We start from the raw sequence: 144,179 nt of genomic DNA, 5'->3' as shown, positions 1-144,179 counted from the left end.
GGGAAATACCCCCAACCCAAGAAGCTGAGCAGGAGGAAGAAGAAGACGTGGTGGAGATTGGCACCACAACAGGTGAGTGTCTGTGACCACAGACTCAGGTAAAAGAGATGGATGGTGGCAGATTTTTGAGACCTTTTTTTTTGTTCTTTATCTCTTTTTAGGTGATCGTGATCCAGAACGCTTTACATCTGAAAGTGCCCAGATACTGATCGGGGAGATCATGGGGTGTAATCTCCAATTGCAAAACATCCAGCAACAAATCAGTGATGTTATTAAAAAAAATAATAACATCATTGATGTTTTGGGGCGAATTTAAACCCCACAAAATCACCTGTTTTATCGTACCAAACTTTTTTAAATGTTTAGAAAAGCCAAATTTGGAGGATGCACACAGTATGCCAACATGTGCTATCTGCCATCACGGGAGATCAATGGACGCGTTTTGGGGGTGCAACCCCTTCCTCAATTATAAAGCAGCGTTGAGGAAGGGCTTGCTCCCCCCCAAACACGTCTCTTGATCCCCCCTGATGGCAGATAGCACATGTTGACATTCGTAAATTGGTGTGCATCTTCCAAATTTGGCTTTTCCAGGGGTGATTTCCCCCCATCTGAACGCTATATCAAACCCAGTTCCTAAATACTGATGTCTGATATAGCCTTCAGGTTTTACCTAATGTGAACTTTGTAAGTTCAAGTTTTTTGGCTTTCTTGTTGGTTTTACACAGGCCTGTTTTATCTGAAATGGATATTTTGATTTTTCATAATGCTACTGCAAACATTGTTATACAACAAACATGTTGGTTTGTTTTAAAAACCTTTGGGAAATGCACATGTGATTGTGCAGGTATAAAAAAGTGCCTTACTCAAGAATGTGTGGATTATTGTCTCAACACTACAACACTTTTGGGGTGATGTAATTGTTGTTTTATGCAAAAATGGGGGTTATTTCCTAAGGGCAAATCCTCTTTGCACTACAAGTGCAGGTTCAGTGCAGTTGCAAGTGCACTTGTAGTGAAATGTGTTTTTGCATTTAGGAAGTACCAGCCAACACTGTTTTTTATAAGGTTACCCAATCACGACATTTTCTGCACTCAACACATTTCTGTCAGGGTCAGCTAAAACAAACACAAGCAGTAAATGTCCACCAAGAATTTCTTTTGGTTGCTTTTTATTTGAAAAAGGTGTCACAGATTGTCTGGCATATTGATAGCCCCCCTACCCGCAAAGAACTCCAGGTAGCGTAACCGGACATCACGGGCATTCAGGGAGGGCAAGCCAGGACGGCCACTTTCAAGCGCCGTCAGTGTTGATGGATTAGGGATTCCGGCCTCAGGCCCAACTGAGCCAGCATAGTTGGCTGAATGTTTTCTTAAAAAATTATGGAGAACACAGCAGGCAAGTATTATATGGTTCAGTTTATACTCCGCCATATGGATGGGTGTCATAAATAATCAGAACCGGCTGGCCAGGATTCCAAATGTGTTCTCCACCACTCTTCGGGCTCTGGCCAGCCGGTAATTAAAAACCCTCTGTTCCGGGGTGAGGGTCCTCATCGGGAATGGCCGCATCAGGTGGTCCCCCAGCGCAAATGCTTCATCAGCAACGAACACAAATGGGAGACCTTCAACATTGTCCTCTGGAGGTGGCAAGTTCAAGCTGCCATTCTGGAGACGCCTGTAGAACTCCGTCTGGGCGATCACTCCACCATCGGACATCCGGCCATTCTTCCCCATGTCCACATACAAGAACTCGTAATTAGCCGACACCACCGCCAACATCACTATACTATTAAACCCCTTGTAATTATAATAGTACGACCCCGAGTTGGGTGGTGGGACGATGTGGACGTGTTTCCCATCAATTGCCCCTCCGCAGTTAGGAAAGACCCACCGCTGGGCAAAGTGGGAGGCCACAGTCTGCCATTCCTGTGGCGTTGAAGGAAACTGTTGAGGAAAAAAAAATAAACCTTACTATTTTTTCACAGAAACATGGCAAGCAGATTAGACACAAACATTATGGGGCAACCTCCAGATAGCATTTACTAAGGGCTATTTAACAAGGCCAAAGTATAAGGTACACCTATCATATTCCCCCTCCCCCCCTCTCATGGGCCATTTCTAACATTATAGGGGGGGGGAACTCTTGGACAGGTAACCCTCTTCACTTCATTGAGAGATGAATGCCTAAATACAGGGTATTACTTGGAACAGCCCCTCCTTAGTTACACTATTGGCAGACCACTGGACAGGTAAGAAGTGTCATAATACAAAGATATAAATACACATTGTACACATTTGAGGACATTTGAACATTCTGCTATTACCTATCAAGATAATAATAGGATACAAAAACTTTAAACAGTACCATTGGAAAGTATACAGGCAGGCCCTTGCACTACATGCTTTGGGGAATTCATCCATAAATCTGACCAGTAAAGAGATGGGTATAGTGTGTATGGGTTTGGCAAAGTCAGCAGATAGATGATTGAGGATAGATAGAGAATTGGGATCAACTGACTTAGCAGTTGGGGGGGAGGGTTAAAAAAAATTTTGGGACACAACAAAAAAAAGCCCCTGGCACTTTGCCTGAATTTAAATCAAAAATAACATTTCCAAACATTTTAGGGGGTGTTTGGGGTAAAGCACTACTATGGAGCTGATAAAATACATTGTTAAGTGACTACATGAGGTGAATATGGGGCAGGAGACACCATGCTGGGGAGGTTATTGAAGGGCAAATATGTATGAAGGACATAAAATAATAATTACATAAAAATCCAGCATGCATGAGGACAAAGGGGACATTCACAGCATATTACAATCATGGTAATTAGGGAATGAGGGAAGAAATACAATATATTATCAAACATTAAATACAATAAAATGGGATATAAAAGGATAAAAATCTTACCTTCATATACTCCTTCTGCAGGACCTGGATGATGGCAGAACAGGTCTCTGGGATAATGATACCTAGAGCCTGGGGGGAGATGCCTGTCGAGAACTTCAAGTCCTGCAGACTTCTCCCTGTGGCCAAATACCGCAAGGTAGCGACCAACCTCTGCTCCTGAGTGATGGCTTGCCTCATGCAGGTATCCTGCCTGCTGATATAGGGGGTCAGCGAAGCCAACAAACGGTGAAATACGGGGTCCGTCATCCTGAGAAAGTTCCTGAAATCATCAGGATTATTCTCACGGATCTCACGGAGCAAAGGCATATGACAGAACTGGTCACGCTGAAGCAACCAATTCTTGGTCCATGAACTCCTCCCCACCCTGTTCATGGACTGGACTTGTGTCAAGGTCAGGACCCCAACACCAAGCCCCCGCACAGCACGAACTCTACGAGGAGTACGCATACGAAACATGGCTAGAAAACGGTCGGCTGCTCAGAACGAAGTAACAGAACGCACTGAAGAACAGCAAGGCCTGTGAAGAGCGACCTGAAAAACAGCAACGAGCAGGCAAGATCACACAGAAAACTCCGATACGAACTGACTGCACGCACTGAAGAGCAGATACAAACCCACAAGCACAAACTGAACGTCAGAAAACGATCTGAAAGCCACGAGTCTGAAAAAGCGCGAATCGTCTCTCACCAAACTTTTACTAACGCGAGATTAGCAAAAGGAGCCCAAAGGGTGCCGCGCTTGGTTCTGAACCGGACTTTTCTAGTCTCGTCGTACGTGGTGTACGTCACCGCGTTGTTGGCGATCGGAAATTCCGACAACTTTGTGCGACCGTGTGTAGGCAAAACAAGTTTGAGCCAAAATCCGTCGGAAAAAATCCTAGGATTTTGTTGTCGGAATGTCCGAACAAAGTCCGACCGTGTGTACGGGGCATTAGGGTGTTGGCTCTAGAGATGTGCACATCTGTCCGTAATAATCTGCCACATCTGTCCGTAATAATCTGCCACATCTGGTGCACAACTGTCCATAATAATCTGCCACAACTGTCCGTGATCATTTGGCGCACATCTGCCTGTGATCTGCCACATCCCAGTGATCAACATCTGTAACACATTTGTCTGTGATAATCTGTGCATATCTGTCCACATGGCTAAAAGATTATAGCTACCAGGAGGCTCTCCAGATACTCCAGAGTATGTCGGACGAGAGTAGCGGGGAACTCTCTCCGTCAGACTCGTATAGCGACTATGAGTCAGTAGAAAGCAGTGGCTCTGAAATGGAAACTGAGGAGGACAGAATCCTAACAAAGAGGCTCAGGAGATATGAGCAGGCGCAGGCATCCACCAGCAGCACAGCACTCCAGAATAATATGCAGGCATCCACCAGCAGTGCAGGACTCCAGGATAGGCAGGCATCCACCAGCAGTGCAGCACTCCAGAATAATATGCAGGCATCCACCAGCAGCGCAGGACTCCAGGATAGGCAGGCATCCACCAGCAGTTCTGCAACCTTCCTAGAGGATAGGCCAGATGCTAGCAACGGGGCGTCCCATCCACAATGAGGCAGGGCCCATACTAGCCTCCCAGACGTTCTACTGTATCCAACATGGCTGCCTGATACATCAATAGAACCTGTAATTCCCACTTTTACAGCCCAGCCAGGCCCTCAGATAAAGTCAAGAAAAAAAATGAACTCCATGCCTACTGGTCTATCCAACCTATCCATCACATGCCAGTCTACTCGTCAGCCAGCTAAACCCCCCTGGATGCCCTACCTACATGAGAACAAGTGGCAAAATTGTCTGGCAGCTGATCGAAGCATTGCTTGGGAAAGGTTACCACCTATACGACAATTTCTACACTAGTTTCCCACTTTTCCTCCATCTGTACCAAAAGAAGACTGTGGCCTGTGGGACAGCATGGACCAACCGCAAGAGCTTCCCACAGACAATGGTCGCCAAGAAATTGAAACGGGGGAAATGGCCACGATGCGGAATGAAGAGGTACTAGCCCTGAAGTGGAGAGATAAAAGAAGAGATGTCTACAGCCTTTCCACAATGCATGATGACACCTTGGTGGAACTGCAGAAAAGAGGAGGTCCCATCCAAAAGCCAAAATGTGTGCATGACTACAACTTTTACGTTGGAGGGGGTGGATATGAACGACCAGCTGATGCAGCCCTACTTGGCCACCAGGAGATCAATGTTTTGGTACAAGAAAGTCGCCATTTATTTGTTGCAACTAGCCAAGTTCAATTCGTAAGTTATTTTTTCTAAGTGCACCCAAAGTTCCCTAACTTATCTATTAGTAAAGTGAAGATGATATTTTTCCAGTTTCCACTATCTGCTATTTCTGTGAATGACCCGGACTGTTTATCTACTATGACTATGCCAACCATGTTTCTGCCTTCCAGGTGAATTGACCTCGGCCTGTTAAATTATCGTGCGTTTTGCCTGCTTCCTGAACTGATCATTTGCCCTGCCACTGTACAACACAGGGGTCTCACATATGTGAGGGGCTCCAGAAAAGATTTTCTGAGTGGAGAAAGTGTTTTTCTCCGGGTTTTTGTTTTCTCAGATTATGATCTGGAGACTCGGAGGCTTCATATAGATTTGGGTGGGAAGAAGCCTCTACCCCTGTCCTCAGGTCTTACCTGACCAAGGCTTAAACGTTATAGTGCTGCCTGCTGCAACCTGAATTGGCCATGCCTCTGCCTGCCACCTGAACTGGCCATGCCTTTGCCTGCCACCTGAACTTTCCATGCCTCTGTCTGCCTCCTGAACTGGCCATGCCTCTGCCTACCACCTGAACTGGCCATGCCTCTGCTTGTTACCTGAACTGCCTGCTAAACCATGGACAATGTTCATACTTTGCCATATCTTTTTCTGCTGCCTGGACAATTCCTGGACATTTCCTTTGGCTGTCTGGGCCAATGCTTTGACTGCTCTGGGATGGTATTCCTGCCTGCTTAAAACACAGGTAATCCTTTTTTTTTACCCTTTGCTCAGCAGAATGTATTTTGGGGTGTAATTCTTGGTGTGTAAATGCTATGTGTTAGAAGCCTGAAGGTGCTACTTGCATGTTGGGCCCATGTATGTGGCCAGGCTGTGAATAAGTCTCACACATGGGGTATCGCCATACTCAGGACGAGTAGCAGAATGTATTTTGGGGTCTCATTTTTGCTATGTACATGCTATGTGTTAGAAAGATCTTATAAATTGAAAACTTTGTGAAAAAAAATACGTTTTCATTTTCTTTCCACATTTTCCACAAACTTGTGGAAAGTAATGACATGTTCAAAAGACTCATTATGCCTCATAGAATATACATTGGGGTATTTTCTTTGCAAATGGGGTCATTTTGTGGGTAATTCCATTGTCCTGGTGCTCCAGGGCCTTCATAAATGTGATAGGTACTCAGGAAATTCAATGTGTAATTTATGCCTTTAGAATGCCTGATGATGCTACTTGAATGTTGGGCCTCTGTATGTGACCAGGCTGTGGAAAAGTCTCACACTTGGGGTATTGCCATACTCAGGATGAGTAGCAGAATGTATTTTGGGGTGTAATTGCAAGTATGCCTGCACTGCGTGTGAGAAATAACTTGTAAATATGACAATTTTGTTTAAAAAAAAAAAAAATTATATATATATATATATATATATACACCTCAGGGGATACCTCAGACTGTCTTCTTTCCAAAAAGGGTGTATTAGTACTGTCCTGACCTTTTGGCATATGCAGGGAAAAATCTTTTGGAGGGGCATCTATCACTCTGTTGATGTATGCTCTCCATGGTGTGAGTCTATAAGCAAGGGGGTTTGTTTGGGACTTTAAATGAAGCACCTAAAATACAGGTGCCTCCATGCCTGAATCAGGAAATACAAAAGAGGGTTTGGGGACTTTAAATGAGGCAAGTGATGACCGCTGGATAAGTTTGTAAACATACTGACATATTTATTCAGCATGTACACATGTCAAAGCGTATAGCAATTTGTACATCCATAAGTAGAAAACTATTTCATCTAGATACATACCAATGACACAATACAATTCATCTACAGTATCTCACAAATGTGAGTACACCCCTCACATTTTTGTAAATATTTTATTATATCTTTTCATGTGACAACAATGAAGAAATGACACTTTGCTACAATGTAAAGTAGTGAGTGTACAGCTTGTATAACAGTGTAAATTTTCTGTCCTCTCAAAATAACCCAACACACAGTCATTAATGTCTAAACTGCTGGCAACAAAAGTGAGTACACCCCTAAGTGAAAATGTCCAAATTGGGCCCAAAGTGTCAATATTTTGTGTGGCCACCATTATTTTCCAGCACTGCCTTAACCGTCTTGGGCATAGAGTTCACCAGAGCTTCACAGGTTGCCACTGGAGTCCTCTTCCACTCCGCCATCTCGGAGCTGTTGGATGTTAGAGACCCTGCGCTCCTCCACCTTCCATTTGAGGATGCCCCACAGATGCTCAATAGGGTTTAGGTCTGTAGACATGCTTGGCCAGTCCATCCCCTTTACCCTCAGCTTCTTTAGCAAGGCAGTGGTCCTCACCTAGTTGCCACCACACACGTTTGACACCATCTGAACCAAATAAGTATAAGTATATCTTGGTCTCATCAGACCACAGGACATGGTCCCAGTAATCCATATCCTTATTCTGCTTGTCTTCAGCAAACTGTTTGTGGGCTTTCTTGTGTATCATCTTTAGAAGAGGCTTCCTTCCGGGGACGACAGCCACGCAGACCAATTTGATGCAGCGTGCAGCGTATGGTCTGAGCACTGACAGGCTGAGCCCCCACCCCTTCAACCACTGCAGCAATGCTGGGAGCACTCATACGTCTATTTCCCAAAGACACCCTCTGGATATGATGCTGAGCATGTGCACTCATCTTCTTTGGTCGACCATGGTGAGGCCTGCTCTGAGTGGAACCTGTCCTGTTAAACCGTTGTATGGTCTTGGCCACCGTGCTATAGCTCAGTTTCAGGGTCTTGCAATCTTCTTATAGCCTAGGCCATCGTTATGTAGAGCAACAGATCCTCAGATTTTTCAGATCCTCAGAGATTTCTTTGCCATGAGGTGTCATGTTGAACTTCCAGTGACCAGTATGAGAGAGTGAGAGCGATAACACCAAATTTAACACACCTGCTCCCCATTCACACTTGAGACCTTGTAACACTAACGAGTCACATGACACTGGGATGGAAAATGGCTAATTGGAGCCTAATTTGGACATTTTCACTTAGGGGTGTACTCACTTTTGTTGCCAGCGGTTTAGACATTAATGGCTGTGTGTTGAGTTATATTGAGGGGACAACACATTTACACTGTTATACAAGCTGTACACTCACTACTTTACATTGTAGCAAAGTGTCATTTCTTTAGTGTTGTCACATGAAAAGATGTAATAAAATATTTACAAAAATGTGAGGGGTGTACTCACTTTTGTGAGATACTGTATATACATGGATATCATCATGACATTTGCAATGTAAAATATTATGAGCCAGCACTGCTCTGTATTGTGGGATCATTACATAAAAAGATCTAAGAATAAAAATTGCACCTTATCTTGAAAACATGCATCTAAAAGAGTTTGATGCGTTTCGTGGATTCATTCCACTTCCTCAGGAGAAGATGCAGAAGATGTATAAAGAGACCAGGGAGGTCAATTAGTAAATCCAAATTACGGGGGGAGAAGAGGGAACTCTTTTAGATGCCTATATGTTTTCAAGATACGGTGCCATTTTTATTCTTAGATCTTTTTATGTAATGATCCCACAATACAGAGCAGCACTGGCTCATAATATTTTACATTGCAAATGTCATGATGATATCCATGCATATAGATGAATTGTAGTGTGTCATTGGTATGTATATAGATGAAATAGTTTTTCTACTTATGGATGTAAAAATTGCTATGCAATAAATATGTCAATAGGTTTACAAACCTATTCATTTAGTCCCAAAACCCTCTTTTGTATTTCCTGATTCAAGGATGGAGGCACCTGTTTTTTAGGTGCTTCATTTAAAGTCCCAAACAAACCCCCTTGCTTATATGCTTAATTTAGGGATGGAGGCACGTGTATAGCTGATTTATAATTTATCATCACTGCCCATGGCTTTTTGGGTTTTCCACTTTAGATGGCAGACCTCTTTTTGACATCTGATATTGTTTTAAACAGTTTAAGAAACTAATAATAGCTACTACGTGGGCAGTAAAGATTAAACATTTAAACATTCATAGGTATAAGTATACGGTTTATATATTATTTGACAGTTTTTAAAGATATAGGTTGACCCAGTTGGAGCTTAAAAGTTGGTGTGATGCTGTCATGCGTCCTGCCGCTCCGTGAGGACGTTACACAACGAATCTAGTAGAGCGGGGCTAGGGACGCTGACACCATCAAGCTCTTGTAAAGATAAGGCCCGCGGCTTTGGAGTCTAGCCAGGAGCAGAGAAATGCATTGTATCAACATGCGATTGTTCCTTAGTGTCGGGTGGACACTCAAAAAATGTGAGTGTATTTTAACTAAGTTTTAAACAAATACAACCTTTAAAAAAAAACTAGATTACGCTATGGAGATTTCTCTTCTTTATTCCCATAATTATCTGCTGTTTAATATGGGAGAGAAACTGACAGGTGGATAGGTTGGAAATCACCAGAGTAACCACTAATTAATAGTTGGTTGCAGTTATTAGATTTCTTTCGTAAAGAAATCTTCGTATTGAAAATTGTGATGACACATAGATTGATATACACATCATAGTCGCACTTGCACTTTATGGGGGTTATTTACTAAAGGAAACTCCACTTTGCACTACAAGTGCAATGTGCACTTGAAATTGCAGTCGCTGTAGATCTGAGGGGGACATGCAAGGAAAATTAAAAACAGCATTTTAGCTTGCACATGGTTACATAATAAAATCAGCAGAGCTTCCCCTCATTTCAGATCTACCCCTCAGATTTACAGCGACTGCACTTCCAAGTGTACTTTCAGTGCAATTTCAAGTGCACTTTGCACTTGTAGTGCAAAGTGGATTTGCCTTTCGTAAATAACCCCCTATGTTTATATACACACTCATATAAGGTTTTTCAGCATTTGCACTTTATCATTATGCACAGAAAATATCTAATATATAGAAGTAGAATATTGATAGGAAGCTCTTGGTATTTTTATATATACATATAAAACAATTAGGAGTCCATCATTGTTGATTTCAAGAATGGTTCATGCAATTGTGGAATTTCTATAGATTTGCGCTATTTTTTGTTGATTTTGAGATCTCTTTTTGGATTGGCATTATCTTTTATAATTACTGGATATAGAATTCACATTTATACCAATTTTAGCATATGTTTTACACCTTTATGCATCTTCCTTATTCAGTCTCATGTGGTCTGTTTTTTTGTGAGTTTGCCTGTTTGTTTCTGCAGCCGGGAGCTCCGATGCGCTCCGGCCCCCCCCCTCCATTTTGAATTAGACCTGGGGGATCGGGCGGGTGATACCTGCTGCGCAATTGCACCTTGCCTCGCGCTTCCAACGTCTCTCTATGGTGTCATGGTGCCTGCTTGCTTCTCTCCACTCTCTGGCTGATCTACGGGGTAGGCTGTTTGCAGATGGCATACGCCGCTTCGGAGAGCACGCCTCTCCTCACCTATCACGCCAGTGTGACGCTGGGGGTGGTACTCTAGGTCACACCGGATGCATATAAGGTCCGCATTTGGATTAGACAATCCTGCTAGCCACCCATCCTGGGCTCATTACCAACCACACTTGATGTCAGGGAAGGCAGGTCCTTACTGTGAACACAGGTTCACAGTGCACGCGCATGCGCAATAGCGCATTGGCACATAGGTGTACGCGCATGCACACTCGTGCACCAATGCGCGTGCTAGCCACTAATGCTGGCGCCAGGCGGGCTATTTAAACAGGGCCTCTGCATAGACTCATTGCTGTTTGGTCTGAAGCTTCTGTGTGACTTCCCAATTCCGTGTGACCTCTGACTTATCTCTAACCTGTGCTTGTCTGCTTCATACCCAGATCCCAGTTTATCTTTCGGATTCCACTTCTGCCTCCTGATTCTGCCTGATTAATCTTCTGGTACCGACCCAGCTTGTGACCCGACTATCCTGCTGTTTACCATCTATGTCTGATCTGCCCGACTGTTGCCAACCCGGCTTGCCTGACCCTGCATCTTACTCATCCAGCCTGCTACCAGCTCTCAGTTCAGCAAGTCCTCATCTGGCTTCCTACTTTCAGCTGTCTACTTCAGCCTACCCAGCTTCGTGTCAGCTCTGCTACAATCAGCCTGCCTGCTGTGTCATCCACCTGCCCACTGCGGCCTCACGGTATACTGGATTGATTACAGGCACTCATACATCACCGTGCTCCTGTGACTGCTGTCTCACTATCATTAGTCCCCGAAACCGTTGCTGTAAGAGAGGTCTACCTCTGCAGGTCTGGCTCACTAACCAGGTATGTGACACTTGGACTATGCTCTTCTGTGGGAACACAAGGTAACGAACTGGGAGCTTGCCTATTTGCTGGGCTCCATCAGTCACGTTTTCTTTATGTTTTTTATTTTGTTAACGCTTTTGTTCTTTTTTCTGGGGAAATTGTATGGTGAGTTGCATGCAACATTTCCGCCACCCTCTTTGTATCTCTTTCTACACTTGGGTCATGGTCTACTTTATATGTTCCTTTATACACACCTGTCCTCTATTTTTTCATAGTCACCTAGGATCACCAGTATACCTACTTATGGTAGTAGCATCTTTCACACTATATATAATTACACATATTCTATAATCTATTAATTTTATAGACACTTTGGACGCTATTGTCATGCACTACCAATGACTCTAGCATGGAGACTCTCATCCTCCTGGGGTGACAGTGTGTGCGCCCGTTTTTGTCCATGGGTTTCTATCACCACAGCTCCCGGGAAAGACACTCGACAGCCCCAAGCTTGCAGTACCGCATGTTTGGACTTTGAGCCAATATGTAAGTATCATAGGGACAAACTTTTTCTGTTTTCCTCCCGTTTTCTTTTCTCTCCCCCCGTAATTTGGATTTACTAATAGACTTCACTGGTCTCTTTATACATCTTCCGCAGATACATTTTATGCATCCGCTCCGGAGGATGTGGAATGAATCCACGAAACATGTCAAGCTCTTTTAGATGCATATATGTTTTTAGGATACGGTGCAATTTATATTCTTAGATTTTTTTTTAATGATCCCTCAATACAGAGCAAATGTCATGATGATATCCATGTATATAGATGAATTGTATTATTTTATTTATCGAAACAATTTTTACAAACTTTTTTTTTTTTTTTTTAAAAACCTTGTGAAATACATATTTTATCAATGGCATATAAGAATTACTCACAATTTCCTTTTTCAGGTTCCTGATTTGGTCTTGTTTCTCTACTATCAAATCTCTAGTCCCTAATCCAAATATTCGCATACCACTGCTATGACTTAAGTACGCAATACCATTCATTCAAACAGTCATACCCACATCACAATCCAACTACACATCAAAAAAAAAAAAAAAAAGGAGAAACCCTCCGCACCCCCCACCCTCATCCCTCCCCAACTCTTTACTTTTCACTCAATAAAGTGGAAGAGGCCCTGTATTCTCTCCAAGATTGCCAGGAAGTTACACTTTGTTCTCTTAAGCCTGTCTCCAGGACCATCTTCTCTTCCAGTGATCCCATCTCGCCCAGCTCACATTCCCATTCTTTTATAGAGGGCTCTAATCCGCTTTTCCATTTCCTAGCTATAATTGTACGAGCTGCTGGTAGGAAATGTTTTAAAATACCCCTCTTTATATTTTTCACCGATCCTGGGATCATTTACAGTACTGCTATAAGTATATCAGGTTGTAGATTGATTCCTGTCATCTCCATATATACTCTAAATATTTACCAGTATGTACCATGGACTTTTGAGTGGAATGTGTAGTCCCTTTCCAAGGGATGAAGGGCCCTCCATATATCAACCAACTGATATCTTTCCATCATATCTTTAAATTTCTTCTTATCCCTGTTCTTCTGGGCCCTTAGAGGTGCCGTGGTGTCCAGATCCTGATCAAGTACAAAATTAAAGTCTCCACCTATAATTGTTATCCCCTCAGTTCTCTCCATAAGATCTGCTAGCATTTGCTTTTCTACTTTTATCTGTTCATAGTTAGGTAGGTATATATTAATAAGAGTATACTTCTTACCATATATAACAAGTTTTATCAATATTGCTCTACCATCTTTATTACTCCAGCTTACCAGTACTTGATGAGGAATTGACTTATGTATTGCTATGGAGACTCCCCTGGATTTTGAATATAAGAAGGAGTCATGATACCATGTTGTATAGTACCTATTCTGTATATTAGATATGTGACCAGCTTGAAAATGCATCTCCTGAAAGAGGGCATGTTTATGGAGAGAATAGAGGATCTGTGATCTCTTTGTTACAGAGTTTAATCCTTTAACATTATAAGAACAAATTTTGATTGTGCCCATAGGAAGAAAAGAGAGAAAAAAAAAACCCACTACCCACTAACCCTCCCACTTAAAAAATACTAACCAAGTCTGCAGTCACTTCACACACAACCACTACACTCCCTGACTATTTGACTCACTAGAGTTGAACCTTACTTAGTAAGTTCCCTACTTTAGGGGATAAAAGAAAAAAGGGGTTTTCCCAAGCAGAAACGTGACCCACCCAGGCATAATAAAACATCAGATACAGATATTCCCAAATATAGTAAATAATGGGAGAAAAAAGAAAATAGGGAAGGGAAAGGAGAAGGAGAATGAGAAGGAGGAGGAGGAGGAGAGAGAGGGGGAGAGAGAAAAGAAGAAGGAATAAAAAAAAAAATCCAAGCCCCCCCCTCCCATTTCAATATTATCATTTTCACATAGGTGTCCCTAATTTTCTTAATTAAATATGACCTACATACAAGCAATAACATTGTTATAACCTATATATCCCACTATAAAATTATTTTCCAAAGTGTATTGTATTTAGACAAAACATAGAGACATGCCATATATTTACTACGTATGTTTCACACCCAGTACCTGCGAAAAAAAAACAAAAAACAAAAAAAAACAAAATAGTTGCATAATTATAAATTAAGTCCCTGGGCTTACGTGACATTGGTATTATTAAACAACATTACATAATGTATTCCCCCAATTGCCACATAATTGGATTCCCCATGCTGATTTACCTCTCCAATAAATGCAACGTTTTCAATAACTGAACTGTATTAATATTGTATATCTCATAGACCAATGCATTGGGTAAAAAAAACCCTGGGTGATACAAACAGCAAGGCTTATTATGGATTCCAACTTCTAAATGATGACTTGTGTAAAAAAAAAAAAACAAAAAAAAACCCCTCCACACCAACCAAACAACCTCGAGTGATACAAACAGTGTATACAATGTATTCCAACTTCTAAATGATGACTTGTGTATGAAAAAAAAAATGATTACCAATCCTCATGGTGCAAAGGATATATTTATAACACATCCACTGCATAGTGGCCATATTATCAATATTGTGAAGATAAATTATACCATCTCTTAGAGATGGAAATCCCCAAATCCTCCTCCTCCTAGTGATCAACCCACATCCACAAAAAGAAAAAAACCCTGTGCTACCCCTCTCCTCACTATCCCCCCCATCCACCCCTCCTCCCTCACCCCCTACGCCCCTCCACCTCATTCCCCCATCCCATTAAGCAACCCCTCTATCTCCCTCCATTCTGCCCTCCTAGGTTGCCATTATACATTTGAGGCCAGGTTGGCAATTCAATTGAGGGAAGTTGGAGGGCTTTTAAAAAGTTAGGAAGATCTCCCAAGTCCCGAAAGATTATTTTGTGTCCCTTTTGATGAACAATGATCTGGAAGGGAAATCCCCATCTGTATAGGATCCCCTTCTCCCTAAGTACTTCCAATGGTGGTTTTACTGCTTTCCTCTTGATCAGTGTATATCTGGACAAGTCTTGCAAAAGGATGAGCTGAGTATCCTCATATTCAATGATCCTTTGTGACCGGGCAGCTGCCATGATGCTTTCTTTAATATAATAGAAGTGTATTCTGCAAATCACGTCTCTTGGGGCTTTTATGTCCATATTTCTAGGGCCTTGTGTCCTATGTGCCCTATCGATCTCTAAATCTGCCATACTGGCCCGTTTTAATCGTTGAATATACCCTGGATTGTTACTTTCAAATCCTCCATTGCCACTGACTCTGGCAGACCTCTGATTCTGATATTATTAGGCCTACTTCTATTTTCGAGTTCATCAGAAGCGTCCGTTAGATAATTTAGGCTTCGGCTGAATTCATGATTTTTTTCTTCCATTGATATTAATCTTTGGTTCATATCATCCAATCTAAAATCCATGACAACAATCTTATTTTGTGTATCAGCTATAGAGGACTTCAATGTTTGTATTTCTGTTTTATAAGAAGTTTCCGGCCTAAACACATAATTATCCATATCCTCCCTTGTCGGAAGCGACTTTATGTATGCTTGCATATCCCACGTGGGGTTTCTTTCTGGTGTCCCCTGAGCACTTGTAGGTTGTTGTATTTGACTCAACGGGCTAGCATTGGATTTAGACTCTGTATCTCTTGTCGGGGAGATGAAGTTTAGTTCAGAGACAATAGGGTCTTCAGGTTGACCCTGAGGCTGTTGAAAAAAACCTTTGATACCTGATTTTTGAGCAGATGGGGGCTTAGAGGGATTCTTAGCTGTCCCTCCATTAGATCCCCTTTTTGCTTTCTGAGTCTGTGTGCTTTTAGGGGGAATCTTGCCCACAAATTTTATTTTTTGAAGAGATACAGGGTAGAAAAAATGTGATTCACTTCTGTAAGTTTAGGTCTAAATTTTGCACAGCTAACCTATTAAGTGTTGTTTATCTGGTAATTTCATATAGGCATTACTTTTCTGTTATGCCCCGTACACACGGTTCGGACATTCCGACAACAAAATCCTAGGATTTTTTCCGACGCATGTTGGCTCAAACTTGTCTTGCATACACACGGTCACACAAAGTTGTCGGAAAATTCGATCGTTCTAAACGCGGTGACGTAAAACACATACGTCGGGACTATAAACGGGGCAGTGGCCAATAGCTTTCATCTCTTTATTTATTCTGAGCATGCGTGGCACTTTGTCCGTCGGATTTGTGTACACACGATCGGAATTTCCGACAACAGATTTTGTTGTCGGAAAATTTTATATCCTGCTCTCAAACTTTGTGTGTCGGAAAATCCAATGGAAAATGTGTGATGGAGCCCACACACGGTCGGAATTTCCGACAACAAGGTCCTGTCACAAAATTAGACCGTGTGTACGGGGCATTAGTCCTGTAACTAAGTACACAGTGCGCCAAAAACACAGTCTTTATTTGCATCCGTCTCTCTGTGCTGACTTTAACAGGAGTTTGCCAATTTTCTATAGGCACCACCTCATAAATTAACCCTGTATCCCTCCAGGCTATCAGTATTCCATAAACGTGGACAGCTATACTTATTATAGTTACACACTATCTTGTCATTTACCAATTCAGTTTTTAAGCCACAGATACTCGCCTGGTCCTGGTCTTAGCACCATATCTTGGGCCACAACTCCTTACCATTGTCCTCAGCCATCCATTTAAAAAAAAATCAATGAGGCTCCCTCTGTTTCCTCCAGCCCTTCAGTCTCCCGACAGGCTCGGACCTGTTCGGCTCCGCTCGTGTCTTTACGTCAGGATGCAGGCTGCTCGTATACTTTTGATAGCATTCTGCAGTAAACGCCACAGCTCACCCACACTTAGCGTGATTGGCCGGGAATAGTAGGCTTTGTAGGAGGTCTCTGTTTCTGTCTCTCCCGTCTTTACACCAGCTTTCGAAGGACGCTCTGGAGATATCTGTCGGCTATCACCTGCTCATTGCTGGGGTCAGCTATGCGTATTCTGCCAAGGTAGGACAGGGATATTCAGGCCAGTTTAGTCAGATTGCTTCGTAGCACTCCACATCACGCCGCCTGTTGTATAACGAGCTGGGAGCGATCCATACAATGATTGGAATTTAGAACAGCTGTTGGCCTGGGCAGGAGGAGCGAGCTCAACGCACGTCCATCTCGGTCAAACCCCTTCCCCCCAGATGAATTATATTATGTCATTGGTATTATATAGATGAATATAGATGAAAGATGAGGTTTTTCTACTTATGGATGGTGTGAGTCTGCAAGGTTGATTTACTAAAGACAAATATACTGTGCATTTGCTCCAGAACTGAGGGGAAGCTCTTAAATGAGGGGAAGCTCTGCTGATTTCTATCATTCAATCATATACAAGCAAAAATGCTATATATTATTTTCCTTGCATGCTATCCTTGCAAGTATTCTTTGCACAGTGAAGCTTTAACTCATTTACTAAGCTCTGGAGCAAGTGCACAGTATATTTGCCTTTAGTAAATCAACCCCTGTGTCTGGCCAGCCCTGATTGGTGCTGTGCCAGTCAGATGATTCAAAAATAAAGTTTCAGAAGAACAATTCAGATTTGATTATAAATATCAAATAACTGTTTAAAAGCTTTCGACAAATCTTTATTGAACATCAAATGTGTATTTTTTGTGCATTAATATGGTGTAGGTGGAGTCAGATGACTGACAATAGCTTTCACTTTGTTCAGACGGTATCTGCATTTAAGGCTCTTTTTCAAAACCTTTTAAAACTAAGCTTTTTTTATGTAATCAGTCAGCATACTATATCCCACCCCCTTAGTGTTTAGCAATAGGAGGACATGGAGGAGGAAGGAGAGGAGTGTCATTTACCACTGTGTATACGCCCATATAGTTATGTGGGCTGCATAGATAAGAAAAAGAAGGAAACAAAGAGCTTAGAAAGGAAACTGAAATTTTAGCATGCTCCATAGAGGACAACGGCTGGTCTATGAAATCTCAGCCTGCAGTGGGGGCACAGAGAAGATTGGAGGGACAGGTTAAAGCGGAATCAACCAGGTATATTTCACTCTACACAAAACAAATGCTTTGGTGGTTTTAGGAGTATGAACATTCTGTTATATAGTATAACAACAATTGCTTTTTAAAGAAAAAGAATGAAAATTTTGAAAAAGAACAATATTTTCTACTTTCTGTTATAAAACATTTCCAATAAATTCACATTTCTTAGAAATAAATAAATTAAGGCTAAAATGTATTCTGCTACATGTCTTTGGTAAAAAAAAACAAAAAAAACAATAAGTGTATATTATTTGGTTTGTGTGAAATGTCTAGCATCTACAAACTATGGTATCATAGGCATACGCAGGGGGCGTGCCATGTGTGCCTGGGCACACCTTAATTACCCAGTGCAGTGCAAATTCCCCCCGTTGCCCAGGCCCTCCTGCCCTACTGGCACCATCCATGTTTTTATAAATTATTAAGCAGTAATCAGCATGGATTCATGAAGAATCGTTCTTTCCAAACCAATCCACTAACCTTCTATGAGGAGGTGAGTTGCCAGCTAGATAAAGGAAGGCCCGTAGACGTGGTGTATCTGGATTTTGCAAAAGCATTTGACACAGTTCCCCTTAAACGTTTACTGTACAAAATAAGGTCAGTTGGCATGGACCATAGGGTGAGTACATGGATTAAAAACTGGCTACAAGGGAGGGTGGTGATAAATGGGGAGTACTCTGAATGGTCAGGGGTGGGTAGTGGGGTCCCCCCAAGTTCTGTGCTGGGACCAATCCTATTTAATTTGTTCATAAACCACCTGGAGGATGGGGTAAACAGTTCAATCTCTGTATTTGCGGACAATACTAAGTTAAGCAGGGCAATAACTTCTCTGCAGGATGTGGAAACCTTGCAAAAAGATCTGAACAAATTAATGGGGTGGGCAACTACATGGCAAATGAGGTTCAATGTAGAAAAATGTAAAATAATGCATTTAGGTGGCAAAAATATGAATGCAATCTATACACTGGGGGGAGAACCTCTGGGGGAATCTAGGATGGAAAAGGACCTGGGGGTCCTAGTAGACGATAGGCTCAGCAATGGCATGCAATGCCAAGCTGCTGCTAACAAAGCAAACAGAATATTGGCATGCATTAAAAAGCGGATCAACTCCAGAGATAAAACGATCATTCTCCCGCTGTACAAGACTCTGATCCGGCCGCACCTAGAGTATGCTGTCCAGTTCTGGGCACCAGTCCTCAGGAAGGATGTACTGGAAATGGAGCGAGTACAAAGAAGGGCAACAAAGCTAATAAAGGGTCTGGAGGATATTAGTTATGAGGAAAGGTTGCGAGCACTGAACTTATTCTTTCTGGAGAAGAGACACTTGAGAGGGGATATGATTTTAATATACAAATACCATACTGGTGACCCCACAATAGGGATAAAACTTTTTCGCAGAAGGGAGTGTAAGAAGACTCATGGCCACTCATTAAAATTAGAAGAAAAGAGGTTTAACCTTAAACTACGTAGAGGGTTCTTTACTGTAAGAGCGGCAAGGATGTGGAATTTCCTTCCACAGGCGGTGGTCTCAGCGGGGGGGCATTGATAGTTTCAAGAAACTATTAGATAAGCACCTGAACGACCGCAACATACAGGGATATACAATGTAATACTGACATATAATCACACACAGGTTGGACTTGTGTCTTTTTTTCAATCTCACCTACTATGTAACTATTAAAGGTTTGTTTACATTTATTTATAACAGTGTGTGTGTCCGTTTGTGTATGTATATACTATACAGCCCGCTAAATTTCCATGTCACCGCGTTTTTAGAGTCACCGCGATTGTAGATTGTGGATGGACGGATGTTGTTCTAATTGCCGGCTGGCATATTGATTTTAAACTGCAAGTTTGAATTGCTTTGATGTAAGTGCAATTTATAACTTTAATAAAAAGTTTTATAAGGTTTCTGTATCATGTGGAGCCTTTTATATTTTTGGGTGCTATCAATGACCATACGATCCGGATGACCGATTTGCATGCTGCAAGAGGACTGATAGATGATGCTTAGAGGCCCTGGCTGGGTTTATACAACCGTGGCCAAAAGTTTTGAGAATGACACAAATATTAATTTTCATAAAGTCAGCTGCTTCAGTGTTTTAATATATTTTTGTCAGATGCTACTATGGCATACTGAAGTATAATTACAAACATTTCATAAGTGTCAAAGGCTTTTATTGACAATTACATTAAGTTTATGCCAGGAGTCAATATTTGCAGTGTTGACCCTTCTTTTTCAAGACCTCTGCCACTCACCTTGGCATGCTGTCATTAAACTTCTGGGTCACGTTCTGACTGATGGCAGCCCATTCCTGCTTAATCAATGCTTGGAGTTTGTCAGGATTTGTGTTTTTTTTTGTTCACCAGCCTCTTGAGGATTGACCACAAGTTCTCAATGGAATTAAGGTCTGGGGAGTTTCCTGGCCATGGACCCAACATTTTAATATTTTGTTCCCCAAGCCACTTAGTTATAACTTTTGCCTTATGGTCATCACCAAACTGTTCTTGGATGTTTGGGAGAAGTTGCTTTCGGAGGATGCTTTTGTGCCATTCTTTATTCATGGCTGTGTTATTAGGCAAAATTGTAAGTGAGCCCAAACATGATGCTTTACTGTTGGCATGACACAGGATTAATGGTAGCGATCACCTTTTCCTCTCCGGACAAGGTTTTTTTCCAGATGCCTCAAACAATAGGAAAAGGGATTCAGAGAAAATGACTTTACCCCAGTCCTCAGCAGTCCAATCCTTGTACCTTTTGCAGAATATCAGTCTGTCCCTGAAGTTTTTCCTGGAGAGATGTGGCTTATTTTCTGCCCTTCTTGACACCAGGCCATCCTCCAATAGTTTTCGACTCACTGTGCGTGCAGATGCACTCACACCAACCTGCTGCCATTCCTGAGCAAGCTCTACACTGGTGGTGCCCCAATCCCGCATCTGAATCAACTGTAGGAGACGGTCCTGGGGTTGCTGGATTTTCCTGGGTGCCCTTCTTCACAAATGCAGTGGAAATGTTTTTTTGGGGGGTGTAAGTTATTTTCACGACAAAGAGAGACTTTGCAATTAATTGAAATTCATCTGATCACTCTTCATAACATTCTGGAGTGTATGCAAATTGCCATCATAAAAACTGAGGCAGCAGACTTTGTGAAAATTAATATTTGTGTTATTCTCAAAACTTTTGGCCATGGCTGTAGCCACAAGCAATTTTGACCTTCTATTATAGGACTGTGATCTGCTATGTCCAAAAAACACAACGGTCACGAGATCGTGCCACTGTACACATCAGGGGGCGTGCCAATACTTATGTGGTACATCGCTGAGACTGGAGCTGCTGCCCTGCCACTGTACTGTGGTGGGGCAGCAAGTGGTTAAAGAGCTTGCACTGCTTGTTCATAATATGTGTGGGAACAGAAAATTATTCAGATTTTTTAGTGGATTGCATTGTGAATACTGGAGTGAGAACAATAGTATCCATCATGTTTTCTAAAGTATAACTTCATTCAAAACCTGAGCAGAGGTGCAAACAGAAACATTTTAATCATTTTTATATACATAGTTCCTCATTTTTTTTGTTATTGCTTTTATAAACTATATTACATTTTTGCAACAGTTCTACATTGAGATACTTAAATATTTTTTGGGGGCTTGAGTTCAAGATTACTCTGATTGTCCACAGAGCCAAACACTGGAAAATGTGCAATGCAGGTCTAAATTCAAGTCCAGCCAAATGAGGTCAGTATGCATGCAGATTAGAATATTTGCAAGTCAAAAAAAGTAAACAGAAGCAACATTTTACACATTACCTTTGTCTACAGAAAAGAAACAATATGCAGTGCCTTGAAAAAGTATTCATATCATTTGAAATTTTCCACATTTTGTCACGTTACAACCAAAAATGTAAATGTATTTCATTGGAATTTTATGTGATAAAACAACACAAAGTGGCACATAATTGTGAAGTGGAAGGAAAATGATAAATGTTTTTCAACATTTTTTACAAATAAATATGTGAAAAGTGTGGCATGTATTTATATTCAGCCCCCTTTACTCCTAACTAAAATCTAGTGGAACCAATTGCCTTCAGTCAAGTCACCTAATTAGTAAAGAGTCCACCTGTGTGTAATTTAATCTCAGTAAAAAATACAGCTGTTCTTTGAAGCCCTCAGGAGGTTTGTTAGAGAACCTTAGTGAACAAACAGCATCATGAAGACCAAGGAACACACCAGACAGGTCAGGGATAAAGTTGTGGAGAAGTTTAAAGCAGGATTAGGTTATAACAAAAAAATCCCAAGCTTTGAACATCTCACGGAGCACTGTTCAATCCATCATCCAAAAATGGAAAGAGTATGGCACAACTGCAAACCTACCAAGGCATGGCCGTCCACCTAAACTGACAGGCCGGGCAAGGAGAGCATTCATCAGAGACACAGCCAAGAGGCCCATGGTAACTCTTGAGGAGCTGCAGAGATCCACAGCTCAGGTGGGAGAATCTGTCCACAGGACAACTATTAGTCGTGCACGCCACAAATCTGGCCTTTATGGAAGAGTGGCAAGAAGAAAGCCATTGTTGAAAGAAAGCCATAAGAAGTCGTGTTTGCAGTTTGCGAGAAGCAATGTGGAGGACACAGCAAACATGTGGAAGAAGGTGCTCTGGTCAGATGAGACCAAAATTGAACTTTTGTGCCTAAAAGCAAAATGCTATGTGTGGCGGAAAACTAACAATGCACATCACCCTGAACACACCATCCCCACTGTGAAAAATGGTGATGGCAGCATCATGTTATGGGGATGCTTTTTTTTTTTTTAGCAGGGACAGGGAAACTGGTCAGAGTTGATGGGAAGATGGCTGGAGCCAATGACAGGGAAATCTTAGAAGAAAACCTGTAAAGCCCTGTACACACGATCGGACTTTCCGACAACAAAACCATGGACTTTTGTCCGAAGGGTGTTGGCTCAAACTTGTCTTGCATACACATGGTCACACAAATGTTGGCCAACAATTACGAACGTAGTGACGTACTAGGTGGTTTTTCAGCTCTTTAGTGCCACCCTTTATGCTCCTTCTGCCAATTTCATGTTAGTAGAAGTTTGGCGAGTGTTGATTTGCGCTTTTCTTCTCGCGTTTTTCATTTAGCGCTTTTCAGTTTGTTTCTGAACGACCGCTCGTCAACCAGACATGTTGCGGAATTGGAGGAGAGAATGTGTTATTTATTTTTGGTCTTGGAGTTATTGCTTTGACATTATTTTTTGGGATGAAGAATAATGATTTGGTATATTTTCTATATTTTTGGATGCAGAGAATGCACTTTTTGGTTAAGTTCTATTGGCAGATAGCATGTCTAATTTTATTTATTTTATTTTTTTCATGCACAATAAAAAAATTGTGGAGAATAATACTTGGCTATGTGTTGTACTTCAAACGACAGTTTGGAATTAGGCAGTTACATTTTATAAAAAACAAAGTAAAATTAACAAGGGACACGAACATAGTTGTATCTTTGATCTTCAAAACTACGGGATAATGGTGCTGTGGTAACTTGCAAAAAAAAAAAAAGCAAATATTATTCTTGATATCACTAGAAAAAAAAAGCCTTTGAAACTATGTTTGCAATAACTCCATCAGTATCACCAGCAAAGCAGCTTCATTATTATCGCATTAAAGAAGAAGAGAATTGTGCGCTGCATTTGGAGAGTTCATAATTTGCCACGTCACGAATGTTAATTCTCCATTACGAACGCTAGCGTACAAGACCGGCCGCTTCTGCTTCTGAGCATGCGTGTTTGTACTTTGGACTTTTGTCCAACGGACTTGTGTACACACGATCAGTCAATCCGACAAAAAACATTTGTTGCCGCAAAATTTGAGAACATGCTAGCCAACATTTGTTGGCGGAAAGTCCCACAACAATTGTCCGATGGAGCATACACACGGTTGGACTTTCCGCCAACAAGCTCACATCCAACATTTCCCGTCGGAAAGTCCAATCATGTATACGGGGCTTTAGAGTCTGCAAAAGACTTGAGACTGAGGCGGAGGTTCACCTTCCAGCAGGACAACAACCATAAACATACAGCCAGAGCTACAATGGAATGGTTTAGATCAAAGCATATTCATGTGTTAGAATGGCCTAGTCAAAGTCAGGACCTAAATCCAATTGAGAATCTGTGGCAAGACTTGAAAATTGCTGTTTACAGACACTCTCTATCCAATCTGACAGAGCTTGATATATTTTGCAAAGAAGAATGGGCAAAAATGTCACTCTCTAGATATGCAAAGCTGGTAGAGACATACCCAAAAAGACTTTTAGCTGTAATTGCAGTGAAAGGTGGTTCTACAAAGTATTGACTCAGGGGGGCTGAATACAAATGCACGCCACACTAAAAAATGTTGAAAACCATCTATCTTTTTCCTCCAACTTCACAATTATGTGCCACTTTATGTTGCTCTATCACAGGGGTAGGCAACCTTTTGAGCACAGTGTGCCGAAAAAATGTTTTCAAAGAAACTGAGCGTGCCGATTTTATAACAAAAAAATGTCTACTTCACACTCTCAATCACGAAAAGGATTTTTTATAAAGTAAATGTTGTAAACTACTTGAGTATTAGTAAGAAATTAACATCCTGCACTCTCACGCCTCAGATCAGCCCCAATTCAGGCACCTTCACACCTCAGATCACTGTCCCCCCTGCAAATCTCTTCCACCACCGTAACCCACTGTAACCCCCTGCACATCTGCCCCATCACCGTAACCCACTGCACATCTGCCCCACCACTGTAACCCCCTGCACATCTGACCCACCACTGTAACCCCCTGCTCTTCTGTCCCATCCTGCTCATCTGCCCCACCACTGTAACCCCCGATCTCCTGTCCCACCGCTGTACCTCATCTGCCCCAACACTGAACCCCCCCTGCTCATCTTTCCCACCACTCTAACCCCCTTCTCATCTGGCCCAACAGTGACACCCCCTGCTCATCTGTCCCACCACTGTAACCCCTTGCTCATATGCCCCATCACTGTACTCTCCCTGCCTTTCTGTCCCACCGTTGAACCCCCTTCTCATTCCTACCACCACTGTACCTCCTGCACATCTGCCCCACCACTGTAACCCCCCTGCTCATCTGCCCCATCAATGTACACATCTATCACTGGAATGTGCCACTGTGCTCCCTCACGGGCATGCACAAAGCACAGTTCTGAGATGACTTATAAGCATGTCCTCCCAGAGCTCCGCTTGTCTCACCCGGCTGCATATGTCCAGTGGCTGTGTGGGAAGCAGTTAAACCTAATGCGCTGCAGTTGTCTGCATTGCATGCAGTTGCAGTGTGCCCCCAATTCCCTTTATTTTTTGCCATGGCCATGAAGCAAAGCATCAGGTCATGGCATTTGTACAGCCCTGAGCAGCTACAACTCTCTTTTCAAGTGGGTGGTCAGTAAAAACGCAACTCAACTGCATGCTTTTACTGCCTTCCTGCCCGCCATCGTGAAGGAGCTCCTAAGGCCTTGTTTACACTTGCGGTTTGGGAGGGTGGGGGTCAGTAAAGACAGGAAGTTGACGTGTGTTTACTGCCTCCCACATGACAAGGGCATTCTGTCCTCACTCCACAGCAGCACTGCACTATGACGAGGCAAGTTTTCAGTCTCAGAACTGGCTCTGATCTGGCCCCTGCAGCCTGGAGGGAGGAGGAAGCAGAATCTGCTCTCCTGCAGCAGGTGGCTGCTGCTTATTCTGACAGGAATGATGGTGTAGTCACTTCTGTCAGTGAGAAGCACGACGAGCAGCCAAATCGCCAGCACCAAAAAAAAACCTCTTAAAAACCCAGTTGTCAGGGAACTAGCCAGAGTATAGTCACTCACAGACCTGGCACATTAGCCAATTCTCAATATGGCCATGCCCGCATGAATACGTGTACACGTATTGTGAACGCACGGTCATCATGGCGAAGATGCATGTGCTGGCGTGAGCAATGGTTGTCAGATCCCGGCACCCTCATGCCTTTAAAAGGATGACTGTGGCACATGGACATTGCTGACTGGTCTTCAGCTTCCTGTTCCTGTGTTTGCTGCTGCTTCTGATCACTTGTTATCAATCCGGCTTGCTCTTGGACTCCTCTTGTCTAGCTCCCAGCTCTAACCTCGGATTGTTCACGGATCTTCTCTCGTCTTCTGTCCTATGTATGACACTGGCTTGCCTAACCACGACTCTGCTATCTGATCTGCTGACCACTGGCTTACTGACCTTATGCTGTGCCTTGTCTGCTTTGATCCGCCTTGGTGCCCATCTGCTGTACCTACCTTCAGTACTTACCTGTTGATCCTGCCTGCTGCACTTACTGTTACAACCTGCTTCCAGCCGTGTGACGCTTGCACCATTATCAGTGCTCCTGGGTCCTAGTGCTCACCTCCTCTGGTGTCCACCTACAAAGTGATCTTCATACCACCAACCCTCATATGGGGCACAGCTGGCATGCCTGCTTCTTTGTGCTTCCTATTACCACCTTCAGGAAAACCAAGCACTCAGCCGCAAGGTGAGCCCTCTCAGCATTTTGGCTTCAGGACCAGGTACATGACACCAGTGGTGATTAAATGGCACGAAAAGAAAGCTCTACATGTCTCAAAAAATTATAAAAATTTTATTTGGGTACTGTGTTGCATGACTAAGGTAACTGGCATTCAAACAATATAAAAACCCCTGTAATGTACCCCTGATGACGTCAGTTGTGACGAAACGGCCGTAGGGTCACAACGTGAGCTCGTGTCGCGCATGCGCGATTTGATTTTAAACGGCGGTGGAGTTTGTTTTTGTTACCATCCCCTGCCAGAAGTTTTGTTTTTATATATATTTGATGGCATCCTTTTAAATAAAGCAGTAAGATTGGTCTGCACTATCGGAGTCCTTTTTTTCTTTCTGGGGCACCTGCTGACAATACTGCTGTACTTTGCCTGGAACCCCTCGATTTGCCAAGCGAGGAACACCTCTGGAAAGTATCCGGTGACCACAAGCAATATCTTCCTGTGGAGCCCTTCTAGGTGAGATCTACTGGACCCATACATCTCTACTGAGCCTGTTTAGACCCCCCTGAATAAGGGTGGTCGCAGGCTGTCTGGTAAGCCTCCAGCCTTATTCTCTTGGTGATGGGCTACAGTTGCAGTGGAACACTGAATTGAAATTATATGCTGGAATTTCATCAAGTTTGGGACTCTACACTTATTTTGTAGTATATGAACTTTTTGGGTGGTTCTAACTTTCCCACTCCTTTATTCATATATTTTTCACTATTTTTGGGTATTTTTGTCTTTTGTTTTTATCATATGATTAACTAATAATTATAATATTGTTAAGCACTAAAAAGTTTTTTTTGGAATAATCAACATCAAGTGGTTGACATATTTTCCTAATCACATATTGCCAATCATAACGGTATTGATCTTTGTTGTTTACGTTGATATCTAGTTCACGTAATATATCCACATCATATACACGTATTTGTTCATATTATTCACTGTTCATATACCTATATAGGTTTATTTGAACACTTTTTAGAGTCACACATGTGTGTTTGATCACTTTAGAATAGTGACATATAGCCTTCTTAAATTTACGGGTTTTAGTATATTCGCATATATCAATATATGCGCTTTTTCTCATAATCCAGCGCTACACTGTTTTTTATATTGTTTAGTTTGCATGCCCCTGTATTTGGGTTATTGTGTTTTAGCTGCAGGATTTCCTTCACGGTTTTTTATCATTAGTTCTCATATTCATATTGAACACCGAGCGCAATTTCTTTTCCCCCATTTTAACTGGCATTCAAAGTGTGACAGCTCTGAAAACTAAAAATTGGTCTGGGCAGGAAGGGGTGAAAGTGTCTGGTATTGAAGTGGTTAATGAGGCGCCCCGAAATGCTGTTCCTGGACATGGATAACATTTTATATATACCTAGGTTGGTAGCACTTTATGTATAGAGTTGAAGTACCTGAATATTTGTTTACTGTGCACTAGCACTTTTTGATTGGTTGAGCAATTTTAATCACAGTAAGGCACTAAGAATTTATCAATGCATGTGTGCATATACGTATTAGGAATGTTAGGTAGATAGTTGTTATAGTGCTGCACTCAGTTTACTATTTGATATTGTGTACACATACCTGGCTCCTTGATCCTTCAAAGCTGTAAGGTTCTGGACACTGCATGAAAATTTAAAGAGTTAGTGCATGTGAGCACTAATACAATACATTATCACTGCTGGGCTCCTCCACCTTACGCATTTCAGTTGTAATGAGCTTATTTGTAAAATAAACTCTTTACAAGTAAATTATAAGGAGGAGCTCAGACAGGTGTTTCAGTGCCTTAGAGCTAAAATAAACACTTAATTGTGGCCTTAACTTTTTTCCTAAACTTAATTGGAGGAAAAGGCGATTTGTAGGAGAGTCTACACCCTGTGTCGCATGTAAAGGGGACATGAACTTTGTATATAGTGAGGCACTGTCTGACAGGATTGTGGATGATGTACACATGTCACCTAAGTTTCCCAACTACACATTATAGTATGGGGCTCCAAAGTTTATGACCAATATTGAGGAAAACTGTTTTCTTAGAATCTTGGTTTTGGAGCCTGGAGTCTTTGTAGAGCTTTTGGTGGGATTCCTAAGTTCACATCTTACCTGGTAGCCAAACCTCAATATTAGCATCAGACGTCCATAGGCCTTTATATATGTAAGCTGACTGAGGCTCTCTTAGTCTCTCTGTGACAGCCTGCTGCAGGGTGAAAAAGCTGACTGAAGATGAAAAGGTTACAAAAGCTGCTTGTTTATTATTGAGAACCCATTAGGGGCACCCTGTTAGGAACTATCATGAGTTTAGGCAGTAGCTCATACAAGCAAGTTTAGTTTTTTTTTTTTTTTTTTTAGCTATAGGGGGTCCGCAAACCTTTTTATATGTTAGCTCATTTTATTTGCACTACATATGTATTTAAATGGATTGTTTCTGGTCATTACACATAATATTTTCCTTAAGATATAACCATCATTTTAAATGATCTCAAAATCTTTAATATATCTCTATTAAGATATGGTCATATGTATATTACGTTAAACATGACAAAATTGTTTCTCCAATTAAAGTTTACACACTAGTAATTATGTTACCTTGGGAATAGTTAATATAGTCAGTTTAATTTTTTCCAATTCCTGTCAATATTTATGTGTCTATAGTGCAGTGCAAAGACAGAAATGGCCTTGGGCATGAAAAAAAGATCTAACTGCTAGAAAATGATCCAAACAAGTCCCAAAGCAAGATCAGTTAAAATTGTCCAGTTTAGTCTGCTTTTTCCTGAAGCAGGTGACATGAAGAAATCAAACACTGTCTGTCCCATAGACATCAAAGTAGTGATTGAAATCCATCATAACTGCAGATAGAGTACAAGTCTGATGTCTATGGAAATCGTATAAATTGTGTGTCCATGCACACTGTAAATGTTGCCAGCTCATCTGTAAGATGGAAAAATTACACAGCAAGTACTCTTTAGACCTTGCTGTACATTATTTGCCTTTCTTTGTCTTTGCTGTCTTCTCTTTTCTTTTCTTCACGTGTTTTGGGACCTTGCTTTTTCTCTTTTCTCTCTGTGCTTCTTTCACCAGTTTCTTCTTTTCCTATTGAAAAGAGGGACACTGCATAAAATAACAAGTTGCATGCATGTCTTTTTCAAGCTACAGGGAGCCACGTAGGAATTTAAACAAACAGGATTAAGAAAGGTGAGGCTTAATGTGACAGTATAAAACTATATGAATGGGAACAAAGTGGATGTTTTGGCAGTTAAAGAAAGCAGCAGGCAAAAAAGACTGGAACCACATGTTTTAACAATCCATGTTGATACATTTGTTGAATGCCGCTCAGGCGTGTATTCCAGCACTCTGGAAACCAGAGTCTCCCACCATGCTCCTGCCCTGGTTTGCGAGGATAACAGATATTCATTCTTTCTATGGAAAGCCTGTCTGCATCTTTACAGGGCAAGGAAGAAAAAGTTCTACAAAAATGGTTTCACTGGACGCTGTTCACTTGCTCACAGGAATATTGTGGGGCTCTGGCTGTGGGGGAATGAGATTCCCTTTCAACCTCCCTTTTCTTTCCTCTCTCTTTATGGTGGCTGTAGATTGTCCTGTTTGTGTTAAAAAATGGTTTGGACAGGATGTGGTTTGGCTAGCATGTCAATGGGTGTTATGTTGCTTGGATCCGAGTGGGTGATTCTTCCAAGAGATTTAGTGCCACTGGATATCTTTATATTCGCTCTGGAATGGTCCACTGATTGTTTGGTTGTATTGATTTGCCTACATTCTTTATTTACTTTTCAAAAGACAAACAAGAATGTTAAAAAATAAATAAAATAATTAATGAATTAATACATTTTTTTTAAAAAGTCTGGAACAGTTCCAAACTCTAAATACGTGTCAATTTACATTTGTGAGTTTTTATTAAATACAATACATCTTGTTTTCACAATAATATAACATATAAATTACAATTTGCAGATCATACATACAATTCAAAGTGGTAATGAATGTATTGTCTTCCAAAACTATCCACTTGAAGACCGGGCCTTTTTTTGGCACTGTTTGTTTACAAGTTTAAATCTGTATTTTTTGCTAGAAATTTTTTTTTAACAGCGACCCTATGGAATAAAATGGCAATTGTTGCAATTTTTTATGTCACACAGTATATACACAGCGGGTTTTCAAACGCAATTTTTTGAGAAAAAATATTTTTTAAAGAATAAATAAAAAAAAAAACAAAAAAAAAACACAATTTGTACCCCAAATTTTTTGTATAATATGAAAGATGATGTTACGCTGGGTAAATAGATACCCAACAAGTCACGCCTTAAATTTGCGCAAGCTTGCGGTATGGCGACAAACTAAGGTAATTGAAAATCTCCATAGACGTTTTAAATGCCTTGCAGGTTACCTGTTTAGAGTTACAGAGGAGGTCTAATGCTAGAATTATTGCTCTGGATCAAACTGGGAGATTTTCTTAAAAAAAAAAAAAAATCTTCGATTCTCTTAAAAAAAACTCGATTCACGATTCAAATTTTTTTTTATTCTTTGGAAACTGCGCCGGTCCTGAGGCGCTGCGGGCATGAGCTTTTAGGCGAGGCCGCGGCTTCGGCCTAGTCTGCAGCGTCCGGCCCCGCGGACTAGGCCGAAGCCACGGCCTCACCTAAAAACTCCTTGCCCGCAGCTCCTCAGGACCGGCGCGGTGTCAGCGCCGGTCCTGAGGCGCTGCGGGCATGAGTTTTTAGGCGAGGCCGCGGCTTTGGCCTAGTCCGCGGCGTCCGGCCGAAGCCATGGACTAGGCGAAGCCGTGGCCTCACCTGAAAACTCATGCCCGCAGCGCCTCAGGACCGGCGCAGTGAAAAAAAAAAAAAAAATCTAAAAATAAAAATCAATTTGACCTCTCAACTCGATTCAAGATTTAAATTGATTTTTCCCCCAGCCCTAGAACATTGGTGGCGATACCTCACATATGTGGTGCGAACACCGTTTACAAATGAGTGCGTGACTTGCTTCTTCATGCGAGCGAGAAGGGATAAGGGTGCTAAAAAAAAAATATTATATACATATACATATGTATATACACACACACACACATATATAATTTTCTCTCAATACATTACCCCTTTATTTTTTATTTGGATCACTTTTATTCCTATTACAAGGAATGTAAACATTCCTTGTAATAGAAATGACAGGTCCTCTTTGTGGAGAGATATGGGTTCAAAGAGACACGAAATCTCTCCTTTAAAAACAAAAAGATAAAATAATTAAATAGTAATATTGGAACTTTTGCTTTAAAAAAAAAAATGGTTTACTTCCACCCTGGATCGGAAGTGACATGATGTTGCTCCAGTCCTCCAAGGCTATAAAGGCCATCAAAGACAATCTAGTCTTTTATCGCTTCTGTGACCAACCAGCGCCACCATCGGATCGTTTCTCGGGCGAGCCGGCTGAAACGATAAGCGGCGGGAAAGGGTGGGGAACATCCCCTACCGCCGCTTCTAAAAGCATTCCAGCGGCTCATAAGCAGCTCAGAACACTTTCAAGAGAAAGCAAGGCGCCAGCTGAAAAAAAAACAATACTGGGATTATGGCTGATATCTTCAGCCTCAATCCTGATAAACCACTTGCAAACCGCAACGTATATATACACGTGTTGCGGTCGGCAAGTAGTTATCCAAAAATACTGAAAAAAAATAATTTTACTTTATACAGTACTATGTCTGCAGCACAGGCACAATTTGTTTTTATCTCTAAATCACTTGCCCCTTTTTTGCGTTTCTACTCTTTCACCTCCACTAAACTGCATTAACAGCACAAACCTTTGTTTTGCCATTTATCCTTAACCAGGCCTGGAGAGAGAAGATGATCAAAACTGACTTCCTTGCTATAACACCACTTATAAACTGCATATATAAGACGATCAAACATTTTTCTCATTGTGCAATCTCTTGTAAACTTGCCAAATACTGTATGTAATGTGAGGGCCTATTTAAAGTAGAACTTCCAAGATATATCTAACTAATCTTAAATCTGCCCCCTCCGCCCCTCCTAACACCTATATTAACTAACCTGTGAAAAATAGGTGTATAACTACCTATTTTTAGGACGATCCAGTCTGGTAACGTGAACTCCCCTGTCAGCCAACACCGACTGCAGGAGAGAAAGTTTGACAACTGTTGGAATGCCTGAGAGAAGATGTCATCCACAGGCTTACTACTGCCCGTCTGTTGTCGGTGCTCCTTCCTCTCCCCCCCTGAAGCCGATGCTAGCTGAGATGGGCAGCCAATCATGTGACTGCACCAGAGCAGCCTGAAAAGAGGCGGGTAAACCTTTCTTCCACAGGTTAGCAATTAGAGGTGTTGGGAGCATTTTCATGGTTAGTTAGGTATATCCCAGGATACTATTTTAAGCAATCTGTTTAATACACAACCAATCCTGTGGACCCTTATATTACATACCTTTTTGGTTTTGGGTTAAATACTGCTTCAAATTAAACAAAAGTTAATAAATTGCAGCTTATCAATCAGTTGTGGCTGCATTAGTTTTCTTTTTAGGCTTTTTTCTCTGTTTTCACCTGGTGGTCTGACAGTAAGGCCAGACACAGACGGATCGAATTTCGGGCCGCTTCAGCAGGGACCAGCTGAGATTCGAACCGTGTAAGGGCAGGCTGAATATATGAAGTTGATTGATCAACATGGGTACAACCAGAATGCCAGATTTTACTTCTGATTATCGCAAGCGGCTACTATAGCTGCTAGTAATAGTCACTGGCTTCCCCGCCGGGAGAATACAATGGCTCAGCAGGAGGGATTCCCCTTGTCAGCAGGGTCTGTGTTGATGGGGCCAAATTTTTTGTGCCTTGACTTGTGGCTGCAGGAAAAAAATTTGCTCCGTCTATGGCCGGCCTTAATCTCAGTCATCAAATACCTTTGTGCTGGCTATACACAATGACAACAATTGTTTTTGATGAAGAATTGTAGTTTTAACATGGTCCGGGATGACCTCTATATGCTGTACACGTTTTTAAAGACTTAAGAAATTAATTGTACTACATGGGCGGATCTATCAACAATCAATATCTTTAATTGAAAAGAGACAACAATGGCTGATGGAAAATTTTAGTAAATTAAAAAAATGTATCTTTTTTGTGGGTGATTTGAAGCAGTTGAATCTTTAACTGATATATTTTGTTATACATATTTTGAGTTTGTAGATCACAAAGATAATTTGAGTAATCTGAGTGAGGCAGAACATTAGGACTGAGAGCACTGATGCAATTTCTGGACTCCAATAATGGCAGACACAAGATATTTTTGAATATGATCTGTTTGATAAGCTGTCTCATAAGAACAACAATGAACTCAGCCACTCACTTTTTTATCCGTTTCTAGGTTAGGCGTCTGATCTTTCCGGTGAATTTCTTCAGAGTCTGAAATGGACTCATCTCCACTGTGACCATCTGAATCAGAGTCATCCTGCTGCCCATGATCAGTGCTCTGCAGCAGAGCTGGTATCTGCACACACAAAATGAGGACCTTACAAATGTTCTGCATGCAGCCTATGTTCATCAGCACTGAGCTACGATTTTGTTTCTCATTTTATAGAATTTTTTTCCAAGATAACAGCTTTTTTTAATCAGCAAATTAAGGTCTTGTCTGCTTTTTTTTAATTACTGAAAATATCCGCTTTATACAACACAGGAATCACAGATTATAAAAGAGTATATGACACAGTGTTTTAACAAGCGACGAGATCAAATGTAAGACCCCTTTCACACTATTTTTAGCGCTGTAGTGCCTGCAAAGCGCCCTGAAAGTGCCCCGAGGGCTTTCACACTGGAGCGGTGCGCTAGCAGGACGGGAAAAAAAGTCCTGCTAACAACATCTTTGGAGCGGTGTGTATACCGCTCCTGCCCATTGAAATCAATGGGGCACCGCGGCTATACCACTGGCAAAGCGCCTCTGCAGAGGCACTTTGCGGTGGTTTTTAACCCTATCTCGGCCGCTAGCGGGGGGTAAAAGCGCCCCACTAGCGGCCGAATACCGCCGCTAAAACTGCGGTAAAGCGCAGCGAAAAATGGCGGCGCTTTACCGCCAACGCCGCCCCAGTGTGATAGGGGCCTAATATAAATTAAGCTAATGGCTGAGTAGGTCCAATGAACAGCATTGCATTTCACAATTAGCTTAATAGCCCATGAACATAAAGATAAACATAAGAGGTACAACACACACTCAAACTAATAATAAAATAAACATTATTTATAGAGCTTCACTCTAGTTCACAAGGAACAAAGAGGAATGCAACGACATACAAAAAAAAATCAATCAGTAGTCAAACTAAAGGGGTTTAAGTGATCTGCTTGTGTGTGGCAGACTTTACTGACAATCGTGCAACAAAATCTATTCATATAAGCACTTTTTTTTACCATTTCAGCACCCGACAAGTCCTTCTTTAGGCCAGTGACGGTCTGATAGAGAATCTACAAAGAAATAAAAAAATAGAACTGCTTATTCATATACACATGCTTCTTGGTAAAAGAAACCTCACCTTTGCCAATAACCAATCAACTGATCAGGATCACCAATTGTGTGGATAACATTTTAGTCTAATGACTTTGTGAGAAGGATTGCAGATATCCTATTATGCAGCAGTGAGGAAAGCAAACAGAAAAAAAGTAACACCACAAACAGACCAGCCAAACAGCACTGCAAGGGTAGAGTCCTCAGTCCTGTGTAGGATCTAAATTATGAGCTGGAGTTTACGCAGGGCTTCCACTTACCCCCCCTGGTGGCCAGAAGAAGCAGTGGGGGAGATTAAAGAGTGTGCTGCTGGTGAGGCCACCATTAGGCCTCATTCACACCTTCCGTACATTTAAAAAAAAAACAAAAACAAACAAAAAACAAAAAAAAAAACGTGCAGATTCAACTTGACTCGCTTATTTTGGACTTTTTCACACCATGTGCAGAGATGTGCATATTTCTAACATAGATCTCTGTAAGGACACAAAGAAAACAGTAATTTTCTGTGCCCTGTTCACACCATAACACTGCTGTCACTGGAGTTTTCTTCTGTGCAGAAAACTTCACATGATGCAGATTTCTGTGCAGAAAAAAATACACACATGATACCAGTGAGGTGGTGCAGAAAAACTCACGTCTGCACATAGTGAAAATGAGGCCTTTAAGCGAGCCTGTTGCAATATCCTGCATGAACAAAGCACAGGTTTTCTAACCTCCTGACGAGTAAAGCCTTAGGCTTGGACTAAGTAGATAAAGCTGAATAAGGCAGAATTCTATACCCTTTTTAACCACTCTCCGACCGCCTACCACAGATAAACTGTGGTAGGTCGGCTCTATTGCGTGAAACGTCATACCTGTACGTCATTTTGTGCAATAGACACTGGGGGAGTGCGCTGATTGGATAGAGGGGAAGCCAATCAGCAGGTCCGGTGATCACTCCCCAGAGAGGCAGAATGGCGATCTGACAGGGAAGAGGGAGATCTTGTGTTCCTGCTAAGCAGGAAAACAGATCTCTGTCTTCATCCAGTCAGACCATACCCCATACAATTAGCAAGCACCAACTAGGGACACACTTAACCCTTTGATCCCCCCTGATGTTAACCCCTTCCCTGCCAGTGTCATTAGTACAGTAACAGTGCATATTCTTAGCACTGATCACTGCAAGAATGCCACTGGTTCCCAAAAAAAAAAAAGTGTCAAAAGTGTCAGGTTATTCCGATTTGTCCGCCGCAATAACGCAATCCTGCTAAAAAAAAACGCTGATCGCCGCCATTACTAGTAAAAAAAATAAATAAAAATGCCATAAAAATATCCCATAGTTTGTAGACGTGATAACTTCTGCACAAACCAATCAATATACACTTATTGGGATTTTTTTTAACCAAAAATATGTAGCAGAATACATATTGGCCTAAATTGATGAAGAAATTTGATTTTTAAAATATTTTTATTGGGTGTGTTTTATAGCAGAAAGTAAAAAATAGTTTTTTTCTTTTTTAAATCATCGTTCTTTTTTTTGTGTATAGCGCAAAAAATAAAAACCGCAGAGGTGATCAAATACCACCAAAAGAAAGCTCTATTTGTGGCAAAAAAAAAAAAAAAAAAAAAGTTTTTTGGGTACAACATCGCACGACTGCGCAATTGTCAGTTAAAGTAACGCAGTGCCATATTGCAAAAAAAATGGTCTGTCATTAAGGGGGTAAAACCTTCCAGGGCTGAAGTGGTTAAGTAAACCTGCACAGTTATAATAACTTCAGACATTTGCAAAACTCAAACATAAAAGGCTTCATTTAAAATATTCTCTTTCCTACTAATGGGTAGTCATTGTGAGCTTCAAGCACTTAAGCAGAGACAGCAACGCAATCAGCACCACACAATCTCAGAACAGTACTAGCCTAAAGTTCCCATTATACTTATTGTTCCCCTGCATGATGTCCCATTTTGAGGAAAAATGAATTTATGTTCCCCCTTTGACACTTACCAGCCAACACTGTGTGGTTGCTAGCTGTCAAATCGGGCTGTCACTGACAGCTTTGGTCCTGAGGTTTCTGATCATGTGATCACTATGTCAGCTATGATAGTGATTTAATTCCCAAAAGAACCTTTCAGCATGCGGATGAGACTGAAGCCTGAAGATGGCAGTGTGCATCTGTTTAATTCTATAATTGCCAAATACTATTAAGTATTAATAAACATAATACACTAATATAAAAGATGTATACATTTGTCAATTTAATCGATTCATACTGATTGCTATGTTTTGTCTAGGTAACTAGGCTTTAATGACCCCTGGGCGCAAAGGGATTTAATTCATAAGAACAGCTTCACTTATCTTTACTACCAGTATATTAAGGTAAACCTGTGTTTTGCCCATTCAAGGCAAACCAACTGGTATGCTGAACCCTTTTTTTGCCACCGACATAAGGAAAAAATCACTGACATGTAAACAGATTCCTGGTTATTTCAGCAGCCTGGTGGTTGTTTACATTTTCTTTGAAGATGGTTATCAATTTAATAAAGAAAGGTTTTAGAAGTGATAGGGTTAAACCAGTCAGTGGTGGTCAGCCTTCTTGACATAGGGGACCTCAAATGTGGTCCCTGGCACGACCAAAGGGCTGCGCATAATATTTTCCAGATATATTGCTACAGAAAACTGTCAGATTTCAGACAGCTGTTTGGGACTGTGGAAATGCTCCAAGAGACATTCATAAACTGGAGGACACATTACAAGAGACTGCTAGAGATCACTGGTATTAAAAAGTTCCTTTATATATTACTTGTGCCACATTTGATATTCAGCTAAAGCCATTTAGAGGACAGAAGAAAAAAAAACATTAAAGAGGGAAAGATGGACAGCACAGAAACAAATAGGATGGTGTGAAAAAAACAAGTATTTCCCAAATCACCTTCCAGGACAGCTATGTGAGGATTGGCTCCATCTTCAACAGAAAACACAAACCAGAAACATTAAAAACCCCTCCTTTCCCTTCATTCTCAGTTGTTTTGTTTCCCCTAGCTCTGATAATTGTAGCGGTCAGGCCCCCCTCAAGTGACTAAGTTCTGGTGTGCCTGTGTTTCTGGTCAAGTCGCTTACCCAAGGCAGTGGCAGAATTATCAGGGTCGCAGCAGTTGCACTTGCGACTGGGCCCTGCAGTTCTGACACTTCAGGGGGGCCGCGGGCCCCCCGCCCGTCAGTCTGCCCTCAGCGCTGTCAGCGGGCGAAATCCCCCTCAGCGGCGGAGCGAACTGGCAGACGGGCCCCCCAGACCGTCTGCCAGTTCGCTCCGCCGCTGAGGGGGATTTCGCCCGCTGACAGCGCTGAGGGGAAAGACGACAGAGCTGAGACTGAATGTGGACCACTCCGTCTAACCAGAGAGAATGTAGGAAGGCAGGGCAGTCACTGAAAAAGAAAGTCAGCTGACACCAATTGAGTAAAGGGGGAGAAGTTCTCTCCTCTGCAACTGCCAAGAGTCCCCATGAGGTAAAGGCATCCCTGGGCTGCAGGCACCGTGTGACAGAATTCTGAGCAGGAATCGATTGCTTGACCTAAGTAAGTGACAAATTGCAGTGCAATCGATCCCAGCCTCCACCACTTATTGATCCCTTCCCCTCAACACTACCGCTGCCATCCCCCCTCAACACTACCGCTGCCATCCCCCCTCAACTCTACCGCTGCCATCCCCCCTCAACACTACCGCTGCCATCCCCCCTCAACACTACTGCTGCCATCCCCCCTCAACACCACCGCTGCCACCCCCCCTCAACACCACCGCTGCCACTGATGGGGGGACCTCTTCATGATTTCTTGCACCGGGGCCCTGAAGTTTCTAGTTACGCCTCTGACTTAAGGGTTTTTTCCCTGAAGACATGTGCTGGGCCCTTGCTGCTTGACTGATGAAGGCAACTCCAGCAGCCAGTTGCTTTTTTGGCAAGCCTTCTGGGCCTGGGCTTCATCTTGAGGAGGTGGGAACGGCGTGGAGATTTTTGGAACACTGGGATCCGTTTAAACAATTTGTAACTATAGGGTAGAGTTCCATTTCCTGAGCGGTAATTATCAATTTACTAATATATCACATGCACAAATGCTCACAGAATATGAAGTATTGAACATATGGATGTTTTGATATATCTTTTTAGAGCCAAAAAATCCCCTGAAGAAGACTATGACCAAATAAGTTGAAAACGCATTGGGTGTTCGTGTGGATATACTTGTAATTTACTGTCAATTGATAGTTGTACTGTGTAATAATTGACAGCTGTAATGGAATATGATTGTATACACCTTTAGCCAGAACTCATATTTTAAATCCTATTACCATTCTTGTACTAATTTTGTCCAATAAAGATTTTACAATATTATATACGATATAAACTTTCTGGATTAGAATACCTAGCTGCTAAAGAAAAAACCCTTGGGGGGATCCTTACATTTTTTTCAATTATTTGTGGTTGTGCACCCCTACAGAATCTCCAATACGTGTTTTTCTATTCTATGCTCTTTTGGCCTGTTCCTTCTGATGCAGTAGTGGTGCTGATGATCATCGGCCCTCCTGCTGGGTTACTGCTTACATTTTTCTGGCAGTATAGTGCCTCTGGGTAGGTTCCCTGTATGGTAGGCTAAGGAAGACCAAGAGGACACCAGCTCAGTTCCGGAACCGGGTGTGCACTTCCTCCCGGCCACTTAAAAGCATGGGCGTCCACACTCAGCCTTCATCAGTTATGGCCAGTTACTACCTGCTAGTATTATGGCTCACCCCTAAAGATTAATGGCTTCATCAGGAGAAAGAGGGCAGGTGCTTCCACGGAATAAATCTCTAATGCTACAGTATGGGCCTCAAGCCATGCTTTCAGGAAGAGCTACCACTTGGAAATGTTGTCCAGCCAAGACTTGTCCTTCGGAAGGAAGGTGTTACAGGCATTAGTCAACTCCCTCAAAAGTTATGTTTACTTGTGTAGCTTTCCTGGATTTGGGAAAACCATGGTTACATTTACTGATAATGGTATATCCGAGAATTTTCCAGGACAGTATCCATATTCCCACACAGATGTTTTTGGTTTTTAGTGTTGGTGTTTGAAATCGTTTCATTTTTACCTAGAAATTCCCCCCATGTAAATTGGTAGAGGTTCCTTACTTACAACAACTGAGGATGAAGGGCTTTTTAATTTGTTTCTAGTTTGTGTTTCCTGTTGAAGGCGGAGCAAATCATCTCTCAAGTAGCTGTCCTGGAAGATTCTTGGAAAGTGTAATAATGGTATTTAACCACTAGAACCCAATCTAAAGAACATTTTCCTACAATGGCCCGATTAAGAACCTGAGCGCCACATATTAAGTCCAAAAGGGGCTGCACTTTGTATACCAGGGAGGTAAATGCTGGCCTTATTCCCTGCATATACTGACGATCTTCATTTCCATCATCTTGTTTTGATGCCTTGACGAATGGTAAATACAAAGTATTTCTGGGTATGGGGAACATATTGCACGTAGCCTTCCTACCAGAATGTAGCACTAGGTGGTTAAGCAGGCAATCATCAGACTTGGGCACTCAGTAAGGGGTGGAGAAAGTCCTTAGCCTGTGCAAGCCCAACTATGGTGACTTAGAGCTTACATATGGCTTTTTCTCTTTTCTCCAAAGACTGGATAGAGCAGTAGGGAAGCGAAGGTTAGGAAAGCATAGGCAGCTTGGTGGACTGGTATTTAAGTTAACCTGTTGCTTTGCCCATCAAGGCTCACTTAAAATGTAATGTATCTCACTTACAATTATTGCTATAAAAGAAAACCTAAATAAAAAGCATTATAATGTTATTATATCACCGCTACCTACAAATCTGCAGATCAATACAATCAGATACTGTACACTAGGGTAAGTTACTCACATTATCATGTTGGGTGTTCATTGAAAGGTCCTCTTCTTTTAACTTCTGCATTACTTCAACATCCCTTTCATAGTTTTTCACCTCATTCAGAGTTCGGGGAATATATGCCTTCTTAAACACCTACAAATAAAAAGAGCGGTGATAAAATGTGTAGGAGATCCAAGTTCACAGATACTGTGATTCATTTAGCAATCTAGGTTTTGATTAAGAAATTTTATTGCCAGAATCCAAAAAATATTACATCCATCACTTGTCATACGTGGAAGACACACAGTTTATCTAGACACAGGCATGAAAGACTATAGCATGAAAATATTCATTACATTTTTGAAAATTGTATCCAATTTCAAACAAAAATTACTGTCCTGCAAAATTAACATCCAGCAATGCCTTTTTTGTTTTTTTCATACAGAGAGAAACACCTTAACACACTAACAGAAAAGAGTTCTGTAATGGTTTTTTTTTCTAAATCAGAGCAATTAAATAAAAAAAAAAAAAGAAGAAAAAGGCGGCATCCATTCCTCTTCACTATCTTTACAGACTGTCAACCCAACAGGGTCCCAGTGGTGGCCAGCGCTTCTAAACCACCAGTCCCAAGAGCTAAGCACACATAAGGGTACCCATCCTCCAGGACTGCAGGGGAATCTTCCCATTAAAACCAGATGCTTTTAGTAAACTTATTAGGAAACCTCCATGCTTGGCAAGTCATTCTGTAAAAGGGGATATTTGCATTAATCATCATTTTTCATGGCCCTACAGTAAGGTGATCAGTATGTATCCATCTTCTAGCAATCAATTTCCTCACATAAAAGAAAAGTAGTCCAATACATTTCTTTGTGGCATTATTAACCTCCTCATTTTCAATGAGCTCTAACAGGCATAACAAAGGATTACAGATGTTGGGGAAGCCAAAGTTATCTTCCATAAATTTGGTCACTTGAGTCCTTGTAATAGCCCCACACCATATGAAGAAAGGTCCCTTTAGACATATGGCACTTGTGATCACCTTTCTTCATTTTAAACAACAGAGCATAATGTGTTTGATGCAGATATCGCAGCGGAATCATCCTGTCATATGAAATAACTGTGGGTATGTAGGTACTTAAAACTTGCAGCCAAATCTCCTCTGACAACTCTTGTACAATACTTAGCCTTCTGTCAGAAGCTATCTGTACCAATTTCTCATTAGAAAAGGTCAATATAGCGTAGTACCTAGATATCAATTTACCATGGCCCACCTCCAAAATGACTGACTTCCTTTAGTAGTAGAGAGTGCAACCTCTCCCTTTCCAAACTGTTTAGCCGCAGTTTAAGTTGAACATATTTATAGGCCCATGACTTAGGCACTATCCTTTCTGACTGCAATTCTTCAAATAAAATAAAGGTGCCCTCTGAGACAGGAGATGCACATATGTGATATTATAATTGTGTTCACAAGAATTCATCATCCAATTTAAAAAAATTCCCTCAACTTGGATTAAATCAAGGAGTGTTGGCGAACAGGGTAAGAGATGTATTTGAAAGATGCTGTAAACACACAAAAAATATTTTCCTCAGCAAATATATAATCTCCGCAGCTGCCTCCACTGTCACTACAGCGTCATTCAACTGCAGAAACATTCTCCAATGTAAGTAAATTAATACAGAAGCTCAAATCAGGTAGTGCTACCCCCCCCCCCCAAATCAATGGGTAATTTTAGCATGGCCATCGTAATGCTAGGAACTGAGAACCCCACAAAAAAGTGAGCATCAGGGATTCAATGTATTTAAAAGTATGCCTGGGAATACACAACAGTGGGTAAGACTCCATTCACCCCAATGCAGTTTTTCATGCATTTTTGCAGAAAACGCAGGACATTATTTTTAACATGGGTTCCTATGGAACACATTCACATCAATGCATTTTTGTGCCTCTCTGTTTTTGAAAAGGGTCAGGGATTTTTTTTATGCAAAACTTTTTTTTTTTTTTTGCTTTTTTGGTTCAATAGACTTCAACTGAGAAGCTGCAGAAAAGCATGTAGTGCGTTCTTACTGCAATTTGCCTTTTATATCTGCCCAACAACATATTTTCCAAAAAAAAAAAGAAAATGCGAATCGTGGCAAAGTCGCAACAAAAAACTCAAAAAGCACAGCAAAAAGCACTGCAGAAACACTCAAAAGCAAACTGCATTAGTGTGAATAGAGCCTTATGCCGCGTACACACAAGCGGACTTTCCGGCAGACTTGGTCCGGCGGACCGGACTCCGTCGGACAATTCGATCATGTGTGGGCTCCAGCTGACTTTTTTTCCCCAAAAGTCAGACAGACCTAGAAATAAAACATGTTTCAAATCTTTCCGACGGACTCAAGTCTAGTCGAAAAATCCGCTCGTCTGTATGCTAGTCCGACGGACTAAAACAGACGCTAGGGCAGCTACTGGCTATCAACTTCCTTATTTTAGTCCGGTGTACATCATCACGTACGAAGCCGTCGGACTTTGGTGTGATCGTGTGTGTCCAAATCCGTTCGTTTGAAAGTCCGGCGGATCTACACTGCAAAGTCCGTCAGAAAGACTGTCGGACCTAGTCCGTTGAAAAATCCGCTCATGTGTACGTGGCATTAGAAAGGATATATAAAGATATATAAGAATATATAAGGACTAAGGGCCAGTTCACGCCACGTGCAGTCCAGTTTTTTTCTGCATCAAAAATGCACGGATAGTAGTTCACGCCAGTGCGGTCAGTTCCAGTGCATTTCAGTAGCAAAAAAAAAAAGTGTAGAACATGCTGCATTTTTTCTGCATGGAAATTGTAATGCAACATGGTAAAACGCACCAAAAACATACAGTATCTCACAAAAGTCAGTACACCTCTCCCATTGTTGTAAATATTTTTTTATATCTTTTCATGTGACAACAGTGAAGAAATGAGGACACTTTGCAACAATGTAAATTAGTGAGTGTACATCTTGTATAACCGTGTAAATTTGATGTCCCCTCAAAATAACAACACGCAGCCATTAAAGTGGATGTAAACCCAATGTCATCCTTTCTAAACTACTGCCATAGGGGTTATCTAGAAGGATATACATGCCTCCTGCATGTATCTTTACCTGTCAAATGTCTCCCCTCTGTCTGTTATGAAACCCGAAAAACTGCAGATTCTGTGGGTGAGTTTGTTGTCTGGAGCTCGGTGGGTGGAGTCGTGATGTCAGTAGACTCCCCGCCCACCTCTACACTCCCCTTGTCAATATGCATTTTCTACTGTGTATTTCTTACACTGAACTTCTGCTGATGATCTCGAACATCCAGTGAAAAGACAGGAAAGTAACCACATGACTTCAGCATGCCAAATCATGCTGAGGTGTGGAACAGACAATTCTTGCAGAGCTGCTGAAGAAAGGAGTGGGGGTGGGAATTAAAAAATAATGCATGTCTTAGGCTAGTGCACGAGATATGTAAATCACCTGTCACTCACAGCAACGGGGAGGATTTGACAACGTTTTTCTCTGTTTGTCAAGTTTTATCTCACTGAACAATAAAAGAGGATTGTTCAGAGCTGGATTAACTCTTTGTGGCAAGACTCAGCTCAAATGATAGGAAATATTATACTCTACATTATGACATAAAAAAAAAAAAAAAAAAAAAAATTCGGGTTTACATTCACTTTAATGTCAAAACCGCTGGCAACAAGAGTACACCCCAATGTGAAAATGTCCAAATTGGGCCCAATTAACCATTTTCTCTCCGTGGTGTCATGTCACTTAGTGTTACAAGCTCTCAGGTGTGAATGGGGAGCAGGTGTGTTAAATTTGGTGTTATCTCTCTCACTCTCTCAGCTGGTCATTGGAAGTTCACCATGGCATCTCATGGGAAAGAACTCTCTGAGGATCTGAAAAAAAGAATTGTTGCTCTACATAAAGATTGCCTAGGCTATAAGAAGATTGGCAAGATCCTGAAATGGAGCTGCAGCACAGTTGCCAAGACCATATAGCGGCTTGACAGGACAGGTTCCACTCAGAACAGGCCTAGCCATAATCGACTAAAGAAGTTGAGTGCACATGCTCAGCATCATACTCAGAGATTGTCTTTGGGAAATAGACGTATGAGTGCTGCCAGCATTGCTGCAAAGGTTGAAGGGGTGTGGGGGGGGTCAGCCTGTCAGTGCTCAGACCATGCGCGGCACACTGCTTCAAATTAGTCTGCATGGCTGTCATCCCAGAAGGAAGCCTCTTCTAAAGATGATGCACAAGAAAGCCCGCCAACAGTTTGCTGAAGACAAGCAGACTAAGGACATGGATTACAGGAACCATATCCTGTGGTCAGATGAGACCAAGATAAACGTATTTGATTCAAATGGTGTCAACCGTGTGTGGCAGCAACCAGGTGAGGAGTACAAATACAAGTGTGTCTTGCCTACAGTCAAGCATGGTGGTGGGAGTGTCATAGCCTGGGGCTGCATGAGTGCTGCCAGCACTGGAGAGCTACAGTTCATTGATTGTATCACGAATGCTAATGTACTGTGACATACTGAAGCAGAGCATGATCCCTCCTTTCGGAGACTGGGCCACAGGGCAGTATTCCAACATAACAACCCCAAACACACCTCCAAGATGACCACTGCCTTGCTAAAGAAGCTGAGGGTATAGGTGATAGACTGGCCAAGCATGTCTCCAGACCTAAACTCTATTCAACATCTGTGGGGCACCCTCAAAACGGAAGGTGGAGGGGCGCAGGGTCTCAAACATCCACCACCTCCGTGATGTCGTCATGGAAGAGTACTCCAGTGGCAACCTGTGAAGCTCTGGTGAACTCCATGCCTAAGATGGTTAAGGTAGTGCTGGAAAATAATGGTAGCCACACAAAATATTGACACTTTGGGCCAAATTTGGACATATTCACTTAGGGGTGTATTCACTTTTGTTGCCAGCGGTTTAGACACCTCCTTGACAAAGTTTTACTGGCCATATTTCTACATTGGTTCTGAAAGACAAAGCAAAGTCATCCATGGCTGCCAAAGAACAGATCTTTCTCTTCAATTCTGTGCATTCCCTGTGAGCTTGTTCATCCAATGAGATGATCTGAGGACCCAGCGGCAGATCAGCACGTGTGATATATCCAGAGTTAGAGCTTTCATGCTTTAACTGCAGATTATGTAAGGACTCTGTCAGGGCTGGGCTCAGCCCTGTCTTCTCTGAGCTGGCTGCTCAGCTGTCGGCTAATTGCCAGCTCCTATCTCTCCACAGTTACTCAGCTGTTGATGATATCCTGCTCATCAGTCCTGCCTACTTAAGCCGTCCTGTCCAGAGGAGCTCTGCCTTTGCCTTAGTCAGCATCACAGATGCTTGCCTGCATTCCTGTTAAAAGACTTGCTTGGCTGACATCCCTTCTGGCTCCAGATCCTGCTTACTGTTTTTCTATGCTCATCTCCGGCTCCCTGACGTTTGGCTTGTCTGACTATCTGTTCCGGTTCCTGAACTCTGGCTATGTTTTTACTACGTTTGTTCTATTTACTTTTATTATTAAAGAAGTGTGATTTAACTGTACTTCTGTCTCTGTCTGATTTCATGGTTTCTGACAGACTCCAGCACTGACTATTTCGAGTATCAAGTGGATGGGGCTGACAAGAGCCCAGCTGGGAAATCGGTTGCATGATAACAGCAAGAAGGTTGGACTAAGCTTATTTGTTTGGCGACACAGATTTACCACTATTTATTGGCACACGTGACCACAAATATATCACAAAAGTTCTGACTTGTCACCTGAGCAGTAGGCAAGGAAAAACTCCTCCAAAAAGGGGACACCTGTTCCTGTATTAATCACACTGCAGGTGTATCTGACATCTTATTTACTGTACTTAGTTTTTTTTATATTGTTAAATGCAGATATTTGACTGGTTGTTATACTGTGCATATGCTGCAAGGCACTTACCTCTTCATCAACCTTATCTTGACTTGATCTTTCTTCTTCTGTTCTTTCAGCTGCTATCTTCATAGCCTATAAAACAGCTATTTTTAATAAAAATCCTTTAACAGTGAAGGCCTTTACACAGAATCAATCCTGTTTTGTGTGGAGCACAACACTTGCAGGGCAAGTGTATGGCATTATTAAAGCAGTATTAAACCCCAAACCAAAATGTAATATACTGCAGCTTACTAATTATTAGATGTGGTGGCTGTATTGGTTTTTTTTTATGCTTTTTCTCAGTTTTCCCCTGGTGATCTCACCAGTAACACACCTCCTTTATTAGAATTCCTCCATAAGCGATATGTAAACATTATATGATAAGTTGATTATAAACTGATAAAACAGACTAGATTTAGGCTGGGTTCACATCTCACAGCAGGGGTCCGGTGCATTTCAGGTTCGATTTTGGTCCGAATGTTTGGCTGAATTGGGACCTGAAACGGACCAGAAGACGCACAGGGCTCCAGCCATCCTGGAGCTGTGCGAACCAACTCCATTGAGAGCCGGTCATAAGCTCCTGACATGCGAATTGGATGCAGGGAAATTCGCAGTAGTGTGAACCCAGCCTAAAGCAACTAATGTTTTTGTCTGAGCCGAAGAGACCTTATAAGAATGAAACAACGTGTCAGTAGACAGTTATTTGTGTCAACACAGGACAATGAAATACACCATAATATAAACTACTCAAAAAGAAGACAGGAACTGACTGCCATCTCTTACTGTAGGGTTAGATACAATCTTTGCATCTTACCACTCTTCCCTGTTTATCCACACCTACAGAATTCAATTGGTAGGCAAATTTAATTAGCCAGCAATAGTCTGTTGGGGTGGTGACAAAACAGTAATAAAGTTTGCTGATATGGGGAGGTGACAGAGGTGAAGAGACCTGCTCAGGTACAGACCAAAGAACATCCCACAAATGTCACTACACTGCTACATAAAGATTCATGGGACATGCGATTCTATGAGACACATTGCACAGCCAATGTGCGGCACCTTATCCCTTTGTCCTGCGCAAGGACATTGAGAAAATCAGCTGGGTTTATTGACATCACAAGTAATAAATCCTCATTTTTCTGGTGATTGATTTATATATACACTATATTACCAAAAGTATTGGGACACTTGCCTTTACACGCACATAAACTTTAATGGCATCCCAGTCTTAGTCCGTAGGCTTCAATTTTGAGTTAGCCCACCCTTTGCAGCTATAACAGCTTAAACTCTTCTGGGAAAGCTGTCCACGGGAATGTTTGACCATTCTTCCAGAAGTGCATTTGTGAGGTCAGGCACTGATGTGGATGAGAAGGCCTGGCTTGCAGTCTCCACTCTAATTCATCCCATAGGTGTTTTATCGGGTTGAGGTCAGGACTTTGTGTAGGCCAGTCAAGTTCCCCCACCCCAAACTTGCTCATCCGTGTCTTTATGGACCTGGTTTGTGCACTGGTAGGCAGTCTTGTTGGAACAGGAAGGGGCCATCCCCAAACTGTTCCCACAAAGTTGGGAGCATGAAATTGTCCAAAATGTCTTGGTATGCTGACTCCTTCAGAGTTCCCTAGAATGAGCAAGTTTGGATGGATGTTCCATGGATGAGCGAGTTTGGGGTGGAGGAACTTGACCGGCCTACACAGAGTCCTGACCTCAACCCGATAGAACACCTTTGGGATGAATTAGAGTGGAGACTGCGAGCCAGGCCTTCTTGTCCACATCTGTGCCTTCCTCATAAAGGCGCTTCTGGAAGAATGGTCAAACATTCTCATAGACACACTCCTAAACCTTGTGGAGAGCCTTCAAAGAGTTTAAGCTGTTATAGCTGCAAAGGGTGGGCCAACTCTATATTGAACCATACAGACTAATGCCGTGTACACACGACCGGACTTTACGGCATACTTGATTTGGCGGACCGGAGTCGTCGGACAATTCGATCGCGTGTGGGACTCAAGTGGACTTTTTTTCCCCAAAAGTTTGACGGACCTAGAAATGAAACGTTTCAAATCTTTTCGACTGACTCAAGTCCGGTTGAAAAGTCCGCTCGTCTGTATGCTAGTCCGATGGACAAAAACCGAAGCTAGGGCAGCTATTGGCTACTGGCTATGAACTTCCTTGTTTTAGTCCAGTCATACGTCATCACGTACGAATCCGTCAGACTTTGGTTGATCATGTGTAGGCAAGTCCGTTCATTCGGAAAGTTCGTTGTAAAGTCTGCCGTAAAGTCCGCTCGTGTGTACGCGGCATTAGACGCCATTAAAGTTCATGTGCGTGTAAAGGCAGGCGTCCCAATACTTTTGGTAATATAGTGAATATAGTGTGTATATATATATATATATATATATATATATATATATATATATATATATATATATATATATATATATATATAAATCAATCACCAGAAAAATAAGGATGTATTACCTGTGATGTCAATAAACCCAGCTGATTTTTCTCAATGTCCTTGCGCAGGACAAAAGGGCTCTATAAGGTGCCACACATTGGCTGTGCAATGCGCCTCATAGAATCGCATGTCCTATGAATCTTTATGTAGCAGTGTAGTGACATTTGTGTGATGTTCTTTGGTCTGTACCTGAGCAGGTCTCTTTACCTCTGTCACCTCCCCCATAGCGAAAACAGAAAAAAAGAAAGGCGCACCTAGTGCATTACTGATAAAAGGTTTTAATAAAAGTAAAAAAAACAATAAAACTACTCACAAACATGCATGAATATAGGCTTTTCTTAGCAATCAAACTGCATCCCTTGGCACCTGCAGACAGGACCTAATGACGGGAGGTATAAGATGGCACTCCAAACAGCTGACGCGTTTCAGCCTAGGCGGTCTGAGGAAGAGGGCACGCCCCTGAAATGCGTCAGCCGTTTAGACATTTGGAGTGCCATCTTACACCTCCAGTCATCAGGTCCTGTCTGCAGGTGCGAAGGGATGCAGTTTGATTGCTAAGAAAAGCCTATATTCACGCAGGTTTGTGAGTAGTTTTATTGTTTTTTTACTTTTATTAAAACCTTTTATCAGTAATGCACTAGGTCGGTGCGCCCTTCTTTTTTTCTGTTTTCTCTTTAGTTGTATGAATACCCATTGTTCTGAGGAGGGCTGCAAGACTATAGACTTTGCTTTACACCAAAGAATGGACCACACCACCCGTGTCTAACAAAACACTGGAGCGCAGGAGATTGTTGTTTTGTTACCTCCCCCATAGCAACAAGCTTTATTTCTGTTTGATCACCACCCCAACAGACTATTGCTGGCTAATTAGATTTGCCTGCCAATCGAATTCTGTAGGTGTGGATAAACAGGGAAGAGTGGTAAGATGCAAAGATTGGATCTAACCCTACAGTAAGAGATGGCAGTCAGTTCTTTTCTCTTTTTGGTCAGTACCCTATGTACAGTGCCGGGACAAGGTCATCCGGTGCCCAGGGCGAAGTTGGCAAACTGCGCCCCCCCCCCTGTATGTGCCCGAAACAGGCAGCAATATATGGGTAAGTCTCGGTGCTTGTAGCTGCCGCCCAGTCACAGTATATGTACTGCAGTGGGTTGGCAGGGGTTAATTATGAATGGTATTTGTAATATGCAACAAGAAGGGGGTTAATGTACTTTCACTGGTCACTGATGCATTAGTTACCAGTAGCAGTTAATTAACCCCATTGTGCTGCATTAGTGGTACCAGTGTCAGTGTTTATAAACCCCTTCAAGCAGCAGCATACATTAACACTGACACTGGCACCACTAATGCAGCACAATGGGGTTAATTAACTGCTACTGGTAACTAATGCATCAGTGACCAGTGAAAGTACATTAACCCCCTTCTTGTTGCATATTACAAATACCATTCATAATTAATTACCCCCCTTCAGCTCCCCTCCACCCTCAGAGTTAACTAATTAATCTGCCTATGCCTGCTTACTTGTTCGATATACAGCGCGGTTGGTTCCTCCTCAAGGTCGCGCTCAGTGCGCCAGCAGCTCTCTATGGTCCTCTTCATCCCGCCTCCCAGCCAGGTCAGTGACATCATGCCTTGCCGGGACTAGGAAGCGCCTATCGGGCGGAGATTACTCTGTGGCTCTGCCTGACAGAGAAGTGAAGAAGTGGTTCCAGGTGCGCACCTGGCACATCGTTGCAGGCAGGTCTGGCTCTACCGTATTGTAGCGTGGCTGGCGGTAATCAGTCACAACGTCACAAGGTTTTTGCAGCACACTACGGACACTTAACCTGCGCCCCCCTTCCTCCAGGAAATTTTGTCGCCCAGGGCATCTGTCCTTCCGTCCCTGCCTTGTACCGGCCCTGCCTATGTATTCTATATTATGGTGCATTTCATTGTCCTGCGTTGACACAAATAACTGTCCACTGACATGTTGTTTCATTCTTATAAAAGGTAAAAAATGTATAGGTGTCAGCAGGGGCGTACCTAGAGCATCTGGCACTCGGGGCAGATCCTATATCTGCCCCCCCCCCCCCCCCAACTTTAAAATGTAAAAACACCCCACTGTGCTCCCTGCATACCTCTGCATCCCGCCAATATCTCTTTGTCACTACTGTGTACCCCCTCTCCACAATGGCACCTCTGGACCCCTTTACATTACACAGCCCCCGCAGCTCTGGACCCTTCTACACTACACAGCCCCCCCACAGGTCTAGACCCCTGCACATTACACAGCCCCCCCCCCCACGCTATCTCTGGATCCCTGCACATTACACAGCCCCCCCTCCACCCAAGCTCTGAACCCCTGCACATTACACAGCCCCCCAAAGCACTGGACCCCTGCACATTACACAGTCCCCCCCCACCCCAGCTTTGTTCCCCTGCACATTACACAGCCCCCCCAGTTCAGGACCCCTGCATATTACACAGCCCCCCCCCCCCCCAGCTCAGGACCCCTGCATATTACACAATACCCCCTCCCCCAGCTTAGGACCCCTGCACATTACACAATACCCCCTCCCCCAGCTCAGGACCCCTGCACATTACACATTCCCCCCCCCCTCCCACCAGCTTGGGACCCCTGCACATTGCCCCTTCCTACCTTACTGGGGCGTGCATTCAGAGCTGGAGACACAGCAGCACAGAACAGAGGGCCGGAACTGCTGGAGTAAATTTTTCATATTAACAATGTTAATAATTGGTTGCTAGGACCACCTGCTGGTTAACTTGAAAAGTTAAGTCTAGCACTTGCCATCCTCTCTCCAGCTCCGCTCACTGTCTCACTCCCCTGCAGTGTGCCGCAGAGTGAATCCGGCGGCCGACACTGGGTGTCAGTCACCCGGGTACGGTCTGTACATGGGCACCCCTGCACCCCGTCACAGTTCACCCCTTCCTGCCCTGGTTGTCACAGTGCTGCCTGTGCCTGTAGCCGCACTGTCACCGCTTCACTTGCGGAGGGTCACCGGGCTGAGGCCCCCCTAATGTGTGGCACAACACCCCCCCCCCCTCCCAGTTGGTAAGCCACTGGGTGTCAGCATCCCCCTCACCCCCCCATTTTACTTACCTGAGCCATCATTCAATCCAGCCCCGTGCACCTCCGCAGCTCTTCTCTCCCCTCACTTTCCGGGTCTCGCTGGCTTTGCTGGGGCACTGGCTCCCAATGCTGTGAATCAAAGACAATGACAAGGGAGTGGACCAAATCCCGCTGTCTGTGTCAATGGACACAGCAGCATGGCTCGGGTGCGAGCAGGCACGAGTGCCCACACGGGAAGCGGCTTCCCATGGGGGCACTGGACCGATGGGAGGAGCCAGGAGTGCCGGCAAGGGACCCAAAAAGAGGAGGCTCATGGCCGCTTTGTGCAATTCGATTGCACTGAGCAGGTAAGTATAGACATGTTTGTTTGTTTTTTTTTTTATTTACCTTTGCAAATCACTTTTAAATAATATATATAACATTTGAGGGTTCTAAGTAAAGAAAAAGAGAAAATGCTGATTTTTATATGCATGACAGAAATGTCAGAATTAACCACTGCAAAGCTATTTAAAAAAATGAAAGATCAAAATACCTTTTCTAAATAGGCATCCAGGTTATCCTGAGTAATGGATGGATCTGTGATTAACTCAAACAGTTCTCGTACCGTCATTACTGCAACATTGTACTTCACAAAGAAATCTGCAAAGCACAAAGAAATTTTCAGTAAAATTTTAGTGATAAAAAAACATTTACCAAAACAGGTACAGGAAAATAAAATATCTACGTTTAATTCAGCCAAAATATGTATTTAAATAGTATACTCTATTTATGTGTGGATACTTTTCTTACAGAAGTCATTTACAAATATAGCCCCGTAAAAAGAATCATAAAAAGATATCTATTTTCCTCCAGTAAAAACATGTTTATCCACACTCTGTTACAGACATCTGCATTTATATAGCCATGTTTTTTTAAGCTGAAGTTCTGATTTTGGGGGGGGGCTACGTAGCAGCAGAGACATACCTTACCTCTACGGAATTGTGTCCCATGTCCACCTGGCTACTGATCTTCCAAATGCTGCTGAGGTCAACATCAACCTTTGTGAGAATATCAGAGATGCACCACTTGCCCAACCATTCCTTCCTCTTCCTCCATTCATAGAATTCATTCTATTGTTTTGCAGAATGCAAAGCATTCTGTGAATGAAGGATAAGCAGATGGATGACAGGATACACTTCTTCCAATCACAAAACGCTTTGCGTTCTGAGAAATAAAATTAGAGTTCAATTAATGAAGGAAGCAGGCTCGCAACAGCTGGTGTTAAGATTCCTACACTATGCAGCAGCCAGCCAGACATAGGACACACTTTATTACATGTTATATCCCTGGTGCTGCATAACAAAAAGACAAAAAAGAAAATTTAACAACTTTAGCTTGAGGAAAATTTGTTGTAAAAGAAACACAGCTGCCACTGATTATTTCTTCTTAGAATGCTAGCTGCCTGGACACTTTGCTGACCCTCTTTCTTCAATGCTTGAAAAACCCACTAACATTTTTTTGTGCAGCTAAAGGCAACTGCTAAACAACTTCAGAAGGAACAAATTCCCCATCTGTTGTGCTGATCCTTTGGCTTCTATATATTCCAAGTCCACAATATATTTATGCAGGAGTTCTCACTTACAAATCTGGGGTAGCAAATCATTGAAGATAGAGAGATATCCGGGCAACAAATAAAACAAGTCATTGAGCTGCTAATGCTTTCCAAACATTAAAGCTGAGCTAAAGTCAAAAAAGTCCCTCAATTTACCTTAAAGTGGATGTAAACTTGATTCATGAAATTTGACCTGGGCACATATATCTGTAGTGTTTACTTATCTCTCTCCAAAGCACCAAGTCCTGTGTGTTTCTGCTGTTTCCTTGCTCTGTTATCAGCATGATAACTTCTGACAAGTTCTCCAACAACCAAGATAAAAGCAGCCTGAAATTTGTGTGGAGGGAGGTTGCTATAGTATAAATAGATTAGCAGAGAGCTTGCACATTTCTTCTTTCCTTTGCCCATGTGGAGGGGGGGGGTGTGCCTTTCCTCCAATCAGCTGTCTTAGCTGTATGCCAAGAATCCACACCCAGTGCTGAACAGGAAGAGAAAATCTCTAACAGGATGTGCACTTTCTGAAGAATATCTAAAGCTGAAGACAGCCGGTATATATGTTAAACTTATGTAGGGAGATTTGTTTCATCCCTGTGTATCATCTGAGGCGGTTCCCTTCACTGGGTATATATGAGGGTTTACAGCAATTTTAAAAAGACCCTGTCACAAATCAAATATTATATTGCTTACTTGAGGTGTTTTTTATTTGCATAAACTTTTTTTTTAATTCACTTGTATTGTGCTTTTGCTCTTGCTAGCACATTTGACTACTTCAAAAGAGTAAATTACATAGGACAGCTCCCTTCCCTTCTTGAATGCCATATGCCTCTCTTCTTCTGGGACTGTGTATTTACTCTGTGCTGGCCCAGCATCTCCACCCCTTCCCCAGCCTACATAACCTTTTATTTAGCAGCTGGGGAAGTGGAGGGGAGGACTATAGTGTGTCACTTGAGTGACATCTGTTTGCTGACATCAAATCCATAACGTCAGCACCCAGCAGCAATCTTAAAGGTGTTGTACACCCTCAGAGTTTTATGCATTAAGGTGAAAAACCTTTTGTGCTGCAGCACCCCCCCCCCCCCCCCAGAACCCCCTTTTTTCTTACCTGAACCAGATCGTTCCAGCGACAGGAGCGAGCACAGCAGCTCCAGGCCCTCTCTTGGGTCCTCATCGGATAGATTGATAGCAGCAGGAGCCATCGGCTCCTGCTGCTGTCAATCAAATCCTGAGACACAGGAGCCAGGGGCGGGGCTGAGTCCTGCTGTCTGTGGCAATAGAAGCAGCAGCAGGTCTCAGAAGCACGCCCGCACGAGTGCCCCCATGGAAAGCAGCTCTCTGAGGGGGCACTTGAGAAGAGGAGGAGCCAGGAGCACCGCGGGGGGGGGGGGGACCCCCAGAAAAGGAGGATCGGGGCCACTCTGTGCAAAACTCTTGTTAGACTTTACCAGCTCTGTGCATGTTTGTTATTTAAAAAAAAAAAAAAAAAAACCTTTACAAATCACTTTAAGGCTGTTACAGGTAAATAACATGCCTAAAATAAGTTAAATGCACGTATAAACTTATTGGCAAGATTGTTGTTGAAATTAATGGTATGGCAACAAGCTCTATTTAATTCAAAGAGTATGGAGTGTAATTTCTGAAATATGTTGTGTTCTTTTCCCTTTGCTCTTTCACCAGTCACACTCAGATTTACAAGGCACCTTTACGTCTGATTAACCATTTGCCGACCGTGTCACCCAGATATACTGCGGCACAATGGCTCTCCTGGGCGAAATCCCGTACGGGTATGTCCTACCCTTTTTCGGCCACCAGAGGGCACGATCGCCACTGGCCACGCGCAATCGCGTGCACGTCAGAGGAGAGGAGCCATAGCATTTGTTCCTATCAAGTAGGAAAAAACATATGGCTTCTCTCCTAGTCAATCCTATCCCCACACAGTTAGAACACAGTGAGAGAACACACAATGACCCCTTGATCGCCCCCTAGTGTTTAACCCCTTCCCTGCTAGTGACATTTACACAGTATTTAGTGCATTTTTATAGCACTGATTGCTGTATAAATGCCAATGGTCCCAAAAAAGTGTCAAAAGTCTCTGATCTGTCCGTCGCAACACCGCTAAAAATCGCAGATCACCACAATTACTAGTAAAAAAAACAAAAAAAATAACACAACATAAATCTTTCCCATAGTTTGCAGATGCTATAACTTTTGCGCAAACCAATCAATATGCGCTTATTGCGATTTTACCAAAAATATGTAGCCCTATGTAGCACTATTCAGCCCTGGTGGCTGTTTAGCATCATAATGCTTAAAACCACTTGTGGTCATTGATCAGCATGGCCACGTGACTGTGCTGACCAATGAGAATGGCTTCCAATTCCTGTAAACGCCACCTGGGAAGAAACAGGTTGTCCAACAAATGGGTCAAATCAAAACATGTGCAAATGCAGAAAACTCACCATTTACATTGACACAGTCCTTGCGAAGAAATTCCAAAGCATGTGGGTGATCATGCTCCACTGACTGAGATACATCAATGATATAAACTTGGCCATTATGATAGCTTTTATATTGAGGGGTAGGAGTAAAGAAAAAACAAATTAGTTTATCCAAATACACTCTTATTGAATCCCTTCATATGTAAAAGAATAAAAATGAAAAAAAAAAATCTGACTAAATTCCTGCTGGAGCTACACAGGGCGCATTTCCTATATAAAAGGCATGAGCATTGTATGATTAACACATTTTTCATTAAGTAAAACTATAGGCAAAATTTTTTTTTTCTAATTATGGATAGAGCAAGGGAGGGTTACAAGCCCTGTCAGATTCTTTTTCGCCATCTGTGTCCCATTGCAGAGATTTCCTTTCACATCCTGTCCTATATCCAAACATTCCTTTGGGACCCCCAGGTTACCAACACTAGTGTACCCATTGGAAGATTTAAACTATTACTTTTCTGAGGACAACCCAAAATTTGGGATTTTCTTTTACTTTAACTTTTGATAATAATGGTAAACAGGACAAATAGAGAGGGTGGATCTCCTTAAAGGGGGCACAGGCAGCAATAAAAACTGACAAGTGTTTTAATCCCTCTCCTCTCTATCCAGAACAAGTTTTGCATTTAGTTATACTGTGCAAATAAGACAATCGCAGAGTGGCATAGTTCATATTACTTTACTGTTCAACTGCTGCATACATTGAATTTATTATAAAGCTAGTAATGACATGAATACATTTGGATCACTGTGCCCACTTTAGCTAATACTAGGATTTAAACCTTCTAACAAGCAATTTGTGCCAAACATTTCCAAGTCATCTTAAATGACAGCCACAATGGTCGGTACATGCCCAAGGGAATGTACTTCATTTACTGGGCAAACTATCAGCTTTTCCTCTAGATTGTGTTGCTTCTGAATTAAAAGCTTGCCTGTTAATTTTAGCAGTGTAAACAATGTTGGCTCTCAGAGTGATAGCGGCACATTAGTGATCAGTTGAGCAAAGTCTGCTGGGTTCCTACTTCCTTGGCACTGTTAACTAATCCAAGTACTTTCTTATACAAGAATACTTCACAGTCAAATGACCTGAATATAAAAGCTTTATTGAGTTTTATTAGCTTATTGAACTTTATTAACCACCTGCCGACCACGGTATAGCCGAAAAAGACAGCTACAGCAGGGTTGTCCTGTTCTGGGAGGGCGTCAGACATCCTCCCAAAATCCTGCCCCCTGTGCGCATGGGGCCTGCTCTGTGACCTCTGTGTCCTTCAGACACTGCTGATCACAGATCACGGTAAAAGACCAATCACAGCGGCCCTTTATCATATGATCAGCTGTATCTTATGCTCAGTGCCCTGATAGTCAGTGCAGCTCCATCAATGCCATCCACCAGTGCAGCCTCACCAGTGCAAAATATAAAAAACCCCAGTGGTGATTATAGTGGTTCTAAAGGCTGAAGGTTATTTACCTTCATACATTCTATGCATGAAGGTAAAAAAAAAAACTTTCTTTCTGTGTACAGCATCCCCGCCCCCCAAAATTTTATCTGAGCTCCCTCCGATCCAGCAATGCTCATGATAGCTTTGACTGTTCCAGGACTTCGAGACAGCGGCAGGCTGAGACAGCAGTAGGAGCCCATTGACTCCCACTGCTGTCAATCACAGCCAGTGAGCCAATGAGGAGAGAGCGGGGGTGGGGCCGAGCCACGGCTCTATATGTCTTATGGACGCATAAAGCAGCGGCTCGGGAGCAAGCATGCACCGGTAACCCAAGGGTAAGTGGCTTTCTCTGGGGGCTCAAGGGAGACGAGCCAGGAGCGCCAGCAGGGAACTCGAAAAGAAGAGGATCGGATCTGCTCTGTGCAAAACCACTACACAGAGCACACAAGTATACCATGTTTGTTATTTAAAGTGGGGTTCCACCCCAAAAAAAAAAAAATTACATGAAAAATCCTAAAAAAAAAAAAAAAAAAATACAAAAAAAATTTGGATTTTTTTTTTTTTACTTACCTCTAAATGCCTGTTGCTAGGGGGTCCCTCGTAGTCTGCCTCTTCCAGTGCCTGGGCTGGTGACATCACTTCCCCCTCGGCACAGGAAGGGCTCAGCTCTGCTCCCTCCCTCCTGTCAATCATCTGGGACCCATTACAGGTCCCAGGTGACTGAGCGGCCAATCACGGCGCGCGGCGCCGCTCGCGCATGCGCCGTGGGTGCCAGGCTGTGAAGCCACAGCCCGGCGGCCACAGTTGCAATGCCGGCGCCGCTGAACGGAGGGGGAGACGAGCCCCCCGCATCGCTGGACCCTGGGACAGGTAAGTGTCCAATTAAAAGTCAGCAGCTGCAGTATTTGTAGCTGCTGACTTTTAATTTTTTTTTTTTTTTTTTGACTGGACCTCGGGTGGAACTCCTCTTTAAAAAAATAAAAAATAAATAAAGCTTTAATACCACTAAAAAAAAAAAGCTCTATCGGTCTCCCAAAAAATGATAAACATTTAATTTGGGTACAGCGTTGCATGACCACGCAATTGTCAAAGTGTGAGCATTGAAAGCTGAAAATTGGCTTGGGCAGGAAGGGGGTAAAGGTGGCCGATAGGCAAGTGGTTAAAGCTCTCTTTTCATTTTTGCGTGAAGTCCATGTCGTGTTTTAAGTTAATTGGGATTACCTACAATTTTTTGGGGGGTTTTTCTTTGGTGGTGGGGGTTGTAGTGGTAGTGGTTGTTTTTTACAAAATAAATTTATTAGCCAATAATTTATTTAAGCACCATTCACACTTGCTTGGCATTAGAAATAGACCTGGATCTAGCTCCATAGAGATCATTTCTTTCACCCTAAATCACAATTGGAATATGGCCATGTGCATTACTTACAGCATGTTAAATTCACTGAGATCTGCATGCACAAGCCTGGCATCCTGGTACATCCTTCGCATATACTGAATGATGTCCAAGTAACTCTCTCGGGCTTTGGAATCCGATAACTGGGCATTCTTCAGCAAGGGAGCTGGCCTTAAAATGGAAGCAAAAGATTGCTGAGAACAGAGGGAAATCAAATGAAAAATATAAGAGAAACAAGTTTAGAAAAAAAATGGACCTAATTTGTGTGTAAAACTGTAAAAAGAGCTGTCTGAGCTCCCCCTTATAACTGGAGTACCATTTACAACAGCAGGGCTGAAATGGATCCATTGCTACAGGGCAATGCATATTTCAGGCACTTTGATAAACACAGCTTTAAAAACTTGGACTGCTAATGAAAAAGTGGTTCACTAACCACTACTTGCTCAAATAATTTAGATACCTAATCCTCTTAAAGTTCACTTTGAAAAGGGAATTTTAAAGTTACTCACATGTCGTTTTTCCCAATAAACTCCATCACAAGGACATGACTCTTTAGCAAAATGGGCTCCGGACAGGGAATTCCTGCAGTGTTTAACCTTGAATAATAAAAGCAGACAAAGTGATTTTTATTATCATTTCATTTTAACTTTAGTAAAATCAGAGTTTTTGTAGTGAGGAAAAGGGTTTTTAACAGTAGGAAAAGTACATCAATGCAGACTGTACTTTTCATTGCCCATCACTGTTGTCTTGCACAGGTAATAACCTCTTGCCAGGGTCCCTTCTGCCAGCAAGTGTATCTTTAATGAAAGGATTTCCTTACCCATGCTATGCATTAACATGGAACTTCAGTCACAAGTCCTGCTAAATCACTTCAGGCTGGTCCTTTTGCAGGTATAGCGGTGCAAAACATTAAAAATAAGTGTCTATACTGCTTAACCACTTGCCGACCACAATATGTGTTTATATACGTTGCGGTTTGCAAGTGGTTTACCGGATTATGGCTGAAGATATCAGCCATAAGCCCAGTATTATTTTATCAGCCACTGCCTGGCTTCCTCTTGAAAGCATTCTGAGCGGCTCATAGAAATATTTTCAATTGTTATAAAACATATCCAATAAAATCACATTTTCTCATACATTTAGGCCAAAATGTATTCTGCTATAGGGTCTTTGGTAAAAACCAAACTGTACAGATCAGTAGCCTGATCACGATCAGAATCATACTTGTGTCCCCAAAAACAGACACCATACTGGTAATGGCAGTGATCAGCGACTTATAGTGTAACAGTGTGGTGGGCAATCTAGCGCTAACAGACTCTGTCTTGGAGAAATGCTGACTGACACAAATTACCATGATCAGTGATAATACTGTACCCTATACTAATGGCACTGGCTGGAAAGGGGTTAACATCAAGGGGCAATCAGGGGCTTACCTGTGTGCTTAGCAAGTGTAAGGCTGGGTTCAAATTCACTGTGAATTTGATGCGTGTTTCCCCCACATCTAATTCGCGTGACAGGAGACTAACAGACCTGTCTGCTCTTTTTCCAACTCGGATTTCAGGGAGAAGAAACAGACAGACGGCTGTCTGTGCACAGAACACTATACCGTATTTGTCCACAGCCAGTCAGCAGGTTTCAGCCTTAAGTCATTGGCTGAAATCTGCTGACAAACTCATGCTGTGTCCAATCACAGCACAGGTCAGCAGATGGTGCACGCACATGCTTGTTGCTAAACCAGGAAGTACACTGCCACATACGTCATGGTGCCTGGCTGTGCTGCCTGCTTGCAATACATCTACTTTAATCAGGTTGTCAAGAGGTTAAAGCTGCAAAAACAAAAGAGCAGGCCCTGATATTACAAAAAAAATAAAAAATAAGTCATCTATAGCCATGGCCAAATTTTTTTAAAATGACACAAATATTAAATTTTCCCAAAGTCTGCTGCTTCAGCATTTTTAGGTCTTTTTTTTTTCCAGATGTAACTATGGTATACTGAAATATAATTACAAACATTTCAGTGTCAAAGGCTTTTATTGACAATTACATTAAAGTGTTACTAAACCCACAACAGTCTGTATATGCAGCATAGCATGCTTGTTATACTCACTGTGGAACTAAAGGGGTTAATCCTCTGCATTGTGTAAAAAGGCTCCCCCTCCTGCACTGTCTATCTGGGTAAGGCCAGCTAACACAGGCAGGGTAGCGGACCTGCACATACTCAGTTGTGTCTTTTATGCGGCAGAGAACATTTACTTGTTCTCAGAGCTAGCCAGGTCACATGATATTGACATCACACAAGTGGGTGTGTATACAGGCTGTAGTGGAAATCTCCTCCTACCTGAACTCTTAGCGCTGGAGAAACTGTGCAGTTTATCATGTAATTGTGATATACAGATCATCCAAAAAGGTATATAGTGGCATTTTTTTAGGGTAAAAAGAAGATTTATAAGCTGTGGGCACTGTGGGGAGGCGAATGAACTATTTTCATATTACTGGGTTTAGTAACACTTTAAGTTCATTCAAAGAGTCAATATTTGCAGTGTTAACACTTCTTTTTCAAGACCTCTGCAATTCGCCCTGGCACGCTGTCAGTCAACTTCTGGGTCACATCCTGACTGATGGCAGCCCATTCTTGCATAAACAATTCTTGGAGTTTGTCAGAATTTGTGGGGTTTTTTTTGTTCACCCGTCTCTTGAGGATTGACCACAAGTTCTCAATGGGATTAAGGTCTTGGGAGTTTCCTAGCCATGGACCCAAAACTTTTTATGTTTTGTTTCCCAAGCCACTTAGTTATCACTTTTGCCTTATGGTAAGGTGCTCCATCATGCTGGAAAAGGCATTGTTTGTCACCAAACTGTTCATGAATGGTTGGGAGAAGTTGCTCTTGGAGGATGTTTTTGTACCTTTCCCTATTCATGGCTGTGTTCTTAGGCAAAATTGTGAGTGAGCCCACTCCCTTGGCTGAGAAGCAACCTCACCCATGAATGGTCTCAGCATGCTTTACTGAAAAAAACAACAAGAAACGGAGGCACCTCTGGGTGCAGACTTAAAAACAATTTAATTAAAAGAGCAGCAACAAAGATTGCACTCACATTTCAGTAGAATTAAAAAGGCATATAGGAGTCCCAACTGTTATCAGGATGCTTTACTGTTGGCAAGACACAGGTCCAATGGTAGCGCTCACCTTTTCTTCTCCGGACAAGTTTTTTTCAGGATGCCCCAAAAAAAAAAAATCAGAAAGGGGATTCATCAGAGAAACTGACTTTGCCCCAGTCCTCAGCAGTCCAATCCTTGCACCTTTTGTAGAATATCAGTCTGTCCCTGATGTTTTTCCTGGAGAGAAGTGGCTTTTTTGTTGCCCTTCTTGACACCAGGCCATCCTCCAAAAGTCTTCGCCTCACTGTGCGTGCAGATGCACTCACACCTGCCTGCTGCAGAGCTTGCTCAGGAATGGCAGCAGGCAGGTGTGAGTGCATCTGCACGCACAGTGAGGTGGTGCCCCCATCCCGCAGTAGTGGTGCCCCCATCCCGCAGCTGAATCAACTGTAGGAGACGGTCCTGCCGCTTGCTGGACTTTCTTGGGTGCCCTGAAGCCTTCTTCACAAATGCAGTGGAAATGTTTTTTTTATAGGATTAAGTTCATTTTCATGGCAAAAAGGGACTTTGAAATTAATTGCAATTCATCTGATCATTCTTCATAACATTCTGGAGTATATGCAAATTGCTATCATAAAAACTGAGGCAGCAGACTTTGAGAAAATTATTATTTTTGTGTAATTCTCATAACTTTTGGCCACAGCTGTATAAGACAGGTATTCTGTTTTTTATCTTCATCCACACCAAGGATTTCAACTACACAATCTGCCCCATCCACCTGTTTTGCCAATGACCCTCACCCTACATACATGGCTTAAACAGGTACAGCATGGTGTACAAAATACCCACCTTATGAATGAGATAAAGCGATCAGAGCTCAGATTAATTTACCTTATTAAATTTCTCATTTCTTTCTCTGCCCAGGTCTTAACCATTTTTCGCGGGTTCCCTTTGCAATAGCCATGTCGAAATCTAAAAAAAATGTAAAAAATTAAAAAACACACCACACACCATAAAAAAACACCTTCAAGCAAAGAGAAAAAGCAAATAAGGTAATTGACTGACTAGGAAGAATGGATAACGTTTTCAACTGATAAAATTGGACCAAACTTGCTTGTCATTTGAACAAAATTTTCTGAAACTACACCAGTCAGCCAAAATATTTTATGACCACTGACAGATAAAGTAAATAACACTGAAGTTGAAGTGTTGAAAGCAGAAATAACGGACAAGTGCAAGGATTTGAATGACTTTGACAAGGGCCCAATTCCAAAAGCTAGATGACTGGGTCAGTGTAACTCCAAAACCGCAGCTCTTGTAGGAGGTTTCTGGTCTGCAATGGTCAGGACCTAGCAAAAGTGGTTTGAGAAAGGAAAAAACTGGCGACAGGGTCATGGCCAGCCAAGGCTCATTGATGCACCTAGGGGGTGAAGGCTGATCCAATAGTAGAGCCATCATAGCTCAAATTGCTGAAAAAGATAATGTTGGTTTCAACAGAAAGGTGTCAGAGCACACAGTACATCACAGTTTGTTGTGTATCAGGTCAGGGTGTCCATGCTAACCCGTATCCACAGCCAAAAAGACCTACAATGAGCAAGAAGAAGGTGGTCTGGTCTGATGAATCCCATTTTTTTTTTACATCATGTGGTTGGCCAGGTGCATGTGTATCGCTTACCTGGAGTAGAAATGGCATTAGAATGCACTATGAGAAGAAGGCAAGCTGGTGGAGGCAGTGATGTGCTACTGATGACTTGGTTCCAGCATACCTTCAGAGGTCCAGTGGAGTTCATGCCTCGATGGCTCAGAGCTGTTTTGGCAGAAAAAGGGGAACCAACTTAATATTAGGTGGGTAGTCATGTTACGATAGGTGGTCATAATGTTATGGCTGATCAGCGTTAATATTATGACTAACCAATATAACTTGTCCATGCATGGAAGTCACTAGACCTCTGAAGGTATGTTGTGGTATCTAGCACAAAACAAAACCATCAGTAGCAGATCCTTTAAGTCTTGTGATTTGCAAAGTAGGGTCTCCATGGATCAGTCTTTTTTTTTGCGTATCCCACAGACGACTGATTCGATTGAGAGTTTGAGAACTGGGAGGCCAAGTCAACACTCTAAACTTCTTGTGGTGTTCCTCAAACCATTCTGGAATTCATGGGACTAGGCCACCTTCTTTCATTGTTCCGTGGTCCAGTTGTGATGCTCCCATGCCCATAGTAGGCGCTTTGGCTGTGGACACAGGTCAGCATGGGCACCCTGACTGGTCTGCAGTTACACAGCCCCATGCGCAACTGCAATGCGCTGTACGTTCCAACAGCTTTCTATCAGAACTAGCATTAACTTTTTCAGCAATCTGAGCTACAGCAGTGCTTCGATTGGATCGGACTACACAGGCCAGCTATCTCTCCCCACATGCATCATTGAGCCTTTGACTGCCCTTGACCCTGTCGGCAGTTTGCCAGTTTTCCTTCCTTGGGCTTGGTAGATCTTGACTACTGCAGACCATAAGCATTGCTGTTTTGGAGTGACTGACACAGTCATCTAGCCATTACAATTTGTCCTTTGTCATAGTCGCTCAAATCCTTATGCTTGCTTATTTAATATGCTTTCAAACGCATCAACTTCAGGGAAAACCATGTTCACTTGCTGGCCAATTTAACCCACCCACTTTCTGATGTCATTGTCACAAGATAATTAATGCTATTCACTTTACCAGTCAGTGGTCATAATGTTATGGCTGATCTGTGTATTTTTGTTAGGTTTAGTACCAAGAGTATTTAGGCATGTGTAGAAATTTCATACATGATGCACACAACCATCAGTCAGCACTATACGGTCCTACTTGATTTCAAATCTAGTCTCGGCAGAAGAGTCCTGTCTAATGAAATTCAGCTGGGGCTACCTTTTCGTTCTGATTAGTCTGGGATGTCTGCGGCAGATGGCAGGTCTAAAAACATCCCTTCATTTCCTCATCCAACTCTAATCTGCTGATATTCAACTCATTTCTTTGGCCATGTTTAGGTGTGAAAAAATTGCCCACAATGATTTTCTTCCCTTTTTGCAGTCTCAATTTCCAACAGGGATAAAGTGATAATTTTGAAGGCACAATGACTTATGGTGCCCCCACTTCACACGGTTTTTGTTACTTTAGAATGTTTGGCAAGGTCAGGTTTATTTTATTGGACCGCGTCAATTGCCTTGTGTGGATGGGCAAATGCAGCCTGCTTTTGACATCAAGCCGAGACATTTCTGAGATTTTGAAATCATCGAGAGGTTAATTTGGCCTGTAGATGACGTCCTTCTGACCTGCATTTCATCAAACTTCAAGCTTTTGTATTCCCACTTGTAGGGGAGACAGAAGTAGTTCACAGGTGAGAAAAAGCCCCTAAATACAGACTCCTAGATACAGATTCAGATTGATACTTTTTTTCTCCCATAGGCCCAGCTCCCTTGTGCTGTCTGCTGGTCAATTTCAGCAAGTGACAAGATTACAAGCGTTACACGAACATAACGACTTTACAAAAGTCCCGGGCTTCCGCGTTCTGAACGTTTTAGACCCTTTTACACTCCTTACCAACAAGCCTGAACTGCCTTAACTCAGATCACAAATTTTGAACATGTGTTTAAGCGTGATCCCTATTTTAGAGGGCTGATTTCCATTCTGTGCACCCAATTAATTATTAAACTAAACTCTACCCTACCCTCATACACAACCAAGTGGGAGAATGACACTGAAATCACATTGCGCACTGACTCATGTAACGGCATTTGGAATGCCACAATGCCTCGCAAAGCAATGTAGCACTAAAAAACTATAAGGTCCTTACGTGGTGGTATATGGTCCCCATCAGGATTGCGAAATATGCTCCAAATTCCCCGCTTTGTTTTGACAGCTGTATTGACAATGGTAGCAACCTACACATTTGGTGGGACTGTCCTTTAGTCCCAAATTTCTGGACAGATATTTTTAGCATGATCAAGATTATCTGATGCTATTTCTCTGCATCCCTCTATAGCCCTTCTCAACACTAGACCCACAAACTTGACATTTTGCCAATTAAATTACTGCTAAGGATCACTACTGCCACCAAACAAACCACTGCCAAAGCATGGAAGTCTCATAATCTCAATTTAATTGAAACTAAAAACAAAATTACTCAGACCATGATCCATGTCAAGGTGGAAGCTATCCAGTTGGACAAAGTGAGCAAATATGAGCAACTTTGGCATCCTCGAGTAACTTCACTACTTGCCTCCTAGTTTTGATGAGTCATTATTGTTCCCATGATGGGTCTTCCCGAACACCTTGTAATTATTCCATGCCTTAAGCATACAGGGCCATTTTGTTCGCAGAGGAACTGCTTCCCCCTCCACCTTCTTACTCTTCCTCCCCATTTCGTTCTACCTTTTTCTCTCTATTCGTTTCAGCAGCAGTGCATTTTTATAGTATCTACCAGGCCTTGTACTGTAAATTACTAAAGTCAATGGCATTTACATTATAGTATTCACCACCACACTTTTTTTTAGCAGCTTTGTTAGTTGACATCCGAGGTTATTAGATCACTTACAACTTTGATGACATCTCAACTACTATGCTATACTATGGGTTTCAGCCTTCAATTATACTGTTAAGAAGCTATTTGCATTGCGATAACGTGATTCCTATGGAATCTTGATTATGGCATTTTTCTTACTGTGCATCTCCTTTATTATTACCTATACTCACTGTACTCAGTTGCACTTAAACAGCATATGTAACCTACTGCGCTTACCTATGTGTTGTTCTCTCGTTTAAACCCCGATTCATTCAACAAGAACACAACAAAACAGCACTGAATAAAAATTGGTGCACGGTTTCAGAGGTAATTTAAAACAGCACTGGAGATGAAGTCAGCAAGTCAAAAATGAGAGTAAGCAAAATACTTTAAAGAAAATCATAGTAAGAACAAAAAAAAAAAAAAAAAAGGGTCAATATTACCTGTTACACCTTAAACAAACTACCAATCATCAAATGCAAAAACAGAGTGTTACTGCTATGCTCAGTAAAGCATGTCTCAATTTTATATTACACAACTCAGACAATCTTAGCTCTGCATGGTGTAAAGCAGCTAAGAAAGCCAGCTTGCAAAGGCATATACTCTGAGTCTGAGGTCAGCTTCTGCCCGGGTGCTTTCTAGGAAATGCAAATAGATCTGTACTTGGGGAAATTATTAGCAGTGGTGGCCATCAATTACCTGTTTGTTTATAGGCTCCATATGAGCCTATAAATGACTAACAGTGGCATATAGGGGTGCAGGATAAAAATATCTTAGGCTGCAATGGGTCATCCCTAGCAGTGCTGGCACTCTAGGTCATGGGCTAAGTGACCTAGCCTTAAATCTGGCTCTGCTTAGACAACATATTATGATTCGTAATGCAGTAAAACAGTAACACCCTGACAAGATAATCACATGCATTTTAAAGTTCTCACCTGAATTCCCCACTCACATATTTATCACGGTCTTTAAACATTAAGATGGATGTTTTATAAATCTTTATTGCTCTGCTTTGTCCATCAGTAGTACTTGCATGGTAGACGTTAGCCTAAAGAAAGAGAACCCTTCAAAATAATGCCTGTGTTCAGTAAAAACACCACAAGAGCTCTAGTACTGAAAAATTACAGGGTTTTTGTATCACACCCTCTAATACCATTATATACAAATACAATTAAAGCAAAATAATTGATATTTTACATTTTAGAATATACATCAAAGTAATCAACCTTTTGAAAGGACACTTCTTAAACATAATCTAGCCAATTCAGTCGAATTGTTTTCTGTTGGTTAACCTCAGGAAAGAGAGATGCTAATTGTTTCGGAATATCCAATTTTTCATACTAGGAACGACTCATCACGACATTTTGACAACATATAGTTATTATCATTTTAACCCTATAGAATCTTAGCAAATGTTTATTCACCAAGCCAATTACTAAACCTTAAAATTATCTAAATGTTCTGTGAAATTCACATAAAATGTATTCAAATGCTACACAAGAAATTGAGCCAAGGGTTCGTAAAGCACTTTGCTGTATACTTACTTCTTTACCCGTGCTGATGCAGCCATTTATTTCAGATATTACCCCTCTTGTAAGCATCTTAAAGAGAATCATCCGTGTCCTCGGGTCTAGCACCTTATAAGCAGATCACATTAACATAATAAGTAACTGTAAGCAATAACCAGATGTTTCTTTTAACATAATACCCAAACCCATAAAATAAGCTTGTAAAGCTTAAAGCGGAGCTCCACCCAAAAGGGGAAGCTCCGCTAGCTTGCCACTCGGGTCCCAGAAGACAGCGGGACCATTCAGAAAATGCAGCGCAACTCACGCATGCGCAGTAGGAAACAAGTTGTGAAGCCACAAGGCTTTACTTCCTGTTTCCCTTAGTGAAGATGCTGGTGCCTGCACCCAGAGCCGATGGATAGATCGGCTTGGGGTGCTGACGTTACAGGATCCCTGGACAGACAAGTGTCCTTATATTAAAAGTCAGCAGCTACAGTATTTGTAGCTGCTGACTTAATTTTTTTTTTAACAGGCTGGAACTGCTCTTTAAAGTGGTTATAAAAAGGTAAAAGGGGGTGGGGTAGAAGAGCCAGAAGCGCCGGTGGGGCACCCGGGAAGAGGAGGATCCGGGATGCTCTGCACAGAGCAGGTAAGTATTACATAATTGTTTAAAAAAAATGATTATTAATAATAATAATAATTAAAGATTTACAACCACTTGTTTAATCTGCTTATATTTTTCCTTCCCTGGTTCCTCACTCCCCTTTTATGAACATGCAAATTCCATTTTTCAAATAAAACATTTCTATATTTATTAAATACTTATTTTAGATTGTGTGATGTTATCACTGGGTCTCTGCAATGCAAGCAGATCATGGCTTGTGGGAGGGGCCAGCAGGGCGCTGTGCGGAGATTTCCTGAAAACAACACAGCATGCTGCCTCTGTATTCATCTCAAGAGCCCGATGCAAGCAGTGAGCTGGCTCTTTAAAGAAGAAGTAATGCAAATATCGAAATACCTTTATGAGAGGATTTCAGGCTGGGGAAGCAAGTGCTCATAGGCAGGCTATATTTTCATGCAGACTGCCCTAAGAAACACCCACATGTAATGCTCAGCCTTCATGATTGAAAGAACAGATAATCAATCAATAAAAGAGGGGCCAAGGACAGTCAGGCTGGTGAGGCTATATGATGCTGGATGTCCTCCAGCCGGGAAATAAGACAAGTTCTGTTTGTTGTGTTAAAGCTTTAGAAACTCACAGTGCACAGTGAAATTAAAGTAAGCACCTTCAGCAAAGGATCGAAGCCTGCACAACTGTACCGATCGACTTCTGTACAACCATCCTCTGGCTCTTCCCACTTGATCAGTGCCACTGGCCATAGCCAGCAGAACTGATCAGTGTATTCTGACAGCAAGGAAGTCTCTCCACTGTCAGAACACAATAAGTCAGCGGGAAAGATTCCCCTGTCCACATCGAGTGGGTGGATGGGGGAATCGGGTACTTTTTTAACCAGTGTGTTAATCAGAAAAAAATGGCTAATGTATGGGGTATGGGTTGCCTTAAAGTTGGAGTTCAGTTTTAACTCTTAATACTCTTACATCCTAATATTAAATCTTGAAAAAGTTAAACTAAACCCCTGAACCCAACACTAACCTAGCAAAGCCTAAGCTTCCAGTGGGAAAAGCACAGGTTCATTTAAACCTCTTGCACTGAACTCCATGATTTATCTAATTCAGCCATACCGAATCCTGATGATGCTGCGTCTACTGCCAGTACCAAGAACACAGCTCCTAAAACAACTGTTTTTGTGGAACAATATAGTTCTAGAAATCAAAATAAAAAAGAAAATAGAATACCTGTTCAACTGTAGCTCTATCAGATTTATCTTTAACTCGATACCTGTTAAAAAAGAAAAATATATTTGTGTAAGAAATATGCCACCTGCATATTCCTATAATTCTATACTTTATTGCTTATCTTGCAAGTAATTTAAAGATAACCCGTCAGGACAAAAATGTGGAATCTGCCATTAAGTTTAGGGGCTGTAAATGTCCTTGTTTTGCTAGAAAGACACCTAGATCATTTGGTTAGGTACTCCTTGGTTGAAGCGATTCACTAAAAGTTAGTGTATTGGGACATTTGAATTTTGCTGCCGATACATTCTGGTGAAGTATTATTTTAAGGATTTGGGTTACACGTGGGGCTGCAACAAATTATTTTCTTAATCAATTAGCTGGCCGATTATAGCTTCGTATTAATTGGATAAAACCCTAAATAAATAAATAAACTATTTATTCTTGTATATCTATATGCAGTGTTAAATATAACAAACCAGTTATATGGTTGGGAAAAAATATCTAATCTTTACACACACATGAACTTTAATGGCATCCCAGTCTTAAGGCCAGTATACCCGATACGAAAATTATGCTTTTGACAGCCGATTCCGGTTTTTCGTCCGGCAAAAGTTGGATGTGTAGACTATAAATTTTTTGTCGTACGTGAACTCTACGTCCGATTTTCGTTAAATTAGTAAAAAAAAAAAAAAAAAAAACTAGACTATGCATGCTCAGAAACTAAAGAACTATTCAACATATTACACCACTTCTGAAGTTGTATTCTGTCGTAGGAGAATTTATGTATGGTGAGTAACCTCTTCACTTTCGACATGAGACTAGCATGCAACAAAAAAACGGATGAACGGTCGTCCATAAATCTGATCATGTGTATGAGGCTTAAGTTCTTAGGGTTCAATACTGAGTTGGATCACCCTATGCAGCTATAACAGCTTTAACTCTTCTAGGAAGGCTGTCCACAAGGTTTAGGAATGTGTGTATGGGAATGTTTGATCATTCTTCCAGAAGCGTATCTGTGAGGTCACACATACTGAGCTGTATGTGAGCTGTACAGTGTGTACTGACATGTATGAACAGTGTACTGAGCTGTATGTGTGCTGTACTGTGTGTACTGACATGTATGAACAGTGTACTGAGCTGTATGTGTGCTGTACTGTGTGTACTGACATGTATGAACAGTGTACTGAGCTGTACTGTGTATACTGACATGTATGAACAGTGTACTGAGCTGTATGTGTGCTGTACTGTGTGTACTGACATGTATGAACAGTGTACTGAGCTGTATGTGTGCTGCACTGTGTATACTGACATGTATGAACAGTGTACTGAGCTGTATGTGTGCTGCACTGTGTATACTGACATGTATGAACAGTGTACTGAGCTGTACTGTGTATACTGACATGTATGAACAGTGTACTGAGCTGTATGTGTGCTGTACTGTGTATACTGACATGTATGAACAGTGTACTGAGCTGTATGTTTGCTGTACTGTGTATACTGACATGTATGAACAGTGTACTGAGCTGTATGTGTGCTGCATTGTATTTCCTGACATATAAACAAATAATGCATTGTGTATGCAGGCTAACTAATCGGCTAAATAGTCGATTATGAAAATAGCTGACAACTAGTTGTTTCAGCCCTAGTTACACGGTTTGCAATTGCTTGGAATGTGTTAACTGCATAAACACATCCCAGGCACAATCCATTTCAAGCTGAAAGTACCTAGAAGCATTATTCTCATGGCTTGCTTCACAGTCTGACCCTTGTGCACAAAATCAATACGCAATTAACCGCTTGCCGACCGGCTAACGCCGATATACATCGGCAGAAAGGCACGCACAGGCAGATTAACGTACCTGTACGTTGCCCTTTGAGAAGCGGTTGGCGGGCGCTCACGCCCGCCGCGACCCCTGCGAGTGTGATCGCGGGTCCCACGGACTCGATGTCCGCGGGGATTATTATTATTATTATTATTCAGGATTTATATAGCGCCAACAGTTTACGCAGCGCTTTACAATATAAAAGGGAGACAATACAGTTATAATATAATACAATACAATAGGATTAAGAGGGCCCTGCTCAGAAGAGCTTACAATCTAATAACCGCGATTGTCTCACAGAGGAAGAACGGGGAAATGCTGATGTAAACAAGCATTTCCCTGTTCTGCCTAATGACACTGACACTGATCACTGCTCCCTGTAATCGGGAGCGGTGATCAGGGTCATGTCACACACAGCCCCTCCCCCCCACAGTTAGAATCACTCCCTAGGACACACTTAAACCCTACAGCGCCACCTAGTTGGTTAACCCCTTCACTGCCAGCCACATTTACACAGTAATCAATGCATTTTTAATTGCACTGATCGCTGTATAAATGTGACTGGTCCCAAAATCGCGCCAAAAGTGTCCGATCTGTCCGCGATAATGTCGTAGTCACGATAAAAATCGCTGATCGCCGCCATTACTAGTAAAAAAAAAAGTTATTAATAAAAATGCCATAAAACTATCCCCTATTTTGTAGACACTATAACTTTTGCGCAAACCAAACGCTAATTGTGATTTTTTTTTTTTACAAAAAATATGTAGAAGAATAAGTATCGGCCTAAACGGAGGAAAAAAAATTTTTTTTTATATATTTTTGGGGGATATTTATTATAGCAAAAAGTAAAAAATTCGTTTTTTTCAAAACTGACACTATTTTTATTTTTATGTTTATAGTGCATCAAATACCACCAAAAGAAAGCTTTATTTGTGGGGAAAAATAGGATTTTTTAAAACAGCTTACCTGTAAAATCCTTTTCTTTCGAAGGACATCACGGGACACAGAGCCACAGTAATTACTGATGGGTTATATAGGTATCACTGGTGATTGGACACTGGCACACCCTATCAGGAAGTTCAACCCCCTATATAATCCCTCCCCCTTGCAGGGATACCTCAGTTTTGTAGCCAAGCAATATAGTGTATTAGAAGAGGGGCGGGACCTCTGTGTCCCGTGATGTCCTTCGAAAGAAAAGGATTTTACAGGTAAGCTGTTTTAAAAAATCCTATTTTCTTTCTCGAACATCACGGGACACAGAGCCACAGTAATTACTGATGGGATGTCCCAGAGCAATGCTACCTGAGGGGGGGGAACCACGACCAAGTAGGGTGCAATCAGACCTGAGGACCCTGTACCGCTGCCTGCAGCACACTACGCCCAAAGGCGATATCCTCATGCCTTCTCACATCCACCTGATAGAATCTGGTGAATGTATGAACTGAAGACCAGGTTGCGGCCTTGCAGATTTGAGCCATAGAGGCCCGGTGATGCACTGCCCAAGAAGCACCAATAGCCCTTGTGGAATGTGCCCTGATCTGAAACGGAGGAATCTTCTGTTTCAAACCGTAAGCTTGAATGATCAACTGTCGAATCCATTTAGAAATGGTAGCTTTTGACGCTGCCTGTCCTCTATTGGGACCCTCTGGCAGCACAAACAAAACATCCGTCTTGCGGATCTGAGTAGTTGCCCCTAGATAGGCCTTAACTGCTCTTACTACATCCAACGAATGTAGAGATCTCTCTTCCAGAGAACAGGGATCTGGAAAAAAGGAAGGTAGAACAATGTCTTGGTTTAAATGAAAATCAGAAACCACCTTCGGTAAAAAACTAGGATGAGGGCGTAGTACCACTCTATCCTTGTGTATAATCAAATAAGGCTCCTTACAGGAAAGAGCTGCTAATTCTGATACTCTTCTAGCAGAAGAGATGGCCACCAGAAAAATTAATTTCCTTGTCAACAAGACCAAAGGAATCTGACTTATTGGTTCAAAAGGCTGTTTCTGTAACACAGCCAGGACCAAATTCAAGTCCCAGGGGTTTAGGGGCGCTTTAACCGGAGGATTAAGACGCATCACCCCCTGCATAAAGTTTCGGACCAAAGAATGCGAAGCAAGTGGCCGCTGAAATAATACTGATAAAGCAGAAACCTGGCCCTTGATGGTACTCAAGGCCAGCTTCATCTCTAATCCCATCTGTAGAAAATCAAGGATTCTACCTATGACATATTTCCTGGGATGCCAACCTCTGGATTCACACCAGGTTATATAAGCCTTCCAGACTCTATGATAAATCATCCTGGAAGCTGGCTTCCTTGCATTAATCAAGGTAGATATGACAGGACCTGAGAGCCCACGACTCTTCAGAACGTGGGTCTCAATAGCCAAACCGTCAAATTTAGCGTTTGTAAGGCAGGATGGAACACTGGACCCTGAGATAACAGGTCTGGGCGTACCGGTAGGGTCCACGGGGAACCCACCGTCATCCTTACTATTTCTGCATACCAAGTCCTTCTGGGCCAAGCGGGGGCCACCAGAAGTACCGACTTATTTTCCTGCCTGATCCTTCGAAGGAGTCGTGGTAGTAGCAGAATAGGCGGGAATGCGTAAATCAGTGAGAACCGATGCCACGGAATCACCAACGCATCCGTCCCGCATGCAAGAGGATCTTTTGTCCTTGCCACAAATCTGTCTATCTTTTTGTTGAATCGGGATGCAAAGAGATCTACATCTGGAACCCCCCATCTTTGGCATATGGCCCAAAAGACGTCAGGATGCAGAGACCATTCCCCTGGAAGTAACTGCTGGCGACTTAGATAGTCCGCCTGCCAATTCTCTATTCCCGGGATGAAAACTGCCGATATGCATGGCACATGCATCTCTGCCCAGACTAAGATCTGGTTCACCTCTTTTTGAGCAGCTCGGCTCCGGGTGCCTCCCTGATGATTGACATAAGCCACTGCTGTGGCATTGTCGGACTGGATCCTGACCGGACAACCCTGTAGCCTGATAGTCCAGGCTTTTAGAGCTAGATGTATCGCCCGGATCTCCAGAATGTTGATGGGTAAGGTCCTCTCTGTCTTGGACCATACCCCTTGGACCGCAGCCTGTTCCAGAACTGCTCCCCAACCTGACAGACTGGCATCTGTTGTTACCACCGTCCAGGTAACCGGTAGAAAGGATTTCCCCTTCTGCAGGTTTTCGGGTATGAGCCACCAATTGAGGCTCTGACGCACCGCATGCGACAGGTGCATCGGAAAGTCTAATGCCTAAACCTTCTTGTTCCAGGTCGACAGAATACTGTGTTGCAGCATTCTTGAGTGAAACTGAGCATAGGGAACTGCTTCAAATGAAGACACGATCTTCCCTAGTAGCCTCATACAAAGGCGGACTGAGGGACCCTTCTTGGTCCTTACTGTCAGAATCAGCTCTCTCAAAGCAGTGATCTTTGCCTGGGGTAGAAATATTTTCTCCTGGCTTGTATCTATAATCAGACCTAAATACTCCAGTCTTCTTACTGGTTTTAGGAAAGACTTTTCTAAGTTGAGGATCCAACCCAGGTGTTCTAGATACCTGACCGTGGTCCTCAAGTTTCCATTCAAAGAGGCTACCGACCGGTCTATCAAGAGCAGGTCGTCTAGGTATGCTATGACAGCTATACCCTGAGCCCTTAATCTGGCCAGAGGAGGAGCCAAGATCTTTGTGAACACTCGAGGTGCAGTGGCTATCCCGAAAGGCAGAGCCACAAACTGGAAATGGCGCCCTCCTACCTCGAAGCGCAGAAACTTCTGATGAGCAGGAAAAATGGGCACATGCAGATATGCATCTCTGATGTCTATTGATGGCAGAAATTCTCCTCCCTGCAGGGTGGGAACTACTGTTCGAATTGATTCCATGCGGAAGGATTGAATCCTTAGGAATCGGTTCAGATCCCTTAAGTCCAAAATGGGCCTGACATCCCCATTTGGCTTTTGGACCGTAAAAAGGTTGGAATAGAAGCCCAATCCCTGGTCCTTTGCGGGAACTATCATAATGACCTCCTGCGACAAAAGTCGCTCTAACGCTAGGAGGAGCGACTGCTTCTTCTCTGGGTCTCTGGGAACATTTGATCTGAGGAACCGAGGAGAAGGGAATTCCTGAAACTCCAGCTTGTACCCTAAGGTTACCGTGGAGACTACCCATCTGTCCTGGAAGTCCTCGTGCCAGAGCTCTGAGAACTGTCGCAGTCTTCCCCCCACTCGAGTGAGCGGGGGCGCCCCCTCATGCAGAGGTCTTAGTGTTTTGCCTAGTAGGCTTCTTTCCCCAGGACTTCTTTTGACCCTGGGGTTGACTCTTGTCTCTGGACCCCGATGGAGGCGGCCGTCGAGACTGCCTGGAGGCTGAAGCCCCCGGCGCTGGGGAAAGAGTCCGTTTGAAAGAGGGACGCTTACTCTTCTTCTTGACAGGTAAGAGAGTGCTTTTCCCACAAGAGATTCTCTTGATATAGTTATCCAAGTCCTCTCCAAACAACCTTGCACCACGAAATGGAAACCCAGCCAGTAGCTTCTTACATGGTGCTTCGGCTGACCAATTTTTCAACCATAGGATTCTACGTATATGCACCAACCCCAGTGAAAGACGGGAGGTTTGCACGATAGAATCTCTAATGGCGTCAACCACAAAGCATAAGGCCGCTGGAAGGTTAGCAAACCCCTGGGCCTGCTGTTCAGGTAATACTTTGATGACCTGCTTAACATGGTCTCTTAAGTATTGACAGACTCCAATCGCTGCTACTGCAGGTTGGGCCACTGATCCTGCCAAGGAGAAAACATCCTTCAATAGGGATTCCATCCTTTTATCTACAGGATCCCTGAGCATCTGAGCATTGTCTACAGGACAAGTCAGGCTATTATTTACGGAGGAAATGGCGGCATCAATAGCCGGTATTCCACACATTTTAATAAACTTTTCTTCCATCGGATAAAGTGTTGAAAACTTTCTCGGCGGAAAAAAACGTTTGTCTGGGTGATCCCACTCAGAATAAATAAGCTTTTCAAGTAAAGTATGAACAGGAAAAGCATGTGCTGCTTGGAAAGGTTTCAGTGACCCCAAAGCAGAAGAGGATTCTTTAGCAGTTTCAGGTATGGGCAACTTAAATGTGGAGCGGACCAATCCAGTGAGGATCTGCACTAAGACTTTCTCCTCTTGGGAAGTCGCAGAGGGTCCCTCTCCACCTGAATCCTCCGAAGAGGAATCATCCATCCCATCCCGATCCTCTGAAAGGGATTCATCTCCTTTATCCCAGAGCTCCACTGTCTGAGGGTCTTGGGGAACAGAGGAAAGCCTAGTGCGTTTTCTTCCACTGAGTGAAGACGTAATCACGGCCATTAATCTTTCCTCTAGACCATTAATGGTTGAGGAAAAAACCTCTTGTGTAATATATACAGGGGCTGAAGTGCCAGAAGCAGGTGTAGCCCCTGACCCCGATGGCTCTCCCTGGCTAGCCGTCCCTGGCCCATCTTTAGGGGGGGAGGATGCTGCCGACAGGGGGCCCTCAGAACCTGAACGAGATCCCCTAGTGTCTCTGGTTCCTGGGGTGCTTGAACCTCTTCTACCCATAGTGCAAAGCAACAAGGTGTGAGGTATACAAATGAACACTGCCCGCTGAGCGATGTAGTCTGGCTAAAAGCCTTGCTACCCAATGCTCAGTCTGGTGTTACTTCAGTAAATGCTGCCTAGGAGAATGCCTGTGTCCCACCTTACATGCGACTGTCAGCTCTGTGTCTCTCAGAAGGCTGTGTGCACCTGTACAGAGTGCCTCTAATAGCCTGCAGTTGGCCTGAGTGGGAGTCTAAGCACCTGTGCTGACGTCCTGCCCCCTCCTCTAACCGCCCCCCCCCCCCCCCTCGAGTTTTGAAAAAAACGAGCGCTTCCCGCGCTGCCGACTCTCCTGTCATGCTTCCGGAGAAAGGCTGGGGATGGGGGGGGGGGGAGGGAGGGAGGCTGGTAACAAGATCTGCCTGAACGGCTATCTTGAGAGATGGTGGCCATTAGGCCGCAGAGCCCGGGTGGTATAACCACTTTCTAGACCCCTGTGGCCCCTCTCTAGCCTGGGGGGGAACATTCAAACATGAGAAATACCCCTTTCCACCTTACCTGTTTGCAGCCTGCTTGATACGCTGGGACATAAACAGCGATTACAACACCTGAGACAGAGTCAGCATGTGTAGGTTTGTGCTCTTGGCAGCCCCCGGTGGTCACAATAGGCACAGCATGCATTTACCTTAAAGGAGAAAAGCCACTAGAACTCAAAAATTCTGTGGAATCTCCTCTTACCTTATCCAGCCGCAGGGTGCTGTTTACACAGACCCAATCTTCACCTCTCACGGTGGGCTCCGTTTGAAAAAACCGTCAGAGACTGGGGCCCCCATCAGTAGGGGGATCCAACAGTTCTGGGACCGTAAAGCACCTCGCCAGAAATTAGGAAGTTTAAAGCCATTTTCTGATCTGCGGGGTCCAGCTCTCTAAAAAGAGAAGCATTACGGGTAAAACCTCGTTTCTTCGGACACGAGGCCCGGGTACCATTCAATTCGGCCATGAAAAGACACTTTGAATGGATCCGGTTCGCCTGGCTTGCCCCAGTATAGGATATCAGGATATTCCCTTTGGAGCTCAGCACAGGACATCTTTACACGTCCATCACCTAAGACACTGGCGTAAAAACTGAGGTATCCCTGCAAGGGGGAGGGATTATATAGGGGGTTGAACTTCCTGATAGGGTGTGCCAGTGTCCAATCACCAGTGATACCTATATAACCCATCAGTAATTACTGTGGCTCTGTGTCCCGTGATGTTCGAGAAAGAAAAAGGACGTCAATTTTGTTTGGGAGCCACGTCGCATGACCGCGCAATTGTCAGTTAAAGCAGAGTTCCACCCAAATTTTGAACAATATCTGTATGTATTCTCTTCCTTGCCTAGATGCTGACATGCCGTTTAAAAAAATTGAAATCGCCGTAATTACCTTTTATTTTTCTATTCTTCTTTGCACTTCCTGGTTCTCCTCCCATGAGAGTAGGCGTGTTTCTAGCCTCTCCCAGACTCCTGGGAGCTAGTCTCAGGCTTCCCAGGATGCCACTGAGCATGTGCGGGAACGAGCAGTGAATGCTGGGAGCACAGCATTCACCACATCCAGGAAATAAATGCTTGTGGGCTTCAAATGCCCACAATGAAGATGGAAACCGCCTGCAGTGAATAATATAAGTTATTCTTTCCGACGAAATCTGACACAGGCGGACATATTACACACAATATGTGAGTATGTAATGCTGAGAAGAAAAGTTTGTGAATGAACTCAAAAAAAAAAAAAAAAAACGATAGATAGGTGGACCCCCGCTTTAAAGCTTTGGGCAGACAAATAGTCCGGGGCTTAAGTGGTTAAGCAAGGGTGAAAGTCCTGCAGTTTTGTTTTAAAAGGGGTACAGTCATCATGGGCAGCTCCTGTATTCTTGTTCTGATAGGTGCCAATCTCTAACCAAATGCCAAACAAATGATTCTTTTAAATAACTAGTCATTTTTACATCCACAGTGGTGGACAGAGTCGCTAGAAGGCCCCTTGTTGGTTCTATAGGCATATAGAGACAAGCTAATAGCAACCTTTTCAATACTCCCAAGTTTTCTCATGGTTCATTCTGGGGTCAGACAGCAAACATTCTCTTCATTTTCAGTCCAAAATATGTTAATGACAATGGTGAAGCACTCTGCATGTCTCAGTGCTGGTCAGGCAGGGAAGAAGTGTTCTTTGGGCACCAGCTACATATTGAAAACCAGAAGCATGGGCTCAGGCATTATGGAAAATGCCATGGCTTCTTACCTGCCCGAGAGGTTGGCAGTGTCTGGGTCTGTGGAGATCTAGTATAAATCCCCCCCCCCCCATCTCCAAATTCCTGGGGGCCCTTGCGTAGCTGCACTGACACCACAAATGCTTTGTTTGCACCTGCACATCTAATAAAAACCAAGAGTCATATCAGTTCAAATAAACAAAACCCATTAAACTCTGTTTTACTCACATGTCTGCTTCTTTTTGTCTGGATTTTTCTGTGACTTTATTCATAACTGAATCAGACAGATTAAGTCTACCTAAAAATCATAAAAATATCAAATATTTCACTAAAACACTTTTTGGTAATACATTCCTAAATTGTGCATTAAAAATATGCAGCGTTTCCAGTTATAAAAAGGAACATTCTCTTTTACAAAAGACTTCTAGGCGCTGTAACAACATTTAAATTGTTAATAAACCTTTAAACGCTTCCAAGCCTGTAGTCGATTTGCTTTCCCTCTATCAAACTGCTCTCTTCTAAGATACCCATTTTCTGGTGGCATCATTCCCTTACAGGGTTCAATGGGGCCACTTTGTGTGCATGCTCCAGGTTGGCACTACTGAAGACTCTCCTTACTCTACTTGTGTCCACGGAAACACACAGCCCCAAAGCCTAGGGTAAAATGCCAGTTCCCAGCTCCCCCTTATCCAAGGAAGTATTTGACAGTGGTAAGGACCTGCACTGTCCCCTGTGATCTAGTGCATGTGATGTAATCACAAACTCCTTAACATCCTGGGAAGGGATGCTGTTTGACCAGGAGGCAGTGTTGGTGAACAAGTGTGTATGCACATATATAAAGCAAAACAACTACTGTGATGAATACAAGTGTGGTAATCACCGCCCTCGTAGTCCATTGACACTTCTTCCTGCTCTCCAACTGAAAGTCTGTACTTCCATACAGACAGGGAGCTGGAGAATATATTAGAGGTCGACCGATATGGGTTTTTCTCTGGTCGATGCCGATATTTAGAAATCTCGGTGGCCGATGGCCGATATGTGATGCCGATTTTTTGGGGCCGATATATTAGGCCGATTTTTTTTTTTTTCCTTCATCTCATAAAATTTAACAGTTAGACCCCTTTCACACTGGGGCGTTTTTCAGGCGCTTTTGGGCTAAAAATAGCGCCTGTAAAGTGCCTGTAAAACGTCTTCCCTGCAGTCTCAGTGTGATATCCCGAGTGCTGTCACACTGAGGCGATGCGCTGGCAGGATGTTAAAAAAAAGTCCTGCAAGCAGCATCTTTGGAGCGGTGTATACCACCACTCCTGCCCATTGAAATGAATGTGCACCGCTGCCAAAGTGCCTGCAAAGCGTTTCGGCAGTGGCGCTTCAGGGGCGCATTTAACCCCTTCCTCGGCTGCTAGCTGGGTTATAAGCTCCCAGCTAGCAGCCGAATAGCGCCGCTAAAATGACGGTAAAACGCCGCTAAAACTAGCAGCGTTTTACCGTCAACGCATGCCCGCTGCAGTGTGAAAGCAACCTAAAGTGATACAGAAAATTTTTTACATTTAAACATTTATTACACAAAACAAACCTCCAATCAGTTCACTTGTATGTAGAATTTAGATTAAAAAAAAATATAAAAAAAAACTATATCTTAAAAATAAATACACAAAAACAGGTAATCAAAACTTTTGGACGAAAAAAAATGGGCTAACTTTACTGCTTAGTTTTTTTTGTAAATTTATTAGTGTATTTTTTTTTTTTTTTAAATTGCGTTTGAAAGACCGCTGCGCAAATACCGTGTGACATAAAATATTGCAACAACCGCTATTTTATTCCCTAGGGTCTCTGCTAAAAAAAAAAATATATAATGTTTGGGGGTTCCAAGTGATTTTCCAGCAGAAAATACAGGATTTTTACTTGTAAGCAACGAGTGTCAGAAAAGATTTAGTATTTAAATGGTTAAACTGAGAACTTCTACACATGGAGTTCAGCTCATTCAAAAGTGTAAACATTGTATCAATTCAATTCAGGTTCTTTTTATCAGATTTGGCAGGCTGCCCAGAGAGGGGGAGAAGTCGCTTCAGCACAATCGGCCGATGCCGATTAAGAAAAAAACGTCAAATATTGGCCGATATATCGGTCGACCTCTAGAATATATCCTGCAGAAGTCTGGCATTGCACCCACGATCCACTGATTCCTGGTGCAAGGCTTTGCAGGCTTCTGTGGAAAAAAATAAAAGCACATTTTTCCTGCAAAAATACGTGAATTTATTTATTTTTAAAGTGGTAGTAAACTCTGTTACACCACTTGTACCTACAGGTAAGCCTATAATATAAAGCTTACCTGTAGGTACTGTGAATATCTCCAAAACTTGCACAGTTTAGGAGATATTCAGAGTGCATGCAGCCACTGACATCACCAGCGCATGCGTTCTGAAAGTCCGGCTCACAGTGCCGGACCTTCATAGCCTGAAACGGCGGCTCCCGCACGCATGCGTGGGAGTGTTGTCATCGCTCCCCCAGCCACTCGTGTAGCTCAAGGCCGTGAACCTGGAAGGAAGACGGGGAAAGATGTCAGTCCTCTCAGAGGTGACATCGACACTGGAGGGCTTCGTTGTAAGCCAAGTTTATCAAAATGTGCCAGTATGTGATGCATACTAGCACATTACACCATTGCCCTGCAGGGTATTTTTTTTTTCCAGCAGCTGCGGGTTTACTATTGCTTTAGGGTGAGCTTAGTATTTAAAAATAACTTCTGATGTGAGTTTCATGTTAATTGCTTGCTCGCTCGTATTTTTGTTATTGCGTTACAGCGTTACTCCACTTTTATTGTGGGTTGCAGTCATGAGACCACACCTATTTATATGCACATGGAATATTGTTGGATTATAAACATTGGGCTGATAGCCTCACTTTTATATCCTTCAGCTAGATAGATTGCCCTGAATAGTAAGGTGGGTACACTTATGTTACTTCCACCCATCACACCCCATACCATTCACATCACATGCAGTTACACACATTATAAAACTTAGGTACTAACATGGCCTGGACTTATGCATGCTTAGACAGACCAGATTTTCTGCCAGAGAAATGGGAGATCGCAATGATGTGCATGTGCATGCATGCACCAGAGACTTTGTGCATAAAGACAAGGCAAAGACTTTCAGCATGCTGCACACGCGCCGGATCTCCATCAAAGATGGCGGCGCTGGAGAGGAGCGACTATGGGAGAACTATTGTTTATAAGCAAGACAAATGTGGACTCCATGGTGTAGTAAGTATGTGTTTTTTTGTTTGTTTTTTGAGACAGGGACAAATGTTAGGGGTTTTTTTTATTTTTTTATTTTTTTATTTTTTTTTAGGGGTTAGGTAGGGTGAAGTTCCTCTTTGAGCTCCAGGCAAACAGCTAAATACATAAATAAAATACATTAACCAGAGCCATTTTTATTGCCAAAGGATTAGCATTTCTGTGCATCCAGTCCACAGCTCTGCCATACACCACAGACCTGCCTGGAATGACAGGGGGGCTGATCTCGTTACATTCAAATCTCCTCCCCACCCCTACCCTGTAGCTGGACATTACATTACATTGCTTGCATATTAAAAAAAAAAAATACATTCAACAGTAATTAATTAGTATTAATGATTACAGAGCTGCAATAATTTGTGTCTTTTATATATCTGCCAGAAGTTCAGCTTTATAGCGGTAGTAAACCCTGGGGAACCCCCCCCACCCACCAAAAAAAAAACCTGCAAGATAATGGCATAATGTGCTAGTATGCATTGCATACTAGCACATTATGAAATACTTACCTTAGAACAAAGCCCCCGCAGCAGCGCGGGTCAACACTGAGGGGGCTGACATGTTCCCCTGGCGTCTCTTCAGGGTTCGTGGGCTCTGGTGCTGTGAGTGGCTGAAGCCGCAATGACGTCACTCCTGAGCATGCGTGATTTTGGCAAGAAGCTCTGATCTTCCGCCACAATACACCAGACCTTCAGAACGCATATGCCGCTGACGTCAGCAGCTGCATGCAAGATGAAGATCTCCTAACCAGTGTACATTTAGGAGATATTTGTTTTACCTACAGGTAGGCCTTATTATAGGCTTACCAGTAGGTAAAAATCCCAAAGCGGGCCATACAACCGCTTTAAGTACTTATCAACAAACTGAGTGTTCTGTATAAGCATTAGTTCCTTTTATTTTATATGATAATCACATATACTTACCTAGATTAATTTTATTTTCATACTTCTGTAAAACCTTATCCGTCACTGTATACGCTTTAGATGAACTGTGTTGCATATCTTGCCTGTTGGCCTAAAATAATAACATTTACTGGTAAAAAAAAAAATACAGATTTGTTGCAAAGAAACAGAGTATTTTAGGGAATTGTAATCATACTTGTATATATTTTTTTTTTTTTTGTAGCTGAAATCAAATTCCTGGTCTAAATAAAATTAAAGAAGTGTAATTTACCTACAAGATAAGTGTGTAATATCCAAATAACTGAGAAGAAAGCGTCCTGTATTGTCATGTTCAGGCAAGTGACTTAAAGGGTAAGTCACAGTAAACAAAGGGCTTAAACAAAGAGGGGGAAATTTATAGCCAGTTCTCACCTCCTTCTTTGGTCTGGTACTTACTCCGAAGAACCCCCTGATAACCAGACAGCCTCCCAACCTTTTTAAAACCAAGATCACACTCAGCAGTTCAACCCTGGGTTGTAAATGGAAGCTTCAGTAAGCTTCTGCTCACAGGTCTCTTCCAGCAAAGACTGAGCCAGCAAGTGTTTGGAATGGAGTGCTTCCAGGTTCAGAAATAAAGAACCACATAATGTGCCATCCGGGGAAAAAAAAAAAAAAAAAAAAGTTTCAGGGCCGGTGTACACCAGAATGCAGTGCAGGAAAGGTAAATTCTGTGTGCGTTTCCTGCACCGTGTTCAAACGCACTGACATTGTGATCTGCACGCCAATGTAATGTTAATGGCACCCTAAAATGCAGATCGCAAACGCTGTGTGTTTGCGGAAACCAAATTGCATGGTACTGCAGTACCATGCAATTTTGTGCACCACGTTTTAAAAGCTACGTGCATGCACTACTTTTTCCCTGTTCCGATGAGATTTGCAGCCAATTCAATTGAATGGACTGCAAAATTGCATAGCACAGGAAAGCAGCATGTGTAGCTGTGTGATCCCGGTGTGAACTAGCCCTACACATCTCTATCTACGGGACACCAAGGGGGGTGTCAGAAAACTTGAGGTGCTGTACACAGGGGGTAAATAGATAATGTTCATAGGCAACATTCTGTTCCTTTAAAGCTAAGGACCAGATTAAAACGTGGTGTGGCGCTCATCCAACAATAACATAATAAATAAAGTGCATCAGCATTAAAAACTATAAAACCAAAAGTGAGAGTGCTAGCGGTAGATGCCCTAATGCAATAACATAAATGATACACAATATCAAAAAAGTGACAGTGCTCAAGGTCTCCTGCTAATATTAATAAATAACTATTAGCTGTGATGGAGCATACAAGTAAATTAATCAACCCACATGTGACCAGAAAACATGTGCAAAATAATAGTGAATCAAAACACAATACACAGCCCCAATAAATATAGTGCAACAAAGGCAGTGAACTAAATCTTAAGCTGGGCTGGTGGGGTGATGCAAAATAGATGCACACCAGGCGTATATAGGTAATGTGCACGCCGGGTGACAAACCTACAATGAACAAAGTGACTGGTGCAAAACAAAATCAACATAAAATAAATCCTATGTGACAAATGCAACAATGTAAAAATGTCCAAAATAAAGTGCACATATAGCAATCTTCTTAAAAGGGGTGGGGTGACTGAAACAGGTATATAGTGATTTTTCCTCTTCGTGCAACACACCACACACTTGTAAGTAGTGGCCCCTTACTTTCAGGTAATGGGATAACAGCATAAACCAATAGTAGGAATAACATCCCTTCCTCCTGGTGCAGGGGCTAGATCCTTCCTGGTGATGGTATACCAACGTCAGACCAGATAATGGGGGCGACAACCTTTATTCTATGACCGGCAGCCTCATACAGGAACTCAGTCCCTCCACGGGTATAGGGGGGTCCCCAGTGGGAAAAGAACAAAAGGAAGGTCCCAAATAGTGTAGTATTGTTGGCAACAAGCTTCAGCATTCAGGGTCTTCCAACTCCATGAGAGGCTGAACATGGAGGGGTACATTCGGCCGAAGGAGGAAGGGCTGTTATTCCTACTATTGGTTTATGCTGTTACCCCATTACCTGAAGGTAAGGGGTCACTACTTACAAGTGTGTGGTGTGTTGCACGAAGAGGAAACATCACTATATACCTTTTTCAGTCACCCCACCCCTTTTAAGAAGATTGCTATATGTGCACTTTATTTTGGACATTTTTACATTGTTGCATTTGTCACATAGGATTTATTTTATGTTGATTTTGTTTTGCACCAGTCACTTTGTTCATTGTAGGTTTGTCACCCGGCGTGCACATTACCTATATACGCCTGGTGTGCATCTATTTTGCATCACCCCACCAGTCCAGCTTAAGATTTAGTTCACTGCCTTTGTTGCACTATATTTATTGGGGCTGTGTATTGTGTTTTGATTCACTATTATTTTGCACATGTCTTCCGGTCACATGTGGGTTGATTAACCACTAGGCATCCGCGCTATAGCCGAAAGACGGCTACAGCGCGGACGCTAATTGCCGGGAGGCCGTCCCTGGATGGCCTCCTGTTAACTTCCGCGTTACGCGCTCCCGTGGGCGCGCATCGAGGAAGTTCTGTGCTGCCCATGTCCCTTGGACACAGCCAGTCACAGATCGCTGAAAACGACCAATCCTAGCGGCCGTTTTCAGTGCGATCAGCGGTGCCAATGAGAGATGATCTCATATGTAAACATATGAGATCATCTCTCATCGCCGGTGTTCTGCGGCTCTGCCTCCTCACACAGAGACAGCGTGTAAGGAGGGAACCGCTGCGGCGGTAAGTGAAAAACAAGAAAAAAACAAAAAAAAAAAATAAAGTGTCCCCACTGAAATCTGTCCCTGCCATCTGTCCCTGTCATCTGTCCCTGTCATCATGTGCCTGCTGTCATGTCCCTGCCATCTGTCCCTGCTGTCATGTCCCTGCCATCTGTCCCCACTGTCGTGTCCCTGCCATCTGTCCCCACTGCCACGTATAAGTGCCATCTGTCATCAGTGCCACATAGTGCCATCTGTCATCAGTGCCACCTGTCAGTGTCACGTGTCATCAATGCCATCTGTCATCAGTGCCATCTGTCATCAGTGCCACGTATTAGTGCCATCTGTCATCAGTGCCACGTATTAGTGCCATCTGTCATCAGTGCCACGTGTCATCAGTGCCACATATTAGTGCCATCTGTCATCAGTGCCACATATTAGTGCCATTTGTCATCAGTGTCATGTGTCATCAGTGCCACGTATTAGTGCCATCTGTTTTCAGTGCCATGTATTAGTGCCATCTGTCATCAGTGCCACATCAGTGTCAGTGCCATGTATCAGTGCCATCTGTCATCAGTGCCACGTCAGTGTCACGTGTCATTGTCCTGGTGCTCCAGGGCCTTCAAAAGTGTAATAGGTAGTCAACAAGTTAGATGTGTAATTTATGCTCCTAGAACACGTGATGGTGCTCCCTGCATGTTGGGCCTCTCTATGTGGCCAGGCTGTGAAAAAGTCCCACACATGTGGTATCGTAATACTCAGGGGGAGTAGCAGAATGTATTTTGGGGTGTTATTTGTGGTATACACATGCCATGTGAGAAAAATAACCTATTATAATGACAATTTTGTGGGGGGGGGGGAATTTTCATTTTGCAAAAAATTGTGGGAAAAAATGACAACATCAAAAACCTCACCATGCATCTTACTAAATACCTTGGAATGTCTACTTTCAAAAAAGGGGTCATTTGGGGGGTATTTGTACTGTCCTGACAAGAAATGAGATAGGCCGTCCGTACATCAGGTGTGATCAAAATTTTATCACAAAAACGAAGAAAAATTCTTTTTTTTTCTAAATTTTCGGTCTTTTTTCATTTATAGCACAAAAAATAAAAAAGCGCAGAGGTGATCAAATACCACCAAAAGAAAGCTCTATTTGTATGAAAAAAAGGACACAAAATTCATTTGGGTACAGTATTACATGACTGAGTAATTGTCATTCAAAGTGTGAGAGCGCTGAAAGCTGAAAATTGGTCTGGTCACGAGGGGGGTTTAAGTGCCCAGTTGTCAAGTGGTTAATTTACTTGTATGCTCCATCACAGCTAATAGTTATTTATTAATATTAGCAGGAGACCTTGAGAACTGTCACTTTTTTGATATTGTGTATCATTTATGTTATTGCATTAGGGCATCTACCGCTAGCACTGTCACTTTTGGTTTTATAGTTTTTAATGCTGATGCACTTTATTTATTTATTATGTTATTGTTGGATGAGTGCCACACCACGTTTTAATCTGTTTGTCACTTCCAATTAGGGGCAGGGTGTACCCTATTCAGTGTAGGCAGCCCTTCAACCTGAACACAGACATCCAACTGTGTACAAGAAATGTAAAAATATATATATATTATTATTATGTGGTTATGGTTTGCCTGTAAAATCCTTTTCTTGGAGTACATCACATGGGGTTAAGCTGCCACCTTCGGGTAATTTGACACAGGAAATTTCCTCCCAGCTAGGTATACCTTTAGATTTATTAGCAAGACATGTAACAATAAAGAGGGGTTGAATCCCTGTCTCCTGTGATGTACTTCACAAAAAAGATTTTACAGGTAAGCCAAAAATTCAATTTTCTTTATTGTACATCCCAGGACACAGGGTTCCTTCATATCCATAATGATAGCAATGTCCCAAAACACTGAATATGAGGGGAGGGCAACGAGGCAACCCCCCCTAACAAAAACCAGAGCAGTTAAGAACCTCACACAGCAAAGCCGACCAAAGGTCTGAGGCTCAAACATCCACTTGGTAAAATTCTGTTAAAAGTATGAACCAAAGACCATGTAGCAGCCTTACAAAACTTGAGCTACCAAAGCCTGATGTCGAGTAGCTCAGGAAGCACTGGTACTCCACGTAGAGTGAGAAGTTCCTGAGGATGGTGGAACTTTGCCCTTTAGACCATCAGCTTGCAAAATACAGCGAGGGAAAAAAGTATTTGATCCACTGCTGATTTTGTACATTTGCCCACTGACAAAGAAATGATCAGACTATTATTTTAATGGTAGGTTTATTTTAACAGTGAGAGACAGAATAACAAAAAAAAATCCAGAAAAACGCATTTTAAAAAAGTTATAAATTGATTTGCATTTTAAATTAGTGAAATAAGTATTTGATCCCCTTTCAATCAGAAAGATTTCTGTCCCAGGTGTTTTCTATACAGGCAACAAGCTAAGATTAGGAGCACTCTCTTAAAGGCAGTACTCCTAATCTCAGCTTGTTACCTGTATAAAAAACCCCTGTCCACAGACGCAATCAGATTCCAATCTCTCCACCATGGCCAAGACCAAAGAGCTGTCAAAGGATGTTAGGGACAAGATTGTAGACCTACACAAGTCTGGAATGAGATACAAAACCATCGCCAAGCAGCTTGGTGAGAGGGTGACAACAGTTGGTGCAATTATTCACAAATGGAAGAAACACAACTATTTGGCATCAACTAAACTCATCGTGTTTGGAGGAGGAGGAATGCTGCCTATGACCCCAAGAACACTATCCCCACCATCAAACATGGAGGTGGAAACATTATGCTTTTGGGGTACAACTTCACTGGAATCAAAGGGACGATGGACGGGGCCATGTACTGTCAAATCTTGGGTGAGAACTTCTTTCCCTCAGCCAGGGCATTGAAGTGACCTAGCCAGTCTCCAGACCTTCATCACATAGAAAATATGTAAAGGGAGCTGAAGATTCGAGTTACCAAACGTCAGCCTTGAAAACCTTAATGACTTGAAGAGGATCTGCAAAGAGAAGTGGGACAAAATCCCTCCTGAAATGTGTGTAAACCCAGTGGCCAACTACAAGAAATGTCTGACCTCTGTGATTGCCAACAAGGGTTTTGCCACCAAGTACTAAGTCATGTTTTGCGAAGGGGTCAAAAACTTATTTCACTCATTAAAATGCCAATTAATTTATAACCTTTTTGAAATGCGTTTTTCTGGGATTTTTTGTTGTTATTCAGGCTCTCGCTGTTAAAATAAACCTACCATTAAAATTATAGACTGATCATTTCTTTGTCAGTGGCAAACGTACAAAATTAGCAAGGGATCAAAAACTTTTTTCCCCTCACTGTAAGGATCCATCAAGAAATGGTAGAAAGAGAAATGAGAGTACAAAGAGGGAATCAAACTGACAAATTGCAGCAGTCAATTTCAGGCAAATCTTGACTGCACAAACTACATCCAAGGTATGTAGATCCTCGCCTCCCAGTGTCTGAGGCTTAAAACAGAAAGAAGGTAACACAATGTCCTAGTTAGGATGGAATAAAGAGACCACCTTAGGTAAAAAGGACTGAAAAGACTGCAAAACCACCTTGTCACAATGGGTTACCAGGAACGGTTCCTTACAGGAAAGAGCAGATAATTCTGAAACTCTATGAGCTAAAATAATGGCAACCAGAAAAAATAACCTTCCATGTCAGAAAGAATAAGGGGATGTCCCATATGGGTTCAAAGATTTCTGCAATACAGAAAGTACCAAGTTTAAGCCTCAAGTAGTCCTAAATGGTGGAACAACACACAAGACCCTCCTTGTACAAAGGCACACACCAAGAAATGCCAAGCAATGGGTCTCTGAAAGAAAAGAAGACTGCCAAAGCTGAAATGTAACCCTTGATTGTACTCAAGGCTAGAAGTTCCCCCAATACAGGACAAAATATGCATCTTCCTGAACAGCCCAATTTCTTGTGCCTCCCTGATAATTTATGTACATCACCGCTGTGGGACTGTACGACTGAACCCTTACAGTGAGGTCCTCCAGTTATTCTGACCAATGCAGCAGGGTAAGACGAACTGCCCAGGATGTTGATGGGCAACAACCAGTCCTGTGGTGACCAAGTCCCCTGAACTGATAGATTGTCCACAACACCATCCTTGGCTACCAGGCTAATGTCCGGACCCTACAGAACAGAGAGACACACTATTTTCTCATCGTCTTTCGAAAAAGAGATCCACCAGTCCAGAGTCTTGTTCTAGGGTGTAACTGCATGGGGTGTCTTTCTGTCCCATGTTGACAAGACATACAGTTGGAGGGGGCTGAAATGAAACTGAGCAAGAGTAACTGCCCCAAAGCAGATTACCATCTTGCACAGAACTGTCTGTGTACAGACAGGAGGGAGAGGAGCTGGAGGAAACATAACCCACATCATCTCCAGCTTTTTCTTCCTGTCTGCTATGGTCACTTCTCCTGCAGTGATGAGATGGACAGACTTTGTGCTAGGAGGGGGAAATTGTGCATTTTCCCGTACCACACAAAAATGTGCTGCCTTTTGCAGATGCATGTGGGTGCCATTCATTTTTAAAGACACCCCCACGCATCTAGCAAATGTGTACATTTGCGCCTGCTAAAGAGCATGGTACTGCAGTACCATGCATTTTGGTGCTGTGCGATTTTAAAAAATATGCTGCAATGTTTTTGCATGTATCATTAAAAAATGCAAAGTGCTGGAATGCACAAAAAAGCACGCATGCTCGGACATACATCCTGGTGTCCCCAAGGATTGCGCACAATTTTAAGGGTGCCTTGACTGAAAAAATATTGAAAAACACTGCTCTAATCTAAGTGTAAACATATGGCAGCAATTGCACCACAAGCAAACTTTATGAATAGTACTTAGAAATAAACAAAGCAATACCTGAGGGTTAGATCCTCTTCCACATAAGTGCTTAACAAGATTTGTTCTCTCATCTTCCCAGTACCATCCATCATCATCATCATCATCTTCTTCTACTTCCTCTTCACTCACGTCACCAGAATTTTCCAGGGAAGCAAGTTGTTCTTTCTGCTCTAGAAACTTCTCATAACCATCATCACTATTACAAAAAAAAATAACATACAGCATTGTTATCAAAATGAATGTTAGGACTATTTATAAATACTTGATTTGCAATAATACATATTAGAAAAAATTCCGATATAAACTAAACAGGTGGCTTATATTAGGATTTTAAAAGAGAAGTTTAGGAATTAAAAAACAAACAATCATACTCACCTAGGTGGATGCAGCATCGATCCAATGCAGCATCTGTCCCCCGCCACCTCTAAGACAGAGAACTGATCGATCAAAGGACGCCAATCCCTCAGTTCTTGGTCTTCAGGGAGCAGAGAGACGGTGAGCAGCTCAGTCACCGTCTCTCGGCTCTGCCCCTCCAGCGCTCACTGGAGCACCTGGCTGTAGAAGGGACAGGAGGGGCTGGCTCAGGCTCACAGTAGCTTGCCGAGAGGCAAAGTCAGCTGCCGGTCCAGGCATCTGGGTGGATCCTGTCGGTCGAATATGGGTCACAGGAATGTGGAATGAAGTGCACTCCTGTAACCCACAGGTGAAGTAGGGCCAAAAGAGCTTTGGCCCCACTTCTCCTTTAAACATTGGCAATCCTAAAATCCACCAGTGGACACTTTGGAAATAAGTTGGGCTTAAATGTTGTAGTTTTAAAATACCATGTATACAATAATCTGCTAAACATTGTTTGCATCTAAACTGACAACATAACTTGCTGCAGAAAACAAAACCACAAATTATTAGAGAATAGTGGTCCCCTTACAAGGTGGGGAAATCACAGCATGACTCCACTTCACACACAGTGATCTTAAAGCTGAACTCCAGGCTAAACAAATATTGTATAAATACAAGAGCTATGGGTGTTCTTTATTGAATCATGGTCTAATTTGTGTATTTCCTACAGATCTGTGCAGTGATCCTGCATTTTGCTGCTGTACATGAGTTATCTGTAATAGAGAGTAAGGATGTGCTCCGGCGTGTTCGCATGCTGAACGTGCCGAGCCCGCCAGGAAGTCGTCACGGCGCAGTGCTAATCACAGGTAGGGAGACATTTCCTGATCTCTGCAGCCACACATCGGGAAATGTCTCACTGATAGTGATTAGCGCTGTGCCGTGCCGACTTCCTGGCGGGCTCGGCGCGTTCAGCATGCGAACACGCCGGAGCTCATCCTTAATAAAGACCAGTTACTGCTGCTCTCTTCTTGTGTAGGGTGACTGGTCTGGTTTCTGCAGGCATCGTGTAGAGGGCGGACCAGCTGGTTTCCTCCCACATCTCTGATCTCTGCAAAAGATACACTACGATACCAAAAGTATTGGGACACCTGCCTTTTCACGCACATGAACTTTAATGGCATCCCAGTCTTAGTCCATAGGGTTCAATATTTGAGTTGGCCCACCCTTTGCAGCTATAACAGCTTCAATTTATCTGGGAAGGCTGTGAACAAGGTTTAGGAGTGTGTCTATGGAATGTTTGACCATTCTTCCAAAAAGCACATTTGAGAGGTCAGGCACTGATGTTGGACAAGAAGGCCTGGCTTGCAGTCATCGCTTCAACTCATCAGAAAGGTGTTCTATCGGGTTGTGCAGTCCAGTCAAGTTCCTCCACCTCAAACTCGCTCATCCATGTCTTTATGGACCTTGCTTTGTGCATGGGTCCAAATCATTTGGTGGAGGGGGGATTATGGTGTGGGGTTGTTTTTCAGGGATAGGGATTGGGCTTGGTCCCTTAGTCCCAGTGAAGGGAACATTTAAGGTGTCAGCATACCAAAACATTTTGTACAATTTCATGCTCCCAACTTTGTGGGAACAGTTTGGGGAAAGACATTTCCCATTCCAACATGACTACGCACCAGTGCACAAAGCAAGGTCCATAAAGACATGGATGAGCGAGTTTGGGGTGGAGGAATTTGACTGACTTGCACAGAGTCCTGACCTCAACCCAATAAAACCACCAAATTTACCACTTGCCGACCACGCTATAGCTAAAAGATGGCTACAGCATGGCTATGGGACAGGAAGTGACGAGGAATTGGACACAGATGAAGAAAAGAAAAATCTGACAGGGGTTGCAACCCTCCCTTGCTCTACCTATCGGTAAATCTTCCAGAGGTCAAGTGGTTAAAGTGGTAGTAAAGTCTGCTTTATGATTTTTACCCACAGGTAAGCCTATAATAAGGCTTACCTGTAGGTACAGTGAATATCTCCTAAACTTGCATCGTTTAGATAATATTCATCCCATACCATGCCAGACTCTCAAAGCTTCATGCTGAAGCTGAGGGCTCCCGAGCGGCATCACACCTCCGGTCACTCATACAGCCGCAAACCTGGAAGAAAGACCGGGGGGAAATGAAAGCTCTGTCAGTGGTGACAGCGTGCCACTAGAGGGCCTCATTCTAAGGCAAGTATATAATAAATTAAGCAATTGCCTTACAGGTTTTTTTTTTTTTTTTAACTGCCGCAGTTCACTACCGCATTAACCACTTCAGCCCCGGAAGGTTTTACCCACTTAATAACCAGGCCATTATTTGCGATACAGCGCTGTTTTAACTGGCAATTGAGCTGTCGTGCGACGCTGTACCCAAATAAAATTAATGTCCTTTTTTTACCCACAAAAAAAAATTTTTTTTTTTTTTTTTTTACTAATAATGGCGGCGATCTGCAATTTTTAGCGGGACTGCGACATTTTGACAGACAAATCTGACCCTACGTGACACTTTTTGGGGACCAGTGACACCAATATAGTGATTAGTGCTAAATAATGCACCGATCCTTGTATAAATGACACTGGCAGGGAAGGAGTTACTAGGGGACGATCAAGGGGTTACATGTGTCTAGGGAGGTGCTTTCTAACTGTGGGGGTTACACTGAAAAGATCTTTCTTTTCCTCACTGACAAATCAGCTGTGTGCCTTTGCTCTGTGTCTCCTGTGAACAATTGGCGGGTCATGGCGGCCATCATGGCTGCCTGACCTGTTGATTAGCTTCATGTACAGGTAAGTGATTTTGCACAGTCGGACCGCCCTGCCGCAGTATATGTACGGTGGGCAGTCCTGGAGTGGTTAAAGTAGAAGTCCAGCCTAACACTCAAACCCCTGCATCTACAGGCTAACCTATATAATGCCCTGTACACACGATCCGAAAATCAGACGACAGATCGTTTGACATTTCTTGCTTACTAGTCGCAAGTAGAACTTGAATAGGTTACTAAAGTCACGAAAATTTTCGTACGACAGAAAAAAAACAATCGGAAGTGATGCAATTTGTTGTAATGCACTTGTATTGTATTTTTGGATGACAACTGTACTGACTAAACGAAATTCGTACGATCTGGTATTGTACGAGGAAAATTTTCGTGCATGTCCGATCGAATAATAAATCGGATGAACTGTCGTGATCGGCTCTCAAAGGCTGTGTACTAACGATCCAATTATCGTACGATCGCGTTGCAAGCGGTATTTTTCGTCTGATTTTCGTATCGTATGTACAGGCCATCACTGTGTAAAGAAGAAATCAGTATACATGCCTTTTTTTGAAGCCGCTACTGTCCGGTCTCCATCGGCAGAAGCTCTGAAGAGGACACAGTCGTCAACGCCTGTGAAACAAATGGGAAGTGACATCACCCATAGAGTTACTATGGGACTTCTGTTATCGGCTGTGTCCTCTGCACCTGCCTACACAGCGAAGCCTAGAAACAAAGACAACAAAAGAAAACCCGCCCCAGGTGTCTGGGCCTGAATATCTCCTCCCTCTTCAGGTGTGGGTGCTGGCTCTGTATGCAAACCACATGCAAAGGAAAGAAATAATTCGGACGGCCGCACTCCAATTAAATATGTTTATTGGTGTCTGTCCATACAGCAAAGGATAAAAAAGATCTGACGCATTTCACACCGTAGTCACAGGTGCTTGATGCTACGAGTAAGCACCTGTAACTATGGTGTGAAATGCGTAAGCGATCTTTTTTATCCTTTGCTGTACGGGCAGACACCAATTAACATATTTCATTGGAGTGTGGCCGTCCAAATTATTTCTTTCCTTTACACAGCGAAGCCGCAGCTAACAGCTAAACGTGGGACCGGACCAGAGCGACTTCAGAAAAGGTATGTATACCGATTTCTTCTTCACAGGGCTAGATAGGTTAGTGTTAGATAGTGGATGTCTGTAGATGTAGCGATTTAAGTGTTAGGCTGAATTTCTACTTTAAGGACTGGCAGGTTCTAATACACTTTAACCCTTCATCACTTAATCAAAAAATGTTCTTGCTCATTGGTGTGTGCAGTCTATTGCATTAGGGCAGTGATGGCGAACCTTGGCACCCCAGATGTTTTGGAACTACATTTCCCATGATGCTCATGTCTTCTGCAGTGTAGTTGAGCATCATGGGAAATGTAGTTTCAAAACATCTGGGGTGCCATAGTTCGCCATCACTGCATTAGGGTGTGCACCCCAGAGCACAAATACACACGCGTGTATATCAGCAGAGCTGTGGATAAAGTCAGTAGAGCAAAGATTAGTGTCAGTACTTTTTATTTTTCTTACTTAAAAAAGAAAAAAATTTAGGAGCCCCACTGGGGGAGGGGGTTTTGTGAAATATTAAAAGGGGTTAAACAGAGAGAAAAGGACTGAGGGCAGAGCTTCCCCTGGTCCCTTTCTCTGCAGCCTCAGCTGCACTGGACTATGAACAAATGGGACATACCGTGTGCTGAGCGGCTTCCTGTTTAGTCACAAACTGAAGCATAGTAAACAGTTTACTACACTTCCGTTGAGAATGAACACAGGAGTGATTGGTACAGATTGGCACTGTGTTCATTTATTCATCCATCCATCCTGAATCATCCCCGCAGCAGCGGGCAGGAGAGGAAGGAAGCTGGAAGCACTGCAGGGGTGTGACAGTGGGCACCAGGAAGTGGGGGCAATTGGCACCGCACAGGGTGATAAGAGTGTTCCTAGGCACACCCTGTGCGCACGCCTATGTTTTGGATACACTTAAAGGGATGTTCAGAATGACTATAAAACAAGTAAAAACGAACAGTATATGGCCATCAGTATGTGAAAACATGCACATCAAACATTACTTGATATGGAAAGTCGTTCCTGTACTCCCCACAATCTCATACCTCCCAACTTTTTGAGATGGGAATGAGGGACACCTATCACATAGTTGCCAACATTGTAAAAAAAAAATGTGGGACACTTTTGTGGCTGTAGGCGGAGCCGTACAATAATTAGGGGGTGGGGCATTCGTTTGTAGGCGTGGCTTACGGAAAACATTGAAATACGGAGCGCAGCGCGGCGAAAATTAGGCGTGGTTTACGCGACATAGTGGGCGTGGCTTAAATGGGCGTGGCTCAAGAGGGTGTGGTTAGAGTCTGAGATGAATGAGGGATGGAGAGGGGGAGAGGGGGAAATGACGGGACAGCAGCCCCAGATCCTAAACAATAAAAATGTGTGTATTCTAGAAAGTTTAACAATCAGCAGATAAAGATACTCCAAACACCTGGTGTTAGCACTTCAATCATCCCGGCACCATGATTGTTATGGTGTCAGGATGATTGAAGTGCATTATTTCTATTATTAATATAAAATGAAATCATTCAACTCACCATAAGCATGAGCATGTCACCTGCCACGTCGCCTGCCACCAGCCGTCCGTCCTTGCGTCAGATGTCCCAGCAGAGTTCGTTCTTGCATCAGGTGCCCCCAGCGGAGCCCCCCCTCACATCAAATGTCCCCAGCGGAGCCCCCCCTCACATCAGGTGTCCCCGGCGGAGCCCCCCCTCACATCAGGTGTCCCCGGCGGAGCCCCCCCTCACATCAGGTGTCCCCGGCGGAGCCCCCCCTCACATCAGGTGTCCCCGGCGGAGCCCCCCTTGCATCAGGAGTCCCACAGCGGTGCGCCCCCCCCCCCCCCACCTCAGAGGTGTCCTCCGCATGGCTAGAACACCCGCCCCTTTCCATTTTAGACTGGCAGCGGGGCGGGGGGTAGGCGGGGCGAGGCAGAGCGGGGCAGGGGGTAGGCGGGGTGAGGCGGAGCGGGGGCGGCGACGCAGGAGCTCTGTCTTCCCCCAGCCGTCTTCCTAAACTACAGAAAAATGGCAGGACCTCGGACCTCTAGCAGCGGCGGCGGATGCGAATTCGTGAAGAACCGGATTTCTCGGGACATTTACCGGGACGCCACAAATTCGGGAATGGCGTCTAAGTCCCGGGAATGTCCTGGGAAATCCGGGACAGTTGGCAAGTATGCTATCAGCAAAAGTATGCAGGCATAGGGCACGCCCCCTTAAAGGAGAATTGTACAAAAAAAAAAAAAACAAGATTGGTTAAACCCACAAGTGCTTTACCACTAATATTCTTTTATATTGGCTTTTGGAATTTACAAATGCAGCAATTTAGGAATCAGATGAAAAGGTTTAGCACTGGAAAACACTTTTCAATAGATAAAAAGTGCATTTTATATACAACTATATAGATCAGACCAAAATGAGGAGGAATGAGGGACATTGCTCCAAATCAGGGACAGTTGGGAGCCACGCAATCTGTATCTAGCACTACCAGCGTAAGATGTTACCCAGTGCATACATCTAGCCCTGTCCACTCTATACAGAGCATGTATACAGGAGCCATACAAGTGTATAATGATTGGGTGACAGTGCTAGCACTTCATGTATTAGGCGTACAAGTTATAAACAAAAAAAAATGTATGCGGACAGACACCCGTGCTCCCCATAATTCATTATACTTCTAACTACTCACCTCTCCTCCAGCTGTTCCGGATCCGCCGCCATCTTGGTGCTCACATGTGTGCGCATGTGGCCGACAAAGTGACAACACGGCCCCCATGTGGCCGGAAGTTTGATAACACTTCCCTCGTGTGCTGAGGAAACTCCTCAATCATGTCTGTGACTAATAGCTAGTGTAGCACCGCACTGTAACGATGACTTCTGTTATCTCTGCTCAGCACAGCATACTTCCAATGTTTCTTATAAGAAAACAGTACGCAAAAAAGGAATTACACTAAAGTGCAATAACCATGTTCTGTACTGGAGAACCATTATATTCTTTTTAGTCTATCCCCCCCATAAATACTTCTGAGGTGAATGTGGAGCTAAATATGACATAAAAATAAAGTGAAGAAAAAAAAAGTTTGCCTTTACTTTAACTTTCAGACACTTTCCATATGTGCCAATGACTTTGAACGGCACCCCAAACACCTATTTAGTAACCAAGTCAAACCTGTGCCCATCGCATAGAGGTGAATACTCTGCGTTGTCGTACACAGTATTGTAAAAAATCGATCAGGTGCTTTTTTTGCATGTTTTGAGGCATGTTAAGAGACCATTCAAATTAATTAAATTACATTTTCCACAACGCACAACGCTTGTGTGTGAATAAGCCCCTAAAGCAGAGTTCCACCCAAAAGTGGAACGTCCACTTATGTCATGATAAAAATTCTGTTTGGGTACAGTGTACATGACCGCGCAATTGTCATTTAAACAGCGACAGCGCAGAAAGCTGAAAATTGGCTTGGGCAGAAAGGTGTATAAGTGCCTGGTATTGAAGTGGTTAAAGCGGAGTTCCACACAAAAAATGGAACTTCCGCTTTTCGGAATACTCCCCACCTCTGGTGCTACATTTGGCACCTTTCGGGGGGAGGGGGAAGCAGGTACCTGTTTTTGACAGGTACCCTGTCCCCATTTCTGTCGGACCTTGCCGCGGCGAGGTCCATCGGAAGTTCGGCCCACTTTTCCTCCCTCCTCATACTGTTGAGCCAGTAGGAGAGCGCAGCCGCACTTCACGCATGCTCAGTAGGGACCCGGTTGTGAAGCCAAAGGCTTCACAGCCGTGTTCCCTTACTGGCAATGGCGGCGGCAGCACCCGACAACTGATGGAAACATCAGCTGCGGTGCCAACATCGCTGGACTCCAGGACAGGTAAGTGTCTTAATATTAAAAGTCAGCAGCTACAGTATGTGTAGCTGCTGACTTTTAAGTTTTTGAGGGGAGGGCAGAACTCCTCTTTAACCACTTGCCGCCCACCATATAGCAGAATGATGTCGGCAAAGTGGTTTCAATATCCTGACTGGAAGTCATATGATGTCCGCTGGATATTGAGTCGCGGCGATCGTTGTTGCGCGGTGTCAGTCTGACACCCCGCAGCACCGATCTAGGTAAAGAGTCTCTGACGGAGACTCTTTACCACCTGATCAGCCGTGTCCAATCACGGCTGATCACGATGTAAATAGGAAGAGCCGGTGATCGGCTTTTCCTCAATCGCGTCTGACAGACGCGAGTAGAGGAAAGCCGATCGGCTGCTCTTCTGACAGGGGGGGGTCTGTGCTGATTGTGTATCAGCACAGCCCCCCCTCGGATCCTACCCAGGACCACCAGAGAAGCTGCCCAGGACCACCAGGGAAGCTGCCCAGGACCACCAGGGAAACCAGCCACACTGGACCACCAGGTATGCCCCCTAGACCCCCAGGAAAATACTAATCAGTGCGAAGGCAGCTGCCAATCAGTGCCCAGGCAGCTGCCAATCAGTGCCCACTCCAATGCCTACCACTGCCAGTGCCACCAGGGATGCGTATCAGTGCCGCGTATCAGTGCCCATCAGTGCCACGTATCCATGCCCATCAATGCCCAGTAGTGCCGCCTATCAGTGCCCATCAGTGCCACCCATAAGAACCCATCTTTGCACCCTTTCAGTGCCTATCAGTGTCGCCCATCAGTGCCCATCAGTGCCACCCATGAGTGCCCATCAGTGCCGCCTATCAATGCCCATCAGTACTGCTTATCAGTGCCACCCATCAGTGCCGCCTACCAGTGTCCATCAGTGCTGCATATCAGTGCCCATCGTCAGTGCCCGTCAGTGCCCGCTCATTGGTGCCACCTCATCGCTGCCACCTTATCAGTGCCTGTCAGTGCAGCCTTATCAGTGCCCATCAGTGAAATAGAAAATTTACTTATTTACAACATTTTTAAACAGAAACAAAAGCAAAACTTTTATTTTTTTCAAAATTTTCGGTCTTTTTTTATTTGTTTAGCAAAAAATAAAAATTGCAGAGGTGATCAAATACCACCAAAAGAAAGCTCTATTTGTGGGAACAAAATGATAAAAATGTACTTTGGGTACAGTGTAGCATGACTGCGCAATTGTCATTCAAACTGCGACAGCACTGAAAGCTGAAAATTGGTCTGGGCAGGAAGGTGTCTAAGTGCCCTGTATTGAAGTGGTTAAGACTGAAACCTTCTTCTCTGCAACAAATGTTATATACACTAAATTACCAAAAGTATTGGGACGCCTGCCTTTACATGCACATGAACTTTAATAGCCTCCCAGTCTTAGTCCATAGGGTTCAATATTGAGTTGGCCCACCCTTTGTAGCTTTAACAGCTTCAACTCTTCTGGCAAGGCTGTCCACAAGGTTTAGGAGTGTGTCTATGGATTTTGATATCAAGTATTTTTATTTGTGGAACAAATCACACTGAAATCTTGCTCTTGGTAAATGTTGTGTTGTGCTCCTTTATTCAACAACACAACAAAAGGAGAAGTAGGGCCAAAGCTGTTTTTGCCCCACTTCTCCTGTAGGTCACAGGATTGCACTTTGCTTTGCACTCCAGTGACCCATTTTTAGCCAACAGTGTCCTAAAGTCTTTTGTTGGCTGATGTCAATCAGCTGGTCCAAGCTGTGGAGAGATCCCAACTTTAGCCCGGGTTCACACCACAACGGGCTGCGGATCGCACAGGAGCGCTGTGCGTCCCTGTTCACCGTTTCAGGGCCGAATCAGGGCCGATTCTATGCCTGAATTCGGCCCTGAAACGCAGCCAAAGACGCACAGCATTTTTGTGCAGTGCGCACCGCAGCCGCCCCGGAGATATGTGAACTGGCTCCATAGGGAGCCAGTCACATTCTCCTGCTATTCGAATTAGAGGTGCGGAAACGCACCTCTAATTCGCATAGGTGAGAACCCGGGCTTAATGTCGGGATCCAACTAGATCCCTAAACAGCAGCTGGTCAACCTCTCAGCATGCCGCTGAGAGCCTGAGCCAGCTGCTCCCACCCCCTCCACAGCCCAGTGCTCCAGTGAGCACTGGAGGGAAAGAGCACTAATAGTCACCGGACCTCTGGTGATGGAACTCCCTGGATGCTTCATCTTTCTTTGGACTATATAATAACACGTGGACTCACTCTTAACACATCCCTCTCAGTACTATTCAGGTTTTATGGGATACTTATATGCATACACATGTTTTTGTGCTGTTCTTTTTTTTTTTTATATATAGATATCCTCATTTTTTTGTTTTGTTAATATAGTATTGATGGTCCATATTCCGATTGGCGCAACTTTTTTATATTTAATTGAGATACACTATGTACTGGTACGTCGGTCTGGGCATGTGGGAGCTCAGCCGCGATTGTTGTAAAAAGAGAATGTAAACAAGGTGGATCCCCGTTCTGACAGGGGAAGAGAGAGAAATCAGCTGTTCCTAGTGATCAGGAACAGCGATCTCTCCAGTCAGTGTGTCCCCCTGACAGTTAGAAAGCACCACCCTAGGGAACACTTAACCCTTTGATCACCCCTAGTGTTAACCCCCTTCCCTACCGGTGCCATTTATACAGTGATCTGTGCATTTTTATAGCACTGATCACTGTATTGGTGTCACTGGTCACTGGTTCACACTGGCGCAATGTCAGAGATCGGATGTGATTTGCACCGCACTGCAGTGAAAATCACATGCGATCTCTGTGCGATGCGATTTCAACCATAAAGATCGTATGGCTGAATTCGCATCAAACTCGCACAGGGCTCTTTTTTTTTCCGCAGCAGAATCGGATCGCATGGGTGTTCACACCCATGCGATCCGAGTTTGCAGATCGGACTGCGATGTGCAAACTGATTTGTGGGTGTCATTAACTTTTATCTGACACTCCCAGCAGTTTGCATAGGACAGTGTGAACTGCCGCCGGGAAACATGCGACGCAGGAACCCGCAGTGGATTCACAGGGTTCCCGCATCGCAGCAGTGTGACCTTAGGGTCATATTTGTCCGCCGCAATGTCGCAGTCCTGCTAAAAATCGCTGATCCTCACCATTACTAGTAAAAGCAATAAAAAAGTCCCTAAATCTTTCCCTTATTTTGTAGATGCTATAACTTTTGCGCAAACCAATCAATATACGCTTATTGCGATTTTTTTTATTACCAAAAATATGTAGCAGAATACATGAATAAAGTGAGTGGTGATTGCGCTGTGATAAAAAGGGGAAGGGGGGAAGAGGAAGGGGAAGGGGCTAACTCAAATGTATAGAGAGGTGAGTGAAAAAATGAAAAATATTTTTTACAAAAGGTATAATGAGCATGAGGGCTAGTATCATACTAGCACATGAAAAATATTGTAGATACTGAAACAAAAGAAAAGAAAATTCTCAGTGCAAAAGGGCTAGTATCATACTAGCACATATGTGGTAACTCAGCAAATACTTATTAAAAGAAAAATCTCAGTGCAAAAGGGCTAGTATCATAATAGCACATATGTGGTAACTCAGCAAATACTAATTGGTGACTCCAAGTGAATAAATAAATGGTGAACAGTCCCACCACCTTGTAGTACAAAGTGCTCAAACAATGAGTCATCAGTTCCAGAAAGTCAAAATGAAAAAATTATACAAAATATAACAGTATAATGAAATGTAATAAAGTGCGGTCTCATGGGCACTAAATCCGAATAGACTGAGGAAACAAAATTGCCTAAAACATATAAAAAGCTATAAATGAGTGACAAATACAGTGTGGGTACAAAAAAAATAAATAAATAAACCAAATAAAAATATATAAATCAAGAAAAGTCCATGTGCATGAGGGCTAGTATCATACTAGCACATAAAATATATTGTAAATACTGAAACAAAAAACAAAAAAAAAGAAAGCAATCTCAGTGCAAAAGGGCTAGTATCATACTAGCACATATGTGGTATATCAGCAAATACTTATTAGTGACTCCAAGTAAATAAATAAATGGTGAACAGTCCCACCACCTTGTAATACAAAGTGCTCAAACAATGAGTCATCAGTTCCAAAAAAGGCAAGTCCACAAGCCACAGGAAAGGGAAAAAATCTTCAGTGGGGACACCTCTGTGCTCGCAAGCAGCTCACCTTACTGCTGCAAGACAACAGCTTGTAATCCAATAACAAATCACCAGCAGGCAAGGGTCCCATCCAGTAGTTCAGGCAATTCGGGTGGTGGGTGTGCAGGATGGTATATAAAAAACATAAGCAGACAGTATATAGTATAACTCAGTGGCGGCCACAGTGGAGAAAGGGGACAGGACACAGAAGGGGGATGCACTCACTTTTGTAAAATGAGTGTGGGCGTCAATCCAATGAACGCAGAGTTTGTATACCTCAAAAGGGTGTCTTCAAACCGTCCCCATTTCCTCAATGCTCGTCACAATGGGATGAATATATGTGGAGTGTTGGAAGAGAGTGCACATAGCGTGATCCCGTATATAAATCAGTTTATTAGGTTAAAAACAACATGGTACACTTACATTTAGCAGAAGGCTATAGTAAAAAACATCCACGAGTACCGAGCTCGTATCCTATCCTCAGTCTGTGACAGTTCCCGTGCTCCAATCCTGACGCGTATCAGGATCCCCCCCCCAAATAAGCCCACCCCCCTGTCTATCCTCCACTTACACTTACATTTAGCAGAAGGCTATAGTAAAAAACATCCACGAGCACCGAGCTCGTATCCTATCGTCAGTCTGTGACAGTTCCCGTGCTCCAATCCTGACGCGTATCGTCACGTCACGTGACTTCATCAGATTATCCTCTGATGAAGTCACGTGACGTGACGATACGCGTCAGGATTGGAGCACGGGAACTGTCACAGACTGACGATAGGATACGAGCTCGGTGCTCGTGGATGTTTTTTACTATAGCCTTCTGCTAAATGTAAGTGTACCATGTTGTTTTTAACCTAATAAACTGATTTATATACGGGATCACGCTATGTGCACTCTCTACCAACACTCCACATATATTCATCCCATTGTGATGAGCATTGAGGAAATGGGGACGGTTTGAAGACACCCTTTTGAGGTATACAAACTCGGCGTTCGTTGGATTGACGCCCACACTCATTTTACAAAAGTGAGTGCATCCCCCTTCTGTGTCCTGTCCCCTTTCTCCACTGTGGCCGCCACGATGTTATACTATATACTGTCTGCTTATGTTTTTTATATACCATCCTGCACACCCACCACCCGAATCGCCTGAACTACTGGATGGGACCCTTGCCTGCTGGTGATTTGTTATTGGATTACAAGCTGTTGTCTTGCAGCAGTAAGGTGAGCTGCTTGCGAGCACAGAGGTGTCCCCACTGAAGATTTTTTTCCCTTTCCTGTGGCTTGTGGACTTGCCTTTTTTGGAACTGATGACTCATTGTTTGAGCACTTTGTATTACAAGGTGGTGGGACTGTTCACCATTTATTTATTTACTTGGAGTCACTAAGTATTTGCTGATATACCACATATGTGCTAGTATGATACTAGCCCTTTTGCACTGAGATTGCTTTCTTTTTTTTTGTTTTTTGTTTCAGTATTTACTATATTTTTTATGTGCTAGTATGATACTAGCCCTCATGCACATGGACTTTTCTTGATTTATATATTTTTATTTGGTTTATTTATTTATTTTTTTGTACCCACACTGTATTTGTCACTCATTTATAGCTTTTTATATGTTTTAGGCAATTTTGTTTCCTCAGTCTATTCGGATTTAGTGCCCATGAGACCGCACTTTATTACATTTCATTATACTGTTATATTTTGTATAATTTTTTCATTTTGCCTTTCTGGAACTGATGACTCATTGTTTGAGCACTTTGTACTACAAGGTGGTGGGACTGTTCACCATTTATTTATTCACTTGGAGTCACCAATTAGTATTTGCTGAGTTACCACATATGTGCTATTATGATACTAGCCCTTTTGCACTGAGATTTTTCTTTTAATAAGTATTTGCCGAGTTACCACATATGTGCTAGTATGATACTAGCCCTTTTGCACTGAGAATTTTCTTTTCTTTTGTTTCAGTATCTACAATATTTTTCATGTGCTAGTATGATACTAGCCCTCATGCTCATTATACCTTTTGTAAAAAATATTTTTCATTTTTTCACTCACCTCTCTATACATTTGAGTTAGCCCCTTCCCCTTCCTCTTCCCCCCTTCCCCTTTTTATCACAGCGCAATCACCACTCACTTTATTCATACCACTTTTGTCTGTTTGGATCAGCCATTTTAGGTGTTGCAGCAGTGCCCCTTAGCATAGTTATTTCTGACAGCGCAGGAGTTTCTTCATTATTTATCTAGCAGAATACATATTGGCTTAAACTGAAGAAGAAATTATTTTTTCATTTTTTTTTTGGCTATGTATTATAGCTGAAAGTAAAAATATTGTTTTTTTTTTTTTTCAAAATTGTCAGGTTTTTTTTTTGTTTATAGTGCAAAAAATAAAACCTGCAGAGGTGATTCAATACCACCAGAAGAATGCTCTATTTGTGGGGGAAAAAAGGACATCAATTTCGTTTGTGTACTGCGTCACACAACTGCGCAATTGTCAGTTAAAGCGACGCAGTGCCGTATCGGAAAAAATGGCCTGGTCATTAAGGGGCTGAAGTGGTTAAACTGTGTTTCTTAGTACTTTAACACGGTATACCACCAAGATTTAATATAGTGTATTTGAAACTTGGAGTTTCCCCATAGCTCCCAACTGTCCCAGATTCCTATCAGCAAAAGTATGCAGGCATAGGACACACCTCTTGCCACGCCCCCTTAAAGGAGAATTGTACAAAAAAACAAGATTAGTTATACTCACAAATGCTTTTTTTACCTCTACTATTACTTTATATTGGCTTTTGGAACTTACAAAAGCAGCAATTTAGAAATCAGATAAAAGGTTTACAGTTTCCCAACTGTCCCTGATTTCGAGGAATGTCCCTCTGTCCCTCTTTCCTCCTCATTTGTCCCTCATTTTGGTCTGATCTATGTACTTGTATATAAAATGCACTTTTTATCTATCAAAAAGTGTTTCCCAGTACTAAACCCATACCTCCCAACATTTTCAGATGTGAATGAGGGACACCTACTATCAAACGTATGTAGGCATAGGACACACCCCCTGCCACACCCCCTTAAAGGAGATTTAACCAAAAAAAAGGTTAATTAAATCCACAAGGAATTTTTTTTACCACTACTATTCCTTTATACTGGCTTTTAAAATGTACAAATGCAGCAATTTAGAAATTAGATGAAAGCTTTAGCACGGGAAAACACTTTTTGAAAGATAAAAAGGGAATTTTATAAACAACTCTATAGAACAGAGCAAAATGAGGGACAAATGAGGGGCAATAAGAGACAGAGGGACATTGCTCCAAATCAGGGACAGTCCCTCAAAATCAGGGACAGTTGGGAGCTATGTAAAAAAAACTTCCATCTGATTTCCAAATTGCTGCATTTGTAAATTCCAAAAGCCAATATAAAGTAATAGTAGTTGGTTTAACCAATCTTGTTTTTTTTACAATTCGTCTTTAAGGGGGCATGGCAAGGGGTGTGTCCTATGTCTGCATACTTTTGCTGATAGGTGTCCCTCTTTCCCATCTCAAAACGTTGGGAGGGATGAAGTTTCCCTGCGTATCAATGACCACAATTCAGGTGTTGAACAACGTGTAGAAATACTATCTGGTGCCGCACGAGGGCGCCATATGAAACACGCCATCAAACTTAGAGCGTCCTTGTCCTAACACTGCAGCAATTGTACGTGGGTAGTGGCACACGGCGCATGCGTAGAACACGGGAACAGCGGTAACCGAGGGGGATTTGCAAAGCAAGATGGCTACGTCCCTTGGATCAAATACTTACAACCGACAGAACTGGGAGGACGCGGTAAGTAGAAGGGTGTATGTGAAGTGACGCTGTGTGCTCAGGCATTTCGGGAAATCATAGGCAGTGACACGATGCCCTGGGCTCGGTGAAGCCTGAGTTGTAGGCCCCAGCTCGCCTGTGTGCACACATCGTGGTCAGTATGATGGGGGCGAGTAGTGTGCATTATATATGTGGTGCTGGGCACTCGAGGTTTGCCCTTTGTTCTACGTACTAGGTGTACAGAGACCTTCCTGCTTTATGTCATATGTCCCTGGGATGTGATTGTTTAATGGCTTGCTTCACCCATAATTTCGGTTATCAGTATAAAATGTATACTGGGATGACCTTGTTCAACCCCCCACTAGTTTAATGAAGAACTTCAGTCCCCTGGTGTTTTAATCTCACGCTACCATCTTTGAAAATCTCCCATTGTCTTTAGGACCCAGGAAATGTGCAGCACTTGTGTGCAGAGGAGGGGTATTCGGCGCATGCGTACACACCGCTGGGCACTGGTACCTGTGCCAACCCTACCCACCGAGCTTCATAAAAATCATGCAGGTCATCTGTGCATGTGCAGATTCCCACAGCGCACCAATATTACGAGGGGGAAGAACAAAGGCAGTGCAGCAATAAAAAGCTTTAAAAAACGGGGGAATAGTCCCAATTTGGGGAGCTGCTAGGAAGAAAAAAAAGCTTTCCTGGGGCTAATAATGTCAGCCTAGAGTTCGTAAGCTGACATGATGAGCTCCCAGGTAAGGAAAATTACAGTAAGTATGGTAACAATTTTCCATGTTCCTGGGGCTAATCATGTCAGCCTACGAACCCTAGGCTGACGTGGGTGCCCAGAAAAGGAGAATTAAGTATGGCAACTATTTTCTGTAATTTTTAACCACTAAAAGTGATTGTAAAGGATCCTTTTTTTTTTTTTTTTTTTTTTTTTTTTTTTAAATAACAAACATGTCATACTTACCTCCACTGTGCAGCTCGTTTTGAACAGAGTGGCCCTGAACATTCTCTTCTGGGGTCCCCCGGCGGTTCTCGTGGCTCCTCCCCCGCATTGTATAACCCCCTAGGAGAAGCGATCTCTCGAGGGGGTTACCTTGCGGGCGGACTCCGCCCCGCCCTCTGCATCATTAGATTTGATTGACAGCAGCCAATGGCTACGCTGCTATCAATCTATCCAATCAAAAGCCGGGACCCCGTGGAGAGGGGGACAGCGCGTCCCTGCCAAAGAGATGAAGGGGCTCGGGTGAGTAAAATGGGGGGGCTGGGGGGCCAGTGACTGCCAGGTGTTTTTTTCCATTAATGCATTAAGGTGAAAAAACACGAGGGTTTACAACCCCTTTAAGGACCGCCCCATGTACATTTAGCAGCAGGACACGCACACAAGCTGCCAGCAACCCACTCCCGCTGTGACTGGACACAACGGGAGCAAATCAGCGGTCTGCCTTGACCCACCGATTGTTGCTGAGGCAGACAGAGCGGTGGTCTGCCTATGTAAACAAGGCAGTTCGCCGTTCTGTGACAGGAGAAGACGGAGATCTTGTGGTTCTACTAAGCTGGAAAAGCTGGGTAAATCTTCCAGAGCTACTGTGGTTAAAGGGTGAAGGTTCTTCTTTAATATCCATCCCTGACCAAGGTGAGTATTTGGCTCATCTTCAGGTCATTTTAGTTTCAATATATTCAGGTGGTTTTTAACTTTGTCAAAATGACCCATAAGACATGATAAAAATGAAGCAGAGGTTCACAGCCCCAGGTTAAAGCAAATGTTAAGACAAAAAAATTAAAAAATAAAATGCATCAAAGGAATCTTAAAGCCTCAGCACATATATTTAAAGATTAGTATGGTACACAAGACAGGCATAATTATAGCTTAAAGTGATTGTAAAGGTTCAATTTTTTTTTTTTTTAATAAAAATAACAAACATGTTATACTGCTCTGTGCAAGAGTCTTGCACAGAGCAACCCCGATCCTCCTCTTCTGGGGTGCACAGCTGGCGCTCCTGGCTCCTCCCCTTCATTGGGTGCCCCCACGAAGAGCCGCTTTCCATGGGGGTGGGCGTGCTCCCATTGACACAGCGGGACTCAGCTCCGCTCCTGTGTCACTGGATTTGATTGACAGCGGCGGGAGCCAGTGGCTCCTGCTGCTCTCAAACTATCCAATGAGGACAGAGACAATGGCTGGAGTTGCTGGGCTTGTGCACATCGCTGAAACGGACGGGCTCAGGGGTGAACAGGGGGCTCTGGGGTCAGCTGCCGCGCAGAAGGTTTTCACCTTAATGCGTAGAATGCATTAAAGTGTAAGTTCACCTTTACAGAAAATCTGTAAGGCGAGCTTATACTGGACCCCCTCCCCATCGCACTTGGTCCTGTTGACCTGGAGTCCCGCGAACACCCGTTCTGACACAACATACAGCTGCTTTACCGGTCCAGGGATTTGAAATCCCAGCGGCTTTCTCTCCTCTTCAGCGCTGACAGGATGGGCTACGCAGGTTCTAATTGGTCGGCGCTGCCCATGTGACAGCACCGGCCAATTAGAATGCCTCTTATACATACCTTTAGGAGATTAAGCCAATAGGTAAAGCGGCTATACAATGTATCAGATGGGGAGGGAGGTCCAGTGTATGTTCACCTTACAGATTTTTCTGTAAAGGTTAACTTACCCTAAGGTGAAAAACCTTGAGACTTTACAATCCCTTTAACCACTTGCTTACTGGACACATAAACCCCCCTCCTGCCCAGACCAATTTTCAGCTTTTAGTGCTGTCACTCTGAATGACAATTGTGCAGTCATAAAACACTGTACCAAATGACATTTTTATCATTTTTTTTCCCCACAAATTGAGCTTTCTTTTGGTGGTATTTGATCACCTCTGGGTTATTTTATTTTTTGTTAAAATGAAAAAAGACCGAACTTTAAAAAAAAAAAAATACAAAACCGTTTTATATTTTGTTAATAAATTTTGCAAACGGGTAATTTTTCTCCTTCATTGATGTAAGCTGATGAGGCTACACTGATGGGCACTGATGAGGTGGCACTGGTTGGCACTGTTAGCTGGCACTGTTAGCTGGCACTGATGGGTAGCAGTGATGGGCACTGATGGGTGGCAGTGATGGGCATTAATCGGCACTGCTAGGTGACACTGATAGGCAGGACTGCTAGGTGGCATTGATTGGCACCACTGGTGGGCATTGATAGGTGGCACTTGTGGGCATTGATTGCTGGCACTTTTATGTACTGGTTGGCACTGATTCATGGCACTGTGGGCACTGGCAGGTGGTACTGGTGGGCACAGATGAGGCGGCTTCACCTCTTCCTCTTCAAGTCCGATGTCCCTTCAACAGAAGGCGGTGATCTGCTTTTTTTTTTTCTCCTTACGCTGTCAGCGTGAGAAGAAAAAAAACAATCAACGATCTTCTGTTTACATCACACGATCAGCTGTCATTGGTTTCTAACAGCAGCCGACTCAAGAAAAGTAGCATTTTCTGTGATTCTAAAAACAAAATTGTGCATCGAGTGTGTCCTTCCCATATCCCCAAGGTTGGAGGACCATCGGTAGACATCGGTGAGTACCAGAGGCTGAGTTTGTCCAGCCTCTGCTAATGTTCAAGCCATCCTGCATTGTGAGCAGGACGGTTTGGCCATATACCAATAATAATGTTGAACTCAAGGCAACTGAAAGGATGGTCCTGGACACTGCATTCACAATCCTGGGAAAAAGGTACCGGATCATTTTTCTGGCACATAGCTAATGCGACACTAAATTCTAGTTAAAAAAAATCCATTCCATGTTGCTTTAGTGTCACTTAACCCTTTTGCTGCCTGGTCTGTACAGATCTACAGCATCGTTTCCAGTGGCCAGGTCCGTATGATGTATGGACCTTGCAGTCCTTTTACTATGAGCTTGTTGTCAGTAAAGTGACCATGAACGTATAGCAAAATTGTTCAGCAGACTGCTGAACAAACCAATAGCTCTAAATAGCATCTAACAAGCTGCTGATCAGGACTGTTCACCTAAAATGTGACACCCAACCACACACCACTTCCCTGCCCTCTTTCCTCCTGCTCCTCTACCTCCCTGTCTGCGTTTAGCTAAAATGCACTCCTTCCCCACTCTTACTGTTCCCTTCCTCACTGATCCCCTGCAGCACCAATGCTCCCCCCATCCTGTCTTCTCTGATCTTCCCCTTTTTCCACTGTCCCCAATCTATCTCCTGATAAGACAGCCTTTGGAGTCACTCTGCACATGCTCAGTTTATTGTGTATTGCTAGAGTCTTTTATTTCTTCCTTGAGAGGGTGCATGTGATCGGCACAGGGCCAATCAGCACTGTCCAGACAGAGGGTCAGGGGTACTGCAGCCTCATAGGTCATTCAGAGTAGAACGAAAACTCCTCCTACAAGCTTTAACCAGACACTAATAGAAGTCACAAGACTGCTATATACTGCTGATGAGAAAAGGTATTAAGCAGTTTATGTTTCTTAAAATAATTGCATTTCCATGTTTTGTGTACTGTGGGAAACCAGATATAGTGAATGCAGGGTCTTGGTTTTAGTAACGCTATAAGGCAACAAAACACTTTAACCACTTACCGACCGCGCTATAGCCAAAAGACTGCTACAGCGCGTTCTGGGAGGGCGTCCATGGACTTTCTCCCAGAATTGCGTACAGCCAGCATGCACAGTGATCGCAGCCTCATCAGTGCATATCGGTGAAGGAGAAAAATTACTGCAAAATTGTATAATAAAAAACTAAGACTAACTTTTTTTTTTTTCTTGGTCTTTTTTTTGTTTGTTTAGAAAAAAATAAAAAAAACACAGTGGTGATTACCACCAAAAGAAAGCTCCATCTGTCTCAAAAAATGATAAAAATTTCATATGGGTACAGTGTAGCATGACCGCACAATTGTCATTCAAAGTGCGACAGCGCTGATAATTAACCTGGGCAGGAAGGGGGCGCCCTTTATTGAAGTGGTTATTTGTTTAGTATGTGTTGTCACCCTAGGAAAAGTGTGTTTCTGACCAAAATCACTAGGTGAAAATAATGGAGGAAAGGCATGAGGAAAGAAAACTAACGTTGACACATTACTTCTAAGGACTGGTATGCTGCAATATATTACATCTTTACAATTCATATAAATTAACCTATCATCTATTTCCTATTGGTGTTTTCTTAGGACTTCCCAATTCTTTGTCAGACATGCCTGGGAGAGAATCCATACATCAGAATGGTAAGACCTTATTCAACAATTGGTTATATTAACAGTGTGACATTGAAGGAATCAATACAACTTCCAAGAAAATTTCAAGATAATTAAAGCTGGATTCCAGATATGGCTATTTTTACACAGTTACATTGATCTAGCTTGGATCTATGTAAGTATGCATGTGCCATACTTAGCCAATTCCCATGGAAGCTGTTTTTTACAGTGTTTACCACTGTCTTCCATGTACCGTGCTGAGCGGCTGCCCTGCTGCTTAGTGAACACAGGCAGTCACCTCTTCTGCACGGGCGCCATTTAGAGAACACTTTGCATTTTCTAGCTTAACATCTATGAAACCTGCAGTTTGGAAAAGGCACCCTTCAAATCTGAGATAGCCGGAGCAGTTTACTCAAGAATAGTGGGTCCAGCCATCTGCAGCGCAGAATGGAGATGCTTCCTTCTTCTTATAGTTTCTTCTCATAGTCTTTATTCTCATAGTTTGTAGACTCTCTAACTTTCACGTAGACTAATTATTAGAGGTCGACCTATATGGGTTTTTCTCTGACCGATGCCGATATTTAGAAATCGCAATGGCCGATATGTGATGCCGATATATTAGGTCGTTTTTTTTTTTTTTTCCCTTCATCTCATAAAATCCAACAGTTAGACCCCTTTCACACTGGGGTGTTTTTCAGGTGCTTTTGGGCTAAAAATAGTGCCTGTAAAGTGCCTGTAACACGGCTCCCCTGCAGTCTCAGTGTGAAAGCCCGAGTGCTTTCACACTGAGGCGATGTGCTGGCAGGATGTTAAAAAAAAAAGTCCTGCAAGCAGCATCTTTGGAGCGGTGTATACCACCCCTCCTGCCCATTGAAATGAATGCGCACCGCTGCCGAAGCGCCTGCAAAGCGTTTCAGCAGCGGCGCTTCAGGGGCGCATTTAACCCCTTCCTTGGCTGCTAGCTGGGTTATAAGCGCCCCGCTAGCAGCCGAATAGCGCTGCTAAAATGACTGTAAAGCGCCGCTAAAACTAGCAGCGTTTTACCGTCAACGCATGCCCACTCCAGTGTGAGAGCAACCTTAACTGATACAGAAATTTTTTTACATTTAACCAGTTACCAACCGGCCCATAGCCGAATGACAGCTGCAGGGCGGTTGGATAACTCTGGGTGGACGTACTATGACGTCCTCCCAGAATTCCCCTCTCGCGCGCCCCCTGGGGCGCGCACCCGAACACATCTGTGACCGCCGGGTCCAGGGGACCCGGCGCATCACGGATCCCGGTAAATGGCCACTGATCGCGGCCGTTTACCATGTGATCGAGCTGTCAAATGACGGCGCGATCACATGTAAACAGACCGGCGTCATCTGATGACGCCGGTTCCTCTCCTCCCCTCCTGTGTACCGATCGGTACACAGTGAGCGGGGAGGGGGATGGATGGATGTCTGCAGCGCTGTGGGCTGTATGTGTAGTGCCCACAGCGCTGCACAGAGACATCCATCCATCCATGCTCAGCCATCCCTCACTACTAATGCTGTGCAATACTCTGCAATACCCCCACAATACTCTGCAATACCCCCACAATACTCTGCAATACCCCCACAATACTCTGCAATGCTGTGCAATACTCTGCAATGCCCCCACAATACTCTGCAATGCTGTGCAATACTCTGCAATACCCCCACAATACTCTGCAATGCCCCCACAATACTCTGCAATGCTGTGCAATACTCTGCCATGCCCCCGCCATACTCTGCCATGCCCCCGCCATACTCTGCCATGCCCCCGCCATACTCTGCCATGCCCCCGCCATACTCTGCCATGCCCCCGCCATACTCTGCCATGCCCCCGCCATACTCTGCCATGCCCCCGCCATACTCTGCCATGCCCCCGCCATACTCTGCCATGCCCCCGCCATACCCCGCCATGCTGAGCCATGCTCAGCTGTACTCGCCCTCTGTATGTGGCCAGGCTGTGGAAGTCTCACACATGGGGTATCGCCGTACTCAGGAGGAGCAGGAGAATCTATTTTGGGGTGTCATTTTTGGTATGTACATGTTATGTGGTAGAAATATTGTATAAATGGACAACTTTGTGTTAAAAAAAAAAAAAAAGCGTTTTAACCACTTCCCGCCCGCCGGCCGTCATACAACGTCCTTGACTTTGTGCGGAGATATCTGAATGATGGTTGCAGCTACAGGCATCATTCAGATATCAGCTTTTTCAGCCGGACGTCCCCCCTTCCCGCCGCCTTGCGGTGCTTCTACCGACTCACCGCTACGATCGAAGCCAGGATCTTTTTTTTTTTTTTTTTAATTTCAGGCTTCCCAGCCTAGAGGTGAGATGTGGGGTCTTATTGACCCCATATCTCACTGTAAAGAGGACCTGTCATGCCATATTCCTATTACAAGGATGTTTATATTCCTTGTAATAGGAATAAAAGTGGTCAAAATTTTTTTTTGGAAAAAAGCATCAAACTAAAATAAATAAAGTAAAATGAACAATAAAAAAAAAAAAAAAAATGTTTAAAGCGCCCCTGTGTGCTCGCATGCAGAAGCGAACGCATACGTAAGTCCCGCCCACATATGAAAACGGTGTTCAAACCACACATGTGAGGTATCGCTGCGATCGGTAGAGCGAGAGCAATAATTTTGGCCCTAGACCTCCTCTGTAACTCAAAACATGTAACCAGTAAAAAATTTTAAAGCGTCGCCTATGGGGATTTTTGAGTAGCAAAGTTTGGCGCCATTCCACAAGCGCGTGCAATTTTGAAGGGTGACATGTTGGGTATCTATTTACTCGGCGTAACTTCATCTTTCACATTATGCAAAAACATTAGGCTAACTTTACTGTTTTGGTTTTTGTAAAGCACAAAACAGTTTTTTTTCCAAAAAAAACGTGTTAAAAAAATTGCTGCGCAAATACCGTGCGAGATAAAAAGTTGCAACGACCGCCATTGTATTCTCTAGGGTCTTTGCTAAAAAAACATATATAATGTTTTGGGGTTCTAAGTAATTTTCTAGCTAATAAATGATGATTTTTACATGTAGGAGAGAAATGTCAGAATTGGCCTGGGTGCTCCAGAACACCTGAAGGTGCTCCCCTGCATGTTGGGCCTCTGTATGTGGCCACTCTGTGTAAAAGTCTCACACATGTGGTATCACCGTACTCGGGAGTAATAGCAGAATGTGTTTTGGGGTGTAATTTGTGGTATGCATATGCGGTCTGTGAGAAATACCCTGCTAATATGACAATTTTGTGGAAAAAAAAAAAGTAAAAAAAAAACCTTGATTTTGCAAAGAATTGTGGGAAAAAATGACAACTTCAAAAAACTCACCATGCATCTTTCTAAATACCTTGGAATGTCTTCTTTCCAAAAAGGGGTCATTTGGGGGGTATTTGTACTTTTCTGGCATGTTAGGGTCTCAAGAAATGAGATAGGCTGTCAGTACTTCAGGTGTGATCAATTTTCAGATATTGGCACCATAGCTTTTGGACTCTATAACTTTCAAAAGACCAAATAATATCCACCGATTTGGGTTATTTTTACCAAAGATATGTAGCGGTATAAATTTTGGCCAAAATATATGAAGAAAAATTACTAATTTGCAAAATATTATAACAGAAATGAAGAAAAATGTATTTTTTTTACAGATTTTTCGGTCTTTTTTCTTTTACGGCGCAAAAAATAAAGAACCCAGCAGTGATTAAATACCACCAAAAGAAAGCTCTATTTGTGTGAAAAAAAAGGACAAAAATTTCATAAAGATACAGTGTTGCATGACTGAGTAATTGTCATTCAAAATGTGAGAGCACCAAAAGCTGAAAATTGGTCTGGTTAGGAAGGGGGTTTAAGTGCCCAGTTGTCAAGTGGTTAAACATTTATTAAACAAAACAAACCTCCAATCAGTTCACTTGTATGTAGAATTTAGATAAAAAAATAAAATAAAAAAAAACTATATCTTAAATATTAAATACACAAAAACAGGTAATCAAAACTTTTGGATGAAAAAAATGGGCTAACTTTAGAGCCCTTTCACACTGGGGCGGTTTGCAGGCGTTATTGCGCTAAAAATAGTGCCTGCAAACCGACCTAAAACTGCCTCTTCTGTTTCTTCAGTGTGAAAGCCTGAGGGCTTTCACACTGAAGCGGTGCGCTGGCAGGAGAAAAAAAAACTCCTGCAAACCGCATCTTTGGAGCGGTGAAGGAGCGGTGTATTCACCGCTTCTAAACCGCTCCTGCCCATTGAAATCAATGGGACAGCGCGGCTATACCGCGGCTTTAGCGGCGCTATGCGAGCGGTTTTAACCCTTTTTCAGCCGCCAGCGGGGGTTAAAACCGCACCGCTAGCGGCCGAATACTGCCGCAAAAACGACGGTAAAGCAGCGCTAAAAATAGCGCTGTTTTACCGCCGACGCCCCCACCGCCCCAGTGTGAAAGGGGCCTTACTGCTTAGTTTTTTTTTTTTTTTTTATTTATTAGTGTATTTTTTCAAAAAGAATTGCGTTTGAAAGACCGCTGCGCAAATACCGTGTGACATAAAATGTTGCAACAACCGCTATTTTATTCCCTAGGGTCTCTGCTAAAAAAAATATATAGAGAGAGAGAAAAAAAGTCCAAGAGGTTGCTGCACTTAAAAACTTCTTTGCTTTATTTCACAATATCTTCAGGAGAGATTTACAAAGCAAGTATAATCCTTTCAAGCAGTATCACAGGCAAGAAATGCCTACACAGTTTCAGACATGAGTAGATTCAGATATGGATGGATGGATTATGTCTCGGGCTAGTCAGCTTACGCCCTTCCTAAGATCCATTGAAGCACATCTACACAGGTTCAGTCCATTCATAAGTGTAAACATTGTATCACTTCAGGTTCTTTTTATCAGATTTGGCAGGCTGCCCAGAGAGGAGAGAAGTTGCTTCACAGAAGATTTCAGGCAACTTGTATTGACTTCTATTTCAGAAGTCATTTGCAAGTTGTGCTGAAGTTATATCAGCCTTTTTTATCAGCACAATCGGCCGATGTCGATTAAGGAAAAAACACCAAATATCGGCAGATATAAACAAAAGAGACCTTGGGATTGTACGGGTGAGGGGGAGAGTGGAAGTAAATTACCTAAGGGGTAAGGAGGGGGGGGGGGGTTTGGAAGGGATAATATGATTGGTAATACAGGTACCCAGGAGTAATAAAAAACCACTTACCTGTATACCTCATGTTTGGCAGTGTATCAATTTTTTAAAAATTAAACTTAAATATCGGCAGATATATCGGCCGGCCGATATATCCGTCAACCTCTACTAATTATACACCGGTTTGGATTATTTTTACCATAGAAATGTAGCAGAATGCATTTTCGCATAAATTTATGAGGAAAGATAATTTATTTGCAAATTGTTTTTTCAGAATGCTCAGTCTATTTTCATTTTATAATGGAAAAAATAAAAAACCTAGTTGTGATCAAATACCTCTAAAAGAAAGCTCCATTTGTGTGAAAAAATGATACAAATTTCATTTGGGTACAGTGTTGCATGTCCAAGCAATTGCCAGTTAAAATAGCGCAGTGCTGAATATCAAAAAATGCCCTGGTCATGAAGGGGGTAAAACCTTCCAGAGGTCAAGTGGTTAAATATGTTAGAAGCAATAATAGACAATTACTTTTATCAGTTTCAGAGAAATATTTTTTTTTTTAACACCTTATAGTGTTAAAACTAAACCCACAACCGTAAACTCAGTCAGTATATGCAGTAAAGCATACATTTGCTTTGGAACCTAAGAGGTTTATCCTCTGCATTGTGTAAAAAGACTGTTAGATCTTGTATGGACAGATCCTCCTCCTCTTCTACTACTGACTCCAGAACAGGATAAGACATAGGCTGCACGTGCTCAGTTTAGTGTGTATTGCTAGAGAGAGTTGTGTGGTGTTTTTTTTTGTTGTTTTTTTTTCTTGAGAGAGTGCATGTGATTAGCACTGCCCAGACAGAGGATCCTGATAGAACAGCTCAGTGCAGCATGAAAGCGCCTCCTACAAACTTTAACCAGGAACTGATAGGAGTCCCAAGATTTTCCTGCTATATACTGCTGATGAGCAAAGGTATTTAGCAGTTTATATTTACTAAAATAATTGCATTTCCATGTCCTGTATACTGTGGGAGACCAGATATAGTGAATGTATGGTCCCGGATTTAGTAACACTTTAAGGTCCAAGAAGGGCACATTTATTGATCTGAATATGGCAAAAACATTTTGATTAGCAGAAGAATACAGCATGCTCTAATTTTAAAAGAGAATTAAGGGAATTTTTTTTTTTTTTCCCCCTAATCATACTTGCCTAGGTGGATGCAGCATTGGTCCTTCACACTGAGAACCAAGCGATCGAACATCGGTGATCATTTGGTTTTTCAGAACTCCCCGAGCAGAGAGCTGGTAGACTGTCAGTCACAGCTCTCCGCTCATCTCCCTCCTCGCTCATTGGAGCGCTGAGCTGTGGAAAGGGCCGAGCGGCTGTCTCAGGCTCTCAGTGGCTCGCTGAGATGGGTGTCAGTCCAGGCACCTGGCGGATCCAGACTCAGTGGTCGGGATGTAGCGGTGCCTGGACTGACATCTGTGACTTCAGCACAGAACGGACTTCAGTCCGCTTTCTGCTGAAAACGGGTCACAGGAGTGCAAAACTAACTGCACTCCTGTGATCCCTAGAACAGTGATGGCGAACCTTGGCACCCCAGATGTTTTGGAACTACATTTCGCATGATGCTCATGCACTCTTCAGTGTAGTGGAGCATCATGGGAAATGTAGTTCCAAAACATCTGGGGTGCCAAGGTTCGCCATCACTGCCCTAGAAGTACAGTCAAACGAGCTTTGGCTGGAACGTCTCCTCCTTTTTAAGGTTTGCCACATCATTTTCCTGGAAAAGGTAATTAGTCTTTAATTTTTTTTGGTTTGAAATGGGAACAGGTCTTAATTAAAGAGTTTATTGTACAGATGCATTCTTGTAATAAACTGAAGGCTGCATGATTCTAGTCATTGCTGCAATCAAACTTCATTAATCTTTAAGGCGTTGTGTTTTTTTTGTTTTTTTTTTCCAGACCAAAGAGAAGTATGGAAAAGAATGCAAGGTAAGATGCAATCCACTCACAGATTATGAATGCATCCTATACATTTGTTTATCCTGATAATTACATGCAGCAAGTTGTCTTATTACTGCCACTAAATGATGAAAATATTTTGGTGAAAGTGTCACTTTTTTTTTTTTTTTTGTATGTAATCTTTATTATTCTCCTACAATACAAAAGTATAAAAGGTTACAAAATTCAGCGAACGTCCTCCATTCAGCATAGCAAATCAGAAGTAAATGTTATCACACTTAAAATAAGCATAAAACAAGCACTCACAAAACAAACATATTTCTCTGAGGAGAAAGTGAAAATCGCATCTGTGGCTACCGGTAGTTTCACAGGTATGTTCATATAGTACGTTTGTTATATAATAAGATAATGTCTTCCATCTACTTATTTCTTACTCTGGCGACAAGACAGTGTTGTAAGAAATGGGTAATTTGCACGCAGCGTGACCAGAAACTTAACCATGTACCACTAGGGCAAACAGGGAAAAAAAGAGAATAAAGTATAAACATAGTACAAATAGGATTCAGACCTGTTTACGACTCGGTGACTTTTTGCTGCTATAGTCAGCTTCTCCAGACAGCATTAGAAATAGAAAAGAATAGGTAGGAATTCACCATTAAAGCAAATCTGCACCTGCTCACTTTCTTCCCATGGTTTTTATTTATTTTTTTTAATTGTACCCCACCGTTTACCTTTAGGTGGTATCTGCACATTTCAGATACTCGCCCATTCAGCTGATCCAGTGATGTCACGCTGAGATCCTCTCATGCCCAGCTACAGATCTGTGCCATGCCGCCATGTTCTTTCTGACGTTGAGGGGCCCACCTGCTCTTCCTGGTTCAGCGGGCGGGCCTTCCAATGATGCGGTGATTGGCCCGCCCCCTCCTCCTTTCCTGAATAGAAGGCTATGTCTCCTGGGATATGTGACATGCATATCCTGGGAGGCACAGTGGGCACTGTGCACGTTATCCGCCTAAGGCATGTGCAGACGGGGGCCTGACATTTTGGCCTGAAAAAAAAGGACAATATCTACAGAGGATGGAAGGAGGGGTGGAGTGGAGGGAAGTGATGGAAGAGGCTGAAGGTCCACTTTAAACTGATGTGGTGGGCATTTGGGAAGACCTGGAAAAGACTAGGAGTCGACCGATTATCGGCGGCCGATATTCACTTTTTTTTTTTTTTTTTTTTGAAGAATCGGTAGCAAATTGCTTTAAGTGGTTGTACCAGGGTAATGCTTGCAGCTGTAGGCATCACCCCGGTACCATTCTTTAGAGCAGATGAACGGCTTTCTTGTAATAACCAATGCAGCTAAGCAGCTGCTGGGCCGTTCTCACAAGTAGCGGGAGTGGACGTCACTCAGCCCGGGTCTCCCGTTCCACAGGTAGGTCCAACCGGCACGTCCACTGGCTGGCCAGAGACCCGAACAAAGCTGATTGCTTTGTTCGGGTCTCAAATCTAGTAACCCGGAAGCGATGTCATGACATCGCTTCTGGATTACTCTCATCCTAAAGGTGCCAGTTTTAAAAAATAGAAAGTATTAAAAATGCTGATCTTATAGACCCCCAGATCCCTTGAGTACCTGTCACTGCCTATTATTGTCACAAGGGATGGTTACATTCCTTGTGACAGCAAAAAAAGTTAAAAAAAAAAAAAAAAAAGATAGTGTAAAAATAAAAACAAATCTACAGAATACCAGCACCTGATATCGACTATTGGCCCTGAAAAAAACTATATTGGTCGACCCCCTAGAAGAGAACCCTGGAATAATGTAGCTATAATGAATCCAGGTGGCCCAGACTGCATAAAACTTTTCATAGTTCACATTACATGTAGCCATCTTTTCCTCAGCACCTATTATATGTGTCACCGTCTTTATCCAGTCTAATTAACTAGGTACTTTGGGATCTTTTCCAATAAATTTGGATCAGGTGTCTAGCAGCATTCAAGAGGTGTGGCAGCACACATTTCTTATAATGACTGAGAGGGATGGTGGAGGCGTAGAGCAGAAAATGTAGCGGGAAATCCATCTATCTAATAAGATAGATTTGAACTGAGTTCTAATATCTGACCAATAAGTACAAATTGGGCATTCCCACCATGCAAATTCATTTTTAAAGTCACCTACAGAGTTAATTTGATACACATATACTTTTGCTAGTTTAGTTGATCACTCTGCTACTGACTGAGTCAACTTCCTGTTCATTGGGCAGAGATATTGTTTGCTCAATGAGTAAACAGGCTGGAGGTGGAGAGATGACATAAGCTGCTTTACTGAACCAGGAAACAACCATGCTGCTGTTGGCGAATGTGTGTAATCATAAAGCTGGCTCATCAGAATTGCAATTACTTTTTTGTAAACGTCTGTTTGAATGTAAACCATTTCAGCCCCAGGTTTTACCCCTTTAATGACCAGGCCATTTTTTGCAATACAGCACTGCGTTACTTTAGCTGACAATTACACGGCCATGAGATGCTGTATCCCAGGGATATGCAATTAGCGGACCTCCATCTGTTGCAGAACTACAAGTCCCATAAGGCATGGCAAGACTCATGACAGCCACAAGCATGACACCCAGAGGCATGGTGGGACTTGTAGTTTTGCAACAGCTGGAGGTCCGCTAATTGCATATCCCTGCTGTAAACAAGTAAAATTGTTGTCCTATTTTTTCCCCACAAATAGAGCTTTCTTTTGGTGGTATTTGATCACCTGTGCGATTTTTATTTTTTGCGCTATAAACAAAAAAAGACCGGCAATTTTGAAAAAAAAAAGTTTATTTTCTGCTATAAAACATGCCCAATAAAAAATGTTTAAAAAAAATTAATTTCTTCATGAATTTAGGCCAGTATGTATCTGCTACATATTTTTGGTAAAAAAAAAAAAAAAAAAACCCCAGTAAGCATATATTGATTGGTTTGCGCAAAATATATAGCATCTACAAAATAGGGGATAGATTTGTGGCATTTTTTTTTTTTAACTAGTAATGGTGGTGATCAGTGATTTTTAGCGGTACTGCAGTGGACAGATCAAACACCTAATTTATATTTTTGACACTTTGGGGAACCAGTGACATTATTACAGTGATAAAAATATGCACTGACATTGTACTAATGACTGTCAGGGAAGGGGTTAACTGTGTTCCCTGGGTGTGTTTACTAACTGTATGGGGGATGGGCTGCCTGGGATAGATAACACAGATCTGTTTTCCTGCATAGCAGAAAGGCAAGATCTCAGTGTAATCCCCTGTCAGAACAGAGATTTGCCTTGTCTACTTTAGCAGTTCCCTGTTCTGTCTCTGTGTGGGGAACAGTCGTGGGCGGCCAGCGGACATCTGGTCCGTCGGACCCGCTGATTGGCCCCCCCACTGGCCAAATCGGCGTGCGCACGCCTACAGAAGCCAGTTCACAGCGATTCGCACAGCCGAGCCACCTTGCCGCAGCATATAACTGCGGCGGGTGGTCAGCAGGTGGTTAAAGGGTATACAAAAATTTGCATCATAAAGCTGCCAGATAACAAGCATACAAAATTCAAAAAGAAAAACTAAAAGTAAAAACAGTACAATAGTAGCCTCATCAAGGTTGCCATTGTTTAAGTCACGCAACCAGGTGAAAAGCCATATTTCGTCCATAATTTTGGGTCAGGGTGCAAATAAAAATCGGTCACGTTTGGTTTTTTCCACAAAATTACATGTGTAGAGAACCTAGGGGGTCAGAATTACCAATCTTTGGATGATAAAATGCAAAGTGTTTTTGACTCTATTATGTACGGTATGTGCTGTTTGCCTAAAATTCCACTTCAAGCTGTGTCAAAGCCATTTTCTAGTAATTTTCTGCAACTGCCAACCATTACTGCCAGACAAAATATGTGTGTTTTCTATTAGAACAGTTCAGCTTTTAACTGCCTTGTTTCTGCCTTTTCAGATATGTGCTCGACCATTTACAGTTTTTCGCTGGTGTCCAGGGGTGCGCATGCGTTTTAAGAAGACAGAAGTATGCCAGACATGTAGCAAATTGAAAAATGTCTGTCAGACCTGTCTACTAGATCTGGAGTATGGTGAGTGGCACTTTAGCAAGATGGTTATTGAGTATTTATATATAATCTGCAGTTACTTACTTTGGCCATATAAGAGGAAATTGTGGTTTCTGAGCTTGCTTTATTCTGAGCGTGCAAATATCATAAAAAATATAGTATTTTGATAATTGTAGGTGGTTAATACATGTATTTAGTATATGAATTCCTATTCTTTCAAATTATACATTTTTCTCTGCATTTTACATGCAGACCAAGTGGTGAGCTTTTATTCATTTGTTTTAATTTACTTTTAAATAAATTGTTCCTGCAACTTCACAAGTACCTTTTTGAAGCATTAGGCCTTCATGCGCCTTGGACCATACAACATAAAATTCTGAAGTATTTTACCAATAAAGAGCCACAGGGACTGCCTACACTCCCCCATAGAAATCTATAGCTGTATGCTGTTATGCGCTGGGATTTGTGTAAATGTATGTATTGATGTACGACCCTGGATGCAGATTACCTGTGTCCAGAAATGGATGTCTGTATGCAAGTGTTGGCGTATAGCTGTGCACAGCCATTGGTTTCTGTGACATTAGTTGTAAGCAGCACTCGCCCATGTGCATAAAACCCTACAACTTCTCCTAACTCTGACACTTTTGCTGCAGTTTGGTCTGTATGTAAATGTAGGAAAAATATAGATATGTGAAATGGTATTCAGTACACGAATTACATTTTCATTACTAGTATCTAGTTTATAGAGTCAGAATACAAAATTTGGCAGAGCTATTTGATTGTGTAGCTGCTTCACTATCGATTTACAATGGCATAGGGTTCTACTGTATTTTCAAAAAATATTGTAAAATGTTATTTGTTCACTTACAATAAAAAAAATAAATTCTACAGGACTGCCAATTCAAGTACGCGATGCTGGAGTTTCCCTAAAGGATGACATGCCTAGGTCTGATGTGAACAAAGAATACTACACTCAGAACATGGAAAGAGAGGTAAGTTTGAGAGCCACCCTTGAAACTGGCATGTATATTTAGAACTGTGTGTTGTAAAAGACTGAATCAAATAGGTTAACTTGTGGAAATATGCTAAAATAGTAGAAAAAAAGGTAAAAAAGGGATACGGTACTTCTACATGACAGATAAAAATGAATACATATTATTAGTTGCAGGCACACCGTGAGATTTTTAGCACAGAAAATAGCATCTGCAACACTTTGTTTATAGATGCTAAAATAGTAACTGTGCCTTGGAACCCCTAGACAGAATAGCGGCTTTAGACAAAGTTATGGTGTTTTCAGTGAAATTTGAGAGTGAGACCTGTTTTCTGCCTTATTATAAAACCTCGGTTTTATTTCCTGATAGATTTCAAATTCTGATGGCAGTCGCGCAATTGGAGCTTTAGGCAAAGCCACATCAAGCAGTGACATGCTCTTAAAGCTGGCCCGTACCACCCCTTACTACAAACGTAACCGTCCACATATCTGTTCATTTTGGGTGAAAGGAGAATGTAAAAGAGGAGAGGAGTGCCCATACAGGTGAGTACAAATACCAAGCTGTTTGTTTATAGGTCAAAAAAATACCCTTTCTGTCTTTCAACTAATGTGGTATGTTTGATTTTTTTTTTTTATCATCTCATCTGTCATACTGCTAATGTCTATAAACATTGCATCATTTCAACTCTAAGTTAATTTTCCTAAAAGAAGAACTAAAACGTGTTTTTATTTATTTTTTATTTGTCTCATTGGGGAGATTGCCCTTCACTTCCTGTCCCATAGCCAAAACAGGAAGTGAGAGGAAATCCCTCCAAAATGAGGCAATCCTTGGGTGTTACCAGAACTAATGTTCTCATTGGATTTCCTCTCTAATCCTGTTATGTTAACAACCCAGAATTTGGGATTATATTTTCATTTCACTCTCAGTGATTATGGTAAACAGGACTGATAGAGCGAGTGATTCTCTCTAATGGATGTATACACTGCAATAAAAACCTGACAAGCATTGTAATTCCTCTCTACTCTATCCAAAGCTAAGAAAAAAATGGAAAATGGTATAATGTTATTCTCCTTTCCTGGTTCCTATGCATGGCAGCATACAGATGATAGAGCTCCAACTCAACTCCTCCCTCAGGACTAGTGAATAGCATAAAAGAAGGGCATAGTCCCTCTCCCAACATTCTCTGTATTATAGAATACCAAGGGTAGGAGCGTATACTGCCATGAATAGGCACCAGGAAAGGAAAATTACGGTAAGTATGGTACAATTTTCAGTTTTCCTGATGCCTCCATGGCAGTATACAGATGATAAATAACTAGCTCACACGATCGGGGTAATGCTAACAACAAATATTTTAATTTGATCTGGACATCGCAGCATGAACTGCCATTCTTCCAAACTCCACGGTTGTGAGAGCCCCCGGATCAATATGGTAGTGTTTGAAAAACGTATGGCGAGAAGACCAGGTGGCAGCCCTGCAAACTATCTCAAAGGAAACATTGGCCCTTGCTGCCCAAGAAGCCGAAACTGTCTTAGTGAAATGAGCATTCACCTGAGAAGGGGACTCCATGTTCTTTGCCCTGTAAGCCATCCGAATTAATTTAACAATCCAAGAGGCCAAGTTTCTGCTGTAGGCTTCCTTTCCTTTTAACTTTTCCAAACGGGATGATGAATAACCTCTGAGTTAATGAATGATTTGGTAGCTTCCAAGTAGGCTCTGAGGACTCTGGAGATGTCCAGGTCGTGACAGGAATCTGATACTGAGTCTGTGAACACTGGTAATGCTCATGGTGCCAACAGGTGATTTGGAATAGTGACCTTAGGTGTGAATCCATGAAGAGGGCACAGTTCCACCCTGTCCGGAAAGAAGGTAATGGCCTATCCCTAAAGAGTGAAGCTCCGAGATTCTTCTGCCAGATGTAATGGCCAAAAGAAATGCTGTCTAAAGGGTTAGATTCCAGATCGCTTCTTGTTCCACAGGAGCGAACGGATGGCTGGACAGAACCTCCAAAACTAAGGACAGATCCCACTTGGGCAATGAGCGTCTAACAGGTGGACGGATCTTTAACACTCCTCTGAGGAATGTGACCACCAGAGGATCCTCTGCCCATCTCCAATTAGTTGCGGCAGATATTGCTGCTACTTGTTCCTTGAGGGAGACCAGGCCTAGATCAAGAACTATTTGAAGGAATCCCAAAACATTAGACCTAGAGGGGGAGACTGGATTAAAATCACTCCTAGTAGCAAATGACAAAAATTTGTCCCATATCTTTGCTTACACCGCGTTTGTTATAGGCTTTCTGGCCCTTAAAAGGGGAAGATATAACACCTTGGGAGCAACCTAGAGACTCAAACCTTTGTCTTGCAATCTCCAAATACAAAGCTCCAATCTCTTAAGGTTTGGATGAGTTTATCTGCCCTGAGACAGAAGTTGAGGGAAAAGAGGAATTCTGATTGGAGGACTCGCGCTGGGATGCATGGCTTGGGGGAACCATGGCCTCTTCGGCCAGTACTGCAGAATTTCAATACTTGTACTGACTCTCTGAGGAGTCTCAGGAGGAACTTCAGTATTGGTGGGAAAGCATATGCCATGTTGAAATTCCAACGGCATGACAGAGCATCCACTGCCTCTGCTTGTGAGTGCGGGAGGCGAGAGAAGAACCAGGTTAGTTTGGCATTTTCCAGGGTGGCGAATAGATTCACCTGAGGGGGAATCCAAAGGCTGACAATGTGGTGGAATATGTGGGGATGAAGGGTCCACTCGTCCAAAAAGTTTGTTGACAATGTGTCTGCCTCCGTGGTCAATCTGCCTGGGAGATATACCGCTTTGAGATTCAGAAGGTTCCTTCCCCCCAGAGCATAATCGGCTCTACCATCCCTGAGGAGCGTTCTGCTGTGAGTGCCCCCTTGTTTTTGCAGATATGTAACTGCTGCCCTGTTTAAGCGCAGCAGTACTCTCTGCCCTCTGACCTGAGGTGTCAACGAAGTCAGTGCTAGGAATGCTGCTATCCTCTCCAGAACATTCAATACCACCCTCTCGCTGGGACAAGACCATCTTCCCTGTATTCTGGTCTTCTCACATTTGGTTCCCCAGCCTTGTCTGCTTGATACAAGAGAGGGAACCCAGGTGACAAGCTTTGGAAAGGTTCTCTGGCTCTGTCCACCAGTGCAGCCTTCTGCGCGCATTACTGCTGTTAGTAGGATTATCTGAGAGTCCCTGTCTCCTCCACCGTGCCAAGAAACCTGTCTATAAGTACCTCAAATGCCAATGGGACCAAGGAACTAGGGGTATACATGAGGACATCGTGTCAATGAGACTCAGGCATTGAGAAGCTGTCAGACGAGAACTCTGGATGACTGTGATCATCCTCTGAATGACGATCTTCGCTTTCAGAGACGGTAATGACACTGTCCCCTGTTGCGTGTTGAACACTGCTCCCAAATAGATCATCTGCTGCGTTAGCAATAATTAGCTTTTCTCAAAGTTTATAAGCCACCCTAGTTCCGTCATACTGCAACTGTATCTCTTTGGGATATGGTTCAGATCGCTTGCCATGAGGAGGATATAGTTCAAGTAATGGTATATCCTCAGTCCCCTCTTTCGCAGGTGGGCTAGAACAGTTATTTAGTATCTTCATGAACACCTGGGGAGAGGTGCACAGACCAAAAGGCAGGGCTTGGAACTGTAGGTTGACCTGGCCCACCGCAAACCTCAAGCACTTCTGGAAAGAAGAGAGGTTCTTAACGTGCAGGTAAGCTTCTTGCGGATCGACTGAAATTAACCAATCCCTTGGCTGGACCGCCTGAATAATTGTCTGCAGGGACTCCATCTTGAAGCTCTCGAGGTGGATGTACTGGTTGAGCTTCTTTTAGGTCTATCACAGGCCTCCACCCACCTGTCTTTTTCTGCACTAGAAATAAGGTGGAATGAAATTCTGAAGTGCTTTGCTAAGAAAAGCGGTACGACTGCCCCCTGCAGCTGGAGTGATGTCGTGGACGGTTTCCATGCTAAAACCTTAAGCAGATAGGCCGGAATCTCTGTTTCTTTGAAAGCTGTTCGAGGAAGAGGATGAGACATTCCAAAAGTGACCCCACTGAATTGTTGACAGAATCCAGGGGTTTGGCATCGGGTAGCCCAGGCCAGCATATAATTCCTTAGCCTTGTCCCTACTGGAAGCGTCTGGGCTAACTTGGCTTCAAAAAGGCTTTGTCGAAAAGCTCAAGAAAAATGCATCCCTTCAAATTCTATGTATGTCTTCACACTGGTCCATTGTGCTTCCGTTGTGTTAAAAATTTTGCTTGCAAGATTTTTGGTCAGTTAAAAAAAAAAAAAAAACACCAAAAATGCACCTCCCCATTGAAATGCATTGAAAACGCAGCAAGAATGCATCAATAACCTACCCGTGCTACGTTTTTGATGTGGTATTTGAGTCACATGACCTATAAAAAACACATCATAAGCACAGTAAAATTGTGGCAAAATCTCGTGTGTTTTAGACGCCATTATCATCAGCATCTGTTTCTCTTGTCGGGAAAAATGCCGTTAACGCCTTTTACGGCATCTCTAGTGTCAATGGTTCCTGCGAAGTGTCAGTGTTTTTTATATATATATATATATATATATATATAGTGTGTAATATGTATTTTTTTTCTGCCGCAATTTTGCAGTCCTGCTAGAAGTCGTTGATCGTTGCTATTACTAGTGTAAAATATGTTTGGACGTTGGTAGAACTGTGGCCTCCCATTTAAAAATGTATGTGCTGCAGCACTTTATTTGCTCCTAATCTGCCTGCAAAGTCTGATGTGTCTGCCACTGAATTCCACCTAATGCAGTAGTTATCAGCATTGTCAGTGCTGATTCACAAATCTATAACCTAGTCCCGTGCATTGACAGAACTGCCTCTGTTGCTGCATTGTGTGGGAGTGGGATCATGGAAGACACAGATGAAGGTTGGAAGGATCTGTGTTTTACTTTGAGGCTTGTGCATTACATAGTTAATGGATTTGGGATTTGTTTGAATTGTTATACAGAGGTCATTAGTTGTACTCATTTACAAAAAAAAAAATCAAGAAAACCGTTTTTGTTTTCTCACACCTGGTGTTTTCTTTTGCAGGCATGAGAAGCCAACAGATCCTGATGACCCTCTTGCAGATCAGAATATCAAAGACCGTTATTATGGTATTAATGACCCTGTAGCAGACAAATTATTAAAACGGGCTTCTACAATGCCCCGTCTAGACCCTCCAGAAGACAAAAGCATCACCACTTTATATGTCGGAGGCCTAGGTGATAATATCAGCGAGTCTGAGCTTAGGTAGGTGTTTGTTCCGTCTGTGTCTTAGATTTTATATAGCCTGGTGGTTTTTCTATAACTGATGAATAAAATAATGAACTCTTTCTTCCCTCACATAGAAATCACTTTTACCAATTTGGTGAAATCCGAACGATTACAGTAGTTCAGCGACAACAGTGTGCCTTTATTCAGTTTGCTACCAGACAGTCGGCAGAAACTGCAGCAGAGAAATCCTTTAACAAGCTAATAGTTAATGGTCGTCGGCTCAATGTCAAGTGGGGAAGGTGAGTGACCTTGGAATGGATGCACTAAAAAATTTAATAAAACTGTTATAGCCAATACTTATTTTATTTTTAGTTGTGGATTTGGGTTCAGTAGAGCCTTAGATTCTTTCTTCATCTGTTTTATTACCATCACACATATTTATTCATGTAAAATCTAAATTGCCACGCTATTCAAGTGATTAATAAAGGGGAAAAGCACATAAAATGACAAAAGTCAATCCAAAAAAATGTCTAAAGAAAGATAAGTGATTAAAGTCTCACATGGGTGTATGGTCGTTCATTATCATTTGGACACAATTTTAAAGACTTTATCACTTATCTATCTTTGGACATTTTTTTGGATTGACTTTTGTCATGTTATGTGTTTTTACACTTTATTATCACTTGTATAGCGTGGTAATTTGTTTCATATGTTTTTTTACACAAACTGTTCTGTTGTGTGATTGCCAGTTGCTTTTTTGTCATTTACATTTTATTGTTTTCACCTGCGCAATAGCAATATCCTACATACCACAATATTTATTAATATACACCAATTTAAATGTTTTTTTGGTATCAAATAATTTTAATATGGACACACGCCTCAAGTGTCTTGGTTAGGTATAGTTAATGCTCTTAACCCAAAATTGCTAATTTAGGTATAAATAGAGTAGCCTTAACGTGATTGTAAACAATCACTTTGTAAAACAACCTATTCAGTTTCAAATAGAAATAAAAGGCAAAACATATTTTTGTATAGATCTAAAAAAAAAAAAAAAAAAAAAAAAGCTGCATAAGAGCTGGGAGAGGAGAAGCAGCAGCACACTGAGCCTTCCAGTGAATGGCTACGTGCAGTGGGGGTGTGTCAGGACAAGTCTGATTTTTGGAGGAGAGTACACGGAGTTCCCAGCATAGCTAGAGAACTGACCATGGCGTGCTCTCATGCCTAGTGTCATCAGTTTTTAAATAGGAAAGCAAGGGGACTAGCAGGAATACCAAGGATTTCTCATAAAGGAAGCAATATAAAGAGAATAGGACACTTTCTCATACAAGTACATGGTACAGTAGGCACATATCATAAATATATAAAGTGCTGGGGTAACAAATATTTTAATACTGGAATCTTTCCTTTCAAAGTACAGTTTAAGGTTTTTTTTTTTTTTTTTTTTGTTTTGTTTTATTAAACCAAGACCAGTCAGTTCAGTGGGAAATGCATCAGAATGGATACCCTGCTATATCCATTTTGACATGCTGCCTCAATACCTCTGTGTTTCGGTATGACTTTAAATTGTAGGCAAAATCTTTCATTGTAAATAAACACATTTTTAAAAATGTAACACTAATAACTTGTCCACAAAAACAAAGTGATCATTTTATTAATATTTGATTTGGAGGGGATTATAAATGTGTTTTACATCATGAGCCACTTTAGAATAAAAATACTGAGGATTTAACATGTTTGCAAAGTTAACAGCGATTAGTTTTGGACAAAGGGATAGGTAATTTAGAAGTTGAGTATACCAATGATAAATTGTTTTAAAAGTCAATGCATTTCATGGGAAGTGCCTCTGCCCCCCTTCCCTTTATCATGGTCTGTGGAAAAATGAAACCTTATCTGCTGTCCAAAGGTTCCCTTGTGCTCTTTTGTCTAGTGTGGAGGCACTGTAATACAGCAGGTATGTTACTGACCAGATCATTAGGTGAAAACAGAGGAGAAAAAAGCCTAAAAAAAACGAATGCAACCATCACATCTAATGACTGATAAGCTGCAATATATTACAGTTTTGGTTTTGGGTTTAACACCGCATTAAGTTTGTATGGCAATCCATCAACAGCTGGTTCAAGCATACTGGTTTTGGTTAAAGTTACACATTCTGATTTCCTTTGTTTGATATTGTAGATCTCAGGCTGCCCGAGGGAAAGAGCGAGAACGAGAAGGCGTTACGGATTCTGGATTGAAACTTGAACCTGTCCCTGGTCTCCCTGGAGGTACAATTTTGATTTTGAACAAAATCTTGTCAGTATGTTTTTTCCTGTTTACTCATTTCCCTACAAAAAGTATAAAATGAGCAAACGGTACTGCTGGGGATACTTAGAACAGATGTAATGGCTTTTCTCTTGCAGTCTGTATAGAGCACATGTAAGATTGACAGCCTCATACTCCTCAACATAAGAACATTGGTTCTCAAAGAAGATTATTGTGTGGTTGTCTAATGGAGTAAATACACATGACAGATTTAGTGCCACAACTGCACACAACAGGCTGGAGAGAGAGCTATGAGAGCCATAATCTGCAGAAAGGAATGAGAACAATGGATATTTATTTCTTAGAGCTGACTTGTCAGCAACACAAATGATTTTGTCGTGGGATATTGGTACAGTAAAATATCAGTATAAATAATGTAAGGAGTTGGTGTAGGGCACTTCAAGCATAGAGGGTAGGTATCCACATTTAGAGAGTGTTAAAGTTGGGGAAGGTGTTTTTATTAAAAAAAAAAAAAAAAGTTTTAGGCCCCTTTCACACTGGGGCGGCGTCGGCATTAAAACGGCGCTATTTTTAGCGGCGGTATTTGGCCGCTAGCGGGGCGGTTTTACCCCCTGTTAGTGGCCGAGAAAGGGTTAAAACCGCTGCAAAGGGCTGCTGCATCGGCGCTTTGCTGGTGGTATAGCCGTGCTGCCCCATCCATTTCAATGGGCAGGAGCGGTATACACACCGCTCCTTCACCCCTCCAAAGATGCTGCTAGCAGGACTTTTTTTTTTTTTTTTTTTTTTTTTTTTTTTTTTAGCATCCTGCCAGCACACCGCTCCAGTGTGAAAGCCCTCAGGCTTTCACACTGGAGTGTGAGGAGTGGCTCTTTCAGGGAGCTTTGCAGGCGCTATTTTTAGCGATGTAGCCCCTGCAAAGCGCCCCAGTGTGAAAGGGGTCTTAATGTATAATGTTTGGCTAAGGCTGGGTTCCCACTGCAGCACACTAAGAGTCACAGTAGGGGTTCGGTGTGTCTCCATTCAACTAATTTTGGGCTGAATTCGTACCTAAAATGGAGCAAAAGATGCACAGGACTCCTGTGCACTTCGAACCCGAGCCACTGTGGAGATGTGTGAGCCAATCACAATCTCCTGCTATGCAAATTGGATGGGGAGTAAACCGCATCCAATTCGCAATAGTGTGAACCACTGAAAACTAGTGTACTGCAGTAACATGCTTCTGTTTACTACAGCACACTTTTTTTTTTTTTTTTTTCTTTTTTCTGTCACATATATACATGAGACAGAAGTAGCAGCGCTAAATAACCCCTAAAATGAAAATCACACACCAATATAAACAATCTGCAAAAATACAAAATATTGAAAATTAAAGAACAAGTATTAAATTGTCCATTTAGGAAAGTAAGCTGAGCCTGAATAGACAGAATGTGCATGTAGTTCACTTCTTAAAGTCCATCCTCCACCGCACCACGAGTGAAAAATCACACAGAATGCTCGCTTACCAGACAGCAAGCTCAGGTTAGCTTGCGACCTATACCCGGCCAGGGCCTTTAACAATGGAGGACGAAATCCAAACAAAGCCCTTCAGGATGGTCCGCATGTATAACAGAGACCGCCAAACTTCCCAATCATAGATCGTATAAACGGTCAAAAAATGATGGCATTCAGATGTTCCCAGAATGAAAGAAGATCACCATAGCGTAATACTGATAGACATATTTATTAGTTAAAAAGAATATCACTTACAATGTTCCAAATGGTTAAAAACTAATCAGCCAGCCGGCCGGCTAGTACAACACCCGTCCCTCGAACGGTACACGCGAGACATCAGCTAACCTGAGCTTGCTGTCTGGTAAGCGAGCATTCTGTGTGATTTTTCACTCATGGTGCGGTGGAGGATGGACTTTAAGAAGTGAACTACATGCACATTCTGTCTATTCAGGCTCAGCTTACTTTCCTAAATGGACAATTTAATATTTGTTCTTTAATTTTCAATATTTTGTATTTTTGCACATTGTTTATATTGGTGTGTGATTTTCATTTTAGGGGTTATTTAGCGCTGCTACTTGTCTTATGTTTATTGTGTTTATCCCACTTCTAGCAGCAGCTTTTCTGATTTTTTAGTTATTTTGATTAATTCACCTGCAGCGCGGTATTTTTTGTTTTATTACAAATATACATGAATTTCCCCTTCTCAGGAATTACTGGCAGATCTTGGCCACCAGATTGGTATTACTGCAATTGTACAACGTTTCCTGCAACACATATCAAAATTGGCTTTTAGTAGATACCGCTTTGGTGACTAATGCAGCCAACCGTTGGCTTGCGCTCTTCACCCCTGTTCTTCTCAGACCTTTTATATCCAGTATAAAAACTTCTTCAGGAGAGTTGATCTCAGTCCCTTCTCGTCTACTTGACATTTTCCAGGATTATTTCTCATTCTTGTACAACTGGCCCCCAATCCACATGATGATACCTCTGCATCTTTTGATGATCGCTTGCATGATTACATTCACGATACAGCTTTGTCGATGCGGACACTAGACTCACTGGACGACCCCTTCTCTGTAGAGGAGCTACTCGTTGCTTTTTCGGCTATCCTTGTGGGTAAATGCCTGGGTCAGGATGGCTTTTCATCAAAGTTCTATATGACCTTCAGGGATACTTTAGCTCTGTTTTCTATTGAGTGTCTTCAACTTCATATCTGCTGACACCCCCTTCCCTGCTCAGACCCCTGAGGCACATGTCTCTTTACTTCCCAAACCGTATAAGGTAGATAAATCTTTGTTCTAGCTACTGTTCTGTCTCCTTGATTCAAAAATGCATCGCCGCTGCACCAGTGGCATTATTCCTGATCACCGCCACACCAGCTATAGTATCCCTGATCACCGCCACACCAGTTATAGTATCCCTGATCACCGCCACACCAGTCTGTGTCACCATAAGGACTTGTTCACATGTGCAATGAGCATTTGACAGGCAGTAAGGAGACAATGGGGTTCATTTACTAAAGGCAACTTCATTGTTCACTTGGAAGTGCAGTCACTGTAGATCTGAGTAGAAGATCTGAAATCAGGGAAAGCTCTGCTGATTTCTATCATCCAATCATGTGCAAGCAAATATGCTGTGTTTTTTTTATTTTCCTTGCATGTCCCCCTCAGATCTACAGTGACTGCACTTCCAAGTGCACTTGTAGTACACAGTAGTTTTGCCTTTAGTAAATAAACCCCATTGCATCGAATTCTCACAATCTGCTTTAACCCCTTGGGCCACGTACAAGCAGCTTTATTCACTTGGCAGGTGTAAAAGGGGGCATAATTCGTTCCACAGCTGCAAAGCATCGCAGCCATGGCATGTGTGCACCCCCTGCCGCTGCCTCTACGGCTAAAGGGGGTTGCGGTTGAGTGGTGATAAAACCGCAGCTCAACAGCAAGGTTTTACTGCCACCCCCCCCCCAACTTCAGGTGTGAACGAGCCCTAATGCTATATCCAGTCGTAGTTCTCCAATCATCACCACCCAGCCACACTGTTGCCAGACCAGTGTAGCTAGAATCGGTGTTCCTGGTTTGCCTGTTTTTTTTACTTTGACCAGATTTCTGCCTGTTGCCTGGACCGATTTTTTTTTTTTTTTTTTTTTTTATTATTATTATTATTATTATTATTATTATTCATATGCTGACCATATCTTCGCCTGTGCTTGAACTGGCCCATCTGTGTGTCCTGACTATGTATGTTCCTGCATGACACCATCCCCTGCAGACAACTGCACGCCTGGAACCACAGGAACTCATTTGTTCTTCCCTTCTGTAGCCTCCTGTACTTCCTGATAAGAAAAGAATGGAAAATTGTGCATTCAGAGCCTTTCTGCTCTTGGATCAGCTTGCCCAAGTGGGTGAACTTTGGCTATTGGACTTTTATACACCTATATTTATCACGTTTTGGCGAGGCTTGTCTACCCGGGTGTGCCCCAGTAGTTATTGGCACCAAAGGAAAGCTCTATTTGTGTGGAAAGAAAATGATACAAATGTAATTTGCATACAGTGTTGCATGACCGAGCAATTGCCAGTTAAAGTAGCATAGTGGTGAATAGCAAATAATGCCCTGGTCATGAAGGGGGTAAAACCTTTTGGGGGGCAAGTGGTTAAGAATGGATATAGTTAAGGTTTTCTTCCTTTGTAACCCCACTTCATAGTGTTTACTCAGTTTGATACACCCCCTTTGTTCTCACTTTATTTGCCAATAGTTATTTGGTTGAGGCTCGGTTCATATATATGCGAATTGAATCGCATCTGATTCACATGGCCTGTGAACAAATGATTTTCTTTGAAGCTGTTTACAAAACGCGGTGCATCTGCAGTGCAAATTTAAAGAGTCCTGTGCGTTTTCTAAGCACTGTGTTGCAGTTCAGGTACGAATTCCAGGCTCATTGCGTTCTATGGAAATGCTTCTGAATCGCACCTGTTCGGGATTTCAGCACCGATTGGTCTCCTCCTACATGTGAAAATGCCTTTTATCTACTATGTATTGGCCAGCACTAAAATCACAGCTGTGACAAAAATCCAGTCGTGAGCCTTGCGAATTCGCGTCAGAACCGCATCAAAAATGCACCTGAACTGCTGAACATTTGTATGTTTTTTTTATTCACATTGAAAACTGACATAATTTGCACCGGAAATGTGTGAACCCAGCCTTACAGATCTGCTTTGGTTTTATTGTTTATACTGTAAATATTTGTTTTATCTTCAGCTTTGCCACCTCCACCAACAGAAGAGGAAGCCACTGCTAATTACTTTAATCTTCCTCCAAATGGATCTCCTGCTTTAGTTAACATAGCACTGCCTCCTCCTGGCTTAACTGGACCACCTCCAGGTAATGTTTTTTTGGCTGCTTCTATTACAGTATGAGCCAACAACCCATCAGTGATTTTAATAATTTGTTTTGTAAATTAAGACTAGCTTTAGGTTATATGAGTTATATTATAAGGTTTTTGTCTACAGTTTTAAAAGAGTAGAAAATGCTGCCTTAGTCATGGATTGACGGCACACAGTTTTTTTGTTTTTTTTGTGGACAGAGTTGTCAACCCTACCTAGTTTATTTTGCTAAACTACCGAACCACTCCTACTCTCGAATATCTATAGCATAAAGGCTAATCATTCTGTAGTCCATGATGAGAACAAGGAGGACTCTTTAAAGTGATATTACAGTCTTGTTTGTTCTCAATTTAAAAATAGCCAAGCCGCTGCTTTGTGTTTCTATTCAGACACTGAGCCACGGCTCGGCCCGAGTGACCCACCCGCTGCTTTCTCAGCCAATGAGGAGGGAGAGTCCCAGACAGCCCAGACTCTCGTACAACATCGCTGGTTCAAGATTGGGGCTCAGGTAAGTATTAGGGGGGCTGCTGCACGCAGAAGGTTTTTTAATCTTAATGCATAAAACCTTCTGCCTTTAGAACCACTTTAGGATAACACAGTGGTGATGACTTTGGACAGCTCTGAATTTCTCAGTAAATTAAGTTTTTTTTGTTTTTTTTTTATTGCACAGGTTTAACAAAATTCTTCCTGTGGTATATTTAGCAGACCAAAAGAGAGCAAATAAGAGAAGTTAAAGTGATTGTAAAGGCTCGTTTTAAAAATAAAAATAAAATAACAAACTTCTTATACTTCTCTGTGCAGTTGGTTTTGCACAGAGCAGCCTGGATACTCCTTTTCTTGGGTCCCTCTTCTCTGCTCCTAGCCCCTCCCTCCTTTGAGTGCCCCTCAGCCAGCAGCTTGCTACAGGGGGCACCCAAGCCGAGTCAGAGCTCCATGTATCCATTCAGACACAGAGCCCCGGTCTGCCCCCGCCCCCTTCTCCCCTGATTGGCTGAATGATTTTGATTGCCAGCCGCGGGAGCCAATGGCGCCACTGCTCTGTCTCAGCCAATCAGGAGGAGTCTCCTGGATGGCTGAGGGGATCGTGGACATCGCTGGGGATAGAAGGGGCTCAGGTAGGTAATTAGTGGGGTGCTGGGCGGGCTGCTACACACAGGTTTTTTTATCTTAATGCATAGAATGCATTAAGATAAAAAACCTTCTGCCTTTACTACTCCTTTAAGTGTTAGGGTTTATATACAATTTAACATAACTTTGTGTTAACATTTGAGTGTCGTCCATATTTAAGATACACCTTAGTCAAAAAAATGAAATGCACTGATTCAGGAGACACAACATAAGCGTTTTTATCCTTTTATTCTTCTGAACCCAGCTTCCTCACTAACTACATACCCATGGCTGTAGGCCCTGGATCTATGCCCCCAAAGGTGCATGTCGTTGTCTTCTGCTTTATTCATTGCCCTCTTGGTGCTTTTTGCTATCTCTCACACCACACATGTGTACATGAGTGGGCAGTTGCACAGATTTATAGGAGCAGAGGCTGCCAATAAGCTTGCAGTCTGTCTTTAACATTTACAACACAGGCTTTGTTTTTGATTGTTTTTTGTTTGGTTTTCCTGTTCATCCTGCTGTTATGTTTGTTGTTTCCCTTAACAGACCTGGCTGTGCAGAAAAAGTGAGAGCACTAGGAGAGAACACATTCTCCAACTGTGTAGCTGACAAGTCTAGCTTTATAGACTTTAATGAGGTGAAGAAAGGGTATTACTCGCACATTGTGAATGGTCATGAGCATAATAAAAATGATGGCATTGCATGTCGGCTGTCTTAACATCATGGGGGGAAGAAAGGGAAGAGGCAGACAGAAGCTCTGATGGAGAACAGGCTGTCTGCCCGTGGTTGGGTGGTCCGGTGGGAACCGACACTTCTTGGTTCTGTGGTACTCACTGTCGGGCTGGCGTGACGTCACTTCCCGGATATGGCGCTGATACGTAGGCGACGCGTTTGCGGAGCATGTGCTCCTGCAGGCCGTGTGGGGCGCCATTTTGGTAAAAGGCTTAAATAGACACAACTGGGGTGGCGGCCTGCGAAGAGGTCCCGCCCCTGTATATGTGCATATGATGGATTCTACTGATAACATGGGAAAATTCTATCCAACACAATGGCTGAATGCAGCAATGGGGACACTTAACAAAAACCATGCATAAAACGTATCTTTAGATTAAAAATACAAAAAAGAATGAGAAAATTAAAAAAATATATAAAAAAGTAAAAAGAAAAAAAATACGTAAGAAATTTAAAATATATAACATCTTGATATTGTAAATATATTAAATTTGCTGTGTAGATGGAAAAGATGTATACTGCATAATGGTATTGTCTCATTGTATCATTATGCAGTATACCACTTTTCCATCTGTGCAGCAATTTAATATATTTACAGTATCATCAAAATGTTTTATATTTTTTTTATTTCTTATTTGTTTTTTTTTTATTTTCTATATAGTTTTAGCCATTTTTTTTTCTCATTCTTTGTTTCTATTTTTAATCTAAAGATATTTTTTATGCATTGTTTTTAAGTTTCCCCATTTCTGCATTCAGCAGGCTCCCACCCCAGTTGTGTATATGTAAGCTCTTTTCCAAAATGGCACCCCCCTGGCCTGAAGAATGAGCAAATTGCTCTGCAAACGCATCACTGACGTATCCACGCCACATCCAGGAAGTGACATCACGCCAGCCCGACAGTGCGTTCCACGGGACCAGGAAGTGCCTGTTCCCACCGGACCACCCGACCGTGGCAAACGGCCTGTCCTCCATCTGGACTTCTATTGATGTGTGCTTCTCTCTTCCCCCCCCCCCCCCCATCCATCCACAATGTGTGAGTACATACCCTTTCTTCACCTCATTAAAGTGTATAAAGCTACACTTAGCTGGCGCATGTAATCTCTCCTAGTGCCTTAACTCAGCTGCTTCTTGCTCCCACACAGAGCTGCTTTTTTTTTTGTGGGCTTAGTAGGGACTTACCCATTAAGATGGACTATATCAATACTATTTTTTTAAAGCTCCAGACTCAGCCATAGAGCCTATTTGCGACAATTTCTTATCTGCAGAAACAGCGAGAGTTAGAGGGTTGAGAAAAACCATTTAGCACTGAGAAGGGATGCTTACAATTGTCAGCTTTTTTATTAAAACCTTTATTCCAAAAAGGGAAAAAAACTGTTTCTGTAACTGCTTAAAAAGTGTTAGAACAATGAGATTTGCATACACAGTGGTAAGAAGCTTTTATTGCAGGAAAGACATAGTATGTGTCTTCTGCAATTAAAAGAAAAAACTTCACGTTATCTAAGTTTTTACAAAAGAAAATCTATTTAAAATGAAACTTTGGCAAAAAGAAGGCAACGATTTTTTTTTCTTTACAGGATTTGGCCCACATATGTTCCCTCCTATGGCACCTCCTCCATTCCTCCGGGCTCCTGGTCATATACATTATCCATCTCAAGATCCCCAACGGATGGGTGCACACTCGGGCAAGCCCAGCAGTTCCTAGATATAAGATCTTTTTCTTTGATCCAACTGAATGATGGCTTGGTGATCAAGCAGTGTGCCATTGCAAGCACAGACCTTTTCATTGTAATATAAAATCCACTGATGGTGCCGGTGTATTGTCTGTCAGTGTGCTAAGGACCATTCTAATAACTGAAGCAAAATGGTGACTTATTTTGGATGTGACCAGCTTTTAAATTTTGTTTTCACATCATGGAGAAGCAGAAATTGGAAAACAAGCATGGTTGCATTTTCACTCCCTCTACTTTTTTTTTGTTCTCATGTAATAAATTATCAGAACTTCCCTGTCATTTATACTGTTAGTCAATAAACATCCATCAACTTACTGTCATTTTGTTAAAAAATACAAAATATGGTTTATCTCAACTTTTATCTATAACAAGAATGCACTGTTATTTTTATTTTTGAATGTTTTGTAAACATACCTCTTGGTTTTCATTTTTGGCTGTCGTGATCACATAATCAGGGCAATGCTGATAGTTTTTTGCCTGTTAGGCCCAATTCACACCTGAGCTTTTTGGGAGTATGCAAAAAGCATGCATTGCTCTTGAGTTGCCATTAAAGCGTTTGTTAACCCCCCCCCCCCCCCCCCCCCCCGAAAAAAAAAAAAAGCATGTTATACAGCATAGTGCGTGTGCTATGTAATTTGGCACCCTGTATCACCTGTAATATCTGGCTGATCCTACCTGGCTATACCCTCCCCCCTGTAAACTGACCACGTGGTTGGGGTGGGATGAGATGATTTTATATAAATGTGTTAACAACCACTTTAATTGTTGTTTGCACCCCAAACCCAGCTAACAGATGCTTTTTGCTTCTTTGGCATGTTTGTCGTGTATATTACAGCCCAGTGAAAGGGATGCCCTAGGCTGTTGCATCAGAATTGCGCAAAAAAAAAAAAAAAAACATGCATTAGCCAGCTATCAGCGACAGTGAATTGTAAGTGGGGTGAAAAGTAGATTAAGGCTTCATGTACACGGGACATTGTTTAACCTCTCCTGAATGATTTAACTTGACAGCTGGAAGCCGGCTGTTTAGCTGCGTTTGCGCCTAGAAGCGTTTATTAAAAAAATTATTTGTGTGTGTGTGTATATATATATATATATGTACACACACACACACACACACACGAAAGTATTCAGACCCCCATAAATTTTTTACTCTTTGTTATATTGCAGCCATTTGCTAAAATAATTTAAGTTCATTTTTTTTCCTCAATGTACACACAGCACCCCATATTGACAGAAAAACACAGAATTGTTGAAATTTTTGCAGAATTATTAAAAAAGAAAAACTGAAATATCACATGGTCCTAAGTATTCAGACCCTTTGCTGTGACACTCTCTTATATTTAACTCAGGTGCTGTCCATTTCTTCTGATCATCCTTGAGATGGTTCTACACCTTCATTTGAGTCCAGCTGTGTTTGATTATACTGATTGGACTTGATTAGGAAAGCCACACACCTGTCTATATAAGACCTTACAGCTCACAGTGCATGTCAGAGCAAATGAGAATCATGAGGTCAAAGGAACTGCCTGAAGAGCTCAGAGACAGAATTGTGGCAAGGCACAGTTTTTCTCTTTTAATAAATCTGCAAAATTGTCAACAATTCTGTGTTTTTCTGTCAATATGGGGTGCTCTGTGTACATTGAGGAAAAAAAATGAACTTAAATGATTTTAGCAAATGGCTGCAATATAACAAAGTGAAAAATTTAAGGGGGTCTGAATACTTTCCGTCCCCACTGTGTGTGTATATGTATGTATATATGTATATGTGTGTGAGAGAAAGTGACAACATAAATATGAAAGTACAGTACATGATTTATTTATTGCAATTTACAATACATATCGGATATTTTGTATCAAATAGGTAGTCACCAGACTTACACTAAATATGCTGCTCATAGCATGCAATACAAATATAGAGTAGACATGGTAAATATACATGGTACAATAAATCGATTGAAAGACAAATATAATAAAAACAAGTAACTGTTGGCATCTAGTGGCACTCTACGCGTTTTCGTGGCGTTTTATATATATATATATATATATATATATATATATATATATATATATATATATATATGTGTGTGTGGATATATTGCACACACAGACATTTTTCATTTTAACAAAAAACGAAATGCTGCTAAACGTGAGTTACCGCGTTTAGCAGCGTTTACAGGCATTTGCCGTTTCAAATGCCTCTGAACATCCGTCTGAACCCATTTTTTTGCGTTCCAAAAAACTTCTAAACTCAACTGCCTAGAAACGACTATAAACAACCCTGTGTACATGTACTGATAAGATAACATAGAGGAGAGTTCAGGGGCAGCCAAAATTAACACCCAACTGCTCCTAAACGTCCTGTGACGGAAGGGCCCGTGGAACCAAGAATTCTCTTGGAAAGGTTGGCATGTTTTAGCTCCCCATGCACCTTTTTTTTTTTTTTGTCAAATATAAATTTTATTGAGAATTTCGAAGAAAAGAATACCAGAAAGGTATAGTACAACAGTGATCTAAGTCAACGTTCTAACAGAATATACAGATTTGCAATAAACGGCTCACATTCAGTCTCCAGATAGAATAACATATTATTTGGTCCGCCAACCTGTCCATGACACTTACTGTATATAGATATCTGCAGTGTATTTACAAATACTGGTTGGCCTCTCAATCGGGCTATCAACTACTCCAAGCCCTTAATATATCTGGAGGGAATGGCTGGCCTCTCAGTAACTGGTTACAGGACCACTAATTGAAGAAGTGAGGGAATGAGACAGGTAGAAAGTACAGAAGAAATAGGGGGGGAGCCCCATACACCTCTTATGTCTAAGTCACCCTGTGCCATCCTGGCACAGGATGACTGAGAAAATATATCTTGGATTACTTAAAATGGGACAGTAATATTTATCCACAATATCTCCTAGGATATATGTAAAGACTATTCTTGGTTTGTTTAATTCTGAACTCAACATGTTAGTTGAGAGAGCTGATCACATTGGCCTCTGTACAATGTTGGAGACAAGCTGACTCCTGCTGGAGCTCCTGCTATT

General features: G+C 42.6%; 2 protein-coding genes across 2 annotated transcripts; one reads left to right on the top strand and one right to left on the bottom strand.

The window, feature by feature from the left end:
• Positions 1–28,988: 28,988 nt before the first annotated feature.
• RIOK1 (RIO kinase 1) lies at positions 28,989–98,735 on the bottom strand. Its single transcript, XM_073631014.1, has 17 exons — positions 98,633–98,735; positions 91,740–91,917; positions 84,082–84,172; positions 80,092–80,161; positions 70,224–70,266; positions 68,403–68,495; positions 67,794–67,906; positions 63,212–63,292; positions 59,733–59,819; positions 59,257–59,394; positions 56,356–56,459; positions 52,841–52,947; positions 46,813–46,878; positions 40,905–41,024; positions 34,937–34,990; positions 33,885–34,025; positions 28,989–29,611 (listed from the first exon to the last, which is right to left on the bottom strand). The coding sequence occupies exons 1-17, from the start codon at positions 98,686–98,688 to the stop codon at positions 29,501–29,503; spliced, it is 1,653 nt and encodes a 550-aa protein (XP_073487115.1). The 5' UTR covers positions 98,689–98,735; the 3' UTR covers positions 28,989–29,500.
• Positions 98,736–107,666: 8,931 nt separating this feature from the next.
• Positions 107,667–141,706, top strand: RBM22 (RNA binding motif protein 22). The gene is made up of 11 exons (XM_073631013.1): positions 107,667–107,823; positions 112,979–113,032; positions 120,088–120,117; positions 124,045–124,177; positions 125,045–125,145; positions 125,515–125,687; positions 130,260–130,460; positions 130,559–130,723; positions 132,603–132,691; positions 137,436–137,558; positions 140,977–141,706. The coding sequence occupies exons 1-11, from the start codon at positions 107,770–107,772 to the stop codon at positions 141,102–141,104; spliced, it is 1,251 nt and encodes a 416-aa protein (XP_073487114.1). The 5' UTR covers positions 107,667–107,769; the 3' UTR covers positions 141,105–141,706.
• The last annotated feature ends 2,473 nt before the right edge of the window (positions 141,707–144,179 follow it).

Source organism: Aquarana catesbeiana, linkage group LG05 (genome assembly GCF_042186555.1).
Source record: "Aquarana catesbeiana isolate 2022-GZ linkage group LG05, ASM4218655v1, whole genome shotgun sequence".
Lineage (NCBI taxonomy): Eukaryota > Metazoa > Chordata > Amphibia > Anura > Ranidae > Aquarana > Aquarana catesbeiana.
Note: the sequence above shows the minus strand (reverse complement) of the source record. Positions and strands in the feature narration are given on the sequence as shown.

Excerpts from the sequence above, each read along its gene's own strand:
- RIOK1 (XM_073631014.1), bottom strand. The coding sequence starts at position 98,688 with ATGCGCACACATGTGAGCACCAAGATGGCGGCGGATCCGGAACAGCTG. Across the intron at positions 80,162-84,081 it reads TGAAAATAAAATTAATCTAG|GTAGACTTAATCTGTCTGAT; the intron begins GTAAGTATATGT and ends TATGATTTTTAG. Across the intron at positions 67,907-68,402 it reads GCATCAGCACGGGTAAAGAA|GCTAACGTCTACCATGCAAG; the intron begins GTAAGTATACAG and ends CTCTTTCTTTAG.
- RBM22 (XM_073631013.1), top strand. The coding sequence starts at position 107,770 with ATGGCTACGTCCCTTGGATCAAATACTTACAACCGACAGAACTGGGAG. Across the intron at positions 107,824-112,978 it reads GACAGAACTGGGAGGACGCG|GACTTCCCAATTCTTTGTCA; the intron begins GTAAGTAGAAGG and ends GTGTTTTCTTAG. Across the intron at positions 130,461-130,558 it reads ATCAGCGAGTCTGAGCTTAG|AAATCACTTTTACCAATTTG; the intron begins GTAGGTGTTTGT and ends TCCCTCACATAG.